We start from the raw sequence: 121,896 nt of genomic DNA, 5'->3' as shown, positions 1-121,896 counted from the left end.
TGAAAGGTGTAAAGTTCTTCCTAGGTCCATTTCATTGTGTATTGGCATTCAATTTGTCAGGTGCCATTTGTTGAAAAGACTACAATATCTCCATATAATTGCCTTAGCACTTTTGTCAAAAATTAGTAGACAATATTTGTTTGGGTCTATTTTGGGGCTTTATTTTGTTCCATTGACATGTGTCCATTCCTCCACCAATACCCATAGTTTCTTGATTAGTGTAGCTTTAGAGAAGAAGTGCATAGCAAAGCTAACATTAATCATGACAAGTCACATTTCTTTTTTTTTTTTTTCAAAGTTAAAAATTCCTTAATTTTTTATTCCTGGTACCACTACCACAATTTACAGGGCAATATACCTGATATAATGAAAAGAAAAAGAAAAAGACAAAGATACAACAGATAAAAGACCTCAGGAATGTACATCTAATTGACACTACATTGCATTAATCAATAGCTGCACTTTTTGCAAACTGTGGCTATGACAGTCCTGAACAAGAAGGGTTTCCTGTTTAAGCTGCGGTAACTTTTCTGATTATGGATCATTGCTCCTTCTGTGGCAGATTTTTACAGTACCTCTAATGCATTTGGGATGACTGTCTCAAAGTCACCTGCAGCTTTCCTGACAACTCCTCGCTCTCTCTCCTGCTAAGAACTGTAGCCCTTTTCTGCTGCTTTTAGAACCTTCTGCTACCATATCCACCACTTCCACCACCAGATCCATAACCACCACCATAGGGGCTGCCCGGGCTTCTTCCACCAAAACTGCCCCCTTTCATGGGTCCATTATTTGATTGCTGTTGTCCACTATAATTTCCAAAATCATTATAGTTCCCACCACCACCATAGTTACCACCGCCAAAATTTCCTCCCTCATTGTAACCATCATATCCTCCACCACCGCCACCATATCCACCACCTTGGTTTCCATATCCTGGTCCGCCACCACCATAGCCCCCTCTACTACTATAACCAGGACCCCCGCCATAGTTGCCACCATCACCAAATCCATTATATCCACCATCACCTCCTCCATAACTACCTCTGCTGCCACCACCTCCACCACCATAACCTCCTCTTCCACCAAAGTTTCCACGATGGCCAAAATTACCTCCACCACCTCCAAAGTTTCCTCTGCGACCCATAAAATTGCCAGATCCACCTCCATGACCTGTCTGTGATCGAGCAGACTGCATCTCTTGTTTAGAAAGGATCTTTTTCACTTCACAATTATGCCCATTAATAGTATGGTATTTCTGAACAATTTTATCAACTGTATCATGACCATCGAAAGTTAAAAAAGCAAATGCTCTCTTTTTTCCACTCTGCCTATCTTCCATAACTTCTATGTTTTCAATCTTGCCATACTTTTCAAAGTAGTCTCTCAAATTATACTCTTCCGTATCTTCTTTAATACCACCAACAAAAATTGTCTTCACTGTTAGATGGGCACCAGGCTTTACAGCATCCTCTCTAGAAACAGCTCTCTTTGGTTCCACTACACACCCATCAACCTTGTGTGGTTGAGCACACATTGCTGCATCCACCTCTTCAATACAAGAGTAAGTCACAAAACCAACGTCCCTGGAACATTTGGTTTGGGGATCTCTCATTACCACACAAACTGTAAGTGTGCCCCATTTCTCAAAATGTTCTCTTAAAACTATCATCTGTAGTTTCAAAGCTCAGACCACCAATAAAGAGTTTTCTCAACTGCTCTGGTTCCTTTGGATCATGGCCCTCCATTTTGAGACCGGACTCGCCTCTTCCAACTCGAGTTCAATATGGGACCGAGAGACAAGTCACATTTCTAGTAATTTCCTTTGATATGATGTAATGAGAATGGGGTTTTACACCTGAGAGCTCATACCTCCAATGCTAATCGTGAGAAAAATATAAGACAAATCCTACTGCATGGACTTTATGCAGAAGACCTAAACAATACTCCTCAGTGGTGTTAAAGTCATCAAAAACAAGAAAAACCTCAGCAACTGTCACACCACAGACCACAGTAAGGACACGTGAATACCAAATGCCATGAAGTATCCTGGATGGGATCTTGAAACAGCCAAGAAAATCCACTGTAAGTGAGGACATTTGAATAAAGCATGGACTTAATAACAACGTATCAATACTGGTTCATTAATGGAGACAAATATAGAGGCTAACGTAAGATGTTAATAATAGGGAAACTGGGTGTGAAGTGCATGGAAACTCTCCATATGAGGTTTGCAATCATTCTGTAAATCTAAAACTGTTTTGAAATCTAAAAGTTTATTTTGAAACGACACTTGGATGTCATTAGAAGTAAGAAGTGCAACCACTCCTTACTCTGTGAGTACTGGCAATCCAGTGGAAAGCATTAAACTTTTATTCTGTGCTTCCTGAGAATTTCAAGATGACACAATAGCTACAGTTGTTGAGGGAGAGTTCTTCCTCACTGAAAAACTGCAGCTGAGGACAGTGAAGGCTGCATTTTAGTAAAAAATCAAGACAAGACAAAACAAAACTCAATATCTGCAATTTACAGTGAGAGATTTGTTGTAGGGTGCTTGAAATGCTTTGGTTCAAGGTCAGTGAGGCATCCTACAAGTGAGGAATGAGGCTGTCATCACCTGAACCCACCTGCCAGTGCCAGTAAGATCATGAGTGAAACAACCAGAAATCATGTGCCTCATGCTAGGATGCAGTAGGAGACGGGGAACCAAGGATGACGTCCTTTTATCAGAATGTCAAACCTAGCGAGACCTGCGTCAAACCTAGATATGAGCCTAAGGCCCGATAATCAGAATCCATGGGAAGGAGCAACATTTAAGTGACACAAAGAGGCAGGAGACAGACAAATGAATAGCATTGAGACATGCTGTAGGTCCACTGATCAGTCTGCTACGAGTCCATACAATGGAAAAGGACGGTGGGATGCAGGAGGGCATTGTGGGCAACAGGTCTGTGAGAGACTAAAAGAGACCCAAAAGTACGAACTAATGCTGAACACCCATAGGCCTTAAGCCCCTCAGAATGTCCTCTCTGAGGTTTGTACTAGTGGAAAGGCATACCTTCATTGAACAAAAGATTTGTCTAAGAATGCCCTTAGTAGCATGCTAGAAACATCTCCCATGTTCATCACCACTAGCATGGGTAAGTACATTGGGGGTCATACAAAGGAATACTATATAGCCCTGAGCATGAAAAAGCTATTGCTACATCCACAACATGTAAGAAGATCACAAACCTAATGTTGAGACAATGTAGCCAATGCTGAGAATATTAGCTTCATAATCCCATTTAGACAGAGATCAAAACAGGGAATACTGCTCTATGGCACGAAAGTCAGGATAGTGGTTACCTTGGGAGATAGGGACTAGCAGGGAAATGGGGGGAAATTCTCATGGCAGATTTTTTTTTCTTTTTTGTGTAGCTGATGGGCTCCCCAAGGATATTCCTGGGTGAAAATTAAAGAAGCTCTACATTAACAACCTGTGCACTCATTAAGCAGAGGGAGAGAGGATTAAGAGACACAAATAAATGCAGTGCACAAACCTAGTGGGTTTGGATCAGAATCTGAAAAGACCCAAGCCTGTAGGCAGTAATGCCAAATGCTGAAAGCCCATAATGTCATCATGTCTGACATCTAATTTGGAAAAGATTATTATCCCTAAGCAGAAAATAGGAAAGGTTAATAAGGAATGCTCATTCAGTGTGCCATAGGATTTCTTAAAGAGCAGTGCCATGTAGGAAATGAATGTGAGATGGTCTTTGAGGATACGCAGGTCCTAAAAGCAAAAAAGCAGCTACATATCGTGATGCAAAACTTCAGCATATAGTTAACGACTGTGAAATTCAGCCAGCTCTTAAGGACTACGTCCATGCAATTGTCCATATCTATACCCATAGTGCCTCTTTTCTTAGATAGCGTTTTCCAGTTTCTTTTTCTTTTCCTGTTTTTGTTTTTTTACTATGTTAAAGTGTCAGCATTATTTATTAACGTATTTATTTTTGAGGGGGAGTCTTGCTCTGTCGCCCAGGCTGGAGTGCAGTGGCATGGTCTTGGGTCACTGCAGCCTCTGAAACCCCGGGTAACAGCAATTCTCCTGCCCCAGCCTCCTGGGTAGCTGGGATTGCAGGTGCATGCCACCACGCCGGGCTAATTTTTGTATTTTTGGTAAAGACAGGGTTTCTCTATGTTGGTCAGGCTGGTCGTGAACTCTTGACCTCACGTGGTCCGCCTGCCTCAGCCTCTGAAAGTGCTGGGATTACAGGCGTGAGCCACTGTGCCCGTCCCTGTCAGCATTATTTTTAACCACTCGCTGTGTTATTCCTTTGTTTGCATAATTTCCAATACTGGAGGCATAAATCATGTGGAGACTTTTAGAGGGTCCTAATTTGTTTTGTAAATTTTTTGTCAAATTTGATTCCACAAGCATACATTATCATATTGTTAACTGTGTTTGCAAGCACTGTGCACATCTGTATAAACGTTGACAGTTGCCCAATAAATGAAGAGACATCTTTTTAAAATCTTCATCTGTGAAAGAAAAAATTCTCATGATCGTGGCTCCTTGGGTGAAGCTTTATGCAGTGGTGATCCGTCAAGGTTTTTGATAGATGTCTTAGGGTGACTTACCTTGTTGGTCACAGTATTTCATATGACTGCAGTAATGAAGCTGGCTGCACGCAATTACTAACCTTAGTAATATTTGTTCATCTATTTCCCTTTTTGACTTATTGGAGTTGGTCCACAGGAGAACATTGGGCCACCCAGTCAGCAGAGAGAGATGGGGAGGAGTCAGGGCAGGTTTGCGGGGGTGCAGGGCCTACCCCTGAACAGGAGTGCAGCCTCTGGAGGGTCGGACCTGCACCTTCCATGTACGAGTGGAAGCTTCTCCATCCTCACTCACTCTGTCCTAAACACCACCTCTCCACCACAGTGCTCATCTGAATTTTAGAAAGGGCGGTGTCCTAATGGGGTTAGAGAGAGGCCAGGTGGGCCACATCCAGTGACGGTTTCTCACTGGTTTTCTTGCAGGCCTCAGCCATGTGGCATGGGGCATCGGGCACTGGGTAACTGTTGATGAGAGCAGCTCTCCCTTGTTCATGGGGGACACAGCTGAGGCCAGGGCGAGGGCAGTGCTCCGTGAAATGGGACTGCTGCTGGTTAGAAGCTGAGCCATTCAGGCACCTTCTCTGTGCCTCAATTCTTCATCTGTAAAATGGGCATATAATTGTTCACATTAAGAGCATTGTTTTGAGTTTACACCTGATGTTACCTGCATGTAAAATGCCTGGCCCAAATGACCTGGTCAATAAGAAGTAGCTTTTGTTACTGTGTGTCTAAGTTGTAACTTCCCCACATATTTCAACATTTCTAAACCTATATATATGTCTTATGATCCACATGCACATTGGGTAATGCATTTATTTGCTGTTTCTCCTGAAAATCTGTCATGAGTAATACACCTCACATCTCAGACCTTTGCAGGCATGGTATACCTCGTTCTAGCCCTGCCTGGGATGACAGCCAGGGCTACTGAACCAGGCCCAGGATCAGTCCGTGGTTCTGTGGGAGTCGGCCCTGGGGGAGTCTTCCAAGACATCCTCGAGGCTCACCCTGCCTGTATCCAACCCCACAACTCGAAGCTCTGCATGGGCGAGTCCTCTGCCTGGACACTGTGGATGCCCCCACTATGCTTGTCCTCAGCCTCCCAGGTGCATGTTTCTAGGAAGGCCTGAAGACACGTTGCAAACTCTTCCTGCCACAGCTTAGACAAGTTACACTCTCCATGGTTATTTGACACACAATCTTGCCCAGACAATCGTTTTCAAGGTTTGAAACAGCTTGCGGTTAGCTATTTAGTAGCTGCAAATCTCTTTTGAACCTATGATCGTTCCAATTTCCTTTTTTATGTTACCTTCCAGAAAGCAGCCAGAAGAGGAATTATGTCCCCAAGACATGATTATATGCTAAACCGTGCCTCAGAACCTGTTGACTGCATAGACACCAAATGCCCAATTGTCTAAGGCTTCCTTTCATCTTCGTTAACCAATGCACCCCACTTTTTCACACACCCAGGCATCTGCCACACCAGTTACCCTTCATGCTGCTTGGTTCAGGGCTTATTGGGTGCCAGGCAGTTGCTGTGCTAAGTGCTCTGTTGGTGTGTGTCATGTTTCTGTGTGCAAGCCTCCCTTGGGTGGGTGGTAGGAAGGAACCTATGTCTGTAATGAGCCAACCTTTGCAGTGGAGGGGTTGAGCTATGACCCCAGTTCCACAGTGAGGAAGTAGAGGACCAGAAGTGGGCCCACAAGGTCAGACCTTCAGATCTGCAACCTGACTCATTTGCAGTGGGCATTCTAATGATCTGTGCAGAGGAGGTTGCCTTTTTAAGCAGAAAAGTGCTGAAGAAAGCACAAACAGCAGGCAAAGAGCAGATTGCTCATTTCCAAGTTACTTTCTAATTAGGGTTAAAGCAGAGAGGACCTCTTGATTATGCTGAGTCATGTTGATTGGCATCTTCCGAAATTTTTTAACTGACCCCTGTGAAAGTTGCTTGATTTCATGACACTTACCATGAGTGTCCCAATTCTGGTTTGTATGGTCTTCCGGGCTTAGGAAGCTAGGCTGACACAATGGCCGCCTAATAATTTTGTTTCACAATCTCCCTTCTTTTGGGTCATGACGAAATCGTCGGGCATGAGTGCTACTCTCAGGCACCATCAGTTTTGGGTTTATGGAGTTCACATGGCATTCATATGTTTACAGTGTCCTTGTTACCATGTGTTTCTTGGAGCTTTCATCATTCCAGCTGGAGAGAGACCATATAGCATTCAGCAGATGGCTGCAGGGAGATCTATAAGCCTTTCTGAGAGGATGCAGTGAACCAGGGAGGCTACTCTTATGAGTGTCAGGAGTATAATACCCAGAGTTTGGAGCATGTCCTTGTAATGGGAACGACAGGGCTAAGGTTGCTGACTGGGAGGTTGAAGTAGAACACCACACTCAACTGACTCAAGCCTGTGGGCAGAGATAAACATTTAGAGGCATCTCTCCCCACTTTTCCCTCAAAATCCTTTTCTTTGAAAGGACCATTCGTACATTTGACTGTGAACCTAAGTGATCCATAACCTATTTCTCCATATTTATGATTCTCTCTCTCTCTCTCTCTCTCTCTCTCTCTCTCTGTCTGATTCTTTGGCTCTTCATTCCTGCCTCATGTGATCAGGGAATAGAGAACTGTCCTCCCAATTCTTTGAACTCTCTCTGCCCAGGATCTGTAAGTAACAAATCTTTGAATGTACTTTGTGTTGTGATGGTGATTTGAATTTTTGCCTTTCATCTGAACATCAAATGGCTAACCAAAGCCAGGCTTTATGTGGGATGCTGGGGGGCGGGGGAAATTTCAAATCCCAAGTGCCAGAATGATGGTCACAGGCAGGCAAAAGCTGGACACAGATCAGACAAGAGCCACAAGCACATCTGCCAGTGTAAACAAGTTTCCCACATGAGGGGGCACCTGATCACTGGTTGGACAACTGGATATTAGGCTGCATGCCAGGCACAAGAATTACCCTGTGAAAGACATGCTGGAACGACCTACCATCAGCTCCCGTCCATTTCTAGTTAGGTCAGCCTTACCAGATACTCTGGTACTAGAAGCTCAGTGAGGCTGGGGGCTCTGAAAACAGCCCCTTAGGCAGGCTTCCCGTGAGCTAAACCAAATGAAATTGAGCAGATCAAAGAATGAGTCAGGTAAGGAATCTACCCATTCTAACCAACCAACCTGTTTGTCTTATTCATCCACATACAACAGAAAGTGTTAGCAGCTGCACAGAGTCCTCCCTGTTGAGCTAGAAGGTTGAAGTTCTATGACCTAGTACCCCACCACAGGCCAAATTGAGGCACGGAGTGGGACCAAGTGGCTCTTGAAGTCTGATTATAAAAGGGATCACTAGCAAACTTCAGACAAGCATTTGCATCAAGGACGTTTCTAGATTGAGCCACTGGGTGGATTAAAGACCGTCTTGGGTCACGTAAAAATATGGGTTTGGCATGGGATATCCAGTGTTCTATGAAGCTATTCATTGCAAAATTCTAACTACTTGTCACCCTGGAACAACACAGGTCTGAACTGCGTGCGTCCACTTAGGCATAGATTTTCTTCTGCCTCTGCTGTCCCTGAGACAGCAAGAACAAGCCCTCCTCTTCCTCCTCCTCAGCCTACTCAATGCGAAGTTGATGAGGATGAAGATTTTTATCATTATCCACTTCTAATTAGTTAACGGTGAATAACATATATTCTCCTCCGTATGATTTTCTTAATAACCCTTTCTTACCTCTAGCTTTCTTTATTGTGCAAATATAGTATATAATACGCTTAAAACACAAAATATGTGTTCATCCATAAGATTTCCAGTCAACAGCAGGCTAATAGTAGTCACCTTTCTGGGGAGTCAAAGTTTAGACACAGATTTCTGACTGCAGTGGGAGTCGGTCCCTGTAGCCCCCACCTTGTTCAAAGGTCAAGCATACAGGTATTATCTTGCCAAGTGAAACAGGTAGGCATTAGCAAGGAAAAATTAGGAAGGATAAGGATGTCATCGTCAAAGGGAGTCTTGCTTCGGTGTCTTCAGAAAAGCTGTCCCCCAGGATGACGTCATCGAGCTCTCATTCTGGCTTGTAGCTTGAGAGTCTCTGGTTATGGCTTCAGGCCTGGTGGTGAACTCTGAGTGGCTGGCGCATCAGGCAGAAGGGTTGTTTCTTGACATTTGTGTGAGATGCCGAGCTCCAGCTTGCAGAGGAACTGAGCAGTTCCTGTTAGTATGAGACTAGGAGCCAGATAACGCAGAAAACTAGAGCAATTTAGAGTGATGTGTGGCCTGCAATTAGACTTGAAAACGACGAGCAGAGCTACAAGCTAATAACAAGTATACCATGTTTTGTTTTTTTTTAATTTTTCCTGAAACTTATATTTCCTCTCTTCCATCATCTCCTTTTCTACCAAAGATAACTAGAATAAGACTATTTTGATAACAAAATAAGTTTAGTCTCATTAAACACAGACTGATTACTTCCATAAGTGCAGCAGGAATTCATTAATCACATAGGCTCTTTTAAAGTTTGCTTTGTTGGAACTTTTAGGAAGGAGTATCAGATGTCAGTTTTCAAAGCCTCTCTATGCTAGGAAGCCAAAACAAGGTAGACATCCGACTTTGTCTGATGCACCTATAGATCTGGGTGAATTTCTCTCTTCTTGGGGTCCCCCAAATATTTTGAGCTTCCTGGGCTTTCCAGGAAGTGACATTTTGTTCTCACTCACTATAAGTCTGGGAACACTTAAAGCCATGCATTCTACAGACGTTCTCAAATATGGTATCTCAGGGACAACCCGGATAGTGTAACTAGTATTCCCAATTGTGTCCTGTTACAAAGAGAGCAGATTGTGACTGAACTTATGCAAAGGATAAGTTCATTAACGGATTTTACGGCAAAATAAAATATTGCCACAAAATCTGGAACACACACAAATTGTCTCTGAGGGGCAGGTTTTTTTTTTAAAAAAACAAACAAACAAACAAACAAAAAAACTTTTTAGAAATGTGTGCTCATGAATTGGCATCCGTGTGGGGGCCTATTTCAGGGGGCCTAATTTTTAAGCACATTTTTGGGATGAACAGCATTGTTCATCTGGAATGTTTCACACGATGGCCATTGTAAGTCTAGATTATCCTTATTAGTATTGCACCTTTTTGAAAGGGTTTGCCGATTCTGCTGCATAATACTTACACATATAGAAAGCAGGTGTAGTCACAAGGTGTACGCAGTTGTCTGGACAGTAAAGATCCCATTTTTATGTTGACTCTTGGGCCTCTCAGAGCTGAGATCCAGGTCGAAGAAGGAAATGCCACGGGATTGGATCCTGGATTGCTTTCCAGTGAGCCTTGCTGCACGGATGCTGTCTTGAGGCTCGCGGTGACATGGTATTAAACTTATTTGTTTCATGACCACCTGATCCTAACACAGACGTCGTATTTTCAGGTGGTGGGTGTTCTAATCGCTCCTAAGTGCCTAAACTGTGCCTACCAGTCAGTCATGGCCATGGCCCTGAGGTTCCCTTGAGTAATGTAGCCAATAAATCTCTCCTAGCTAAGCATACAAGAAAAAGAAACTGGAGAACCCAAACCCCTGCAAATTCCCAAAAGCCAGAATCACACACTGCATGTGATAAACTGCTCCTTCCATCAGTTACCTTTAAAACTGCAGGTCTTGTCAGTGACTTGTCAGGCCCCACAAACCCCCAGAAGGTCATGTTCTCTCTCACAGGACAAATGAATCCTGGAATCAAGAGCCAAAAGTATCACGACTCTCAATGCCAAAATGTGACCCGAGAGGAACTTATGACACCTGAGGCTCTGTGAGGGTGGGAGGGGCCTCAAAAAGGGGTCAGCGGCACCTCTCCTGCATTTTTCAAGGGGTCTCCAGAGTCACCAGCAGTGTCTTTTGGGTCCCCCCAAACCACTGGAAACTGCCAGAAAGATTAATGACAGCAAACACGATTTAAAGATCAAACTGGCTTTTATTTGCGATGCTAGACTTGAGCAACACTACACTCTATAAAATAAAACAAGTGTTGCAATGAACCAAGCAGAGGAGGTTCACTTTGTAGGCAGAACAGTGCTAAAGAAAGCAAAAAAAGAAAGAAAAAAAAAAAAAAAAAAAAAGAAGGAGAAGAAAACAGATTCAGCATCTGGAAATTCCTTTCCAAGATTAGAGCAGAGGGGCCTTCCTTAATAAATACTCTGAATCAGGTTAACCGGAAGATTCAGTTTTTTATTTTTTATTTTTTAAATTAGACCATTGGAAAGTTCAGGACGAATATACGGCACTCAGCACAAGTGACCCCATTTTGGCCAGGTGCGGTCACCTGGGGCTTAGGGCAGGAGGCTAGTCCACAGCAGTGGCCTCCCATGAATGGGGTTTCACACAGGCCCCTGAGTGAATGAGCCTTTCTAAAGGAGGCTGTGCTAGTTGTGCTTAACAGGCAGCTTTCCTCCCTTGCTGGAGACAGGGATAGCTGGCTGCTCGTGACTTCCACTGGTTTTCTTTTCCATGGAATCTTAAAAGCCTTTTGTAGGAAACCTTGACTCTGGGGAACTATAGTGTTAAAATGATTCTCAGTCAATCTACATCTAGTGCTTGCATTTGCTTTCACCCTCTTTCTGTCTAACTCCGCATGTGTGTTTGGGTTATGTTTTTCAAGGACGGGAAACAGAAAGTGTTTCTGAAGGTGAAAATTCTTGCCCCTTGGGATCCCTGGAAAAAGGAAGTCCACATAGAAAAAGAGAGACAGTCTCCAGGTGGAGATACATCTTCTGAGATTTCAGAAACAGTTTTCAGCTTGTGTTCTGTAAATGAACCAAGACGACCTGTGTGTGTAGCCCCTAGGCTGGAGGAGGGCCTTGTTTATCGTTTAGACATGGGATGTTGCTGGCAAAGGGCCTTGCAGCTGCATCTCAGCTGTCGTGCAGCACTGCTGATGTTTCTCTACTGTTTTTCTTCACAAGACTGAGACCTGTTGGCTCAGAAGCCCATCAGCACAGAACTGAAGTTTTCACATATTTGATTGTTTGAAACATGGCACTGCCAAGCAGATTGTTAGGCATGCAGAGCGTTCCTGGCTTCCATATCCTGCTTGTCCTCACCTAACATCTGCTAGTCATAGATAAGATAGAACCTTATGGTGACGAGACTCCCAAGCCACTTTGCCTAGCTGCTGAGCAACATCACCTATACTCGTAAGGTTCTTCCCCAATTCCCATCTGCCCCGTCAGTTCTCCTGCCTTCCTCTCCTTCTGATGGTGACCCCCAGAAACATAGACTCTGGAAAATCTGTCCCCTCCCTGCATTCTCTGTCCAAGCACCACGCAATAAAGCTGCTTGTATGGTATTGCCTCTGGTGGTCCTATCACTTTCCTTGTTCAGCCCCCCGGTCCCATACAGTGTGAAATGAGCTCTTCTGAACTGGGATGTCTGACACTTAAAGGCTGATGACTGTCGGAGCTAAGATGCATGATTTGAGGTGCATGTTTTGACTGTAAGATTGACAAGGCCTAAAGACCATAGGAAAGCATACAAGGCAGGCATCTCTCTGCCTCACTGTTGTCTGGCCTTGCAGCATGCTGGCTGTCCTGCTGCTACAGAACAGCCTCGCTCCCCCACTCACTGTCTTGGAATTGCAAATTCACAAATCTCAATAGGCTGGCCTTGACTCTAAGCTAAAACCCAAAAGTATCCGCTCTGGGCTGTTTCAGACTCACCACAAGCTGTGCCAAGCAGAAAGCAGGCGTAGCTCAAGGCAACAAAGGCATCTTTGACCCTGGGACCCTGGTGGGTTTAAGCACCTGATAGTGGGGCTCGAAACTGTCACCACACAGCTCGGATGCAGCCCTGGACCTTCCATATCTCTTGCAGATACCCATGATGAACGGCTTGTTCTCCGGTGGGGCCAATGGGAGTGAAGCTGCTCACGGGCACTGCATTTCTCTTTTGTTTTGTTGTTGTTGTTGTTGTTGTTGTTGTTGTTGTTTTTAACATTTATTTATTTTACTTTAAGTCCTGGGGTACATGTGCAGATCATGCAGGTTTGTTACATAGGTATACACGTGCCATGGTAGTGGTTTGCTGCATCCATCACCCCGTCATCTACATTAGGTATTTCTCCTAGTGCTATCACTCCCCAATCCCCCCACCCCCTACTATTCCTCCCCTGGCCCCCCACCCCCCCCCAAGCCCTGGCGTGTGATCTTCCCCTCCCTGTGTCCATGTGTTCTCATTGTTCAACACCCACTTATGAGTGAGAACATGCAGTGTTTGGTTTTCTGTTCTTGCGTCAGTTTGCTGAGGATGATGCTTTCCAGATTCATCCACGTCCCTGCAAAGGACGTGAACTCATCCTTTTTCATGGCTGCATAGTGTTCCATGGTGTATATGTACCAGCTTTTCTTTATCCAGCCTATCATTGATGGGCATTTGGGTTGGTTCCAAGTCTTTGCTATTGTGAACAGATGGGCACTGTATTTCTGATGCCGACAGGTTGCACTTCTAACTGGTGAGATGTCTGCCGAAAGCTGCATGTTGTGGGATGGCACCCCACACAGACTGTGATCTCTCCACCCACTCGTGACAGACGAGTCTCAGATCTTCTCTCTAGCATGTCCACTGCCAGTGACTTGTGTCCCAGGACCCACATCAGTTGCAGTTTTTGATAGTGGACAGACAGCCTGACTCTACTTCCTCTTGCTCCACACGCCAGGCAGTGGGATGATCGAATGCAGCTGAGCCCAGGAAGGGATGGATTCTTTTTATGATTGTTGTTGTTCTACACGGTTCACTGCATAAATGAGCAGGATGAAAAGGGGTATGCAAACTCATTTTGGAATCTTTTGGATACACAGGATTTTTTCCTGACTGCTTCCTAAGCATGATGGGTCTTTCTCTTCACACCTTGTTTTATGACAGTGCTTTTCTGTGAAAATGTTTTTTGTCCCTGTGACCTACAGCCCTGCCAGGTGAGAAGACCTGGGTGAGGGTAGGGGATGATTGAAGCAATGTAAAGCTTTTATTGTTGAGTGGGCCATGCTGATTGTGTAAGGATGGAGGAAAAACACAACATCTGGGGAGGTGTGAGGAGGGCATTGTGATCTTGGTGTTGCAGAACTGTTCCTGGAAGCTTTCTCCTCTTGCTAAGGGAAAACTGCCCCATGCTGCTTTTGCAAGCCGCTGCAATTTCTGTGACTCCAAACTGATGGCTGCGTCCACGACAACATCAGACCTCGCTGACTAGGGGACAGAAGGAGAGGCCCCAGCTCCTCCATGTTCCCCACGGAACACCCTCAGATGTCCTCCCTACCAGGCACGGAAAGGCCAAATTGTCTGCATGGGAAACCACAGACTGAACTGGATTCTGTGTCCTGTACTGGATAACCCTGTAGGCTGGCAGGAGGTGCCGGTGAGGCCTTGATTTTCTGTGCTTCCTGTCTCAATTCTGCCATCTTGGGGTGCCCAAATTATGGTACAGACTGTGTTTGCAGGGGGACCACATGTGCCCTTGGGGTTGTAAGTCCCATGTGTGTCCTGCCTATCATGACGCTGCCTCAGCCTTGGATGGCTTTCAGGTCAGCTCCAACTTCCTGTCGAGAGCTGCGCTCTACCTGAATTGATGCTCCAACTGATTGAATTGGCCAAGTGTAAAGAAAAAGTTAATAGTGAAATTTAAGAGGGAAACCATGTGGCTGTCTAAGGTACACCTCTATGAGGAATGGGGTTTGTGTTAACTGGTTCAGTCCAGGATCCCTAACCGCATAAGTGACATCTATATGCAGCTCAGGTTCGCCCTGCTGTGTCAGTTCCTACTGCTAACTTCCTGTACAGACACCTTGTCCAAAAGGGTGCATGGTTCAGAAAAGGAGCATTGGGCAAAGAAGCCAGGAGGTGAAGTAAGGTCAATATGGTGGTGAAATTCCTGTGCTATTTTTCCCTCTTGGATCTCCAAGCGTGGACTCAAAGGCAGCCTAAATTTGAGAATTGCACATGGGGATAGGAAAAGCGTAATGTATGAAGGTCTCTCTTTATGGTCCAGGCCCATAGAGGACATGGGTAATGAGGGAAAAAAATCTTTCAATCCTGCTGGACCTGCCTCCACACCAGCCCCAGTCCTGAATATGTAACCTGTGGTTTCAGCATCAACCACAGCTGGGCAGGCACCTAAGAACCTCAAATAGGTGATTTCTGCTCTCTGACAAGAAATTTCGACCAAAAAGTATGGGGAGAGTTGGGCGAGTAACAAATGAAAAGCACGTGTGCAGCTCACAGCACAGTGGCAGAGGCCAAGAAAAAGACGGAGGCCTACTCATAGGTGTGTAGAACACTTCCTCTCCCCCACACCTTACCACGATGTTAGTAGGCTCCTGTGTAACAGCAGGGGAACAGCGCTGAAACAACTGCACATCTCTAACTTCATTTAAGAAGAGTCTCATGCCAGGCACAATGGCTCCCACCTGTAATCACAGCATTTTCCGTTGACAAGGCGGGAGGGTGACTTGAGGCCAGGGGTTTTAGACCAGCCTAGGCAACATAGAGTGACACCGTGTCTAAAGGAAACAAACAAAATAGAAGAAGAGAAAGTCTCTAGGGAAATCCAAGACAGGAGCGAAGAACAAAACAAGGACACCTGAGTAAAGTTTAACCTCTGACACCTATAGCTGCAGCAAACAGTAAACGCGGTCTACCGCATAGTCAGGTGAAAATAAACTCTCATCTGAAAGGCCCATTCTCCTCCATTCCATTTACCCAGTACGTTACTACGGGCTTCAACCAAAAGTGTTACTAGGCTATACTGAAGGGGAAAAAAAAATCACAGTTTGAGGAGACAGAGTAAGTATCAGGTACAGACTCACGTACGGCAGAGATGTTGGAAATACCAGATTGAGAATTAATACAACTGTGATGAATAGGCTAAGGGCTCTAATGGAAAAAGTGAACAACATGCAAGAACAGGTGGGTAATATAAGCAGGGAGACGGAAACTTTTAAAGAAGAATCACAAGAAAACACTAAAAATCTAAAACACTGTAAACAGGCAATGAAAGGAAACAGACAAATTAGACTTCATGAAAATTAAGAACTTTTATGCATCCAAAAAACACTATGAACAGAGTCAAAATGCAACCCAAGGACTGGGAGAAAATATTTGTAAACCACACATCTGATAAGAGATGTATATCCAGGCCATATAGAGAACCCCTGAAACATGACAAAAACAAACAAAAATTCAAAACTAGGGAAAATATTCGAATAGACATTTCTCCTAGTGACTGGTGGGCGTGAGAAAAGACACTCAGCATCACTAATCATTAGGGAAATACTAATTAAAGGCATAATGAGCCACGTCCTCCCACTCACTAGGATGGCTGCTGTTAGTAAAACAACAATGAACCAGGAAATAGCAAGTTGGCAAGGATGTGGTGTTATTGGAATCTTTGTGTTGGTTGGAATAGAAAATGTTACAAAATTGCTGCGGGTAACAGTTTGTGATTCCTCACAAAATTCAAAACAGAGTTACCATATTACCCAGCAATTCCCCTTCTGAGTATATACTGGAATCATTGAAAGCAGAGTCTCGAAGGGATATTTGCAGACCCACATATTTACAGCAGCAATATTCACGATAGTTAAACTGTGAAAGCAGCCTACGTGTCCCTTGACACAGAATTGGATTAGCAAAACGCAATATAGATACGATGGGAAATTAGTCAGCATTCAAAAGGAAGGAAATTCTGGCATAAGGTACAGTGTGGCTGAACCTGAGGACATTATGCTAAGTGAATAAGTCAGGCGTGGAAAGACAAATGCTGTAGGATACCATTTATGCAAGGTACATAGAGTGGTCCAGTTCATAGAGACGGGAAATAGAAAGCTAGTTACCAGATGAGAGGAGGGAAAATGGGGAGTTATTGTTTAATGGGTATAGTGTTTCATTTTTGTCACAGGAAAAGAGTTCTTCAGATGAGCCACGGTGATGGTTGAATAAGAGTATGAATGTATTTCATGCCCCTGAACTGTGCATTTACCGTGGTTAAGAGGGTTTATGTGATATGTGTTTTATCATGGTAAAAATGTGTTATTAGGAAAAATAAAACAACCCCCACTGTAACAGAAATGAAGAATACCTTTGGCAGGACATGGCTGAGGTAACGAGCAGTGAGCATGAAGAAATGTCGATCGAAAATCCAGAACTGAAATGCAAAGAGAGAAAAGGGGAAGGAAAAAGACAGAACAGAATATTCAAGAAGTGTGAGACAGTTACAAAAGGCATCACTGTGCATAACTGAAATTCCATAATCAAAAGGTGAGAAAGAAACAAAGAAAATATTGGAAGTGGTAATGGCTGAGAATTCCCCCAATTAGTGACAGACATGAAACTGCAAATTCAGGAAGCTCAAAGAACAGGAAACAGGATAAACACTAAAAAGTATATGTCTGTGCATATCATATTCAAATTGCAGAAAATCCACGAGAACAAAAACCTTGAAAGAATCTGGAGGAAAAACAAGTGTGAGAGAAATCCATACTACGTTTTACTGTCTATGCTCTCACCACTTGGCCACCTAGCCAGACCCCTTAAAGGGAAATGCACAGCAATGTGAGGAAACAAAAGCCCTACCTTCTAGCTAGAGGATCAGAGGAAGTCCACAGGGACCCTGTGAGCTTGGGAAAAGCCACTGACAGTAGCAAATGTAAGCAAGAGAACACATTATATTGAGCAGAAATTCCTGGGTTCAACCTAAAGTGCCCATGCAGAAATCTTCATAGTTACCAAGGACTGGAGAACTGAACTGGTAGGGGTAGATCATAATGTTATAATTTTCTCTCCTATCACTGTTTAGCTGCAATCCATAAATTTTGATGTATTGATTTTCCCAGTTAATTCAGTTCTATGGATGTTTTTAATTTCCAACATCTGAATATGCCTGTTTCAAGCACACATGGAAAACTCACCAAGCTAGATTATCTCCTGGGCCATAAAATAAACACTGTTTTTCCTTAAGGCGGAGTCTCGTTCTGTTGCCCAGGCTGGAGTGCTGTGGTGAGATCTCAGCTTACTACAACCTCTGCCTCCCGGGTTCAAGGGGTTCTCCTACCTCAGCCACCCGAGTAACTGGGATTACAGGCGCACACCACCATCCTTGGCTAACTTATTTTTTTTTTTTTTTTTAATTTTAGTAGAGACCGGGTTTCACCATGTTGGTCAGGCTGCTCTGGAACTCCTGACCTCAAGTGCCCTCTCTGCCTTGGCCTCCCAAAGTGCTGGGAATACAGGTGTGAGCCACTGTGCCCTCCCTTTTTTTTCTTTTTGAAACAACAGATTTCTAAAATCCAAATCATCAAGAGTATGTTCTTCGGCCTCTCTGGCCCCATAATAGAGATCGAACAATAACATAAGTGCAATAGGAAATTATCATACCCTGTGGAATTAAATAACACCATCTTCAACAATTCAAGAATCAAAAAGGTAGCCTCAAGGAAATTCATAGAACTGAATTAAATTGGAAAAGCAATATAACACAATTTGTGGGATGCAACTAAAACAGTGTTTAGAGAGAAAATTATAACATTTAGTACTTAGATTAAAGTAAAAGAGAGATCTCACATAAATAATCTGAGCTTCTACCTTAACTAACCAGAAAAGAAGGGAACAAACTAAAGCTAATCCACGTTGAAAAAATTCTCAAAGCTAAAAAATATTTTCAAAAAAATAAAAACGGAAATGTGATGTTTTAAAATATCTGCCATTCAGCTAAAATGTGCCTAGGGGAAGTTTGATGTACTGAGCTGCTTATATTAGAAAGTAATAAAAGACTCAAATATGTATATTCTGATCTTAAATAACTGGAAAAGAAAAAGGAAATTACACCTAAGGTGAGCAGAAGGATGGGGATAATATAGACAAGAGGAGAAAAAATAATGAAATTGAAATTTTGGAAATTTTAGAAAAACAATAAATAATATTGATGGAATCAAATGCTAGATATTTAAGTAGATCAGACAAACTGAAAGCCCCGATGTCAATCTGAGAAATTTAAAACACATGGCTTTGGGCCAGGTGTGGTGGCTCAAGCCTGTAATCCCAGTACTTTGTGAGGCAGAGAGAGGCAGATCAATTGAGGCCAGGAGTTCAAGAGCAGCCTGGCCAAGATGGTGAAACCCTGTCTCTTCTCAAAATACAAAAATCAGCCAGGCATACAGTGCATGCCTGTGATACCAGCTACTCGGGAAGCTGAGGCATGAAAATCGCTCGAGCTTGGGGGGCGGGGACTGCAGTGAGCTGTGAGCTTGCCGCTACTGCACTCCAGCCTGGGCAACAGAGCGAGACTCTGTCCCACGAAACAAAACCAAACCCCAGAAAACATGGTTTTGGAGAAGCAACAGCTTTGAACACAGCTAGAAGTAGAGGAAATTTTACGGAAACTATAAACTGTTATGACAACAACAATGTTCATTTCTCAGAGAAGTTTCTGAGGAGACCAGATTTGCCTTGAAATGCTCAGCGTGTCTACTATGTTACATATCCTGTCAAATGTATTAGCTCAGGGGTTCCCAACACCCCGCCCCCCCCCACCCCCGGGGCCATGGATGGGAACTAGGCTGCACAGCAGGAGGTGAGTGGTTGGGCAAGCAAGTGAAGCTGAACTCCACCTCCCGTCAGATCAGAGGAGACATTAGCTCCTCAGAGGAGCAGGAATCCTATTGTGAACTTCGCCCGTGAGGGATCTAGGTTGCGGGCTCCTTATGAGAATCTAATGCTTGATGATCTGTTACTGTCTCCCACCACCCCGAGATGGGACCATCTGTTTGCAGGAAAACAAGCTCAGGGCTCCCACTGATTCTACATTATGCTGCTAATGTAATAACAATAATAGAAGTAAAGTGCGCAATAAATGTAATGTGCTTGAATCATCTGGAACAATGCCCCCCCTCCACCCCCGCCGTGCTCCTGGAAAAATTGTCTGTCACAAAACTGGTCCCTGGTGCCAAGAAGGATGGGGGCCGCTGTATTAACCCATGTAACTTGAAGAGGATCCTGTAAGGTCAGCAGGGAGAGTTCACCTTCTTCACTCCACAGCATTTTCTGCACTTCCCTTTGCAACACCTTCTATCCTCTCAGGAAGCTGAGGATTTCCTCCTTCCATCTGATGCCGGGGCAGACTTTTACCCATCATCTCTGCTACCCTCCACATGACCGTTCTTACCTGAACACCTGTATAGGTGCCGCTAGTCCGGCTGAAAGCCAGTATGTTCCTCGGGACACATGCCAGACAGGAGGCGGTGGGAGGCTGGTTAATTATTCGTTGGAAACTCCAGCTGGCATGTTCACCACGGAACCATTTTTCATCTCCTGGGAGGAGCCCAGGGTTTGTAAGAATTCAGCTTCGTGAAATGGCTGCTCCTCTTGTACCTCTTTGGAGGGGAATTTCTGAGCACCATCCGTGAGCGTGCTCAGTTCCCAGCTTCAGGTAAGAAACTTAATAAAATACTACTGCAAATATGCAACTGGCTGCAAAAAACACTCTCTCCACCTTCAGAGCTGTAACCCAACCAGGAGATTACAGGCCAAATTGGACTCTTCTCATAGCCCACTGGGAATACACAGAGTAGAAGTCCCCCAGGGAGGGAGGACAAGTGTCTAAAGTCACCATCCAGAATGGCTGTGGCTGTGGGAGTGGACCCAGGGTGAGCCATGCCAGAACCAGGGGACTACTTCAAGGACTAGGGATGTTCCGTGTTGCATGAAGGGCAGCTGGGTCTGCCCAGCTTCCAGGGAAGGCAACAGTGAAGAGCAAGCGGTAGGTCAGGTCTCAGAGTCAGAAGGGAAGAAACATGATAGTGACCGGAGGAAGGGCAGCGTGACACGGGAATGTGCTGGTGCCAGACAGAAATGCTGATTATGTATTTGTCCCTTAGGCCCAAGAAAGAGAAGAAAAAAGATGTGGCTGGGCATTTGTAGGCGCCCCTACAACCTGTTCCATAGTAGGCGCTCAATGGGCAGCACCCAGCAGACAGTTCCCAGGGGACCCGCCACATGCCATCCCCAAATGGTATTTGATGCTCATTGTCACCTTCTTTAGGCCTGCATTTAGTACCTTGGCCTCGGGGTCCTTCTTTCTGTCACTTGAGAGACATGATGCATTGCTGAGAAGAGAGATAAAGTACCAGTGAGGAGGTCAGCCTCAGGCTCAGGGGAGTGGGAACAGCATGGGCTCCAGAGAAATTCAGATCAGGGCTCTAGTTGCAGCTCTGTTCCTTACCAGCCACGCGATGCTGGGAAGTACAGAAGGTCCGTGAGCGTCTGGTTCTTCATCTGTGAAGCAGGTGTGATGAGGCCCTTCCACTAGGACTGCTGGAGTGTGTTCAGTGTATGTGAAACCCCTGGCTCGGGGCCTGGCGTTGAATTAGAAGTTTAAGGAATGGCAGAGGGCTGTTATATCTAATATTGTTTGACCCCAGACCCTAGCACTCTGGGATTTCGTTAATGTTGTTGTTCTCCAAGACTTATCAGAGAATAGACAGCTCCACAGGACATGGGATAATTAGCCCAAACAGGAAGTTTCCTCAATAAAAGTAAGTACTTCCTCTTAGAGAATGTACTTCAAAATTTGGGTGTGCCGGAGTCTTGTGCAGCCGGATGCAGCTCAGAGCTCCTAGAATTTGAATCAAGGATCAACTCCTTGCCTCTCTCCCAGCTGCTTTTTGATCCAAGACACTGTTTTCACTCATTTTTTTAATGCTCAAAATCTGGTCTTTCCTTACAATTGGTCAAATCCCACTTGAGATAACTTGATTAGAATGCCTTTTAAATAGGATCAACTCTGGGTCTCCAAGACAGGCAGAAAACCACCAATGACTTCTGGGCTTCCCTTCCTGGGAGATTCACGCTTATCCCGCAGGAAACCCTTGCAGATGACAGGTACCCATCGCCTAGCCCCTGCACCGTGTTCAGCCGCACCGAGACAAGAGCGCAGGACAATTTCCTTCTATTCCTGCCCCAGGTGGAAGCTCTTCTCTGTTCATCCACCATCCAAAAGAAACTGCTGAGCAGTTCTCCATTCCAGGCCTTTCTCTCTTCTTCTGAGAATCTGGCTCTGGCACCGTCCAGCTTCATTACAGTTAGCTCCCCTAGAAGAAACTGCAGTTTCCCAAAGCCCCAAAGGCCCTGGCTCAGGGCATACACACTCCACTGCTGTGATCTAGAGCCCCAAACCCTCACCCATGTTTTATTTTCCTCTAGTCCTTAGAGGACACCTCACCACCTTGATTTTATGACTGTAGCTCCCAGACTTCACCTCCCTGTGGTGAAGGGGTGGGACTGGCTTACCTTTGCATCTCTACTACTAAGCCAGAATGTTCCGAATAACAGATGCTCAGTGCATGTTTGGAGAAAAAAATGAGCCAGTGAACAGGAAAAATTATTTATTCAGTTTTTTTCTCTTACGTTCTCAAAGAAGCCGAGGGAATCCAGGTGTACATGTGTCTATTTTAATTTTACAGGGGAGGGAAAGAGGTATAAGGCAAGAATTAACTATACTTTCATTTCCTCACTTCTTTATGAGCTCTATTTTGCTGCTAAGTTCAACTTCCTGAAAACAAATTATTAATTCATCTGCTAGTTATCTTGTCCAAATTCACAAAATAACGTGGATTTCCCCATGGGAATCAAAAGCAAGAATCTTACTCCTAAATAACCTGAACAGCAGTATGTGTGACAACTGTCATCCATTAACTTCGATGGCTGAGGTTCATTAAACTGACCATTAAAACAACATTTGAAGAATTCCAAAAGGGAGCAAAGATAAATTTCCAAATCACCCAATAGGCAAGGAACCCAGAGATGGTATACAGTGTGTTCACTTCCACCCACTGCCACTGACAACAGCGACTGCAATCTTCCAACAGAGAGTGAAGAATGGGTCTCATGTCACATGGGGCAGGACAACTGCTGGGTGTGGCCCTGGCCCCACAGACATTGGCCCTGGCTGCGACTGGTGCTCAGACTCCCTCTTGCTCCTCTCCCAAAACCTCTTCATACAGGGATGGGTAGCAGATGGGATCTCTTGCATTGATCATGACCAAATAATCTATGACTTCCTCATAGCTGGTTTCAGCGTAGGCCTTTGAACCCCACAGGAACTCGTAGCGCTCAGGATCACTGCCGGGCACCTGGCGGTACTGCAGATAGTTTTCCTGCACCCAATCTTGGGTGAGCAGCTTCCTGGGCTCCCCATAGAAAGTGTGCTCCATCCCAACATACACCCCCATCGCACTCAATGCTTCCCAGATAACCTCTTCAGGGGCGCAGTTGTCTTTGGCTAAGATCACACCCAGGACAACGATCAGGAGGGCGACCTTGGGCATGCTATGACCATCACCCAGCATGCTATCACATGAGAGGCCAAGAGCAGGGACAAGGATGTAGGAGTGGCTGACGGGGTCCACCTCCTTCACTTCAACCCCAAAGATCAGCTGCATGAACTCGGAGGCTTTGCCGAAGATCACAGGAAAGTAGTGCTCGTAATTCTGGATGACACTCTCCAGCATTTCTGCCTCTGTGACCGGCTCCTTGACTTCATATTTGTGGAGCAGGAGATGAACCAACTCAGCCACCTTAGATTTCACTGCTTCTTGGAATAAGGACTCCAGGTGAGCTAGGTCGACCCAGGTGCTTGGCCCTTCCTCTTGTTGACTGCTGGAGCCCTCATTGAATTGGCTCCAGGGACTCCTCAGGGAGTCTGTGGAGCCTCCCTGAGGACTCTGGGAAGGACTTGATGGCCCAGCAGTGGACACCTCCTCCTCCTCCTTGTCTGTGGGATCCTGTGTACCCACCAGGCCCAGGTCCTCCCGTTGGGCTTCAAGGTCTTCATCAGGCTTGCTGTGCAGACTCTTCTGCTCAAGAGCCATGATGACTCTGGTCAGGGCAGCAGTTGGGACTGTGGGCAGGAGCTGGGCGACTGAGACCCACAGGCCTGGGGAGAGAGGGCGCGTGTGAGAGACTGCAGCTGAGAAGCGAACCTCGGTGGCTCTAACAAATGCTGACTTACAGGTCTTCTTCAGTGCTGCCCTGGGGCTTCTTGGGGCTCCTGTCCTCCTGGTCAGCCTGTCCTCTGGGACCCTGAAGGAGGAAGTGAGAGGGCTACTCAGCGTGCAGCTGGCCTGCAGAGACCAAGGCTCTCTGGGTGACAGTAGGGTGGATGGGGCTGGGCGCTCTGGACTCCCATGTGTGCTGGGGCAGGCGGGGCCCTTGGTGCACATGCGGGGCGAACACTTCACCTTCACTGCCGACACTGCCTGGGCCGCCTCTGCTCTGTGACCTGAGGACACTGCCTCAGACCAAGGCCTGCCTGCTTCCTGGAGCTCCTGGAAGAGGAATCGAGGGGCCCTTAGGCTGCAGACTGCAAGCACAGCCCTGGTCCTTCAGTGCTGCCAAGACGGCGGGCTGGACACTGTGAGTTCTACACACTTTTGGGGTGGATGTTCCCTTGGGTGCTCACTCAGGGCCCTCACATTTCTCCTGGCAGGGACTGGACTTCACTCCTCTACTTGTCTGAGAGTCTCTCAGATCAAGAGCTCATATTCCTGATATGGAACACAAGGACATGCCCTAACCAACATCTGGCCACACCTGCCCAGGGTTTTCCCAGAAGTACAACAAGAGGGGTACAAATTCAATGGGGTCCATGTGTCCTGGGGTGAGGATCCTGCCTGGTCCTCATCTTGATGCCTGCAGGGTCTGGAACCCTCCCTCTGTTGACCTGAGGCCTTCCTCTCCAGGAGACACCTGGAGAGGAAGTGAGGGGAGTCCATCCACCCAGCGGCTTCCCTTGGCTGACACAAGGGGCAGGGCGGGGCTGGATCCTCCGTGGTCGGTAAGCAGGGTCCCCTCAGTCTGCATTTGGACTCCCGGCAGGGCCTGGGACCCTCCCTCTGCTGATGTGACTGCAGCCCCCTCAGACCAGGGCCACTCCTCCCTGACACCAGTGATCCCAGGATGAAGGAGGGACCTCAGCAGTCAGCCCTGCACGGGCCCTCTGGGGTGACAGTAGGGGCAGGGCACTCTCTTGATCTGAGAATTTCTCTGGTCTGGAGGCACCCTCAATCCTCCCTTAGGTTCCTCACTTGGACTGCTGGCCAATCCTGGGACCACTGTGTCTGTCGAACACAGGGGCTCCCTGTTTTGTCCTCTCACCCTCTGAGAACAAGTTCCTCACCTCCCTGAGATTCAGAAACAGAGGTGAGGAGTCCCCCCATTCGTCACACTTGCGTGGGGTGTCCAGGGCTAACCCCACCGGCTCACCCCCTCCTGTGGGTATGAGGTGGGTATTCCAAAGTCCTCCTGTGGGTTAGTCATCTTTACTCCTGCTGGAGCCTGTCCTTCCTCGACCCCCAAACCCTTGAGATGAGCGGACAATCTCCCTTTACACCAACACCTCATCGCCCTGAGGGTTACTCAACTTCCTGCCGGTGGTACAAGTGAGCCTGCCACTTAGCCCCATCCTCAGAGCTAAGAACAGAGGTCACGTAGACTCTGTGGGGCGGCTTCTTTCTGCACTGGGGGTACCTCCATTCCTCATGAAGGGGGCACACCTTGGGTCCTGCTGATCCTGGGAGTCCTCCTTCTGCTGACCAGGTGTGGATCCCTCTGTTTAATCTCTCAGTGCCCCTGGGAGCAAGGTACTCGCCTCCCTGAGACCTCTCACCCCCAACCGCATGAGAGAAATGAGAGCATGCCACATGCCATTCCTGCCTGGGGCCACCTGGGGCTGAGAATAGGCGATGCCAGTGTCTGTGAGGTCCTTTCTGCTTTGGGAGCGTCCAGGTACGTTCTTACCTTCAGTCCTCACCAAACTTCCTCCCTGTCACTCCTGGAAGACCCTGGATTCCACCCTGTGCTGACCAGGTGTGGCTCCCTCTGCAGAGCTGAGGACACCCCTCAGAACAAGGCCCCCACCTCCCTGAGACCTGGGCGTCAGAAATGAGGGGGCACCACATGGTCACTCATGCATGAGATACCCAAGACTGACCAAAGGAGCGGGTTTCAGGGGGCCTCCTCGATCTGGGTGTCCTCTAGATAGTCATCTTTACTTCTGACAGGGTCTGGCCCCTTCCATTTTGCTGAACCAGAGGTGAGTCTTGCAGATCAAGGCCAGCTTCTCCCTGAAACTCTCATTGAGAAAGTGTGGGGTGGGGTGGGGGGGCACTTCCCTTCCTCACAGTCTTGCCTGCGGCCTCCCGAGACTGATGGCAGGGGCAGGTTTCCTAGTTCTGGGATGAGAGGTCTGGTGAATCCTTCCTCACGGCTCTGAGACTCCTCCCTCTGCTCACCTGAGGCCCCACTCCTCATACCACAGCCCTGTCCCCACTGACACTCGACCCCACAAGCCAGAACGCACCACATGTGGCCACCGTGCCCGGGATCGCCCAGGCCAAGATCCCCACGGATCTGGACTCCATGGTCCCTCTGTCCTCCCTCTTCTTCTTTCCCTGGTCTCCTAGAGGGCTGGGCCCCACCGCTCTGTAGACCTGAGTCTCTATCCATCGGATTCCCGAAACTGAATGAGGAGGCGCCTCAGTCTCAGATGGAGGCGGGTGGGCCCACTGTCCTGGGGTGCTGGGTCCCCTCAGGCCTCCCTTGTCTCCCAGCAGGACCTGGGCTCTCCCTCTGTTCTCCCGTGGCCATGCTAACGATACCAAGCCCCTTCCCTCGGTCAGCCCAGGTTGCAGACATCAGGATCTGCTTGCCTTACCGCCCTGCCCGGAACTTCCCAGGGTTGACAGCAAGGGCAGGGCCTCCCTCTACGGGACCTCAGCCCTTCCTCAGAATCCCGACCTTGATGCCTGGCAGAGCCTGGCCCCTGCCCTCTCCCAACCAGCCCTCCTCTGGCCACACCAAGCTCTGACTCCAGAGTCCCCTGGGGCTTAAGCGGCAGGGTGGCAAAGGGTGGCCCAGCCTGAGAAGTCTGCCCCCGGGTGGGCCTGGGCTGGCAGCAGGAGTGGTGCTAGATTATTTGGGTCCCTCTATCTGGGGTGGGGCGTCCCCACTCCTTCCTCGGCGACTCACCTTGCCTCCTCACAGAGCCTGGGCCCGCTTCCCTCTGCCGATCTTAAGCCGCCACTCAGAACCAGGCCCTTGCTACTCTCTGCTCCCCAACGTACAAGCCAGTGGCCTTACATCCGGAAATGGATTCTGCCGTGGGAGACCTGGGGGTGGGATGGAGTTGGGGGTGGAGAGTGGGGGTGAGGATGAGGGTGGGGAAGCTGGGGCTGTAGGTCATGGTGGTGGTGGTCGGGTTAGGGGTGGGGAGGTGCTCCGCCCTCCCTCAGGGTCCTGACTTCATGCCTGGCAGAGCCTGGACCCTGCCCTCTCCTAACCAGCCCTGCCCTGGTCTCACCAAGCGCTCACTCCAGAGTCCCCGGGGGCTTAAGTGCAGGGGTGGTGAGGGTTGGCCCAGCCTGAGGAGTCCGCCCCCACGGGGTGGTCCGGGGCTGGCCGCAGATGCGGTGCTGGATTACTTGGGGTCCTCTATCTGCGGTGCGAGGGTCCTGAGTCCTCCCTCAGCCTCTCACCTTGCCTCCTCACAGAGCCTGGGCGCGCTGCCCTCTGCCGATATCAGCCCTCCCCTCCGAGCGAGGCCCTCACTACTCTCTGACCCCTCCCGTGTGCAAGTCGTTGGCCTTGCATCCAGTCACCTGGGTCTTCCCTCGGGTGACAGCAGGGGCAGAAACAGATTCTGCTGCCGGAGGGTTGGGGGTGGGGTGCGGTGGGGTGGAGAGTGGGGCGGAGGGTTGGGGGTGGGGTGCGGTGGGATGGAGAGTGGGGCTGAGGATGGGGGTGGGGAACCTGGGGCTGTAGGTCACGGGGAGGTGGGTCGGGAGCTCAGCCCTCCCTCAGGGTCCTGACCTTGATACCCGGCAGAGCCTGGGCCCTGCCCTCTCCTAACCAGCTCTGCCCTGGTCACACCAAGTTCTCATTCCACAGTGCCCAGCAGCTTGAGCGGCGGAAGGAGGGGGGCGGCCCAGCCTCACAAGTCGGCCCCGGGTGGTCCAGGGCTGGGAGCAGAGACGGCACTTGGTCCTTTAGGGTCCTCTATCTGGGGTGGGGGCGTCCTCAGACTTCCCTCAGCACCTCACCTGGATTCCTCACAGAGCCTGAGCCCGCTTCCCTCCACCGGTATCAAGCCGCCCCTCAGAAGGAAGCCTCTCCCTTCTCTCAGACCCCGCAGGGCGCACGTCAGTGGCGTCACATCCGGCCTCCAGGTCTGGGGCTTCCCTGGCTTGACAGCAGGGGCTGAACCGCGTTCTGACGAAGTAAGGGTGGGGTTGGGGATGGGGTCCTCAGTCATCCCCAGGGTCCTGACCTTGATGCCTGGCAGAGCCTGGGTCCCCATCCTCTGCCCGTTGGGTCTGCTCCTCTCGGACCGGGTCTCTGCCTCCCAGTCCCCTGAGGTGGCAGTGAGAGGAGGGGTGTGGTCGGGGTGACAACATTGCCAGGGTCTTTCAGGACTGACGGGGGGGCTGAGCTGGATTCTGTGGCCTCTCTATGTGGGGAGTGTGGACCCTCTGTCTCCACCCAGGAGGGTTCTCCTGGCTCCCGGCTCTTTGATGAAATGACGGGTGGGAGATGATCTGTTTACGTCACCTTTGAGCATCTGTCCAACGGCACCCGTTGCAGGGAATGGCTGCCGGTCCAAGGCTAAATGCTCCCTGCGTGGGGAGGGGGGGTGCTGCAGCACCTGTGATTGTAGGACCTCTGGGAGAAGACGCACACCTTCCCATGGGGCTCTTCCGCAGCCAAAGCTAGACTTTGCAAACTTTGTCCTCAAAGACTGATCTTTTTACTGAAGAGGCTGAGCAGCAGCAAGAGATTTGGAGAAGCCAGGTGGTTTGAAGGTCTCTAACATATGGTAGTCCAGTTTAGTGATGTTCATATTTTAATCCTCATTCACATGGTAAGAAATAAATTTTACATTGTATGCGTACATTACATATGGCATATGTACATTTTACGTCTATTTGCCTTTATATGCATACCTGTTTTAGACGTTATATAAATTTATGTTTACATGTATATATGCATATGTACATATCTTTGTATCATATATGTGTGATTATAGGTACCAATATGTATATAGCTTTAGATCCGTACTCGTTTTTATTTGTAGACTTTATTCTATACACATGCACACATATTTTAAATACTATCTATTCATAGTGTGTGGGCTTCACACGTACTTACCATTCTATTCCTAGTTTATTCTTTATATTCCATTAAAATCATATTTTTTTTGGAAGGACAGTCTTCTTCTCCTAGTTTGTTTCAGGTGGTTGTTAGCAGAACTCCGGATCCGTAGTGTCCCAAACGACTCACGTTTCCCGATGTCCTGATATTGCCCCAGGGCTACTGGCACCATATTTTGTGGTGCTGCCCGAGATTGTGCAGTGATGTGGGGTGGAATGTGAAACACTTTATCCTACCCATCCTGTCATCTGCCATCTATGCAGGGTAAAGACACCCTGGACCCAAAACACAAGTACTAGTTCAGCACAGTCTTCAGTCATCCCCAGGACTTTCTCTGTTTCGTTGTTGATACTGCTTTTTGTCTTTTTCCAGGGTTGATTTGGGGAGCAGAGCACAGCAACCTGAGCTTGGCTGTCACTTCGGCAAGAACAGTTAAGGCACTCACTCTGTATTTAATTTAAGTAGCGTTTACATCTCTGCCATATTCTGTTCCCCATCAAGAAATATGGTATACAGATCCATTTACTTGAGATTTTTCCCTGAGTCTATTTCCCTTGAGATATTTCCCTTCGCACAGTCGCTACCATAAAGGTCTTGTTAGGCTCTTCTCATTTACGTTTTGGATTTTAATGCTGTTGTGAATGGTGTCTTTTCTATTTTCAATTTTATGCACTAAGTTGCTTTTGTGTGGCAAGGCTCTGGATTCTGCAGTAATGATCTTCTATATGATGTTTTCTGAAGTCTTTTATTCATTTGAATATTCAATGTGCCTATTCCTTTGAATTTTCTGTGTAGATAATCATATAGGTAACTAATACTATCTATTTCTTTGCAGTCTTCACATCTCATTTTCATTTTGACATCCGCAGTTCTGGCTCTTTTTCATTTTGACATTCACTACAGATGTGCGTGGTAGTGGTGACAGCCTATGTCAATGACTTGTCACTGCCGCGTGAAAGGCAACGCTTCTGACATTTCACATTTATGTATGCTTGCTGCCAATTTTAGGAAATGGAAGTTCCTGTTGATCTTAGTTTGCTAAAAGTTGTTGATTTGTACTCACATAGAATTGCTTTCAGCGCCTTTTCCGTACCCATTGTCATGACCGAATGTTTTTACTAGTCTGTCTTGTATGCAGCGAATTACAACTGAATTTTTTTCTATCATTAAATAGAATTTTTATTCCATGCATACAGGTGGCTTGTTCATTTAATCCACTGTTGTGTTGGATATGTGATTATCTGTTTACGACATTTGCTGCGGTAACACTTGGGTCACAAATTCTTCTCATGAGTGTTAGGGTGTCTTCATCTGTTTTTGAATCCAGGAGAGTGAGCCTGGGAGAATGAGTTGAACAATTGCCCTTTTTTTTTTTTTTGATGCATCGGAAGAGTTGCGCTAAGATGGTGATTCATTTTCCCTCGCCACTTGGCTGAACCAGCCTCCAAAACTTCCTGTCCCGGAACATTTGAGGGAAGATTGAACTTTGAATACACCTTCAGTTTGTGGACGTACCATTGGTTTCATCCATTGACCTCTTCAAGGACATCTTGGTTGGTGATTATGAATAAACTACTATAAACATTTGTGTACACGATTTTCCATGTGGGAGCCAAAGTTTCCAATTCACTTAACTAACACCTAGGAGTACGACTGATGGGTCTAATGGTAAGTCTATGTTTTACTACATAAGAAAGGGCCAAAAGGCCTTCTAGAGTGAATGCAACATGTTTCTTGGCTGCCGGCAATGAATGAGAGTTCCACATCCTCCCCAGAATTTGGTATTTTCAGGTATTTGAATTCTATCCATTGTAATAGGTGGGTAGGGGAATCTTAGTGCTGTTGACATTTGCGTTTTTAGTGAATAATTATGGTGATCATCTTTTCATATGTGTATCTTCATTGGTCAGTGTATGTGTGTTTCTGTGTATCTTCCTTGGTGAATGTCTTCAAATCATTTCCGTTTTTAATTGGATTCTTTATTTTCAAACGGTTGACTGTTAAAAGGTTGGTATTCATTCAGCATATGAGTTCTTTATCAGACATCAGATTACTCATATCTTCTCTCCATCTATATATTTTTATCCCATTATTTTAACAGTATCATTCTTAAGTAAACTTCTAATTTTAGCCTTTTCTTAGTTTACGGAACATTTTAAAGACAGTTAGGAGAGTCTTCCTTTACATCATAACCAATTTCTACTATGATTAACGTCATACGTTGATATGATATATTCCTCACAACTAACAAGCCAATATTCTTCTGCAACATCCTTTGACGATTCCTGGATCCCATCTAGGATAACACGTTATTTTAGTCATCTTGTCTCCTTAGAATCCTCTTGACTTTGAGAATTTCTCAGACTTTTATTGTTGTTGACTGCTTTGACAGTTTTGGGAAGTATTCATGAGGCAATTTGTGGCACTGCCCTCATTTGGGATTTGTCTGTGGTTTTACTCACGTGTAGACTAAGGTAATGGTTTTGGGGCAGGAGACCGGAGAGGTGAATTGCTATTCTCACCACACAATATTCTACCACCATGACTTATCACTGATGATGTTGACTTTGATCACCTGGCTGAGGTAGCGCTTGTCAGGTTGGCCCTCTGTAAGGTGATTACATTCCCTCTTTTCATACTGTACTTTCTGTAAGAAAGTCACCAGGGGTAGCCCATTAGGGAGGAGTGAAGTATGTTCCACCTTCTTGGGAAGGGGTAGTATAGACATGAATGATTTGGGATTCTTCTCTTTGGGAGATTTGTTTATTTTCCCCACTTTATGCATTTACTCACCCATGAATTTATTTCAGATTAACTCATAGTTAGTTATCACATGTTTTGGGCTATAACCCAACACCACTTTATTTTGTTGCTCAAATTGTTCCATCTCTGTCCATTGGGAGCTGCTTCAGTTCGCTCTGGTGTCCCTTTCACATAGGTTCACATTATATATGTTTTTTAGCTCTGCTATGACAAAATGCTGCAGGCTCATATGTATAGTTCCTGTTCCAGTTATAGAAGAATTCACTTTCCATGGCTTTCTACTTCTTTTTATTGGAAAAGTATATTAGAATCCTAGACGTGGGTTCCAGGCATGCTCATCGATCCTGTGGTCTTTTTACATCCAGCTGTCTCAGATGTCAGAGTAAGGAAATGTATATGTGTATATTAACCTATGTGTATATGCATACATATCTGTGTTTATTTGTACAACCATCTTCATGTATATGAAGCTGAACACGAGTTCTCACTGATGTTTCCAACACTACTCTATTACCACAAGGAAGAGTCTCATATTCTTCCTTGGTTTATCCATAAGCATCCACTTCAGCCGTGAGAAAGCTAACTCCCAGCATCCCTCATCAATATAATTAGTAGGTCCATGGGTGTGTGTGTGTGTGTGTGTGTGTGTGTGTGTGTGTGTGTGTGTGTGATGTGTAGAATCGCTAACCACCATCCCTGTGGGAAGCAGCTGTATCACGTAGATGATAGTGCTAAAGCACAGTTTCTTTCGACTTCAGTCTTAGACACCCACTTCCAGCATTACTTAGGACAGCACCACATCCACTGACACTCGTCAATCTTTCATACGTTGGTAACACAGTTCTATTGTTTGTACATATTCTGTATGCCACCTTGGCGTTTCCTGATCTCCTAGTCTTAAAATTTGCATATATTGAAATTCATTCTTTGTGGTTTAAGGCTCCATGCTCTTTGAGAAATGCATAATGTAATTCACCATTTTGACAATATGTAATCCACCACGATGTAACGTAATCCACCGTTATAGCAACCCACAGAATAGTTTCAACAGTCCGATAAATCCCGTCTGCTTATCCAAGTCATTCCTTCTCCCTACCCTGGAACTCTGGCAGCAACAGATATTTCTACTATCTCTGGGGTTTTGCCTTTTCTGGAATGTCAAATAAATTGGATCACCTTTTCAGACTGGCTTTACTTAAGGCAAAGCATTGAATTCACCGATGTTTTTGTGTGGCTTAATGGGTCATTTTTAAATTAACGACTAGTGTTCTGTTGTTTTAAGGCCACAGTTTGTTTATCCATTCACTTACTGAAGAATATCTTGGTTGTTTCCAGTTTTGGGAAATTATGCAATAAGCCGTCATACATATTCATATGCAAGACTTTTGTGTGGACATGTTTTCAGATTAGTTGTATGTATACCTAGGAGTGGCAACACAGTGATCAGCTGTGCAAAAAACAACTGACAACCCATCTTTGAAAGTGGCTGTACCGCTTTACATTCCCAGCAGCAATGAATGAGAGTGCCTGTTGCTCCTCCTTGTCGCCAGCAGTTGTCACTTGGTTAGGTTTTAGACATTCTGCTGCATTTGAATCTCGTCATTTCGTTCACAATGATCCAATGGAGAATAATGTTGACAATCGTATGCTTATTTTTCATCTTTATATGTTTTCTGGTAATACGTCTGTTCAGAGATTTTGCCCATTTATTAATTTAGTTTTCATAAGATTGTTTTCTATTGTTTAGTTTCAAGCATTCTTTGTAGATTTTGGACACAAGTGCTCTATCAGATATATGTTTTGGGACTATTCTGTCAGTCTGTGGCCTCTCTCTTTTTTTTATATAACAGTTTCTTTCACAGAGCATTCGTTCTATTCATTGGTAGGCAGTGTACCTTTTCATTTGTCTTTCACGGTCCATGCTTGTGATGTTGTATCCAAAAACGCATCACCAAAATCAAGGTCATGTGGATATTCCCCCTAAGTTTTCTTTCACACATTTCCTAATTTTGCATTTTAAATTGGAGTCCACTTCTACTTTGAGTCAATTCTTTGAGAAAGCTGTAAGGCCTTTCCTAGTTTCATTTATTTGCATACGGACATGCATTTGTTCAGGTGCCATCTGATGAAAAGACTACCATTTCTCCATAGAATTGCATTTGCACCTTTGTCAAAAATCAGTAGACTACACTTGTGTGGGTCTTTTTCTGGGGTCTATTTTGTTTCATTGATGTGTGTCTATTCATTTACAAATGCTGTGCCTAATTGATTACTGTAGCTATCCAGAGCAAGTACATCAAAGCTAATATCAACCATGAGAAGTCATGTATTTAGTATGTTCCTTTCATGTGATGTAACGAGGATGGCATTTTACCTATGAAATCTTCCTCTGAAAGCTCACATTGCCATTCCGATCATGAGAAAAAGAAAAGACAAGTCCCGGGACATGGGCTTTATGCAAAATAGCTGACGGATACTCTTCAAAATGTTAAGATCATCAAAAATAAGAAAAGTCTCAGGAATTGTCACAACAAAGACAAGACTAAGGAGACATGACTACCAAAGGTAATGAAGTATCCTGGGTGGGATCTTGAAACAGGAAAAGAAAATTCAGTATAACTAAGGACAACTGAAAAAAAGTATGTCCATTAGCTAATAGCATTGCATCAATATTGACTCCTCATTACTGGGGACAAATGTGCAGGGTAATGTAAAATGCTAATAATGAGAAAACTGGGTGTGAAGTGTGTGGAAATTCTCTGTATTACATCTGTACTAATTCTGTAAATCTGAAATTTTTAAAATCTGAAAGGCTTTTCATTTTAAAAAATGACTCTTGGATCCCATTAGAAGTACTAGGGCAAGCGCTCCTTACTCTCAGTACTGGCACTCCAAAGGACAGAATCAAGCTTTTATTCTGCCCTTCCCGTGGGTTTTAAGATAGCACAATAGCAATAGTTGCCCCACCAGTCCGACTTCCCTCCAAGCCTGACTACCTCACAAATCCTACCAGAAGCATGACTGCCCCACAAGTCAGAGTGCCCCCAAATCCCTAGTGGTCCAGAAGCTCGCCTGCCCCACAAGCCCACGTTCTCCACAAGCCAGGCTGCCCTGCAAGCCCATGTGCCGCACCAGCCTGAATGCCCCACCGGCCCTAGTGTTCCACAATCCCAACTGCCCAAAAAGCTCAAGTGCTCCCCAAGCTCGACTACCCCACAAACCCGATTTTCTCACAAGCCCAATTGCCCCAAAAGGCCGAATGCCCCACAATCCCTACTACTTCAGAAGCCTGACTTCCCCACGAGCCCTAGTGCCCCAGACCAGAAGCCCAAATGGCTTAAAAGCCTGAGTGCCCCCAAAGCCTGACTGCCCCACGAACCCAGCAACCCCACAAGCCCCAGTGCCACAGAAGGACAGCGGCCCCCAAATCCCGACTGCCCCCCAAGCCCAAGTGACCAACAAACTCCAGTGCCCCACACGCCTGAGTTCCCCACAATCCTGATGACCCCACAAGCCCTAGTGCTCCAGAAGCCCGAATGCCCCCAAATCCTGACTGTCCCCAAAGCCCGACATCCCCACAAGCCTGTCTATACCTCAAGCCGTAGTGCTCCAGAACCTCAACTTCCCCACAAGCCCCACTGCCCCACAAGCCCGAGTGCCCCACAAGCCCGAGTGCCCCACAAGCCCTAGTCCTCCAGAAGCCCCACTTCCCCACAAGATCTAATGCTCTAGAAGCCAGAGTGCCCCAGAAGCCCAATGCCCTACAAGCACGAGTGCTCCGGAAGCCAGCTTCCCCACTAAGCCCAAGTCCTCCATAGCCCTAATGTCCCACAAGCCTGTAGGCCTCATAAGCCCCACTGCTCCACAAGACCAAGTGCCCCAGAAGACTGACTTCCCCACCAGCTCCAGTGCTCCAGAAACCCCACGTCCCCGCAAGACTGACTGCCCCACAGGTCTCTGACTGCCACCCAAGCGTAAGTGCCCCCCAAGCCCAAGTGCCCCTGAACCCCGACTACCCCAGAAGCCCTCGCGATCCTGAAGCCCAACTGCCCCACACAACTGAGTGTCCCCAAAGCCCGACTGCCCCACAAGCCTGAGTGCCCCACAAACCCAACAAGCCACATCAGCCACCTTCTCACATTTATCCAGAAGTCGGCACTCCTGCTTAGTCTGCTGCCTTTGTCCTCCGGTTAAGTACTTCACCTTCTTGTCACCCTGGTGAGCTGATGCCTCACTTGTGCGCCTTACACTCAGTAAAGCAAGAAGGTGGAGTCTCTAATGTTGAGAAAGGTGGTCGGAATGAGGGTGGGTGTGTGGGGCTTTTAGGTTTGCAAGAGTCAACATGCACATAGTGGACACTGCCTTGAACACTCTGGTTGATCTCTGGGTCAAACTACAGTTAGGAAAAGGAGAGAGTTCCCCCACTGCCCCCAGTGATTTCCTCCCGAGTGTCCTGAAGGGCATGTTTTGTGCAAAATCCATGAGGTTTTCTCATGGGGATTAAAGAACATGTGGCTAGTTCGGTTCCAAGTCCCCGTTTGTTCTGGCTGTTCACCTGGAGAAGGGGAGGTAGGAGGTGGGTCCATGGCTGCCCTGTGCCTGCCCTTAGAGGTTCCTGTGAGGCTAGGAATGTGACTCAGTGTGACTCACCCAGGTTCCAGCTCCACCTGTGAGAGCTCCTCCCTGCAATGGCCGGCCCCCAGCTCCCTTTGCCAAATCCCAGCACCAACACGGAGGACAGAGGTGGCGGAGAAGTTGCGTCCCCGAGAGCAGCTCAGGCCGGGATGGTTCCCGCAGGGAAGGGACTCATGGGTGAGGGCATTTCCAGGGCCCCAGGGGGCACGGCTCGCTGCTCCCGATTCCAGGGCCTGGTCTGTATGGTGGGGTGTCTCACTGGCAGTACGGGACCTTCCTTTCCTCCCAAGCTCAGTTTTGGAGGTTTTCCCGCCGGCTGAATGCTGGGAACCTGGGCCCAGGCTCTGCACCTTGTCCTCATGCCAAAGAACCTGGTTGTATTTTGGGGAATGGGGTGTCTGAAAAAGACTCAGGCTATGAGCCACAACCAGGCCAGCCTGGCAGTTGGCAGATCTTTGATTCCTATCCCCACGACGGTTCACAGCAAGCCCAGCTTTGTTTTCTTCCAAGGAAGGAGAGCTCACTCACTGAAATAGCCAGGAGGGTCAGTCACGACACCACGCCAAGCCAGGTTTGGTCCAAATGCTTGGCACCGCTTTACTGTTAACGGGGTTTTTAAAACTTACCCAGAGAACGGAGAACTTAAAGGAAGAAACTTAGGGTTTAAATACAAGGAATGTAGCCAAGAACAAAGTAACTGCAAGGATTCTTTGCCACCTGCAATTTCACTGCTTGGTGAGAGCTGTTGAGTCTTCCAAACGTTCAGATACTGTCATCAGGTATCCTCAAGAGCCAATTGCCTCTCTGGGGCAAAGTTCCTATGAGTGGCCCTGATTCTATCATCATGATTACCTGAACCGTCAGGTTTACCTTGTTTCGTCATCGTATTTACCTGAACGTCTAGAGTGCTGTTGCTATTTGGGAGGGAAGAGAAGGAATTGTTTTCTCTCAGCCCTGCCTTGGAAATCGAGTCCTCGTGGGAGGCCGGGGAGAAAGGCTGAGAGAGGAAGGATGCAGGTTATGTTCTTGCATGCACAGGCAGGGTCTCTCTCCCATGGATGGCAGTGTTGACCTTTACGGCTGGCCCATTCTTTGCATGGCGGTGGGGGGAGGCGTGTGGGGGTTTGGTCTGGGCATAGTAGCAGGGTTAGCGGCATCCTTGGATTCTTTCTACCTATTTGATGCCAGGAGCACCATCCCTAGTCGTGACAACCAACAACATCTCCAGGCTTTTCTTCTAAAGCAAGTAAGTCGATACCACATTTTGCAAATCTGCATCTCTCTCTATAGATTTACAGGGAAGCCAGGATCGCAGGGGCGTAAGTTTGTAGGAGAGGTTTTTAAGTAGCAGCATCTACTTAAAAATGTGCATGATTCATGTGTATAAAGGAGGCATGTGTATAAAGTCCAAGAAACACATGAGAACACTGTGCTACTTGGAAGCTAAGGAGCTCACAAGTGATGAAATGTGATTCGCACCTGTTTGTAAACGAGCACCCGTTTGTAAACGAGCACCCATTTGTAAGTGAGCAGGCCAAGACAGGGAGAGCCACCTGCGGACCATGCCTGGACTCTGGATTAATCCATTCCCATGTCTGCATTCCCTTATAGCCTCCTCCCACTTCTCGCAGGACTCTGCCACCTACTACTATCCAATTAAAAATCACGGACAGGGATACCTCTGGGTTCTGGCCTGTGGGTGTTGGGGCTCTCTGCACGCCCTGATTTCGGAGATCTTTTGACGTCTGTGCCCAGTTGTGTCTACGGTAAGAACTTGAACCTATTTTCTCTGATCATACAGTCAAAGAGGCTTGTCAGTGACGGCGTGTGTTCTAAGTTCAACACCTCAAGTGATCAGAAAAGGTTGCTTCCTAAGTTAAAACATGATGTATTTTACATTTTGGGCTCCAAAAGAAAGAAAGAGAAGGATGGAAGGGAGGGAGGGAGGAGGGAGGGAAAGAGACAAAGAGAAAGAGAAAGAAGGAAAAGGTGGGGGCGTGGTGGGGATATCAAGGAAGGAAGTAAAAAAACCCACCGGATCCAGTACAGATATAAAAGCCAAACGTAAGTCCTGTCAACGAGACGCTAATGAGCAGCCTCTAAAGTGCAAACCCTTAGGACTCCTTGGTAGTAACTGTCAGCTCCACAACTAACAAGGGCACTGTTTAACCCAGTGACAAAGCCAGACGTGATCTCTTCTCATCTGTAGGTAGGTGAAGGCCCTGTCACATAAAGGCACTGCTACGACAAGGAACGGCCAGCGACACAGTGTCATTTAGTGAACCCTCGGCGGGCAATGCCAGCACCACAATGGCACTCAGCGGGCGGCTCCAGGTAATTTTTAATGAGCGGAGGCAGGGCGTCTGAGGGGCTTCCTAAAACCCAGCACCTGCTGCATATCTCCGGGGCGTTTTCCCAGGAAGGGGTATTACATCGGTCTCTACCATGCAGGCAAAAGATGTCGGAGGGGAGTACTCGACTGCAGAGAAAGAAAAAGGACAGAGACCGTGAAGGCTTTTTTGTGCAGTCAGAAAATTACCCATTTCCTGACACGTTTATTGACCAGCACATGTTCTGCCCAAATGCTCGCCTCTATGTGTGGTGGTCTGCGTCGTCTGGGTACGCCTGGAGCACATGGCTAGCTGGCGTGCACTGTGACATGTGGTGGCAGTCGGGGCAATGGTGGGGCAGAGCTGGGGGATGGGGGAACATGGCCATGAAGGCAGCAGACTGTGCAGCCACAGCAGGCACTAGGGGCAACGGCACCCAGAGACGGCAAAAGGGCGGCATGCCAGGCGCAGGGTGTCTTGTGGTCTCCAAGGCAAGGGTCCCGGGGGGCGCTGGGGGAAGGGCCGCCACAGGCCCGTCGGAATTCACCTGGGTGGGAGATCCGGGGAAACAGAGGAAGGGCAGCGCCGCAGGCCCAGGGTCAGCTGGCACCGGAGCCACGTCACCCCGGCTGCCCTCCGACCACTCGCCGGCTGGCTGGGCCAGCGGAGCGTTGTCACCCGCCACGGCGGGATGGGGTGCCGTCGCAGCAGTTGCTGGTGGAGCAGAGCCACTCCTGATTTGGCTGCTGGGACCGGCCGGGTCCTGGTGCTGTGGTGTGACCTGCTCATCCTCACTCGGAGATGTGTGATCTTGTTGCTCGGTGCCTGCTGGTGCCAGATGGGATTCCGCAGCTCCTGGCTGGCCCTCCTCCCCCTGTCTTGGTGCAGACTTGACGCCCACTCTTCTCTTCATCCTCACGAGGAGGTGAGGGGAGTCTCTTTGAAAGCAGGGATGGCAGTAGAACTGTAACTGCAAGTCAAAGTTTAAATAAAGAAAAGGAAACTGCAAGTCACAAGGATGGACGGCAACCAACAAGCATCTACGGCCCCGTGCAAGAGAACTCTACTGGCCCGGGAGCCCTTCTGGAAAACGTCCCGGTCCCCAAAAGAAGCTGGGGGACTCGTGTTCACGTCGTCAAGGTTTACCAATTTGTGACGGGCATTTCCGTCTTGGAAGAAGCCTCAAAATGACAAATTAGGGTGTCCACGGCCAGCGGAAAGGGTCTTCGAAGTTGCAGACCCGGAGGGAGGATGATTCTGGGCCTCCCGCACGCAATGTCAGCTGGTAACAGAATGCACCCCAGCTGGGCTGGAGTACCCGGACACTGACTCTTCCACACCAGGGGCCCACCTACCAAGGGCAGCAGGAGCCTGTGCACCCTCTGCAACGGGCACCCTTCAGCGCTTCAGCTTGGGCACTTCTCCGGACACCAGCCAGGGGGATAGTGGTACAAATACCAGACTCCCCGCCGCCTGCTCACCTCACAGGGTAAAGTGCTATGGAGTCAGGGGAGTACAGCAACCACCAGATGACACGACTGGCCCCGGGTAGGGGGACATGCAGATACGGCTACTTAGCACCTGTGATATTTTATCCACTCCAGAGGGGCCGGCACCATCCTCAGCCCTCTGCTCACATTCACTCTTGGTTCATGTCACCACCACCCAGCGGGGGACACAGGACCACATTGATGGCCCCACGCACCCCGCTCGAGGTCGCCCACTTCCCAGGAGGCAGTCCTGGGACTTCCACCCACACAGGCCCCAGAGCCCACTGACTCAGCCCCCGCGGAGGCTTGTCGTTCGTTACCTTGTTCAAGATGGAGACTGGCCGCTGTGCGGGGAAAATGTCAGTGAGGGTCCTGAAAGTGCGTTGACGCAGTTTGCGGAAGCCATACAAGTTCAGCTGGCGAAGGAAGCTCCTTAGCGAGTCCGTGGCAAAAACTTTGTCCGGGACGTCCCTTTCGAGAATCTCCTTTTGAAAGAGTTTTTGATTGATCCCTAGACAAGTCCCACCGTCATCCCACCAGATGGAAGAAAACTGATTGCTGTTGACCAGTCTCCACAGTTTCTGCGGAAAGGGGAGGGAGAGGAGATTATCTTCTCCCTGGGGCGAGACGTCACCGCCGGGGCGTGGCCTTCTCAAGGAAGCCTCCTCGGCCAGAGACTGGAAAGCTATTTCTTCCATCAGCATCCTCAAGTCAGGGCTCCCGGGAGACACCGGGTAGTCCCAGGCACTGGAAGGATCTGCTGGGTGATGGCAGATCTCTGAGTCCGATCGGGGAGGAAAAGGCACCCTTTCCGAGCTGTGTCCCTGTCCTCTCGGATTCCTTTCTTCAGAGCGAGCCATACTCAATGAAGGCTTGTTCTCCATCTGGCAAACACGCTAGTGCAGTGTGGCCAGCGGCACCCCTTGGGAGTCAGGCAGCCAGCCCCAGGACATCACAAAGGGGCTCAGACTGCCTGGGGGTGACATCACCACACGCCCAGCAAGTTATCTAATAAAGGGCCAAGGCAGACAAGTAGCTGCCCATCTGCGTGTGCAGATTCTGGTCCTCAAAGTCATCTCAAAGGGAAGGAGGACACCAGCGCACAGGAGTGTCGAGGGGCCCTGCCACACCTTAGGTGCAGACCTGGAGCGGTCCCCTTGTCCTAGAACTCCTGGGGCCAGGGAGAACCACAGCAAAGCCCTGACTCAGGAAGGTCAGAGCTCACCATGTGAGTCATGGGACCACAGACCCCAGCACATGACTGACCCGTTGAAGCACAGAAGCAAGGGTAGGACGGCGCCCTTGGGCCAGGCTGTAGGCACGCCACCCTTTCCACCCTGTCCTAGCCAGAGGCAGCAATGTGCTCCATAAAGGTCCTCCGAACACACCCACGCTGTCGGTCCCCAGGACGCAGATGGCCGATGGCCACTTAGGCAAATGGCTTAGCTGACTGTCCCACCACCCACTGCTGCCGCGCAGTCCGGTGGGCAGTCGGAGGCGGACTTCTTCCTGCTTTTCCTTGGCCTGCACATGTACCCCCACCAAGCAGAGACACCCTTCTACACCCCGGGTCTTTGCAGTCACATCGTGGCAGGGCATGTGGCTGTTGGCCTTCGAGCATGTGTCATTTTCCTTGGCCAGTGTCTCCAGAGAAATGCACACGGGTTTGTGCCCAGCGGTCCACCTCCGCAACAGTGGTTCCTTTGGGATGTGACGCTAGGAGGTCACGGGAGAGGCGTCCGTCCGAAGCAGTGTCTGTGTAACACACTGTCCACACACACAGGGCCACCCCTCTACAGACTCCCTTCACTCGATTGTGGGCACAGAGCTCAGTGATCTTCGAGAGACTGTCACCAACCGGTGATGCCTCCACACTTGAGACATCCTGACCCCAGGGCCCAAGACGCTCTGGCTCAGGGGATGACAGTGAGGGTCCTGCAAGCAGACTGCCGATGCTGGTGTCTTGGCCTGGCCGCTGCCGAGCTGTGTGATTTGAGCATGTCATCACTTAACCTCGCTCAGCCTCCGTTTCCTCCCGGGGATAAGAGTAGTAGCACCTGCTTCCCGGGGCTGTGAGGATCCTGTGGGACGTATAGGAGCTAGCAAGGCACCCGGCAGTCGGGTCATAGCTACTGTTGTCGCTTCAATAGGCATTTTCTTGAATAGCAAGTCCCAAATCTCATGAGCCTAAAACAGAATCCACCTGTGGCCTCTGGCTGCCTACAGGACTGAAAACCCTTCCGGCCACAGCAACGGGTGGATTTCCTTGTCAACTGCTGCAAGTCATGAGCTGAACTCCACTTGAGTTTCAGTTCAGGCAGAAGCCTAGGGTCAGGAATCGCAGGGCCTTTTGTTGCAGCGTGAGCAGTCCTCAGCTGTTGACATGACCGGGCAGCAAACGAGGACCGGGAGCAGTATAAGGACAGTATCTGCTGCAGACTGTCTCTTAGCACCCGAGGAAAACTCCAGAAAGCCTCCTAAGTGGTAACAATTGTGGCACTGCGTAGCCCAGCCAACAGTGGCATCTCCGTGGTGTCCCCTCCATCCTCCCTCCATCCCATATTCCCCTGAGAGCTGCGCACTGAAGAAGGACTCGTTCTAAAGGCTGTGCCCCTGCAGTTGCCAGCCTTGCTCGGCTGCCTGTGCCAGATAGAGATTTGCTTCCTCTGAGACTGGCTGAGAGAACCATCCCAGTTTCCTGGGCCATCCAGCAAATAAGATACAGATCGTGCACGTGTAAAACGAGGAGCCGGTTTATTGGACAGCTTAAGAGAGCAAAAATACTGGCTTTAGCTACATTTTTTACACACTGAGCTGGAAGGTCTAAACCATCCTGTTCCCCCGTACCCCAAAGAGAACAGGCTTGCTGGAGGCCAGTGCCAGGGGCGGAGTTGTGTTCACAGCGGACTTGAATTCAGCCCCATGTAGGCTGATGAGCAGTCGCCTGCACTGAAACGCCACACTCTTCTCCTGGGTGAGAAGATTAATGCTCTTTTTAAACCTCTTCTCAGCGAAGAACCTATTTGTTTTCAGGCAGGAGGACGATAAACTTGCAACCTCTGACGCATGGAGGAACCTGCAGCGCTTGAAGAAACTGCACGCACACGTGAAAGCACCGTGCCTACCACAAAGCCTTCTTCTTGCCGGCAGGAGCGAAGCTTGACACTTCCCCACGCACAGACGTGACCCGCGTGGCCGTTTCTGCCCTCGGCAACATTCTCCGGTGCTCCGGCTTCAAGTCGCGCTTGTTGGGTTTTCGGCTAGCCACTGCTCCGAGAACGTCAGAAGCAGCATGGAGCATCTCCGGCTTGGCGTTGCTGTTCTGGCAGTAGCAGCTACTGCGTACCTGCATGAGTTCCGGGGCAGAAGTGGCAATGTACTGTGGGGGTGTGGCACCCTGCTGGGACGGGACGGGTGTGCCACGGGCATCCACTTTTGCAGCAGAAGGCGTCTGCCTGCAGCACAAGCTTGTAAAAAAAATACTTTGACAGAATATGCTGTACAGAACTAGGGGTTAACACCGCATATCACGATGCTAACATATTTGTATAAATACTCTGCATACAGGCATGGAGTCACTCCCGTAGAAAGCGCTCATCGGTGAGGCTATGAAAAACTGCTGTCAGCATGCCCAAAGAGAAACTACCGTACTTCCACAGTAGGAACAGAAGAAAGGACTGTGCTGTGTCTAAACACGTGGTGCATCAGAGACATGGTTCCAGTTCCTACTGACTACGCCAGCCCCGACCGACCGGGGAGTGCTGAGTGAGCTGTGGGAGGAGATCAGCCCTGTGGAGAAAGGCATTTCTAAACAATGCTTTTCATTGGGATTTCAGCACCGTGTAAACAGACGTTCCTTCTGAGGGCCTGGTGAGCAGCCATTCCCCGGTGGGTGCCACAGGGAAGAGGAGCACCTGGAGCCCCTCCCAGACGGATGGAAATCCCGCGCCTGTTCTCACACTCTTCCCGGCATCCACATCTGCTGGCACACGCCCCGTCACCTGCCACTTCCGCATCCCGTCGTGGTGAGTGGCTGACAGGCGCTGGATGCAAACAAGGCATGAGATGGACGTACCTGGAGACCCGGCTCCAGTTCTGGTTCTGCTTTGCGGGGTGAACGAGGGGGCAGAGGAGGGTGGAGAGAGCACATCTCAGTCCACTTAAGCTCTGTCCCCGGAAGTGGCATCTAATCCGGCATTTCGATATTTAATTTGGGAGGTGGGAGCACGTACTTCCCAGGGCTCTGGGTAATGACCACCCTGGCCTTCTTTCGAAACATGGGAGCGATTTTAGGAGGCTCCGGAACTGGGGTCTCTTCAGTTTCTTCATTATCTTCGTGGTGGAGATCGTACGAAATGTTTCCATATTCTCGTAGAAATGGGAAGATTTCAAGCAGAAACTGACAGAAATCTTTGCGAATACCAAACCACCCTGAAAAATAAGAATGTTTTATTTCACACACTAGGCTCAACTGACCTTCCTGTTAACTTTCTTTTCCATAACAAGAAGTTTCACTCCTACAACGTCGTCACACACTTTATCCAGGCGCCTGAGTCACGAAGCCCGAACAGGGCTTGAGTACTCAAAATGAAGGAGAAGAACAAACCCTAGTGCCGTGGTTCTCTGAGTGGGGCTCCCCAACCAGCAGGGACAGCATCCCTGGGGCCTTGTTAGGGATGCCATTCTCGGGCCTCAGCCCAGACCTCTCTCTGGAAACTGTGAGTCGGGCTAGGGTGGGCTCCAGAGGTCCCCTTTTCCTGACCCTTTTGGGATTCTGCTGGGCACCCAAGTTTGAGAACCACTGCTCCAGTGAGTCTCGAGACACCTGTGGTGCGTAGGCCATGGTGTCTTCCACTAATCTTGTCCACCCAGGAAAAACTCATGGATGACAGTGCCATCCAAGCAAAGGGTTTCCGTCACCCTCTAGAATCCGCCAGGGTGGCAGTCATGCGTGGATCCTGGCCAGGAGGGGGCCCGAACTCATGGAGCCACCTTAAAGCCACTTGCCCAGTCCCACTCTTCCTCTCTGTACACCACTGGAGTGTCAGCTCGGTGCAGGCCCTCCCTACTCCCCGGAGGGCAGAGGCACAAGCAGCAAGCATAGCCTGGGCTGCTGGACTGCAGTGAGGCCCTGCCTCCAACCCCACTGGCTTTTGGAAGGCCGGTGCTCTGGGCTTCCATGCCATGGAGCTCACAGCCTCACCAGGAAGGTACCCTCTGCAGAGATCATTTTGGAAGTGTCTGCCTCAGCAAGCAGGTGGAGGGGAAGAGGGAGCTAGCAAGGCACGAGAGACAAGACTCGGGTGATGGCAGCAAGGACGCTGGGGAGGCAGAGGGGCCAACGCAGAGCTAGGATGAATCCCAGGGTTCGGGTGGGAGATATGGATTTCCCATCAAACCCTCACGGGCCTGGGAAGAATCTATCTTGATCTCTAGTTTGCAGAGGAGGGAATAGGCTCTCTGAGAGGTTGCCTGCCTTGTCTGGTCCTACCTACTGGCAGCGTGCACTGCGAGAAAAGTCCCAGTGCAGGCCAGTAGAACACCATGGTGACGGCATGCCCTGCCCTCGGAAGGTCCCAGAACTTCCTCAGCCCTCGCTTCCCACACAAGCTTCTAAATTGGGACCCTGGGGGACTCATCCCTTCCTAGAGACCGCTATCTCCCACCTACCCGCGGTCCCACCCCAGACACACTCCAAGGACTTTCTGAAGTGCTGAGTACATACAGTGGTTTCCTCCCTTCTGTCCAAATGTGGTTGCCATCAGCGTGATCAATGAGAGCCAAAGGGGGACGAAAATCGGGATGCAGGAGAAGGCGTTGTGGCCATCCAGTTTGTGAACCAGCAGAATCTAAAGAAAGAGACGCAGTCAAGGCCCTGTGGACGCCAGCACCAAGAACAGACAGAGGAGGAAGCCAGACCTCATTAGGCAGCTCCCCTCCCCCAACCCGCCTCGCAGGGCCCCGCCACAGTGAGCTGTCAGAAGAGGGAATGTCAGCACCACAGGAAAAGGCAGAAAACCACCTATCCTTGGGGAATGTTCTAAGTGAGCTTTTATGTCCCTCTTCAGAGCTCAGCAAAAGCGCATCCACTTGAAAAGCTCCCAATACCAGCAGTTGTATGGCAAACTCCTCCCGGTGTTTGTTCTAAGGAGTCAACAGCTCCCATTCTAGAATTCTCCACACGACTCCAATACACAAATCCGACATCCACCTTTCCTTTTCCAAAAGTGGAAACTGGAGCCTTACAGAGGCAGCATGGCTAAAAAGGTGCGCTCTCCCCAAGAGAAAGGAAGGATGTTCTCCTTTCACTAAAGCTCCCTCCCAGAGACGGCCCTGTTCTCTCCCCTCTCCTGGAGTCGGCTCACTGTGACACTGTGAGCTCGAGGGACAGAGGCTGCCTTTCTAGGGGTGCAGGATCCTGTCAGGGGAAGCACGTGCTCCACGGGCCGAAGAGGCTTCCCGCGGAATGCTTACCTCAAACGTAAGAAGAGGCACCACAATGGTCATCCAGCTCAGGGCCATGGTTATGTGTGTCCTGCGCTGCTCGGCAATCACATCCATAGAGCGCAAGAACAAGACGGACCACACGATGTAGTAGAGGACCACCAGGCACAGAAAGGACATGAGAATCCACAGCGGGACACACACAACCTGCGGGGAGGGCGAGAGAAATCGTCTCTTTAGCACATCCGCCCCGGCCTCTGATGGAAGGCATCTTTGGCACCTCTCCAGTTAAGACGGTCCCACCCGCAGGCTGAGTAAGGGCAGTTCCACCTCCCAGGCCTGCTGCCAGGACCGCACGGGACAGAAAAGTTATGGTGTGTGCCTACTGTAGGGCTTGCCGCCACCAGGGGACACAAACGCTCAGTGGTGACATCAGTCCCTCTTCCTTTGAGTGACAGACAGTCCGGCATCTGGCTCCGCAGCCTTTGCTCTTCCAGAGGCTTGCCCTCCCACACTCACTCAGGCTCCCCCAGGCCCTGCTGGCATCACAGCTTCCCAGGGAATGGGACACAGCTGTCACCCTGTGCACACACACAAGATCTCACCCCAACAGACTCTCTTCACCGGCAACCTTCCCACACCCTGCTGGGGGTACTTTGGCAACACAAATGGGAATGGGCTCCCCAGAAAGTGTGGCTGCCTGGGCTCCTAAGGACCCGTACTCTCACCCCTACCAAGTTAGTGAACTTGGCAGGTTGATGCTGGATACGTGATGCTGCCGGGTCCCCGCCTCCACGGCAAGGTCACATTCCGAATATGTTGCTATCGCACCAGGCGGTAGAGCTTGTGTCATCCACACGCAGGCCCAGAAGCTGAGTTCTGGGAGCGTCACTTGGCCAGGCTCCCCTGTGACATGTCTTCGCCCTCCTGTCCGGTCCCCTGGGATGGCACTTCTCCCTCCTCCCTTTTTATTAATTATCTAACATACAGTAGGAAAAGTGACTGTCTTCCTTTGGTGTGGTGATCCCCGAGTCTTCACGCAAGTGTAGATTCGCACAGCCACAGGCAGGACGCAGAAGACGTCTGTCACCCTGTAAAACTCTCTCGGGCTGTCCCTTCGCTGTCACACCATCCCACCCTTAGCCCCGGCAACCACTGATCTGTTCTCCGTCACTGTCCTTTTATCTCTGCTGGAACTTTATGTAGATGGCATCACCAGGCAAGTAGCCCGTTGAGACTGGCTCCCCGCCATCAACCTAATGTCTCTGAGATTCATCCAAATTGTTCCCTGCATCCACAGGTGGACCCTCTCGTTGCTGAGTGGTATTCCACTGTATGCATGCCTACAGTTTGCTTATGCGACCCTCTGCTGAGGGTGGTTTCCAGCCCTTGGCTATCACAAACAAGGCCACTGCAAACACTAGAGTGTGGGTTTCTACCTGGCTGTGCCCTTTCACTTCTCTAGGGTAAATACCTAGGAATGGGGCAGCCGGCTCCCATGGCAAGTGCACTTTTAACGCATCAGAAACTGCCAAACCGTTTTCCACAGTGCCTGTACCGTTCTCCCTTCCCGCCGGTAACGTCGGAGTGTCCCAGTTCCTCTGCATCCTCCCGGGCACGTGGCTTTGTAGGTGCTGTTCAGTTTCACCATTCGGAAGCCATGTGTTTTGGGCTCTCATCCCGGTTGTAGTTTGCCTTCCCCAACCGGTAATGATGTTGCGCATCTTTTCCTGTGTTTTCTCACCATGCACATATCCCCTTTGCAAATTGTCAAGTCTTTTGCCAATTTTTAAATTAGGTGTTTCTTTTTGCATTTTTGAGTTTTTAAGAGTTCTCTGTATGTTCTGGGTGCAAGTCAAAGTTTTGATGTGTGCTTTGCAAATATTTTCTTCCAGTGTGTGGTCTGTCTTCATTTCAGTTTTGAGGAAGTCCAAATTTATGATTTATTTCTCATATGGACCATATTATCAGTGCCATTTCTAAGACTCTTTGCCTAATTGCAAGCCCCAAAGATTCTGTCCTTTTTTTTTTCTAACAGTTTTACATTTTCTTTTAGGTCTAGATTTGAGTTGACATAGGAATTTTACTCCTCCTGACCAGCTTGGAGTTGTTGATTTTAGGCTTTGCTGCAGAGCCTATGCACAGCCTTTCTTTCCCCTTCCCCCTTCTGTGATGAGATTCTCCTTTTTACTGAAGTTCCCTTCATGGGTGAAATGTTAGATCTCAATAGCCTTACTTGTTCTCTCTTGCTCACTATGGGAAACATGTACTCAGACTGCTTCATTCACTGCAACCTACACAGGATTAAGGGTAGAAAAAAAATCTTTCTTCTCATTTGTGGAAAGCATTCAAAATTACCTATCATTTGACATTTTCTTATACTAAAAATTTGGTCTTTTTTGGATATGTTTCCTCCATATAACAACAGAAACAGTTTTGAACCTAATAACATTTTTGATTATGAATGTTTTATCAAAGACTTTGGGCAGAAGAGATTAATCTCATCTTTAAGTATGGAGTGTATTTAGCTTCCCTTCATTTCTTCCCTGCTCCCAATTTTTTACTATACTTTTTACTTTTTAAAGGTAACTATATTTAATACATAAAATATCTTGTATGTAAAAGTATACATCAAACAAAAAAGAAATTAAAATAGAAACAAAAACACTAGCATGACTTCACGTCCCAGTGGCAATGGAACTCTTCTGCCTTTGGTCTCAATCTTTTTTCCATGCGTTTAATAGTGGAAACTATACTGTGTTCTCTAATTTCTACCTTGCTACTTATCTTTCTATCTCTCCATCCATCTACCCATTTATTCATAGTTAATTTCAACCAAATGCCCAGTAACTGAAGTCACAGTTTAGAAATATGACATAGATGCCACCACCAGTAAGATAGTAAATGGGTATGGCGTTTTGTGTTTTGTTTTGCTGCTGTTTCTTTTCTGAGACAGGGTCTCGCTACATTGCACAGGCTGGTCTCAAACTCCTAAGCTCAAGTGATCCGCTCACCTTGGCCTCCCAAAGTATAGCTTTTGGAAAAGCAAGCTGGCACTGCAGTATATGTATATAAGAATCTCAAACAGTTCCCAACCTCTAGCCCAGTAACACTATTTCTGGACTATTTCCTAAGAAAACAACCAAAAAAAAAAAAAAAAAAAAAAAGGCAAAGATTTTAATGCATAAACATGTACACTGCAGCATGATTTAAAATCATTCAACACTGGCAACAATGGAAATATGGTATTTTAGAAATAAGAGGATGGTTTGATACATGCACCTGAAGAATATTTTGCATCAATTAAACTTTAGAAGTTATGTTTATAAAGAACTTTTATTAACATTAAATGTTTATGATACAACATTAAAACAAAAAAAGTCAGGATACAAAATGATACACATAGTTATATTCCAACTGTTTGTATAAAACATGGACATAAAAAACACTAATCATGTTATCTCCAGATGGTGGGATTATGGGTGATTATTAAGCTATTACTCCTGCTTGTCTGTCTTTTCCAAGCTTTCTAAAGTGAGTATGAATTACTCTTATAAAGAAAAAGAAGTTTAAGGATTTTAAAAGTTACATACAAGCCAGGGCCAGTGGATGATCTTGTCCAGTCTTAAGGCAATGAATATAAACTGGAGAATGTTGACAGAACACAGGATTTCTAACTAAAAATGAAGAGAAGAATCAGTTAAACAAAATATAATTTGCATTTAATACTGCAATAATTTGGTTAACACACTAAAAGACAATACACATTATAATACAGTGTAACTTGTATAATATGATGTTGCACTGGAAACTCCTAATTTTTGGTACCAGATGGGCACAGCAATACTAAGGCAAGGGGAACTATGGCTCGGCCTGCTGCCTTGTCCCTCTGCTGTCTTGCCTTTTCTGGCCCGAGGCCTAAGCACAGACGAGAACCTTGTTTCCAGGTTCACTGGAAACACAGGCTAAGTGCAGTAGACCACTAAGCTTCCTTCATGCCCCTTTCAACAATATTGTCTACTCAAAACCATCTTGTATGTCCTTCTTCTCATACCTCAGATTTGCCCTTGAATTGCACCTCTTCCTTTCTGGCTCCTTGAGGACCCTGTCACATCCAGCCATCAATTATAGATTCTTTACTGTATGTTTAACCCCACCCATTCCATTGATCCCTTTTAGCAGCATAGAAACAAGTTAACTCCTTCTCATTAAAAACAAAAACCCCCAAACCAAATAAACCCACCCCTTCCTTTGATCCAAGACCTTTCTTAGCCTCAGGTTTCTTTATGTGAGACAGTAATGAATATATAAGCCCCTACTATCTCATCTACCATTCCCAGCTTCCTCCATTGTGATCTGCCCTCCACCCCCATGACCACCAGAAAACAGCTCTCATCAAAGTCACCAATAACCTGGAGGCAGCAAAAACACTTCAACCGGCATCCTACTGATATTGTGGATGACTCTTTCATGTTCGCTCCCCTCCTCCTGGCCTTCTAGAATCCCACCATGCAGTCTTAGAGCCCTCTGGAGTGCTCTGGTAATTCCTTCTGTCTCCTTTTCCCCCTCTTTAAATGGTGATGTTCCCCAGAGCCACGAACTCAGTCTTCTCTCCCCCCTCAGGGAGACAGACACACAAAGACACATACTTTCACTCACCCATTGTACCCTGGACTGAGGGAGAAGAAATTTCAACCAGACCGTTGGCTTGTATTACTTCCTTAGTGGTTAGTTCTCACATCTGTCTCCAATTTAGCCTTCCCGCTGTGTAGCAGACACAGCTGTATATAGGCCACTTGGCTCTCCTAGAGGCACCTCAAATGAAGCCAGTCCCAAATAGAGATCATTATCCCCTGCACCTTAGAACCTTGTCTCTCCTCTTTCTGTAGCCTCCCACGTCATTTTGAGGCCCAACAGTGGTCTCATTTCTCAAGCCATGGGCCTGGGAATCACTCTCTATTCTTTTTCCCATGCTCTCGAGTTCTGTCACCACACCCTGTCCACTGTACCATCCAGACTCTCTTGAATCCCGTGCCCACTTTCTATCTGATGACTGCCAAGTGAGGTGTTCTTCCTCATCATCCCCCTATCACTTTGGCAACTCCCTTATTAACCTCTCACCTCCAGCCCAAATGCTCTGCAGGCTGCTCCTCACTCTGGTAAAACACATTCTGTCCACAGAATCAAAATCTAAGACTGGGCCCAGAGCTTCCCAAAAGTTTTCAGTACACAGGTACATAGGGAACTTCATAATTCCTCCGTAAACCTGTAGGCCAAAAGAAATCCCTAATATGGCTGGAAATGTCAACAGTTGCACTGATTTAAGTAATTACGTCTAACTTAGTAAGTATTTCTGTCCTAAGTAGCCATTTGAAAAAATAATTCATGTAAAACTAAAGAAAAATGTTTATTTTAAATAACCAAAACTAATTCCCAGTTGGATGCGTGTGCCTGTCAGGTGGCTCACCATTTCCCACACCTTAGAATCAGACAAGGCACTCCCACTCTTGTTGCCTGTTTTTCACCTGAATTTTCACACAGCACTGGCCTTTTTCTTTTTCACAACAACTGCCAAAAACCCAGCTTCTTAAAGATATGATGTCACTGAAAGGAATGTAATGTGGCCTAAAAATAAACCTGTAAACCATTTCAAGCTAGTAGTTTGTATGATGTCTCAACAAATGTCAGGTATTAACTGTTTTCCTCAAAATATCCACTATCCCTTGGTGCCCTGTGAGTGCAGTGGGGTGCCTGGGGCACTTCAGCGCAGGCTCTGTGGGCTGAGGATGTGGCCCCTATTCGACCCAATCCCTCTGTAGAGGCGCCCTTTCTTCTCAACTCCCACAGTTCCTTCCTTTCCACCTTATGCTCCTGTCATATCTGAACTGCTACAGTCCACTCAGCTGATGGAGTGTCTCCGGCCTCTAGGCTTCCACATGTCCTCAAAATGCCATCCCTTCCCTCCCAACACAGGGCTCCTTGGAAGATCACCTTCCCATCTCTGTATGAGCCTACTCCCAACCACCCCCTCACCAACATAGGTACTTGTTCTTGTGTTAACAGGGAGAGAGAGCTCACTTCTGGTATGTGGTTTCTTCCAAGGGTAGGAATGCCAAGTGTGAATATGTGAAAGACTTACTTTCTATAATTCAGGCCCAATGCAGTCCTAGCCCTTGTATAGTTTTCCCTCAGTATCTGTGGGGGACTGGTTCCAGGACTCCCCATAGATACCAAAATCCACAGATACTCAAGTCCCTGATATAAAATGGGAATTGCAGGGAAGGTGAAAGTGGACCATCAGACACTCTCCCTCCATAGCCCACTCCTACCTACCAGTCACACCCATGCTGTCGCCTTTCCACCAGCATGAGAATCAGGGAATAGCTCCCTCTGTTCAAGGCCAAACCCTTCCTGGTGCTCTGGGTCCCATTGTCCCTCTGAGTCCCACGGGGCCTTGTTCCATCATTGTCCCTCTGTCTAGATACCTTTCCCCCATGCCCAGACCTGGGGTCCGAGTTTGTATGCCTGACCCATAGCTGCTATGTTTACTTCCTAAGCCAACTGCAGTCTTCTTCCTTCACTCTTTGTCCATAGTTCTCCCCTCCACGCATCAGGAGTCAGCTTTGGGTCCTCAGCTTTTGTGCAGTTATGTAGTTATGTGCCTGGGCTTTAGAGTTGGGCTGACTGAAATGAAATCCTCATCCTGCCCCTTCCCATGCAGCCATGAACAAATGACTTACCTTCTCTGTATTACCTCACGGGTTGTGAATATTGCATGTGAGGTGCCTCACCCAATGCCTGGCACACAGTAAGTGCTCAATAAACGTTATCTGCAATTATTTTCATTACTAGTATTACTAGTCTTGGTATTTTATTCATCTGCATATCCCCTATGATTAGGGGAAAAGGGCTTGGCATATAGTAAATACTTGATAAATGTTTATTGAATAAATAAACAAACATCAGGATATAACCAGAGAGCAGGGGAGGTGCCAAATCATGGGGTCTGGGGTTGGAAGATGGTCAGTTTTGAGTGTCAAATGGCTGGGCTATAGTACCCAGTTATTTAATCAAACACTAAGTTTGGTGTTGCAGTGAAGTTACTGACTTTGAATAAAGAAGACTACCCTCCATAGCATGGGGGGAGGGCTCATGAAATCAGGTGATGGCCTTAAAAGCAAAAACTGTGGTTTCCTGGAGACGAAGAAATTCTGTGCCAGGATTGCAGCATCAACTCCTCCTGGGTCTCCGGCCTGTCCACCTGCCCGGCAGATTTCAGACTTGTCAGCCCCACAATAATGTGAGCCAGTTCCTTAACTCTCTTTATTTGTATATCTGTAACTAACCTATTAGTTCTGTTTCTGTCTGATTGATACAGGATGTGAAGCTGGGAGAAGGCTGATGTCTTGGGTGAAAAGCCAATGTTCTAAGTGAAGAAAGAAAAATGATTATTTCCATTGTCTTTTGTTGGCTTACTGTCTCATGATTTAGAGCTGTTAATGTTCAAGCTCTTCCTAACAAAGAGTAAGAAATTAACATCCGAATAACTGAGCAAAAGATTTTACTTTTGAAAACATTCTCTTTTTTTTTTTGGAGACAGTTTTGCTCTGTCACCCAGGCTGGAGTACAATGGTACAATCTAGGTTCACTGCAACCTCCACCTCCTGCGTTCAAGTGATTCTCCCACCTTAGCCTCCTGAGAAGCTGGGATTATAGGCATATGGCACCACGCCCAGCTAATTTTTGCATTATTAGCAGAGATGGGGTTTCGCCATGTTGGCCAGGCTGGTCTTGAACTCCTGACCTCAAGTGATCCACCCACCTTGGACTCCCAAAATGGAAAACATTCTTAAATATATGAAATCTCACCTCTAGTGACCTGTCATGTCGAAAGCCCCAAACACAAGCTGCAACAGACACCGGGGAAACGAAGAACAGTGGCATGAAGACCAGGAGCCAGAAATGGCTTCCCCTCTCGATTCTGTCACAGACCAGAACTTCAAACATCAACAAGAGCAAGTGGATGCCTACTGCAATCAACATGGCTTTAAACTCCACACATGTTTCTCCTTCTGCTCTAAAAAGGGAGAGAAGAAAACACCCTCAGTTCAGAACCTCCATTATAAGCAAGCAGTTCAGGGCAAATACCAACTTATGTTGATACTTTGAATTTTGCTTGTAAATTCGACAAAAGCAAAGGGAAATCAGGTAGAAGGCTAACTTAAATGTAAGCTTTGATAGGCAATCTCTGAAACACTGAAGAACTACTACAGAGGTCAGGGAAGGATAACATGGGGAGAAATGCCAGATGTAGGTGATGGGGGGATGGAGGCAGCAAACCACATTGCCGTATGTGTACCTATGCAACAATCCTGCCTGATCTGCACATGTACCCCAAAACCTAAAGTACAATTAAAAAAAAATCCTACACAATAAAATATGAATAACTTAAAGAAAAGAAATGAACATTACAACAAAACCAGACGTTAATGTTTTAACTGTACAAGGATATTCTCAAAAGAAATAACCAGTTATTATTTCCCTGACAATGTACATAAAAACTTCTATTCACATCTTTAAATTCAACAAGAGTTACTTCCAAGATTATTCAAGCTGATTGCTTCTACTGCTAAAACCAGACAAATACCCCTTAAGTCTCATGATCTTTATTTTTCAATGAATTAAAAACCACATAAACTACACTTCACACAATATTATAAAAATAACTAGTTCTATGAACAAGTGTCAGTTATATTTCAACAAGATATAGTAACTATTGTTAGGTGCTATTCTTAAATGTAAATAAAAAGTATAAATGATTTTTATTTTTCTTTCTATTCCATTAAGATAAATTAATACCTGCAGATCGAAGAGAAAGAAAAAGAAGAGTTAAAACTGTTCTCAAACAAAATCAGTTTAATTAGCTAATATCATGTGTAATAACCTAAATGGATCTATAATTGAGCAATGGTAAGCCCACCAATCAGGAAAAGGCTCTATAATGCATTTGAAAGGCCTACAATGTTTATTCTAAATATAGAGAAACATTTATGATATACATGTCTTGAGGGTGATAAATACACCAGAGGTTAGATCATAGAGATAATGCTATCAAAGATTATTCCTGTAGGACTCAAGCGTGTTCCACGGGTTAATGTTAACATGAGAATGACCACGCCCATACATTCCTCACATTCAACACCAAATAAATAATTCTTTCCTTGCTCAAAACATCTTAAATAAAATCAACAAAGAGAAGTTTGAGTATATTCTGAATATCAATTAGTAGAACCTAAATGTTTAACTTTTCATTCTTTGAGAAGCAAACATTAGATATCTGAAAATATCTCATAAAAAAGAAAGCATATACAGCCACACAGGTCATCAATCTTTCAAAAAAAAAAAAAAATCTAAGAACTTTGAAACAGCTATACATGAATGTCTCCCACCTGCCAAAGCTCTCTGTGTAACTGTTTTACAGCTCTTAGATATGTATGTGATATGTAACTTACACAATCTGAATCTTAGAGTTAGTAAACAAGAATTTAAAGAGTTGAGGTAGTGGCGGGGCATGGTGGCTTATGCCTATAATCCCAGCACTTTGGGAGGCCAAGGCAGGTGGATCACCTGAGGTTAGGAGTTTGAAACCAGCCTGGCATGGTGAAACCCTATCTCTACTAAAAATACAAAAAATTAGCCAGGAGTTGTGGCAGGTGCCTGTAATCCCAGCTACTCAGGAGGCTGAGGCAGGAGAATCACTTGAACCCAGGACGTGGAGGTTGCAGTGAGCCAAGATCATGCCGTTGCACTCCAGCCTGGGCAACAAGATCAAAACTCCATCTCAAAAAAAAAAAAAAAAAAAAAAAAGTTGAGGTAGTTTCAACTTCACACTTTTCCCACATGAGCAGCTGCCTACTGGGAATTCCTTTACTCCTCATCTTCCTAGTGAAGGTTCATAATAGCCTCTCACTCTTAAATCCCCCTTTTTTCCTTTATGTAGTGACAGTCTCTGTGGCAGAGAAGGGAAAGCCTCTCACAGGTCCCAGAAACACCAGGCTGCATGCTGGAGTGAGCCAACTCCCAGGAATTTGGGTCAGCTGAGGCATCCAAGAGCAGGGAGAGCAAAAGTTGGAAATGGTAAAGGGTACCCCTCTCCACTGCCCCCAAAGGCTCTGCTTTCCTTCTTAGCATCCAGCCCTCAACTTTCCTCATTCCCCAGCTGCTGTTTCAGGGACTCATGGTCTCCTGGCTAAGACACCTCCCCACACTGATAATAGTCCTCAAGCTCTGGGGCTAGGAGGGTGGCACAGGGGAGTCCCAGTTCCAAAATTTGAGCTGGAGAAAGATCTTTCATGAGCAAACATAATATGAGTGTCTTCTCCTAAAAACGGTGGTTTCATGCTACTTAGTCTAGTATGGCATACCAGTTCCGTATTTGGGGTGCATTTTGGATTATACAGGTATTTGTAAGCTGGCTGGCAACTTAATTACCCCCAAATGGTACTGCTTTTGTAAGAAAATACATACCCAACACCAAAATTTCAAAAACACAGAAGAGATTTGTTAGCTTAAACTATAGTTCTAACACCCCAGATAGGTAGAAAATAAAATGGTCCTTACTTCATCAAAAGTGAGAAAAGTCAAGATATTGCTCCCTCATGATAGTGACCAATGGGTTTTATAAAGCAGTATTACCGATATTGAGGATTTCGTGCCCAGACTCCAGTTCCAACTGAGGCTCCAACAATGACCATTAACTTCCACAGCCATATTGGAGCAAAGACAGCCCAGTAACTCCACTGTATGATGCCATCCAAACGAAGGGCCAGCAGCACAGAGAACAGCAGCAGACAGGCATAGATGAGGAATTTACTAGGAGAAAAGGAGAGTCAGAGGATTCACTTTTACAAACATGTGATACTGAAATGGGGAGTAATAAGAGCAACATCTGTCAGCATGTAAAAGGAGTCACTAACTCAACAACCATGTATTGAAAAGGTCTATGGGGCAGACATAATGTGTTAGGAATAAAAGAAACATAAAGAAGACTAAAATAAGTCTCCTGCTTTCCAAGGCTTCCTCATAAAAGGAAGTCCACACAGAAACATATAATACAGCATGATGTTTGTGATAAGAGCTTGGAAGAGGAAATACAGATTGTGTCTGAGGCACTCAGAAACAGAGAGGTGATGACCCTGGAGCTGGTTCCAGAGGGCAAGTAGAAAGCTGCCAGTGGGAAAGGAAGTAAGATGAGGAAGTATTTCAGGCAGAAGGAACTAGCTATACCAAGACACAGAGACTGGAAAAGGCTGACATGCTCAGAATATGGTCAAGTTCTGTCACTGGCTGATTATATTTCTAAAAAGGGAGCCATCTGTCATATTCATATGGCATGAACATTTTAGTATATGTATTATATTTTCCATAACTGAATAAGTTACACATACACACATGCTCATCCCATATAAAAGGGAATTGCTACAGAGGATGTCCTTGAAATATTAACTGGAAATTACACTCTTGAGGACTTCTATTTCCAGCCTTGATATAATAATAGGAATATAATTTACCTTCCCACCTAAATAAGAAACTTGGATACAGTCTACAAAAGAACAGTTTTCATACACTGACAACAGGCAGTGGAGAACAGGTGAGAGGGAGGAAACAAAGGAAGTAAAACCTACTATTGCCCCAGTTTGTGGATTAGAGGCAGTTTCCAGGCTGAAGCAAGACAGTAGTTAAAACTCACCCCTATCAATAACTATATTAAATATAATGGCCTAAATACCAATTGAAAGACAAAGATGATCAGATTGGATAAATAAGCAAGACAACTATATGCCATCTATAAGAATCCCACTTTATCTATCTATAAAGTCACAGACAGATTAAAATCAAAAAGAAAGAAAAAGTTAGACCAAATAAACACTAACCAAAAGAAAGATGAAATGACTATATTAACATTTGTTTAGTCTTCCATTGCTGCTGTAACAAATTACCACAAGCTTAGCAGCTTAAAACAATGTAAATTTATTATCTCACAGTTCTATATAACAGAAGGCCAGATGGGTTTGGTTGGTTTCTCTATTTGGAATCTCACAAGGCTGAAATCAAGGTGTCTGTTGGTAGAATGCTTATCAGGGGACTCTGGCAAAATCCACTTCTAAGTTCATTCATGTTGTTGGCAGGATCCAGTTTCTTGTGGTTGTAGGACTAGAGTACCTATTTCTTTGCTTGCTGTCATCTGGCAGCTGACCTTAGATACTAGGGGCCTCTATTGGGCTCTTGCAAATAGGCCCCTCCAGGTGGGCCCAGTATAATCACATGAGCCCTTAAAATAAGAAAACAAAAGAGTTAAGTTGGAGAAATGTGGTGGAAGAGATGAAGCAGAAGTCAGAGAGATTCCAGACTTGAGAATGATTCAGTCTGTCACTTCTGGCTTTGAACATGGAGGTAAGGAACCATGAGCCAAGGAATGCAGGCAAGCTTTAGAATGAGAGAATAACTCACAGCTGACAACCAGCAAGGAAAAGGGGACCTCAGCCCTACAACCCCAAGGAACTAAATTTTGACACGAGCCCAAATGAGCTTGAAAGCAGATTAATCCCTGTAGCCTCCAGAAAGCAATACAACAGTCCTAACACTTTGATTTTGATCTTGTGAAATTAGGCAAAACACCCATTTGAGTCATGCTGTACCTGGACCTAAAGAACTAAGAGACAATAAGCTTGAGTAGTTTTAATAATTTGTCATGGTAACAACAGAAACTCATGCTAATAAATACATCTTCAAAGTCCCCTTTGCCATGTAAAATAAGATATTCACAGGTTTCAGGGCTTAGGGCCTGGATATCTGTGGGAGTGGGGCATTCTGCCTACCATACCGTAAGACACAGTATGTTTTTGAACAAGGACTATTTCCAGGGACAAACAGAATTAGTTCATAATGATAAAGGGGTCAATTTGTCAAGAAGATCTAACACTCATAAATGTTTATATGCCTAATAACAAAGTTTCACAATATATGTAGAAAATACTGATCAATCTAAAAGGAGAAATAAAAAAATCGAACTGTTATAAATGGAAATTAACATTCCTTTCTCAGTAACAGAACATACACAGAAAATTACTAAGGATATATATGATTGTAGCAACACTATCAACCAACTTGACCTAATTAATATTAATGAGTTTCTCCCAACACAAGCAAAATACAGATTCCTTTCAAACACACGTGGAACATTTACCAGGACAGATTGAATTCTGGGCCATAAAACAAGGCTTAACAAATTTAAAAGGACTGAAATCATACAAAGTAAATAAGCACAATGGAGTCAAACTAGAAATCAACAATAGAAAAATATCTAGAAAATTCTCAAAATATTTGAAAATTAAATGCCATACTGCTAAATAATCCATAGGTCAAAGACCACGAAGAAAATTAAAAAAATATTTTGAATTAATCAAAAGCAAAAACACAATATGCCAAAATTTGTGAGATACACTAAACCAGTACTTAAGGGAAATTATAGCATCAAATGCTTATATTAGGAAAGATCTCAAGTTTCTAAGATTCTATCTTATGAAACTAGAAAGGGAAGAAAAATTTTAAAAAGCAAACAGAAGGAAGAAAATGATAAATATAAGCATATAAATCAATAAAATGTAGTAAAAAGGCATTAGAGAAAAAAAATCATACAACTAAAAGCAATTTCTTTGAGAAAATAAGAAAATTGGTAAATCTAGAGCCAGAGTAATCAGTAAAAAAAGTAGGCTCAAATTACTAATATCAAGAATGACAGCATGGATATCACTACAAATTCTAAAAATACTAAAGGGATAAGTAGGGGATATTATAAACAACTTTATGCCAGTAAATTTCTTGAAACAAAGACAAGGAAACTGCAATTCTAGTTAAAACCCTTTTCACAAAGAAAATGTTAGGCCCTGGCAAAATCTACCAAACATTTAAGGACGAAATAGCACCAATTCTTCACAAACTCTTGCAAAAAAGATGAGGCGGGAACATTTCCCAATTTATTTTAGGAAGCCAGCATTACCCTGATACCAGAACCTGACCAAGAAAGAAAACTACAGACCAATATCTCTCATGAACAGAGATGTAAAAATCCTCAAAAGACTTTAGCCAATTGAATTCAGCAATATATAAGGATACTATATTAAGACTAAATGTGGTTTAGCTAGGATTCCAAGATCATAATCTTGGATTAAGATCTGAAAATCAGTTAATATCCTTCGTGGTATTAGTAGGCTGAAAAAGAAAAATCACATGATCATCTCAATAGCTGTGTAAAAAGCATTTGACATAATTTGCTACCTATTCAAGATAAAAGCTCTAAAGAAATTAGGAATAGAGAAGCATCTATGAAAAACCTATAGTTAAAATGCTTAATGGTGAGAGAAGCAATACTTTCCCCTTAAGACAGGAAACACAGCAAGTATGTCCACTTCAACTTATCTATTCAACATTGTACTAAAGGTCCTAGCCACAACAATAACATAATAAAAAGAAATCAAAAGAATACAGTTTTGAAAGAAAGAAGTAAACCTGCCATTATCTACAAACAACATGATTTTCTGTGTAGGGAATCCTAAGGAATTTACAAAAGAACTAGTAGATCTAATACGTGAATTTAATAAAATTGAAGTATACAAGATAAAAGTACAAAAATTAATGTATTTCTTCTATATATTAGGTATGACAAACTGAAAACAGAAATTTAAAAATATATATCATTTACTGCAACTTTCCTATAAATTTAAAACTATTCAAAAATTAAAAGTTTATGAAAAATCCACCACTTATAAATAACATCACAAATATAAAACATTTAGGGATAAATCTAACAACATACATGCAAAACCTATATACTGAAACCTACCAAACACTGGTAGGACTGTGGGGAAGTTATAAACAACAGAAATTTATTCCTCACAGTTCCAGAGGCTGGAAGTTGGAGATCAGGATGCCAGCATGGCTGGGTTCTGGGAAGGGTTATCTTCTGGGTGGCAGAAGGCAGACTTCTCATACCCTTCACATGGTGAAAAGAGAGTGAGCTAGCTCTCTGTTCTCTTCTTATAAAGGCACTAGTTTCAATCATGAGGGCTCCACCCTCACAACCTAATCACCTCCCAATGCCCCACCTCCAAATACCATCATATTGGGGATTATAATCAATTTGTGATTTTTGAGGGGAGGCATTCAGTTCACAACTACCAAGAAAAATTAAAAATCTAAATAAATGGAGAAATATACTGTGTTTATAGATTAGAACACTCAATACTGTTAAGATTTACATCCTCCATGTATTAGTTTCCTATGGGTGCTGTAACAAGCTACCCCAAAATTGGTGACTTAAAATAGCACACATTTATTATCCTGAGGCCAGAGGTCCAAAAAGGGTTTCACTGGACTAAAATCAAGATATCAGCAGTACTTACTCCTTCTGGAGATTTTAAGGGAGAGTCTATTACTTCTTTTGTCCAGTTTCTAGAGCTGTATTCCCCTGGCTCATGGCCCCTTCCTCTATCATCAAAATCAGCAGCATAAAATCTTCCAATCTCTCTCTGCTTCCATCACACTGCCTTCTCCTCTTAATATTATCTCCCTCTTATAAGACCTGTGATTGACTGCATTTATTGCCCACTTTGATAACCCCATCATCTCAAGATCTTTAACAGGTTCCATGGAAGTGCATATCTTTGTGGGCCATGATTTAGCCTATCACACTTGCCAAATTAACCAAATTATTTTAAAGACTCAATCCAATCCCAATGAAAATTGGGAGCCAGCAGGTTCTTCTGTAAAACAGATCCATGCTTATAGAGTCAGTTAATTTTCCACAAAGGTGCCAAGGCAATTCAATGGGGAAAAAATGTTTCAATAAATGGTAGAACAACTGGATAAATGAGGAAAGTAAACCTTGACTCTTAACCTCACAACATATACAAAAATTTATGTGAAATGGATCATAGACCTAAATGTCATAAACAAAACTATAAAATGTCCAAAACACATAGGAAAAAAAATAACTTGCAACCTAGGGTTAGGCAAACATTTCTTAGATGGGATATGAAATTGGACTTTACCAAAATGAAAAACTCTTACTCTTTAAAAGATACATATCATTAAGAAAATGACAGCCAAACCACAAACTGGGAGACCATACTCTGAAACCTTGTTTCTGACAAAGTACCTGTATCCAGTATATAAAAACGACTTTTGCAGCTAAAAAAATAAGTGAATAACATGATTAAAAATGGCCAAAAAATTCAGAGACATCGCATCAAGGAAGGTATACAAAAAGCAAATAAGCACACAAAAAATACTATTTTCAGGTGTTAGGACAATGAAAATTAAAACCACAATGAGATAAGATTACACACACACTAGATCTCTTATATATGCTGCTGGGAATGTGAAATAGAACAGCCACTTTAGAAAATAGCACACATTTTTCAGAAGTTTCTTATACAGTTAAGTGTATACTTACTCTATGGCCCAGCAATCCCACATCTAAGTGTTTTACTCAAGAAAAAGAAAAATATATGCCCACACAAAGACTTGTATTCAATATTCAAAGAAGCTCTATTCATAATTGCCATTGGTGACAACCCAGATATCCATAAACTGTTGAATGGTTAACCCAATTTTGGTATGTCCATTCAATGGAATACTAATCAACAGTAAAAAGGAACAAACTATGGATGAAAACAACAACACTGATAAATCTAAAATGCACTATAAGTCAAATAATTCAGATTGAAAACCCAAGATACTGTACAATGCTACTTATTTGATATTCTGGAAAGGGCAAAATTCTAGACACAGGAAACAGATCAGTGCAGTTACAGATAAGGAATAAAAGCTTAGATGTTAAGTAATTTGTCTAAGAGCTCAGAGTTGGGAGTCAAACCATTTGACTCCAAAATCCTTTTAATTGAGTGTTATACTATACTGACTTTACACTGATAATTGAACGTATTTAGAAAAGCATCTGAATAAATATCCGCTGAGCAGCTAACAGGTCTCCAATGGGGAAGATTAAGGATAGTCTTTTTACTCTTTTGCTTATGATATCTGAGTTTTCTGTAAGGTACATGTACTGTTTTTGTACTATGAAAAATAACTTAAGAAACTTCAATTGGAAAAAAGGGAGGAGGGTACTAAGAAAATGGGACCTACAGAATTAAACTCAGAAGCAAGCCCCCAAGATAGAAAACTACACTGGGAAGACCATGAGATTCAGAGGGGTTGCTAACAAAAATACATATAGCATCTTTGTGTCATAGTATTCTTACCCGTAAAGTTAGGGAAATAATATGTACCTCATAAGGTGGCAGTGAATATAAGGTAATGAGTATGATAAGTGCTTTGTATAAAGCACTTAATCAGCGGCTCTCAAAGTTTTTAGTATAAAAAATTTTGACACTTCTTTAGCTCTTAAAAACGAATCATTTTCAGTCTTAAAAATTACTGAGGATCCCAATGAGCTCTTGTTGATATGGGTTATCCCTACTGATATTTAATATTTCGGATACAGTGGTTATTTTTAAAAATCTACTCTTTAAAGGTAACAATAAACACATTAAGTACAAACATAAATAACATTATTTTTAAAAATTCCAAAACCAATACAAATTTAGTGAGTGGCAGCACTGTTTCTCTAGTTTTGCAAAATTTTAAATGTATGATTTCATAGAAGACACCTAGATTCTAATATCTACATTTACATTCATTCTGTTGCAATATATTGTTTTCGTTCAAGTATACAAAGAAAATCTGGTCTCAGAGATATGTTAGAAAAGAACTATTAGTTAGAAAAGAACTATTTTAATAGCTCTTTCAGATAATGGTAGATATTCTGCAACAGGACACCAAAACTCAACAAGTGGTAGTTTCTGAAAGGTTAACTGTGATGTGGAATCTGAAATCCTGTCAATGAACTTTTTGTACTCTGCTACACTGAAATCCACTGGTCTCTCTTAAATTTTTAATGACTCTTTTATCCCCACATGATTGTATAATACAATGTAGGTCAACTGGAAAATATTGGTTCACTGAGTTATAAAGACCTTTCAAATGTTGACACATTTCATATACAATAGCAAAAAAAAAAAAAAAAAAAATCACTCTATTTACTTACTATCTCCACCCACTTCATCAGAAATATTTTAAGTACTGGGAGGTTGTCAAGCTCATGGTGGTAGATACAACTTTTCAAAAATTCTTATTTTCCCATGAAAGATCAAATTTTACCATTTACAAAAAATACCATGAGTTGTTTTCCTTGAAGGTTGCTTCTTGCATTTTCAAGAAAATGTCTGTCAAATACCATAACACAAATAACCACAGTCTTGACTGTCAGTTGTCTTTCCAAATAAAAATGATGTCCCATGAAAACAGCAGCTTGTAACTCAGGCACACATGTTTTTCCTTGAGTCAACTGTTGCACTTTAGCATACGGCAGATCTTTATGCACTCTTCACATTTCATCACATGGAATATTAAACTAGATGAGCATGCAGGGGTCAAGATTAAATGACATTAATATTTTTCTGGTTTATCAAGACATTCATAAGTGAAGCTGGCATTCTTTTTTAACTGCAAGTCCAGCATGTGGTGAAGAATCCAACAACAAAATACTAGTGCAGTTGGTGCCACTGTCCTAATTTGTGCTCAGGCACCTGCTGTTTGACCCATCACTTTAGCTCCACGAATGCCAATGTCAACCAAGGCAAAGAATGTCTTAGTACTATAATTTTGACTTTGCAGATACCTGGAAAGGGTCTTAAGGAACTCCAAGGTCTGTGGAAAACAGTTTGATAACCAGCATACTCAATACACATTAGTTAATATTATTAATACTCAAAAACAAAAACAGGCTTTTACAAGTTGCTACAAAGAAAGAGAGAATTAACATTTAAAGAAGCCAAGATAAAAATGACTTCATCCATGACTTAGACTTTGGACAAGAAAAGGGCCTGTGTCCAGGTGGGGTGGAGCAGGATTCACAAGTTAATAGAAATGGAGTTATAATCACAAACACAGTACATAATTAGTAGAGGCAGAATTTTTCTCTCTAAAAGCAGAGGGGAATATTCCAAAATCTAAAAAAATTAGAACCAATTTGTCAACTACAGCCTGTGGCTACAAATATAATTACCAGAAACAATGGCCTTGAAAACAGAATATTTAAAAGAAATTAGTTGATTAGAACATTAACAAATGCTGAGATAATGATAGACACAGGATTCATATGTAAATTAGATAATATGGACAGGTAATTTTTATCCTAAAGGATTTTCAGACTACAATTAAAAAGTAGATTGAGGGGAGGGTAAATGCTATAAGCTAACTTCATTATCTTCTGTAAAACAGTTTCCTTATTTAATTAAAAAAACAAAGAGAGAAAGAGTAGTGGAACTAAAGAAAAGAGAAGTACCAAAATGTTTTAAATGTTGGAAAAGTGATTGTTTTATGTGGTTTTTGACATAATTTAAAGGAAACTTAAAATTTTATGTCTATGACATGAAAAATAGAAAACAAGATAAACTTACAAAAGGTCAAATAATAGCACAAAAATGTAATTCATGATCCAAATTCTAGGGTTAGAAAAATACACATGGACTGAATGTTCTTTTATTAATTTCCTATTGCTGCCATTCAAAACTGCCACAAACCTAGTGGTTTAAAAAGCACAAACTTATTACCTTACAGTTCTGGAGGTCAGAGTCCAACATGAGTCTCACTGGGCTAAAGTCAAGGTGTCAGCAGGACTATGCTTCCGAATGCTCTGGGAGAGAATGTTTCTTTGCGTTTTCTAGCTCTAGAGGCTGCCACATTCCTTAGCTCATGGCCCCTTCCTCCATCTTCAAAGTCAACAATGGAGAATGCAGTCCTCCTCATACTCAATCACTCTGACCTCCTTTTCTGTCTTCTTCTTCTATTATTTAAGGACCCTATAATTACATTGGGCCCAGCCAGAGAATCCACAATAATCTCTCTATTTTAAGGTCAGCTGATTAGCAAACTTAATTCCATCTGCTACCTTAATTCCACTTTGCCATGCTACAGAACATATTCCCTGGTTCCATAGATTAGGATGTGGACATACTTGGGGGGTCATTATTCTGCCTACCACAGCTCTGTAAAAAGAAAGGTTACTTCCTAGATTAAAAAAGTAAATCTGTTACATTCAAGAGTCACACTGGGAACCAATGTTAAAAGCTGAACCAACTATAAGAAATCAGAGGACAGAGGTTTATCACGCCTAGATGAAGACAAGAGAAACAATTTACTATCTTTAAAATTAGATAAATTAGATTTTAAAACAAAAAGTATTAAGAGCTAAAAGGACTAATAAGGAAAACCTAAATAACAAAAATCTAACATGACCAGGGAATATGGAAATAATTTTACAATTTTTATTTTTTAAGAATACACAGAAATATTTTCATTGTGGGCTTCCTCATGCTACTATTAAATCATGACAGATAAAACAGACAAAGTTCCCAGGGAAAATATGGAAATGAACACAAGAGTAGATTTAAAAAACAGCAAGGTTATATCAAGAGAATTAAGTAGCAGAACAAGAAAACACACTTTCTTTACATATATATAGCTTTTCCAGGGAGAAAAAAAGGAACCTTGGGGCAGCAATACACAATAAACACATATCTAATTTACAATTTTTAAAAATATCTGAGTGGCTGAAATGTGTGAGATATATAAAAAGGAGAAACAATTTCTTCCCTCAAGATGCTCAGGCTAATAGGAATAGAGGGAGATGATGTGTCAACAAGTAACTACATATGGTAAACTAGGGGACTTGTAAGATTAATTTCTCTGGGAGAGCTGGGAAGAGAGGTGGAGTCTGGGCAACGAGTTGGGAACAAGGAATTCCAGACAAAGGGAATAAGATGTTTTCCAATCTTTTAAAAAATTTTTATTTTTATTTATTATGGATACAAAACAGTTGTATATATTTATGGGATACATGTGATATTTTGATGCAAGCATACAATGTGTAATGATCAAATCAGAGTAACTGGAATATCCATCACCTCAAGCACTGATCACATATTTGTGTTGGGCACATTTCAATTCCATTCATTTAGTTATTTGCAAATATACATTATTAACTATATTTGCCTCTTGAGCTATCAAACACTAGATTTATTCTATCTAACTGTATTATTGTATTCATTACCCGTCACTTCTTTATCCTCCCCTCTCCAATTACAGCAGACTGGAACACACAGAATACTTTCTATAAATCTTGGTGGGTAGGATGCTGGAAAGACAGGAGAAAGGGCATTGTAGGGAATAAGCCAGAAGTTGGCTGGGGTAAGATGGTAGGGGAATTTGAATATCAAGGTAAAGTCCTTGAAATTTATTAACAGGTAATATGGGGCCACTGCAGATTTTCTCAACAAAAGAGTGACAGAAGATACACATGAGTGTGTAAGGTGGACTGTAATCAGTAGAGACCAGAGGCAGAAATTCTATACAATTTATAAGAGACTGACAAAAAATGGATCATTTTCAATACTGATTTGTTAAACAGTTTAGTTGAGTTGATGAGATTTTTTGCATGCACTTAATTTAAGCCTCATGTGCCTCAGGAGCAAAATGCAGATACGTCTATTAGATAGTGCTAGGGATTTAATAACCTATCAGAAAACATTCATTGCAGGACTTGGCACCAAACAGTTAACTAGATCAATGTTAATTTCCTTCCTTAAATAATGATTAAGTCAAGGATAAAAGAGAACACTATTACAGAATATTTAATATATACTAAAATATAACTGAAACACAAAAACACCTAGGCAGCTGCCAAGCAAAACTCAGAGAAAATGTGTTCACTTCAAAAGTTTAAACGAAAGTAGAAAACAAGGAAAAAAAAAAAAAGAGGCAAAAGAAAACTAGTAAACTGAGTTTCTAAGAAATTTGGGGAAAAAAGCCAAAATACAGAAATAATAAAACTAAAAGTAGAAATATAGATTTTAAAAAATGAAACTTATCAGTAATCCTAACAGCTGGCTTTTTCATAAAAAATTAAACTACAAAGTTGATCAAATAAAACAAATTAATATAATCAGAAAGTTCAAAAGAAGTAATTCATACACACTCCTAGTTGGGGAAAGGAAGAATAGTATCTTAACTATATAAATATATTTGGAAGCAAAGTCTAAAAGGTGACTGCATATCCAAAAGAAAATATCAAGCCTGATTTGCAAGAGAATATACAATATTAGGCAAATAATACAGTGATAAGAAAATGTACTTAAAAAATAAGTCACAGTTGTAGCCTGAACTACTTTGAGTTACTTTTCAAGAAACATTCAGACCAGAGTCCAAGTATAAAAACAGACTGCTTATCCACAAACCTGGGAGAATTGGGAGGTTCCAGTTTAACATTAATCACTACTTAAAATTCACTTTTCCAGTTACACCTTTAGAATGGATTTATGCCACTCTCATTTGAATCTGTAGTGTTAGTATATGATGAATCAGTAAGTAGTGTTATCTGAGCCAAAGCTAGTGTCCTCTCTGAATTATATGGAGCTTTCTGCTCAGGCTCAAATTCCCTCTCTCCCCACTTTGCAGGGTTAGGAGAACAGGTAAGGAGAAAAGGAAGAAGGGAGGAAGAGAGACAATATACATAGCAAAGGGATAATGACTCTGAGTGTAAACGTTCTAGTATCTGTTTTCTGCATCTCATAAGAATGCAGCTGGACTCTTTTTAGACCTATCAGTTTCTTTCCATTGGAAGCGGCTGGCTTCACTGGAGCATGCACACACACACGTGCACCCACACACAAACTCTGGATGGCACATCCCAGTCTATAGCTTAAGAGAATGGCTCCAAATGACAACCTGACACACTCACAAACTATCAAGGGAACTGCCCCTCTTACACTCAGCAGAACCTTATTAACCAAATTTAAAGTCTTTTAGTGGAGATTTTAACTGGTTTTATTAGAGGAAAAATGTTTAAGAGCATCTAACCAGTAGATATAAAAAAGCACAAAAGCCAAATAAAAGCAGAGCCCAGGCCAGTAGGAAGATCTACATTTAAGTTCCTCAACTGCCATTCGTCCGCGGTGTGGTTTTCCCCTAAGTCTGTTTCCTCATCTGATTCCTCATATATTCATTCATTAAGACAAGGGTATGTGAAAGCACTGTGTAAACAATACATTTTACCCATTCTAGCTTTAGCAGTATTATGAAAGACAAAAGTTCTGCCAATTGTAGGTAACGATCTCATTTAGCAATCATTTTTGTCACTATTAAGTCAGAGCTGACAAAGTATGAGTCTCCAGTTATAAAAGAACCTACCTCTGGAGTTGGGAGGCTTTTGTCTTAAATTCCAGTCACCCTGTACAAGTATGACATATCATGCAAAGTAATTAGAAACCCCAAGCTCTATATTTTTTTAAAAAAAGCTTATCTTCTGGAGTCCTAGGAAACTATCTAAAACTCCTTCAATCCACTGTCTCTCTTGTGCAACAAGGACTACCCAGTGGTACATGTCTATTTGTACTCAACATCCACTCATTCAGCACCTAATTCAGCATCTCCGAATCCTAGCCCTCAGAGAACACAGCTAAGAACAATGTGTGTGTAAATATCAAGTCATAGGAATGATATTTTTTAAACTGGAAATTACACATTCAAATGAGATTTCTCTCCTTTAACCAGTCCCCTTGGGAGGCAATGCACTAATTCCAATGGTACTTCATTATTCAAACCATCTTTGAAGCTTTCTTCTTGGAAGCACCTTGAGAACCTGCAGTCTGATCTTTTCACTATCCCAAATGGTGCTAAATTTTCATTGAGGGTGGATTCGAATTTTGGAAATGGTGAATAGTCACTCAGAGCCAAGCTTAGTGAATAAGATGTGTGATCAAAGTAGATGGAACTATTTTGGTTGAAAATGTTAAATGATCATAAAGCAATGAGATGTATCCTCTTATGTGATATGTAAATTGACTTTAAAGGGAATTCCAGATGAGTAACAAGGAGTATGAACAATGGAATAGGTTTATACATTCCTTTCCCCCAATTAATTTCTTTGAATGACAACATTCATTTGGATATATAAGCTCCAGTAAGAGGTTTGTTTTGTTTAATCACCTACAATTTGTAAATAGAAGGGTCCTTAGTATACTGGATCTAAAATGTCATGGGGGAAAGGGATTGTCACTTAACTAGAAATATGGCATGGCACGCAGGAAAGAGTACAGGCTTCATGGGACTGACCTGGATTAGAATCTTGGGATTCTTCCTGCTTGTGCGACTTCAGGGAAGTCACAAGCTGTCAAGACTTTAAAATAAGGCTGATATCTAATTTTGCAGGGTTGTTGTAAAGATTATGGATAATGGGTGCAAAGTCCCTATATTGGGCCTGGCATGTGGTAGGTTACTCAAGAAGTCACAGCTATTAACATCAGTAAAATCAAGACCATTTCCTGACTGTAGGTGGCTTGAGAGTACAGAACAACAGATAAACAGTCACTTGAGTGGTGAGTAGTTCACTGACAGTACTGACAGTACACTTATGGATTGGATACTGCTTTCTTAAAAACAATAATCTGTAAAGAATATTTGTAGTAACTAACATTACATATTTAATTCACATGACACATGTCATCTGCAGTGTTCCCACCACATGGACCTCTTCACTACTTGAACATACCAGGTACTATCATGACCCCATGCCTTTGCATACTTTGTCCCTTCTGAGATACCCTTCCTGCTCTCTGGTCTGGTAACAACCCTACAATTCTAGCTCAAAGTCTGGCTCAAAAGACTAGCTCAATTCAAAATCTAGCTCAAGAAATTCCATTTGACACAGCAATTCCATTACTGAGTATATATCCAAAGGATTATAAATCATTCTATTATAAGGACATATGCACACGAATGTTCATTGTAGCACTGTTCACAAAAGCAAAGACTTGGAACCAACCCAAATGCCCATCGATGAAGACTGGACAGGGAAAATGTGGCATATATACACCACGGAATACTATGCAGCCATAAAAAACGATGAGTTCGTGTCCTTTGTCAGGACATGGATAAACCTGGAAACCATCATTCTCAGCAAACTGACACAAGAAAAGAAAAACACCACATGTTCTCACTCATAGGTGGGTGTTGAACAATGAGAACACATGGACACAGGGAGGGGAGCATCACACACTGGGGTCTGTGGGGAGGGGGGGACTAGGTGAGGGACAGCAGGGGGTGGGGAGTTGGGGAGGGATAACATGGGAGAAATGCCAGATACAGGGGATGGGGAGAAAGGCAGCAAACCACACTGCCATGTATGTACCTATGCAACAATCTTGCATGTTCTTCACATGTACCCCAAAACCTAAAACACAATAAAATATATATATATTAAAAAAAGTCATTTCCACTACAGTCTCTTCCCTGCATGCTCCAGACAGAATTAGTGGCCCCGCCAACTGTACTTCCAAGACATTTGGTTCCTGTCTCTGTAATGCCTCATACTCTATTGAATTCTTATTTCCCTTTCATTTCTGCTTCTTCCACTAGGCTTACACATTGAGAAGAGGACTATATTCCATTGATTTGTGTACTTAGAGCACCTAGTACCTCACTTGGCATGAGGTAGGAACCTAGGAGATGTCTGATGAATCAATGTTCTAAATATACTTTGTAAATAACTGCTGGAAGACAGGTAACTGCCTTTTGTGAACTATATTACCAGCAATCACATTCCTTTTTTCCTGACTTCAAACAAGAGACAAGATAACTTACATAGACTCCAGAATGTCTTCTGAATATGGAGCATACAGAAGTTTCCAAACATTACTGATCTCATCAGTACCCCGTGGCCACATGATGGAACACCCAGAACAACATTTCTCAGCCTTTGTTCCAGTCTAGCACACCTGAGGGATATACCATACTCCCATCAGGAGCTCACCACAGATGACTAAGAAGGCCCAGCAGAGTTTTCTCACAGCCTTCCAGTGCTACACGGCTGCCAGAGTGGAAGGGCCTTCTCTGAACCAGCAACTCCATCAAAGTAGCAGAAAATTTCAAGGCTCCATGGTGTGTGCAGGGAGCCCACCTAATGCTGCCTACTCCCAGATCCCTACTACCCAGAATGCCTCGGAATCGGTTTGCCTATTCTAAGAATAGGACTCTTTCACTGTTAGGAAGCCTTAGGCATTCAAGGAAGGACTTCTTTGTGGGTCCAGTACATCTGTTTCAGCTTGTCTTAACCTGCATAATTAAAAAGCAATTATGAAAAGAAGTTCATGATCAACCAGTCCTGTGCCAGATGGAAATAGGCAGAGGGTCATCTAGCAGCCCGGCACATCTGACTGTTGACACTTGTGAATCATTCTCTGTCACTGCAGTTTCCAGAGCCTTGTCAATGCAGCAGTGGGTTCAGATTTACCAAGATCCAAAAGGCTGGAAAGGGGATCTGGAGCCATGGCCCACGCTTTGGGATCCACCAAACCATAAGAGTGACTATTTCTGTGACAAAGACATAATCTGCAAAGTAAAGACAGCCATATTCTACCTTAGTGCCATATTCTTTCTCATCTCTCCAATGGAATGGCTGCACTCTGAAGGTGGGAAGAGGGCAAGAAGAAAGAGAATGAGACCACAGACTACCAGGAAAGCAGTGATTGAAAGCAGCAGCTCTAGATTTCTTTTATAGGATCTGGAGAGTTATTCACTTATTCATCCCACAAATATTTATTGAGCCAGGTACTAATCCAGGTATGCAGGCTATGATACTGACACAGTCACGGCCTTGACACCATGGAGCTTTAAGTTTAGTAGGGGAGGTGGGTATTAATCAAATAAGCACACAAATACAAGGGTACAAATATGCACTATGATGGAGGAGTAGTGCCTACTACAGGAATTGCAGAAACAGGGAGCAGTAGATCTGTGAGGGAAGTCAGGAGAGCTTCCCTTAGCAAGTACCAAGTGAGGATAAACAGGAGTTCACTAGGTCTGGAGGAGAGGAAAAGAGAAGGAAATATTCCTGGCAAAGAGAACAGTGTGTGACAACCTCCTGGGGTAGGAAGGAGATGTTGAATTTGTTTAAAATTAGAGGCGGGGGCAAAGCAGTGGCATCAAGTTTTAAATCCCCACATAAGGTATCTTCCTGTGTACACCCCTCAGTTTTCTTTCTAGTTGTAGGGAAGGCCTTCCTCAGCATGGAAGGGGACTAAAGCACAATGTCAAAAACTAGGAGTGCTCAGGAGACATGAAACACTACCAGCTAAAAAACCAAATCTGATTTACCAACAATACCTGGCCAATGTCTTCTTGAAATATCTAAGATTAAGGAACCCACTACCTCTGACAACACAGAATCAGGAAAATGGCACAGTATAAAAGACCTTTAAATTTTTCAGGTAGAAATACATTTTAATCCAGGTAGAATTAAAATATTGATAAATATGTTGATAATTACTACAAATCTGTTTAGATACCAGGTATTTCATTGTAATTTCATATATTAATTTTTTGGAGGAAAAGGCTAAAGGAAAAAATGGTTAAACATAGCATCAGTGCAGCACTATTTTGCTTTGGCAACTCTGTTAGCCTGTTTCATCACTTGAGGCAGTTTCTTATGGCTTCTGAATTATATGTCACATTGCAAACAAGTTAGGTTGCTTTCTGTTTGTAAACCAGTTTGTAATCAATTATGAATTGGCCTCCCTACCCTTCTGAGATTATACTCATTCTACAGATAAAACAATAGATAAGCGAGTTTCCCAAGGGCACAAAACAATTCAGCTTTTAGTTATCTTTCTTATCACCATCTCCAAACAGAAGACACACATGGCTTGTCTAGCTACAGCAACAACCCTACTGCCCTGCAGACCAATCCTAACCCCCTGGCGCAGCAGAGGAAGGTACTGCAGTTAGTTCTGTTAGGGCCAACAGTGATAATGTCTGTACTGTGTTTGGGACACTGGCACTCCAGACCAGAACATGAACTCAAAGTGGAATAAAAGCACCTAGAAAGTCACAATGACTCACAAGTTAAAATGTCACCTTCCCTAGGGAGACTGCATACTTAACATACAAACATTCCCCTAAGACTTCCTTTCATCCTCAACAAGCAGCCAAGACAGTCGGCCCCCATAGTACAGCACAGCACAGTACCGTAAGACATCTTAAGTGTACAGGTCCTTCTTCACCCCTTGGCTGAGACCGCCAGCATCTAAAGCACCTAGCATAGGTTACAGTATACAAATGTTTACTGAGCACATGTCTTTCCAACTAGCAAAGAACGGAAACTTAAGAGATCAGTTAGGCCAACTTCTTATTTTACAGAAAGGCCAAAGAAGGGCAGAGAATCATCAAGTTACATATAGCCTGGTCTCCAATCCAAGTCTTTGGGCTCAGTGTAGTTCCACAGACATTTTATTTGTGCCTACTATTTGCCAGATACGGTGGGTGGGAGGCGCTGGGGACACTAAGACATGCAGGAGATGGTCTCAGCTTCAGGGAGCTCACAGCCTGGGGAAAGAGAACAGTTACAGAACAGTCGAGCAGGACAGGCGCTTGAGTCCTTTGCCAGTGCTTTCTCCATACTGTGCACTGGGTGTTCCCCATCTGGAAAAGGACAGCAATATCTACTTCCTGCAAATAAACTTGTAGTGAAGACTGATGAGAAAATGCGTATGGAAAATGATCAGGCTCACCCTGAAATGCATTATATAAGGTACTGCCATACCCTGACACTGACTCCAGGGATTCAACAATGTTTCAGGTATCCGTTCAACAAAGAAGCCAACAAGCAAAGGACGGGCATAAATCCAAGGAAAACCCCAAGGGCTGCGAGGAACTGGAGGAAACAGCTGGGGTGGGGGTAGGGGTGTTGGGTCAAGTGAGACGGCCAGACGCGGAGAATGGAGGACACGCAGCGGGACAGAAGAGGATGGAACCGAGAATAAGAAGTTGGGACAGCAATGAGGGAGAGCAAGCGGAGAGAAACGGGGTTGCCTTGGGGCACGACGAGTCTCCCGGCGGGGCCCTTCCGGCTGTGGCCGGGCAGGGGCTGAAGGCACCTGGCACTGGAGGAGGAAGAGGGCGGGCGCCGAGGCCGACTGTTTTGCCTGGGAGTCGCTTGCACTCGCAGGGAAGCTCAGGCAGGCGCCCGGGTCTTCGGGCTGCAGCATCTCGCCCGCCGTGCCTCCCTGGAGCCGAACACCAGCCCGCGCCTGAGCCCGTAGCGCGGACTCCTGGGGTCGCCAACGCCGCCGCCTCACCTCGGGTTGAAGTCCTGGAAAAGGCCCCTCAGGTTCATGGCGGAGAACTTCACCGCGGCGTCCTTCTCCCCCGCAACCCGTGCTGCACAGCTTGCGCCTTACAGCGGGTTCATGGCGCCAGTGCCAGCCGCGTCCCCACTGCCGCTCCCGCTACTGTTGCCGCCGTCGCCGCCGCCGCCGCCCCAAGAAATCTGAACCACCGCTCCCCGCCCCTCCTTCCGGGCTTCCGTACGGAGGCCGCGCATGCGCTCGGAGCCCCGCCCAGAGCTACCCGGGCGGAGAGGCCACTGGCCCTGTGTCAGCACCCGGCTGGCGGAGGAGACCCCAAAGGGTATGGAGGCTGGGATTGAGCAGGGACCCGAGGAAGATGATGCTGACGGGTTGAAGGCCTGCAGGGTGGGAGTGCGCCGCCCAGGAGTCTGGCGGGCATGACTTGGCAGACACCTGTCACCTTGGCCCGCGCTGCCTTCTGGAGCTTTTCCCTGGTGATGACTGAGCCCTGGGAGTAGTGACGAGTGAGATGTTACACTTTGGCAATGTTATCCCAGGCTTCACCTGTCAGATCTGTCAGCGACTCCAAAGTTTGGGTCCCAACTTCCCTTCCAATTCCCAAGGCATCATGTCCAGAGATGCCGGCTATTCCAAACTCAAGTTACCTAGCACCAAAATCACTTACTCCCGACTGCCTTCCCCTCCTGGGTTCCCTTTTTCCCTTAGCAGCAGGCCTATTCGTAAGTGATATTCAAGCTGAAGACATGGAAATCATCGTGACGTTCTTAACCCAGTTCAGAGCCTCCTTGGATCCTGTCTAAACTTTGTGGTCACTTCACACCTGGCCTCTGCCTCCACTCCAGGCTGCCCTACTGCCAAGTTCATCTTCCTTGGGCAAGTCAACATCTTTGAGTCTCAGTTTTCTCTGCAGAATGGAAATGATAAAAACCTATTTTCTAAGCATGTTAGGAAGATTAAGTGAGACAGAGTGCATAACACACTGCCTGGTACGTGCTAGGTGTTCAAAGAATGCTGTTGCTGCCTGGTACTCTTTCAGGTGCCTACCTCCTCAAGGATTTTGTTTGCTTTTGGAATCCAAGAGCAGGACAAGCTCACAGCAGATGACCTAGTTTACCATCTTCACTCAGGACAGATTTAAGTTTTCATGAGCACAGCAATGCCTTAAACATTAGTCTAGTATCATTATGAATAATAGTCATCCTTTGTTGCAATAGCAGTTTCACAAATGACAATTTTATACTGTTTAGCCCCAAGGGCAGCTTGAGAGGATCACAATTACGATAGTCATACTTAGCCTTGATGTATCACCTTTCTTAGAATGTGAAAACATTTCATAAGTGATAATTAAGCTTCCCAACACCCACTGGGGAATGGATATTATTATACAAGCCGATTTTAAGGATGAGTATTCCAATCAACTTTTCATCTGCTGAAGCACCAGGACCTTGTCCCAGACTTTTTGGCCCAGCTTCCTTTCCCATCCTTTGGGTAAAGTCCAATGTGTAGTTCAGAGGAGGTTTTCCATGAGCACTCAAATACAGATGAGGAACTAAGGCACAGAGAAGCTTGTGTAATAAGCCCTGAGCCACCCAACAAGTAAGGGTGGAAGAGTACAGATGCAACACAGCGTCTAGCTGAACCTGCATCCCACACAATTAGAAAGAGGTGCTTGCCAGTAGTCATGTTGAACAGCACCATCTTCATTACCAGTGACTGTGCCCCAAGCAGGCATGAGGAGATGGCCTGTCAGTTCAGACACTTAAATAACAGGCACTATTGGCCTTTCAAGAGCTTCATAGTTAGAGGCCAGGCAGGCTCCTCAGAGTCCAGGGCCTTGAGGGAAGATGCTACTTTAGTGAGATTCCCAGGGAGTACTGGAGCTGAACCACTGCTCTGCAGGCCCACAAGTTCAATTTTAGCAGTTCTCCCAGAGTTGGCCAGGCCTTGGGAGCCATCTAGCAAAGGCAACAGGGCACTGACACACAAATTACTTGTCAGTGTATTCTTTTGTTCTGACAAGGTAAATTGCCAACAGGAGCATATGAAACTGTCTTTGAGGAAAAACAGGAAGAACTGGACTATCCCAAGGCCTCACATCCCCAGTCTCCAAGAGGTGGATTACCTGGACTGCCTCAACTACACTGGAAGCCCAGCCCTGTACACTACTGGTGCTTTCATGGAAGAAAAAGAAAACAACCAGAAACCAGATGTCCACCTGGTCCTCTCTTCAGCAAGTGCAAAAGACCCTACTGACAACCTGCTGCTCACCTCAGAGACCTCACTCAGTGTCTCACCCTACATGGAGGTCCAAAGCCTCAATTACCTGGGTAGACAGACCCACGAGTAATCCTGACATTAAAGAAAGACCCTGGGCCATATGCAGGCATCAGGAGTGTTGGGAAGCTTAATTTCCACTTATGAAATGTTTTTACATTCTCAGAAGAAAGGCGATAGATACATCAAGGCTAAATATGACTAGTGGAGAAGATAACACCCCCATCTTCTCCACTAGCAGAGTCTGACTTTATCTTTTCCTTGACTTGCTACAAAATTCCAGGGCTATCTTACTAGGGGCTCCAAGCGTTCTTCACTCAAAGGCCAGAAATGGCTCTGGATTGTAAAAGCATGATCCCCAAATAAGCCAGAAAACATATTCTTGTGACTTTGGGGTGGGCTTAGGTTACAATATTCCAGAAGCATCAGTTTATATCTGACCATGGTTTTAAAGGCTAACTTGTATTTTTACCACCCTTCTGATAAGTTGGTGGCTTGTCCAATTCAATATTCACATTGGCTCCAATGTGATGGTGTACAGGGTAGGCCTCTGAAGAGCAAGGCCCTGGTGAAGAGAATCATGGTGCATTTAGACACTTGGATTGGGGAGACCTGGCATAGGGGAAGGAAGTGGCTGTGGACCAGCTCTCCACACAACCAAGGCTCCTTCCCTGGCTGCAGCAGTGAAATGGAGAGTGTGTGGAATTAGTAGATTTGATCTCAACACCAACTTCACCCTTGCTCCAGTGGAGGGAGGGCCAGCCGGGATCCAGTCCTGGACAAGGCCTATGGGACTATAAAGAGCTTCTGAGAAATCATATTGACACTTTCTTTAGCCAGGAAACATGGAGGCGCCAGCCTGCAAGGCTTTCTCAGCCTGAAATTTTCCACCTTAAGTTACCTAAAGTCCACACTTTGAATGCCACCAATTAGAGAATTGCTGAAAATGCTGGGAATTACTCCACTTGCAGAATGGAATCTCCTCCTTCCTGAGAGAACCCTTTGTTTCTGGCAACTTTAGCTTGACTTGAATACACATCTGAGATCTCCCTGTGAGGTGGGTGGGTCTGGAGTCTAGGCAGTGGTTTGGTTAAATGCAGAGCTAGATTTAGGGGCTTGGAGAACTGGAGGAGGAGATTGGGGGAGGCGACCAAAGGGACCACAGAGGCAGTAACTATAGTTCTGCTTGCACTTGCAGCGACCCCATGGCCTTCCAGAGCCCCGAAGGAGCCACTTCCTCAGGGAGGCTTCCCTCAGGTAGGCAACTACAGTTACTGAGAGAGAAGAGGCAGGGAGGACAGTCCCAAGGCCCCAGTGGACCTCCTGTTACCCAGGGAAGCCCTGGAAGTAGGTGGTTTACCATCCCTCATGGAGCAAGCTTCCTACTAAGGGAAGCAGGGGCCATTTCCTGTTGGAAGGCAGAATGGGGAGCCTGTGCCTGGGCCTGCAAACCACCATGGTATCCCTGTGCTTCTCCTCTGGACCTCTCCTGATGCCAGGGTTTCCAGGAAGCCTTCCCAGCTGTGACACTGTCCTCCAGTGTGCTGTGTATGCAAAGCCCAGGTCAAGTGCATGTAGCCAAGCACAGGGGACAGACAAAAAGGCCCATGCTTGCCAAAGGTCACCAATCAGCTGCCCACATGATTCATTTTCCGCCCTGTTCCCAACCTGCTCTCCTTCCTGAGTCTCCACTCACTGCTGGTCTTTTTCCATTTGTGTTTTCACATTGGATTTCCGACACATTCCCCTGGGCCCTCTGCCCTAACTAATCAGATACCCTCTTCCTCACCTTGCCTTCCCCTAATGGATCCTTTCAGCGTGGGTAGCCTGTAACCTTTACTCCTTCAGTCGCATTCATCTGACATATGTTTTCCAGAGTGTCTGCTTTGTGCTGGGCACTGTGGAAGGCACTGGGAACACACATATATGAATAATGAAAACACAGCATAGTGCACAATAAGCATAGGGGATGTGGGAATGGCTGAGCTGAATCTGAAAGGAAAAATAACATTTCAGGCTAGGAAGAGAGGAAATGCGGTTCCAGGCAGAGTAAACAGTTGTGAAAGCACAGAAGTCAGTGAGTAGAGGCAGCAGCAGCTTTTGGAGAACAATGTTGCCTGCAACCACCTCACCACCCCACTCTGCCTACAGGCAGCTGTGCATGTGCTTTCTCAGCTCTCTGTACTTGGACGACTCATGCTTCCCACTACGTCCCTGCATCCTTGGATCCTGGTATGCAGTAGGTGCTCAGGCAAAGATGATGAAATGAATGCTGATGCTGGACAGTCACAGGGTACTAACAAACAAGCAGTTCTTCTTCTTCCCTTGCCTCAAAGCAGGCAACTCATGTCTGCAGGAACCATGATCCTTTCTTTCCAAGTTTCTAATAGCTGCCAGCATTTTCTGTGGGTACACATACTCCCATTTTCCTACCAATCATTGACATATTGAGGTTTTTTTGTGTCTTATTATAAAACAACTTATACCATGCTTGCACAGTTCTAGGATGTGAGATGAACCATCTATTTAATAACATGTTTTCAAGGGAAAAACCCTGCATGAATCAATGTACTTACGCATCTTAAGATCTATACTCTTTCATAAATATTACCATGTACAGGAGAAGGTGCATCTTAGATATTCAGCAGTAATTTCTCCTTCTTATTGATCATAAGAAGGCCTACTTTGGGCCATCTTATAATCATTGTTATGGGTTGAATTGTACCATCTAAAATATACCCTTCAGTATGCTGAAGTCCTAATCCCCAATACCTGTGAAGGTGACCTCACTGGTAATAGGGACTTTGCAGGTGTAATAAAGTTAAAATGAGGTCATTGTAGTGGGCCCTTAATCCAATATGACTGATGTCCTTGTAGGAAAGGGGAAAATGAAACACAGACACAAACAGAAGACAGCCGTGTGAAACTGAAGGCAGAGACTGGAGTGATGTTGCCACAGCCAAGGAACACCTGGGGCTACCAGAAGCTGGAATAGGCAAAGAAAGATCTTCCCCTAGAGCCTTCAGAGAAAGCACAACCCTGCCAACACCTTGATATTGGACACCGAACCTCCAGAACTGTGAGAGAATAAATTGGTGTTGTTTTATACCACACACTTTGCGGCACAATACTTTGTTATGGCAGTCCCAGGAAACTAGTGCAATCTTATTACACCAGTGCTCTGAAGTTGTGCTATGGTTTGGTTTGGCCGTGTCCCCACCCAAATTTCATCTTGAGTTGTAGTTCCCACAATCCCCATGTGTCATGGGAGGGACCCAGTGAGAGTTAGTTGAATCATGGGGGCAGTTACCCTCATGCTGTTCTTGTGGTATTGAGTCAGTTCTCCCAAGATCTGATGGTTTTATCTGGGGCTTTTTCCCCTTTTGCTCAGCTTTTCTTCTTGCTGCCATCATGTGAAGAAGGATGTGTTTGCTTCCCCTTCAGCCACGATTGTAAGTTTCCTGAGGCCTCCTCAGCCCTGCAGAACTGTGAGTCAATTAAAACTCTTTTCTTTATAAATTACCCAGTCTTGGGTATTTCTTCATCTCAGTATGAGAATGGACTAATACACCCCATTTTTCAGATGGGGAAAGAGGCAGATCACTAGGGGTCAAGCACAGAAAAGGTGCACCCAGAAGAACTAATCTTTTATAGTCTGTATTTGTCAGAGTTCTCTAGAGGGACAGAACTAATAGGATGCGCACGTGTGTGTGTATAAAGTGAGTTCGTTAAGTATTAACTCACACAATCACAGGGTCACACAATAGGCTCTCCACAAGCTGAGGAGCAAGGAGACCCAGTCCGAGTCCCAGAATTGAAGAACTTGGAGACCAATGTTCAAGGGCAGGAAGCATCTAGCATGGGAGAAAGATGTAGGCTGGGAGGCTAGGCCAGTCTAGTCTTTTCATGTTTTTCTGCCTGCTTTATATTCTAGCCATGCTGGTAGCTGATTAGATGGTACCCACCCAGATTAAGGGTGGGTCTGCCTTCCCCAGCCCACTGACTCAAATGTTAATCTCCTTGGCAACATCCTCACAGACATACTCAGGATCGATACTTTGTATCCTTCAATCCAATCAAGTTGACACTCAGCATTAACCATCACATATTCTTACCCAAACCACTCAGTTTATTATGCGTGCATAATTGTGTCCTCAGAGACATAATTCCTCTTCTGGCTGCTTTCCGGGATGAAATGCAGAAAAGGAAATTGGAAATATTATTGGCACAAGAGAAGTTTGCAGTTGACAAGTAGGTAACCCTAGGCTGATTTAAACCTTGAAAATGATTGTTTGAGCAGCAACTTTTAAAAAAAATTTCAATAGTTTTGGGGGTATAGTTGGTTTTTGGTTACATGGATAAATTCTTTAGTGGTGATTTCTGAGATTTTGGTGGACCCGTCACCTGAGTAGGGTATGCTGTACCCAATGTGTAGTCTTTTATCCCTCACCCCTGCCCACCCTTCCCCGAGTCCCCAAAGTCCATTATATCATTCTTATGACTTTGCTTCCTCTTAGCTTAGCTCTCACTTATAAGCGGGAACATACGATGTTTGGTTTTCTGTTCCTATGTTACTTCATTTAGAAAATGGCCTTGAGGTCCATCCAAGTTGCTGCAAAGGCCATTATTTCATTCTGTTTTATGGCTGAGTAGTATTTCATGGTGTATGTATACCATATTTTCCTTGATGATTAGATGGTGATTACATTTAGGTTGATGTCCGTTTAGGTTGGATCCATATTTTTTTTTGCAATTGTGAATTGTACTGTTATAAACATATGTGTGCATGTGTCTTTTTCATATAATGACTTTGTTTTTTCTGGGTAGATACCCAGTAGTGGGGTTTCTGGATCAAATGGCAGTTCTACTTTTAGTTCTTTAAGTAATCTCCATACTGTTTTCTGTAGTTCTACAAGTTTACATTCCCACCAGCAGTGTAAAAGTGTTCCCTTTTCACCGCATTCATGCCAACATCTGTCTTTTTTATTTTTAAATGTATGACCATTCTTGCAGGAGTAAGGTGGTATCTCATTGTGGTTTTAATTTGCATTTCCTTGACAATTAGTAGGAATGGTTTTTAAATAACTATGTGGAGAGCCAACCTGTAAATCCAAGCTGTAACAGAGAATTTGGAATGTGGCTCCAGCATTCCTCAAAACGATGAACTTGGGAGGCCAGGAGAAGGCACAGTGAGGGACCTTTTTTTGGCATTCAGGGTGTCCAGCCAGAGGACTCTCCCTCACAAAGCTTCGGGCTGTTGGGTTGGATGCAGAAAGGGTGGACTTGGAGGGTGTCTTGGAAGCCTCTGCCAGGGTCAACACCCACAGATCCATGTATAGATCCTGGCCCCAGTTCAGTGGCCCGGACTTTTGCCCCAGACAGGGCTAGAACAAGTTATATCATATCTGCACAGTTCCGAGATGTGAGATGAACTACCCATGATAACAAATTTTCAGGAGAAGAAGAAAACTGTACCAATCAATGCACATGTAGATTGTAAGACAGATATTGGTTCAGAAACATTAAAAACAATAAATGGAAGCATTTAAAACAAATATACATGGATAGGAAGATTCAGTATTGTCAAGATGTCAGTTCTTCCTAACTTGATCTATATATTTAACAAAATCCCAATTAAAATCCAGCAATTTATTGTGTTGATATCAACAAAGGGAATGGCTGACAATAGCCAGGCAGGAGGTCAGCCCCTTGCCAAGGAGGCTGGAGTTCAGAGCAGGGGTTTAGCCATGGCTGGTGGAACAGGGAGGTTTCTAAGGGAAGTGGGACCATGTCTGAGAGGCCTTCCACTAGCCCCTCAGGAGGCAGGCTCAGGGCATCTGGAAACCCTCAAGACCTTCCCACAGATGGGAACAGGGAGGCTCCCATCTGCTCTCCCCTGCCATGGTCAAGATTGGCTCTGTCCTGTGTGATGTGTGCACACATCGGGGGCTGCTGTAGAGGATGCTGGACCCTGGAAATGCCTCCAGGAGAGACTGTGGGGGTATGTGGATCATCCTAGCTGTTGTAGCCCTGAAGTTCTTAGGAAACACAGGGTGAGCACTCTCCACACACATTGGCTGTCTCCAAGAAGGGACATTTGGTGTCTCTGTTTCCAGCAGTGTCTTGCTTCTTTTCTGGAGTGCCACACAGGGTATGCCCCTGGCCATTCCTGGGAGCACCTGGCTCATGACATGGTCTAGCCTCGTTCTGCTCCCATGTCCCTCTCCCCATAGCTGGCCCAGGGCAGTAGAGCTGGATCTGGCAGGTGCTCCTCCTCACGCCTCTCCTGGGGTGTCTGATCCTCAGCACAGCCTAATCCCTCAGAGCCCCAAAGCCCTCTCCCAACCAGCTCCTTTCCAAATCCTAATGTGGATCTGGGGGTTCTCTGGGGATTGCAGAGTGTCTTGATGCTCACTGTCCCTACCATCTGCTACACTCTTTAGTCTTTTTTAACTGCCTGTCTGGGGATACCACAGCCCTAGCTGCCTCTGCTAGGACACCCCAGCTCCACGTCTCTGTATCAAACTCAGAAAGCAAAAACTCATAGTCACCCAGTTAAGGCAATCAGTTAATCAAAAGTCAGGCATTACATGGGGGATTATTTGAATAATACCTCCTAATCATAGTGATTTGTCACTTATCACATCGAAATAATTATTATTTACCAACCACTAGGAGACTCACCAAAAGTTTCATCATCTCCTGTCAGTTCTACCACTATGTATCTTGGAAGGGGATTTCTTACTGGGGAATTTCAAATGATGATATTTGTGTGTTAACATAATCATCAGATCCTATCTTGGGCTGAATGGTTGTTAGTAGAGACAGGAATGGTAAAGCTGTAAACTGGGCCAACTGAGGTCAGGTATTGGGGAGTATGCACAAGTTTGGGTACAGCAGCAGGAGGAGGAAACTCCTGGTCTCAACAGAGATTTTGGCTGTTTTGGCCACTGCCTTTCGCCCATACTGGCCCATACTGAGGAGGACAACACAACTTTCGGAAGCCTGAAGGTTGTAGGTAGCATGAAAATAATTCCTGAAGTCAGCATCCTGTGGGATGATTCCTACCCAGGGCCTTAAATGCACAGAATCTGGTTTCTCACATCTAAGGGAGAAAATGTGTATTACAGCTCCTAGGTGTAGAGTGATCTGTGTTCTGTGTTGTTACAGCTTGAGAATTAATTTATGGCTTCTGCCACACCTTCAATAGAAATGACTCTGACAAAATAAAGTCTTCTCATATGACCCCTCCTAACTTCAAAAGGACTGTGGTGTTCCCCTGTGTTCCAGAAGGAAAGGAAGACAAGATGTAGATGAGCACTTGTAGTCTCTCCCATAAAGTGTTTTGCAGATGTCCAACAAAAAGCAACTGCAATTAATCCTTGAACAATGTGGGAGTTAGGGGCACTTATCCTCCATGCAGTCAAAATCCACGTATAACTTTTGCCTCCCCCAAAAATTAACTAATAGGCTATTGTTGACTGGAAGCCTTATTGATGATGTAAACAGTTGATTAACACATATTTTTGTGTGTTATGTGTATTATATACTGTATTCTAACAGTAAAGCAAACTAGAAAAAAGAAAATGTTAAGAAAATCATAAGGAGGAAAAATACTTATTTACTATTCATTAAGTGGAAGTAGATCGTCATGAAGATCTACATCATTATTATCTTCACATTGAGTAGACTGAGGAGAAGGAAGAGGAGGGGTTGGTCTTGCTGTCTCAGGGCTTGCAGAGGAGGAAGAGGTAGGAGGGGAAGCAGGAGAGGCAGGCACACTCAATGTAATTGAATGAAAATACAACATAATTTTATTTTTCTATTCTCTAAAAATGTTTATATGTGGTACCAATCCTTCTTCCACTGTTTGTTTTAGTTTCAGTGCCCACATCGTAGAAGAGTCCATGTTGTAAAAGGAGTCAAAAGCAGTCTTAAATAATTGGAACCCTTCTGCCAAATTGTCTAGTGCTAAATTTTTTACTGGTACTGTTTCTTATACATCTTCTTCCTCATCATCTGCCACTGATTTGGAAACACTCATCTCTATCAAGTCACCTTCTGTTATTTCCTCTAGCATGGTATCTATTAGCTCTTGAATTTTTCCAAGATTCATATCTTGAAATCTTTTTTACACTCCATCTTTTGGACCATATCTACAATCTCTTTCATTATTTCCTTATTTGTCTCTGTCATGAATCCTGAAAGTCATGCACAACATCTGGACACAGTTTTCTCCAGCAGAAATTTATTGTTTAAAGTTTGACAGCTTTCACAGGCTTTTCTATAACAATAATGGCATCTTCAATGGTACAATCCTTAGAGACTTTCATAATTTTCTCTCTATGGGGTTTCTCTTGTATAGCATTGATAAACCTTTCCATAGAGTACCGTGTGTAGTGAGCCTTAAAGGTCCTTACCACCCCCTGATTTAGAGGCTGTATTAGAGACCTTGTGTTTGGGGATAACTTTGATCATTTCAGCACCTTCAGTGTTGAACTTGTTGGGTTCTGGGTGGCCAGGGACATTGTCTAATATCAAAAGAACTTTAAAAAGCAGTCACTTACTGCCAAGGTACTTTCTGTGTCCAGGGAAAAATCATCAATAGAACTAATCCATCAAAAGCATTCTCATTGTCCAGGCTTTCTTGTTGTACAACCAAAAGACTAGAAGGTGGTGTTTTATCTTTTCCTTTCAAGGTTCAGTGGTTAGCAGCTTTGTAGATAAGGACAGTCCTGATTAGAAACTTGACTGCATTTGCACAAAACAATAGAGTTAGCCTATTGCTTTGTGCCTTAAATCCGGGTGCTTGCTTCTCTTCTTCATTAATTAATGTGCTTTGTGGCATTTTTTTCTCCAGAGTAGGGTACTTTCATCTGCATTAAAAACCTATATGGGTAGATATCTTTTCCCCTCAATGATTTTTTTTAATGATGTCCGGGAACTCATCTGCTGGCTCTTGGTTGGTAGAAGCTGCTTTTCATGTTATCTTGACATTTTTTAAGCCAAACTTCTTTCTAAGATTATCAAACCATTGTCACTAACCCAGTGGGTATATATATGTACACCTGTGCTGTGTGCTGTACCCAAACTTGCCCATATTTCCCAATAGCAAGCCTCAGTTGGCCCAGTTTACATATAATATACATATATTTCATTTTATTATGTATATATTTAAATATATATGTATATGCATAATAAAATTATCAAACCATCTTTTGCTGGCATTACATTCTTCAGCTTTATATTATTCACCTTCCTTTTGCTTTAACTTATCATATAATGACTTGGCTTTTTCTGGATTCATATTATAATCTATAGGTATGCCTTTCTTATGGCAATTCTGCACCACATACAGGCTGCATTTTCTAAATGAGACAAAAAGGTATTTCACGAAATGTGAAAGGTTTTCACACCCGCTGGTGTCTTTACAGAAACAGCTTCACAAATTTCTTTTTCTTTTTTCTTTTGTTTTTACAATGGTTCTTATGCTGATTTCATTAATCTTGAAATGGCAGGCAACTATAGCTGCAAACCCAATCTACTGTACATGTTAAGCAATTCAACTTTTCTTGTAATGTTATTTCTTTTCTCTGCTTCTTGGCAGGACTTCTAGCATCACTAGTGGCACATTGTATAGATCCAATGATGTTATTCAAGTTTTAAAGCATTGCACTAAACATGATGAAAAATATGTGAAAACCATGAGACATCACTTTTTACTGCAATACGCAATTTACTGGAGAGACAAACTGCTCACATGGAGATATTTAGCATCCCATGGCTTTTCAAGCAGATACAAGAACACTTGAGCTCACTGCAATAGCAACAGGAGGTGGCTATGAAATTATTACAGTAGTACAGCATGTGCTACAGTTAATTTTATGCAGTTATGATTTAATACTGCATCTCAATGTTTGCTTACATTTATCTGGATCATGAATAATATGTACGGTCTGTAACTTTTTGTGTGCATAAACTTTGATAAATTCTAACCTTGTATAATAGACTTCATATATTTTATGGTACTAAATAGTAAAATAGACTAGTATCCACATCTATTTTATTCGTTCATGACATAACTAACATTTTCTTATATACATATATACATATATATATACATATATACATATATATATATACATATATACATATACATATGTCTAGGCTATGCGGTTTGTCTGTGAGTTTTTTCAAATTGTTGCAAACTCCAAAAATTTTTTCAATGTATTTATTTAAAAAAATCTGTTTATATGTGAACCCACACAGTTCAAAACCCATGTCGTTCAAGGGTCAACTATATTATAATTTGTTATTACAACAATCTTCTTCATTTCTGGGAGGAATTTCTGAAAAGGTCAGATTTGCTTCAAAATTGCCCAGCTTTTTCAAGTACCTACCTATTATGTGACAGATGCTCCAAATACATGATCATATCTAATTTTCAAATAATTCTAGAAATCTCATCAGGGAAGGTTCACCTTCTTCACTCAGTGGCACATTACCACAATTCCCTTTACATTAACCTCTAATCTTAGTAGGTTGAGATTTTTCCCCTTTTTGATTCATGGTCAAAATTTTAACTTGTGAGTCTTTGTTACTGTCCACATAACTGAACTTGCCTGAAGTCTGTGCAAATGCCATTAGGCACATTGCAAACAAGGATTTTCCTGTGGAGAGGTACACAGACAAGAGATAGTAGAAATACAGTCATCTTTTTCTTTTTAAATCAGAGCTAGCATGTCCAAATAGGAAGCATTTTTACCTCCTTGGAAGCCTTCAGGGTTTTTAGAAATTCTGCTTCAGTATATGCTTTTTTTCCTACAGTGGTTTACATGTTCTTTCTGCATCTACAAGCTTTGATGTTTGACCACCTAGGTAAGCTTATTAATCTGTGTGTATTCAGTGGAAAGTCTAATAAGACATTTTATTAAAATCCTACTGCAATATCATAGATGCTTTCAAAAACCCTTTCTCTAGCTTTACATCACAATAACAAGAAGGAATACATTATGTGCCAAATCAGACCTTACACCCATTTGGAAAAGTTTCAGAGTATATTTTGACTCTCAGGCATATAACCAGGCATCTGAACATCACTGTCCAAGTGAACTTTTATGTCAAAGAGGCTGTTGCCTTTAGAGGAGTTCCAGGGTGAGCAATGTGACAGCCGAAGGACTTTTTCAGGAAGTAAGCATGCTCTATGTCAGGGGAAGGCAGGTGATTCTGGACTGTTCCACCGGGAGTAAGGCACAGCTTTCAGATGATGAGTTTTACATTCTTACTTTAGGTCAGTTTTTAGTGCCTTAGCCTCAGCATTCTTCTTTTTGTCACCTTAGAGACATTCTGCAATACTTACTGTAAAAATGAATTACAAGTCAGAAGATAGACTTCAAGCTGGGAAGAATAGTGTGGTCTCTAGATGAATCAGACCAGGGATCTGGTGCCAGTCTGTCAGTTACTAGCTATGTGATCCAGAGAAATTGCTAAGCACAGTGAGCCTCAGGTTTTTTTTTTTTTAATCTGTAACATGGGTTTGATACTTTTTATAATAGACTATTAGAGTATAAGAAATGTATTAAAATACTTGGCACAGTGCCTGACATACACTGCTTTAATAACTATCATTTATTTCTAATATTACTTTGACCCCAGATTTTGGAAAATATTTTTGTTTTCCAGGACATCTCAGAGAATTTTCAGTTGAATGGGAAACAGAATTAACAGTCAAAAATGCTGCTTAGTAAATGTCCCTCGAAGAGGATTCATTATTTGATTAGGTGTTGGGGAGTCTCCCATAGCTGAGTGCAACTCACTAGCTTTAAGATCCTAAAATTTGAGTCACAAACAAACTCCTTTCTTCCCTCCCATCTTCTCTTCCAGCCAAACCACTATTTTTCACTCAAGTCATTCATATCATCCCCACCAAAAGTATAGCCATTTTAGTGGAATCAACTGTACACCAAGCCAGGCAGAAGAGTACCTGGCCAGTGACTTCTGGGCCTCCCTTAGTGGGAGATTCATGCTTATCTCTTAGGAAATTCTTGCAGAAAACAGATGTTGGGTATCAATCAGCTACCTCTTACACTGTGTTCAACCACACTGGGACAAAAGTGTAGGACACCTTCCATTCCTGCCCCTGGTGGAGACTCCTCTCTGCTACATCCACCACCCAAAAGGAACTTCTCAGAGCAGTTTTCCATTCCAGGCTTTTCTCTCACCCTCTGAGACTCATGGTCTGAAGCTTCATTATAATCAACTCCCCAAGAAGGAACTGCAGTTTCCCAAAGGTCAAAAGGCCCCAGCTCAGGGCATTTAGCTTCACCACTCTCACCTGCAGCCCCACACTCTCACCCCTCTCTTACTTTTCCTCTGAATCTTAGAGGACATCTCACCACCTTAATTACATGACTGCAGCCCCTAGACTCTACTAACCTATGGGTAGGGGTTTCTCTGGCTTATTCTAGTAACTCCACTACTAACCCAGAGCCTTCTAAAGAACAGATGCTCATAAAATTTGTGGAAAGAAAAGAGCCAGTGAGCAGGTCTTTTTTTTTAAGATGTAATTTTTCCTATAACATTTAAAAAGCAAAGCAAATCCAGGTATATGTATATGTTTCAGTTTTATAGAATAGCAGTTGAAAATGGATAAAAAGGCTAGAATTAGCAGACTTTTCCTTTTATTTCTCTATTTTATGACCCCATCAATATTATTGATAAGTTATTACATTTGCCAAGAAAATATCTACTCCAATACCATGGTATATTGTTATAAATCACAAAACAATATGGAAGGTTTCCCAATATGTCTCACTATGGCAGAAACAGCCAGTCTGGAGCAGATGCTACCATCACATGAGCTGCAACAGGGAGGTGCAGCCAGGGCTGCACACTCCTTGGAACCAGTGTGAGGCAGAGACAAGTGGGAACGCCACCCTTTCTGAGTTGGTGGGATGGGAGCTCCCTGAGTGCAGCCACAGACACCCAAGTCACGGCTTTGGATACAGGCCTCCTGCTTCATGGAGCATGCAGGAGCCTCACTCTCCTGGGAGCAGCTGCAGCCACACAAAAACCATGGCTGCAGACCTGGACATCCTGCTCCATGGACCAGGCAGGAGCCCGTCCCTCCACCCCTGGGCACAGCTGCAACTGCCCAAACCATGGATGCAGATTCTGTCATCACTACACTCTTGGAGGCTCAAGAAGACCCTCACTACTCTGGCAGGCTCAGAAATGCCTGCTCCCATTCCTGTCTTCTCCCTGCTGTCAGCAACCAATCCAGAATTGGAGCAAAGTTAGGCCAAGCCCGGGTGCTGTCACACCCTGGGTGGGTGTGCACATACTCAGGGAAGTGTTGACATGTCAGCCCCCTGCTGCCTTGGACCCCTGCAGACTTTGGGTGCCAATGAGCATACTAGGGAAGCTGATGGTGGGTGAGGACAGCTTATCACTGGCCTGTAGGCATCCCTTGGTACTAACGGCCTAGGCTCTATGAATGACAGCAGGAGGCAGACAGGTTCCTGGGTGGAAGAGGGCAGCTCCCTGGTGAGGCCCCACCTTCAGGCCAGGGAGGGCCTGAAGTCTGGGGGCATGGCTGCCAGTCCTGTGGACCAGAGTGGGAACTTGTGGTGCCTTTTCTGGGCCCACCCATGGCCACCCATGGACCAATTGCCATGTACTTCCTCCCCTCTGAGGCCCATAAAAGCCCCAGGCTGAACGAGAGCTGAGCAGATGTCAGGACAACCAGCTGCAGAGAGGAGCTGTCCACTCTAGGGCCTCCTCTCTGCTGGGAGCTGCAGATGTCAGGATGACCAGCTGCAGAGAGTAGCTACACACTGCAGGGCCTCCTCTCTGCTGAGAGCTGCAGAGACAACAGGAGGACCTGCCTGCAGAGAGACGCTTCCCACTCCAGGGTCTCCTCTCTGCTAGGAACTGAACACTTGTCAGGACACCTGCTTGCAGGAAGGAGCTGCCCCCCTGTGGGAGACTAAGTTGTTGTATTGCTCGATAAATCTCCTCTTTGTCTTGCTCACCCACCATTTGTTTGTATACCTCATTCTTCCTGATGGCAGGACAAGGACTTGAGACCCATCAAATAGCAGGGCTAAAAGAGCTATAACACAAACAGGCTGAAACATGCCCCTTACCCGCCATGTTGTGAGCAAAGAGAAGGAGATAAGAGCTGTGGCCCATCAAGGAGCCCAGACCTGGGAGCTCCCTGAGCCAGGGTCATGACTCCCTCTTTGGGGCCTTGCAGTTCTTGGTATCTCCAAGCTTCCAGGTGCCACCATGTTCTGCAGTGCCAGCTGTAGAAGCTGCTTGTGGTGTGCCTGGTCCAGCTACAGTCTTGCGGAGAGCCAACACCTATGCCAGTGCCTGGAGCTGCCTTCCCCACTGAAGCAGCTGGCATGTTGAACTGTGTGCAGTGGCTGGACCCCACACTCACCCACACAACTCTTGTCATTCCATGCCTGTCTCACCCTTGGCGGGACCCAGACTGGTAATGTGAGCTGAGTGCAGCCTGCCAGGTTGAGTGGTCAAAACAAGCTCAGCAGGCCCAAGCAAAACTGAGGCAAAGGTGCCACTGGCCACAGAGGTTTCTGGCCAGAAAAATGACACCCAAAGGTCCCATAACATTACAAAATAGCAAACTCTTACACATGAAATGGATTAGTAAAAATACATGTGTGATTAATATTATTCATATACTCAGATGTTCAAACTAATTAAATCTTCTGTTAAAAGCAACAAATTTGAAAATTACTAAAAGGCATTAGTACTCCAAAGGTCCCATAATATTACAAAGTAATAAACTCTTATACATAAAATGGATTAGAAAAATACATGTGTGATTAATACCATTCATACACTTAGATGTTGAAACTAATTAAATCTTCCATTAAAGGCAACAAATTTGAAAATTACTAAAAGGAAACAAGGATAAATCACCAATCACCCAATAGAACAGGAAGCCAAAGATGGTATGCAATGTGTTCCCTTCCACTCATCAGGACACCCTTTGCCAAGAACTCTGAGTGCTCTTTTCAAATACAGAGTGAAGAAAGGGCCTGATTTCACATGGGGCAGGTTGTGGCCCTGGAATGTGCACTGGCCTTGTCCCTATACCCCCTGCCTACTGGCCCTGGCTGCAACTTGTGCTCACATTCCCTCTTCCCTGTCTCACAAAACCTCTTCATACAGAGATGGGTAGGAGGTGGTATCTGTCTCATGGACCTTGGCAACTTATGCCAGGACTTTCATCTTGTTGGTTTTAGCATGGAATCTTGGACCCCACAGGAACTCGTAGTGCTCAGGATCACTGCTGGGCACCTGGTGGTACTCCAGGTAGTTTTTCTGTACCCAGTCTTGTGTGAGCAGCTTCCTGGGCTTCCCATAGACATTGTGCTCCCTCCCAGCATATAGCTCCATTACACTCAGGGCTTGCCATATGACCTCTTCAGGGGTGCAGTTGCCCTCCATTATAATCATGCAGAGGACTATTATATGGAGGCCTGTCTTGGGCTTGCTCTGATCATCACCCAGCAGACCATCATAGGAGAAGCCCAAGGAGGTGACAAGGACATAGGAGTGGCCAGTGGTGTCCACTTCCTTCATGTCAACACCAAAGACCAGCTGCATGCACTTGAAGATCCCAGGAAAGTAGTCCTTATAATTTTTGATGACACTCTCTAGTGTTTCTGCCTTTGTGATTGTCTCCTTGACTCAATACTTGTGAAGCAGGAAATGAACCAACTCAGCCACCTTCCCATCAAGTGCTTCTCTGAACAAGGCCTTCAGGTCTGTTGGGTCTAGTGAGGTGCTTGGAGCCTCCTCTTCTTGGCTGCTGGAGCCCTCATTGGATTGGCTGCATAGAGTGTTGTCAATGGTAGTGGAGGAGATGGAGGTTCCCTGAGGACTCTGGGGAGAACCAAGTGACCCAGCAGTAGGCAGCCCCTCCAGAGTGCCCATTGTCAGAGGAGAGGAGAAGGAGGAAGCTTCCTGCTCCTCAGCTAAGGGAGCCTGCATACCCACAAAGCCCAAAACCTCATCTCCTTGGGCCTCAAGGCCTTCTTCAGGCTTGCGGTGCTGATTCCTTTGCTCAGGAGACATGATGACTCCGGTCAGAACAGGAGGTGGGAGTGTGGGCAGGAACTGGGTGATGGAGACCTACAGACCTGGGGAGAGAGGGAGCCAGTAAGGGACCTCAGCTGAGTACCAAACCTTAGAGGCTCTAACAAAGGCTGACTTAATGGATCTTTTCATTGGTGCTCCCCTGGAGCCTCCTGGGGCACCTGTCCTCCTAGCTGGTCTGTTCACCAAGAATTGGAGGAAGTGAAAATGTTACAGTGGGTAGTTAGGTATGAGCAGGCAAGGAGAGGGCTCTCCCCGCCCCTCTACGTGTGCACACATGCACACACACACATACACACACATTATGAGTGTTGGGTGACCATCAGGTGATGGTCAAGAGGTTAACTATTTCTGTAAAGTAATAGTTGTTCACAGCTGGTGCCAGGGAAAGGCAGTCTCCTAATAGAAAACACCTGAAATGGATCAGCAGCTTCCTAATAAGATCTCAGGACTGGGGAAAAAGTAACAAAAGATCTCTGAAGTAGTCTGATATGGTTTGGCTGTGTCCCCACTTGAATTTCCATGTGTTGTGGAAGGGACCCAGTGGGAAGTAATTGAATCATGGGGCAGGTCTTTCTCATGCTGTTCTGGTTTTCTCAAGTTGCCCACTTGGCTCTCTTCTAAGCTATACTTTTCTTATTTCCTTTTCTTCCTTTCCTTACTGTTCTAAAGCTTTTTAGTAAACTTTCACTCCTGCTCTGAAATTTGCCTCGGTCTCTCCTTCTGCCTTATGCCCCTCAGTCAAATTCTTGCTTCTGAGGCAAGAACTGAAGTTGCTACAGACCCTTATGGATACACCACCGGTAACTCAAGGTAACTCGAGTACCTGCCACTGCTAACAAGAGGGCTCCTCAGGGTGTAGCTTGTCGGCAGAGATCGAGGCTCCAGCACTAACGGTAGGGCAGGTGGGGTTAGCACATTGGAGTCCTCTCTGTTCTGGGGCCAGTGGAGCCCTTTGTATACATTCAAAGTAAACGCCTCACTTTGACTGCTGGCAATACCTGGGCCTCCTCTGCTCTATGACCTCAGGACACTGCCTCAGACCAAGGTTCCAAACTCTCTGAGACCTGGGAAGCAGAAGTGAGGGGCACCACACAGAGAATTCTGCATGGGATTCCCAAAGTTGACAGAAGGAGCAGGTTTCAGGGGTGCCTTCGCTGAGTGTCCTCCTGGCATTCAGATTTATTCCCGACAGGGCCCAGCCCTTTCCTTCCTGCTCGATTGTGAATGAGTCTTATACACCAAGGCCACTATCTTCCTGGGACCCCCAAGGAGAAAGTGGGGAACACGTCCCTTCCCCACAGGCCTGCCTGGGGCCTCGCAGGACTGATAGCAGGGGCAGATTTTTTAGGTCAGGGATAACAGGTCTATTGAGTCCTCTCTCAGGGCTCTGGGCCTGCTCTCTTTGCTGGCCTGAGGCTCCACTCCTCAGATTATAGCCCTCTCATCACTGACACCCCAAAGACACAGCAAAGATGTGCCACACACAGCCGCCACTCTCAGGACCTCCCAGGGTTGAAGTCCTGTGAGTCCTCTTCTTCTTCCCCTTGATCCTGTTAGGGCTGGGCCTCATCCCTCTGTGGACCTCAATCTATATCCCTCAAATTCCCAAGGCCAATTGAGGAGGTGCCTCAGTCTCAGACAGAAGCGTGGTAGGCCTCCTGTCCTAGAGTGCAGGATCCCCTCAGGCCTGCCTTGTCTCCCAGCAGGGCCTGGACCCTCCCTCTGCTCCCCTGAGGCCATGCTCATGATACCAAGCCCCTTCCCTACATCAGCCCCGGATGTGAACATCAGGATCCATGTGCCTGGCCACTATGCCTGGAACTTTCCAGAGCTGAGAGCAGAGATGGAGTCTTGCTCTGAGGGATCTCAGCCCTCCCTCAGGGTCCGTACCTTGATGCCTGGTCTTGCATGGGCCCTGCCCTCTCCTAACCAGCTCTTCCCTGGTCACACCAAGCTCTGTCTCCAGAGTCTCCTGTGGCTTAAGTGCCATTGGAGCTGGGAGCGGTGCAGTCTGAGAAGTCCACCCCTGGGAGGTCCAGGGCTGGCAGCAGGGGTGGCACTGGGTTATTTTGGGTCCTCTATCTGGGGTGGGGTCCTCCTTAGTCCTCCCTCAGCATCTCATCTTGCCTCCTCACAGAGCCAGGGCCCATTTCACTACACCAATCTCAAGCTGCCACTCAAAGTGAGGCCCTCACTAGTCTCTGACCCCCGAGGTCAGTGGCGTGACATTTGGCCCCCAAGCCCAGGGCTTCCCTGGGTTGACGGCAGTGGGAGGACTGGATTCTGCCAAGTGCGGGAGTAGGAATGTGTTTGCGGCCCTCAAGCTTTCCTTAGGGTCCTGACATTGATTCCTTGCAGACCCTGGACCCCCATCCACTGCCGATTGTGTCTGCTCCCTTCACACCAAGTCTCTGACTCCCAGTCCCCTGAGGTGGCAGTTGGGGGAGGTGTGTGGTCGGGGCAACCACCTGCCAGGATCTTCCAGGGCTGACAGAAGGGGCTGAGCTGGATCCTCTGGCTCCTCTATGCAGGGAGAATGGACCCTCAGTCCTCACTCAAGAGGATCCTCCTCCTGGCTCTTCACTCTTTGATGAGGCCATGGGCGGGAGACACTCTGTTTCTGCCACTTCTGAGCAAAGGGGCAGAGAATGGCTGCGGGTCTCAGGCTAGATGTAGTGATTGTAGTGACCTCTGGGAGAAGACGCACACATTCCCAGGGAAGCTCATCCCCAGCCGGAGGTTGAATTGCAAACCTTTTGTCCTAAAATATTTATTTTTACGTTGAATAGGCTGAGCAGCAGCTGGAAATCTAGGGAGTTCTGCCATTGGAGTTACCTAACATTTTTATCAACATCAGTGCAGTGATTTTGATTTTTAAATTTTCATTCAGCATCAGAAATCATACTTAACCTCATTATGCTCATTTCATTCTAATGCTCAAACTCTATTTTAAATCAATTCTTTATGTTCAATTAAAGTGAATGTTTTTAAAAAGCCAATCTTCACCTATTAATGTGGTTTTAAGTGGTTATTAGCACACACTGGGGTTATTACTGCTTAAATCAAACCAGGCTACTGGCTCCTGTGGTCTCAGGTGTGACCTGACATTTTCGCAGTGGAATAGGGGCGAATGTTTAAACCTTTCCTCCTACACATCCTGTCATCTTCCTTCTATGCCAGCTGTGGACCTTCCCTAACTTTCCTGCCACTCTGGCCACTTTGATTAAAGGTACCAGTGAAACCTAGTCTTCATTCTCCCGCAGGGCTTTCTCATGTTTTCCTGTTTAGGTTTGTTGTTTATACTGTTTTTTTGTTATTTTATTCTTCCTTCTACAGTTTTCCAGGGTTCATTTTGAGAGTGGAGAGCAGAAGTCCAAGCCTGACATTCATCTTGGCAGCTAAATTTAAAGCATTATATTTGTAAATATTAAATAAAGGAGAATTGACATCTTTCATTAGTTTGTTCCCTGTTAAGGGACATGGAATACTGCTCTGTTTATCTGGGAACTTTTTGACCTGAATCTATGAATACTTGCATAGTTGTTTCCATAAAGATCTTCTGTGGTTTGTCTGCCTTATTTGATAATTTCTGGATTTTGTTGCCATTGTAAATGGGGTATTTCTATTACTTGTTCTGAATAGTTATTTCTTTGGGTTGCAAGGATTTTGATTTTACTGTAGTAACCTTCAGTATACTATTTTTCTGAAGTCTGTTATTTGACTATTTCATGTGAACATTCTTTGAATTTTCTAAATAATCATATTGTCATACCAAATATTAATTCTTTCTGTTCAACATTCATACTTATTTCTTCTGATATCCATATCTCTTACCTTATGTTACAGTGTAATTTCCAAAGATAGAGGTTATAGCATATGTCCGTGACAAGAATTCTACCATTTCATATTTAAGTATGTTGTCCATTTATCTCAGGAAAAGAAAATTCCTTGCTAACCTTATTTTGCTAAAAGTTTTGACCATTAACTTGTGTAGAATTTCCTCCAGAAGCTTTTCTGTGCCTGCTAAAGTGATCAATTTTTTCATCTTAATTCGATAATGTAAGAAATTACAACTGAAAATCGTTTTATATTAAATCATATGTTTGTTAATTCACTTCTATGTTGAATATACTACTAATTTAATTAATATATTTGCATCTTATGAGTGAGCATGGCTCGAGTGTTTTCATGGTGCTGTCCTCCTCTGGTATTTGAATGAAGAATGGTTAGCCTGGGAAAATGATTTGAATAATTGCTCAACTTTTTGTATGCTTTGGAAGAGTTTACTTAAGGTAGCTTTGAGTTATTCCTGATAATAATGTAGAATTGGCCACCTAAGCTGCCTTGTCTACGCCTGAGGATGGCTTGAGCTTAGACTAGTTTCACTTTTTATTGTTTGATTAAAGATTTGAATTTCTTTTTGTATCAATTTGTTCATGTACTTATTTTCCTAAAATATTATCTATTTCACTTAGGATTTCAAATTAAATGCCATATTTATTTCAAAAATCTTTTCATTACAAAAATTTTCAAACACACCTAACAGTAAATATTATAATTAATCTAATATGCCAAACATTCAGTATCAATAATCTTCAATTCATGGTCAATCTGGTTCTAACTATACCCCAACCTACTGTGCCTAGCAGAAACTGAAATAATGTGGAGCAAATCCAAGACACCATGTGATTTCATCTCCAAATAAGTCAGAGTGCATTTCTAAACATAAGTCCTCTCTTATAAAACATAAAGCCAACATTATTTTCTTTCCTAAACATGTTTTTTTAATTATAAGGTTTTTTTTTTAATTGTACTTTAGGTTCTGGGGTACATGTGCAGATCATGTAGGATTGTTGCATAGGTACACACATGGCAATGTGGTTTGCTGCCTCCATCCCCCTGTCACCTACATCTGGCATTTCTCCCTATGTTATCCCTCCCTGACCTCCCAGCCCCCGCCATCCCTCCCTTGACACCCCCAACAGACCCCAGTATGTGATGCTCCCCTCCCCGTGTCCATGTGTTCTCATTGTTCAACACCTGCCTATGAGTGAGAACATGCGGTGTTTGATTTTCTGTTCTTGTGTCAGCTTGCTGAGAATGATGGTTTCCAGATTCATCCGTGTTCCTACAAAGGACACAAACTCATCATTTCTTATGGCTGCATAGTATTCCATGGTGTATATGTGCCACATTTTCCTTGTCCAGTCTAGCGTCAATGGGCACTTGGGTTGATTCCAGGTCTTTGCTATTGTAAACAGTGCCGCTATGAACATACGTGTGCATGTGTCCTTATGATAGAACGATTTATAATCCTTTGGGTATATACCCAGTAATGGGATTGCTGGGTCAAATGAAATTTCTATTTCTAGGTCCTTGAGGAAGCGACACACTGTTTTTCACAATGGTTGAACTAGTTTACACTCCCACCAACAGTGTAAAAGTGTTCCTATTTCTCCACATATTCTCCAGCATCTGTTGTCTCCAGATTTTTTAATGATTGCCATTCTAACTGGCATGAGGTGTTATCTCAATGTGGTTTTGATTTGCATTTCTCTAATAATCAGTGATAATGAGCATTTTTTCATATGTTTGTTGACCTCATATATGTCTTCCTTTGAAAAGTGTGTTCATAGCCTTCACCCACTTTTGGATGGGTTTGTTTTTTTTTTCTTGTAAATCTGTTTTAGTTCTTTGCAGATTCTGGATATTAACCCTTTGTCAGATGGGTAGATTGCAAAAGTTTTTTCTCATTCTGTTGGTTGCCGGTTCACTCTAATGATTGTTTCTTTTGCTGTACAGAAGCTCTGGAGGTTAATTAGGTCCCATTTGTCTATTTTGGCTTTTGTTGTCAATGCTTTTGGTGTTTTAGTCATGAAGTCTTTGCCTATGCCTATGTCCTGAATGGTTTTGCCTAGGTTTTCTTCTAAGTTTTTATGGTGTTATAAATCTTTAATCCATCTGGAGTTAACTTTAGTGTAAGGTGTCAGGAATGGGTCCAGTTTCTGCTTTCTGCACGCTGCTAGCCAGTTTTCCAAACACCATTTATTAAACAGGGAATCCTTTCCCCATTGCTTGTTTTTGTCAGGTTTGACAAAGATCAGATGATTGTAGATGTGTGGTGTTGCCTCCAGGGCCTCTGTTCTGTTCCACTGGTCTATATCTCTGTTTTGGTACCAGTACCATGCTGTTTTGATTACTGTAACCTTGTAGAATAGTTTGAAATCAGGTAGCGTGATGCCTCTGGCTTTGTTCTTTTTGCTTAGGATTGTCTTGGCTATGTGGGCTCTCTTTTGGTTCCATATGAAGTTCCTAAACATTTAAGCAAGTCATTAGTATAATTAAATAGTCACTTGTTTGTCACATGTATCTGGTGGCCATATACTCCTGTTAAAATGCAGTTTCTTTGAATCAGTTTGCAAATATGATCTATATATTGTGTTTATGTTCTTAATAGCTACCATAAGTAATTTATAGATTCCCCCACCTTATCTTTTTTTGAAACTCACTTGTTGAAAATAAAGACCTGCCTTTTGTTCTGTCCAGTTTCCCATACACTGGATTTTGCTGAGTACAATGGTTCTCTTTCTGAATTACCTATCTGGTTTTCCATGTTGCCTACTTTTTCCATTAAAGCCTCTTAACATTTTAAAAATAGTTATTTTAAGTTATCTGCCTCATAATCCCAATATCTGAGTCATATTAGAGTCCAATCTGTTGATTGCCTTGTCTCTTCTGACCATGTATTTTCTTACTCTTTTGTGCGTGTCCCTTGCAATCCTTTTGTTGAGAGTCGACATGTTGTGTGAGGTCATAGGAACAGAGGCAATTAGGTCTCTACTGTGAGGATTAGTTCGTTTGGCTAGGAGTTAGGCTTTATTTCTTATAGCTATAGATTCTATAGGCTTCAGACTCTTCTAGAGTCCTTGTTTTTGTCTTCCTTTTTGTAAATTGTGGCAAATGTATAATGCTAATATAAGAGGATGGTAATAGGGAAAACTTAGTGTCAGGTATGTGAGAATTCTCTGTACTATCTCTGCAATAATTCTGTAAACCTAAACACTTTCTAAAATAAAAGCAATTATTAATAAAGAGTGACTCATTGGACCCCATGGGAAGGAACAAGAATAACCAGTCCTCGCTTTGAGAATTGGCTCTGCAAGGGAGAAAATAAAACATTTATCCTGCTTTTCCTATAACAATTTTATTTCAGGGTGACACAATAACTGTGGTTGATGAGGAAAAGTACTTCCTTACTGGAGAATTCCAGCTGAGAAAAATGCAAAGTATGATAGAGAAAAGAAAACAAGCATTTGCAATCCTTAGCAATGCAACTGATGTAATCCGTGCTAATCAATGGATGAAACTTTGGTGAAAGGTTGATGAGGCACTCTACAATGCAGGAACAAGGCTATCACCACCTAAGCCCACTGATCAGAGCCAATAAGATCAAGGGTTGAAAAGTCAGAAGTTGTATGCCTCCTGCTGGAGTACAGTAGGAAGCACAAAGAGGCTCCTATGTGTACCTTTTCTCCCCAACAACAACAACAACAACAACAACAAAAGTCGAACCTGCTTCTGGCCTCCCACTGAGGTGAACTTTGAATGATAGGCAATCCAGTCCTGGATTATGATGTTTAGTCCCACATTGAAGACACTGGGTCTACTCTGGAATGAGCACTAGGTGTCACCAGAGAGCCTTCTGCTTTGTTCTGCACTCTGTCTTTACACAAGCACCATTGTCCTGCACACTGCAGCAGTGTCACGGCCAGCAGCCTTGCCCATTCCATGCCAATGGTGCCTTCCATACCCTTTATCCCAAGAGAAAGGTTTCTGGACACCTAGACCTGCATTCTGTACCCAATCCCCAGGTGTATTAGTCAACTTTCACGCTGCTCATAAAGACATACCGGAACCTGGGCAATTTACAAAAGAAAGAGGTTTAATTGGACATACAGTTCCAGGTGGCTGGGGTAGCCTCACAGTCATGGTGGAAGGCAAGGAGGAACAAATCACGTCTTACATGGATGACAGCAGGCAAAGAGAGAATCAGGAAGACACAAAAGTGGAAACCATCAGATCTCATGAGACTTATTCACTACCGTAAGAACAGTATGGAAAAAACTGCTCCCATGATTCAATTATCTCCCACCAGTCCCTCCCATAAAACCTGGGCATTATGGGAGTACAATTCAAGATGAGATTTGGATGGAGACACAGAGCCAAATCATATCACCAGGTCAAGTCAGTAACCTGGAATGGAAACCTGGGTCCAATAAGCCAGTTCATGGTACAGTGCAGCTGACCTGCCTCTGAAGCAGCTCGTGGCTCAGAGGATCAGGTAATACCCTTTACCTGGCTTACCAGACCAGTCTCTCTAGACCCTGCATTCTACTCTCTGTTCCAAAGCCCTGGGCTACTGCATGTCTTTGTTCTGTTCTAGACACTTGCTCTTACGATACTGTTAGCACTCCTTCCCACACATTCCCGGTTCTCTCTCCAAAATCTTTTCTGTGAGGCCTTCTATGAATACCCCTGTAAAAACTGCAATCCCCCCTTCCACCTCATTGCCAACACTCCTTATTTTGCTCTCTAGATTCAATTTGTTTCTATAGTGCTTGTTTCCATAAAATATACTTCACCTTTAACTTTGTTCCACAGTTCATCGTGCGCCCGCCCCTCCCCTCCCACTAGAATATGAGCTCCATAGAAGCAGGGAATTTATTCAGTGCTGTATCCTCAGAGCTTAGATCAGTGCCTGGCAAACAGTATATTCTCAGTACTCCATTGTGGGATGAGTGAAGAACTATACCTCCATGGTCCTGGTATTCTCAGCCTCTCTGTATTGAAGCCTCCTGGCGTTTTCAATGCTCCCAATCACCCAACAATCAAAGTTTAAATGCATCACAACATCCTCTTATTGTTGAGTCATGGAACTGACTTCTAGGGACTCCAGAGACCTGCTGTTCCAGTGCTTGGTCTATGCTTCTGGCATCCTGGGGAAGTCAGCATGGCAGGACTACAAACACCAGTGGCTATCTGAACACTCTTTCTTGCCAGTGGGCAGCTGTGCCCCTTGTCCCAATTCCCTGCTCCTCTTTCTGGTCATTTGGGTCTGCAAGCAGCCAATGTCAGGTCTCACCTGTCCCCGGGTTTCAGCTGGGCCTTAAAGGGATTTATGTAACATCCAGTTCAAGTAGCGCATTCCCATTGATTCCTGGAGAAGCTCTAGAGAGAAGTCCCCTATTCACCAATGACTTTGGCGATACTTTCCTGGAGAAAGTAGGAAGGGTGACCAACACGGTTTGCAAGGTTGCATTCATCTGGAAAATGCTCCATAATTATTTCTCCCCAATGCCAGAAGACAGGTGCCATCCCTGCCTTTGTACACACTGTTACTTGCTGCTCGAAGTTATCTGAAGAATCATTACCCATTTTCCAAGATGCAACCTAACGTTATTTCATTTACTCACTCATTCAATATTTATCCAGCCCCTCATAGGCTCCAGGCACTGACCTAAGTGCTGGAGATACTGTATTTACTAGAAAAAGGGCTTTCTACTTCCGTGGTGTTCTTCCTAATAACACATAATCATGCATCCCCTTCTAATCATGAGAAGACATTAGACCCACTCAAACTGAGGGACGTTCTACAAAAATCATACTGGTATTCCTAGAGTCCTCCAAGATAGATTTTATGCCAAGTGGGGGAAGAAGGAATAGCATGTTGGGGCCCTGGGCCCTTGCAGACACGTTCTGGAGGTGCACACTGGGGTTTGGGAGCACAGCAGGTGGGACTATGGAGCGTGCAAGATCCCTCCAGGGAGAGGTTAGGGGGGCAGTGCAGGAGTTTGGGGGTGTGCAAGAATGACATGACCCACATGGGAAGAGCACACTACTCACCCTCCGTCTGAGATCAAGCAGTCTCTTCCCCTTCCTTTAGCCATGTGGCAGGGACTGGTCAGGTGAGGAGAGGAGTGACAGAGATGGGGAACTGGCGCCAGATCCTCAGGGGGTGCCAGGCAAGAAGCTGGGGCCGAGGAAGCTATGTGAGGCAGATTCCACAGAAGGAGACTCGAGAGCTTTGGGTTCCAGTCTCAGATTCTGAGAACACACCCAGAGACTTAAGGAACACACATTTGCTCCCCTCTATGTGAGACGCCAGATTCTGTACCTTGCAGGCCCTGGGCAGGGGTGGAGGCCTTCAAAAGAAGAAACACCCCACAGAAAGCTGACTCCAGAAATTCCTGGGTTTCCGTTGCACCCTTTGGGGCCGCTGATGATCAGGGCCAATACCCCTGCAAGCATGGCAACTCCTTTTTATGCTTGCTGGTCCTATAGCATGAGAAGCTTAAAGTGCCCAGATGGGAGCCATAGCTTAAAGTTTAATGGAAAGAGTCTCACTAAATGGTTTTTTCCTGGTGGAAGTAATCTTACTTTGGGAACCAATATATCTAGCCAGCACTGTCCAATATGGTAACCAGTAGCCACCTGTGACCATCGAGTATACAAATTTGATTAGTGTGACTGAGGATCTGAACTTTAAATTTAATTTTAGATAACTTAAACTTATGTGCAAATAGCTAAATATGGCTAGCGACACCTTATTGGAAAGCAGAGGTCTAGAACTACAGAACCTAAACTATGTGGCAGAAAGCACAGATTCCCATATAGGTCACTGGGAGTGACAGTAAGTGAGGTCACTCCACATTTTGGTATCTCAATCATGTATTCTACCTATTGGTGGAAGAGAATGATAATAGATTTAGAGTGTATATAGGACAGAAGAGAATAACACCCCATCCTCATAGGCTGTCATCTCCAAATTCGCACCTTATCTGCACTGTGAAGAGGCCATTCCATTGTTCCAGAAGACCAGTGGCTTTTGGGTGGTGCAGGATGAGATAATAACTTTAGATCCCATGGTCATGTGCCCACTGAGCACCTCCATTGCTATCTGTGGTCCCTTGGTCCCAGCTGATCATATGAAATATCCTGGCTCGGTGTATCCAACATTCTTTAAGACCTCTGTTAGTGGTGCCAGACAAGGAAATGTGAGCAGGCTGTGTTCAAATTCCAGTAAAGATGAATCTCTGTTCCTCCCAGAATGGAAGTTGCTGGATGCAATCAACAAGCCGCAAGTGGCTGATAAGTCTCCTTAAGGAATGGTATCATACTGGGAATTCAGCACTGACCCCTGTTGCTGGCAGTTTAAACATTTGGCAAAAATAGCTGGATATGGCTGGGTGGATGGGGACCCATGCTGTTGAACACACACATAGCATCCACTTCTTCCACCATGGCTGTTCCACACATAAGGCCCTTGTGTAGCATTAATGTGGCCAGGGACTGAGGCTGGCTAACATCAACTTGTTAGGTCATTTTGTCTTGATTAGGCCTTTAGTGTCTCTTTCATGGTGCATGCTGACTTGAGCCTTAAGAGGTGATACAAATATCTTCACATATAGTGTTCCTTCTCACAGGTCCGTCAGTAAACCTCTTCCCCAATCCTGCTTATTGCAATCTGTCACTATTTCTCATTCTAAGTCCCTGAGCAGCTGTCCAATACCTTTTTCACTGTCTATAAGTCTATTCTTAGTTTTGGGTCACTTCTTTTTTTGGATATGAAGTGGATCATTAGATGCACGATTCGAAGCTCTGCCAACTGGGGATTTCTGCTAATCATTGTATATCTTGACCACACTTGACTGAGATAGTATTACTACGGAAGTTCATTATCAGTTTGCACTCTAAATCCAGCCAAACCATCTGCTATGTAAGCTCAGCATTTCTACTCCTCCAGCAGCTGGTCATAAGAGAATTTCCTGGTCCATTAATCTGTAGAAATAGATGATGAGCCGAAGGAGAGACACAGACACAACATTGGCAGATGGCACTGGGGTTTAGGTCACTTATTTGTAAAGTATGGCCATGCTGGTATCTGACCCCAGTGATACTACTTCTATCTTATCACGGATTACTTTTGGAATCATCTGACTTTGTGGGCCTGACTGAACCTAGCTCGTGATGATCAACGGCTACATGCCATGTGCCTGAGGTTGTAGCGATCTGGTCTAGTGAAGACAACAAATATCTTCAGGCTCTTGCCATTGAGCTTGCGGCAGTCCAAAGTTGCAGTAGTCTCAATGACCTATCAGGTTTTTGTAGGAGCCAGACTGCCATCTTAAATTAAGGTATGATGGGGATCACCCCCCCTGCATTATTTAGGTATTAAGGATGTCATTAATATTTTCCATCCCTCGAGATGCAATATTGTTTTTTACTTACTATCACGGCCAAGGTGCAGGAAGTGCACTTGGCCTTCTCTACTCTGCTAGCTCTTCTATTAACAGCCACGGACCCAATCAGAGTTTGTGCCCATTATCAAGTAAGTCTGCTTCAATCTTACCTTTGGAAACTGGAGAAATGGGCACTCTGGGTCAGACCCAGGCAAGAATTCCATTTATTCCTGGCCCACATTTGCTTCCACACTAACAGAGGGCAATGATGAAGCTTCAGGTCTTAGGTGTCAGTGTCCGTGCAGATTCTGTGTCCAGCAGTCCTTGAAATGTTTGAGTGTTTTCCAACTTTCCCATATTCAGTTACTAAGGTGAATAGACATAGGTTCCTTTGGGAACTGGGTTTGGAAAACCATTATTGTATCAACTTGCAATAGTATTGTAGGGGGTTTCCTCACTAGGACTCTACCATTATAGTATCTTCAGTTAATAAATTCTGTGTCTGAGAATTGGCTCAGGTCTGGAAATTGGGGAATGGATTGAGATTTTACTGGAGCAGTTTACCCCAGCCTCCTGCTCATTCAGCCTTGATTTCCTGTGCCTATTTAAGTTAAGCAACATGCTTGTTGTCTGTTCATCTGTCTTGGCCCTAAAAGCACTGTGTTCTGTTAACAGAGTCTACTCCTCTCGGCAGATCAGATTCCGTGGCTGCCACTCAACTTTCCTGCTTATTACAATCATTGTTGACCGTCTTGCTTTTGAATTTAAGTGCCACTTCCAGAGTCAAAGGGGCAGGTGGCCCAAAGCTTCCAGTCTGGGGTGGGATTGTGAGAAACAGAGACCCTGTAGACAGCATCTGCATATCACCAATTACAGAATTCACTGATGACAGGTGATGTTGTGGGCCCTGACCTCCCACGGCTTCCCAGGAGGTCTGGGCTAGGTGAGAAAGTGTAAATTTTACCACAGCACAATTCATGAACACACATGCGGCAGCTCCAGAAAAAAAACAAAACAAAACAAAACAAAACAAAACAAAACAAAAACAAACCCACCACCCCCACCACCAACAACAACACGTAATTGAATCATGTGAACAAAAGGAGAGAGACCCCATGTCATGCAGGAGTGAGTACAGTCAGTGAAGTCTGAATTGCTAATGCTAACACAACTTAGAAGGAAAAGGTGCAATTGATTTTAAAATTGTGCGTAGACATGATCCTGTATGTAGAAAATTCTAACAAACCCACCAAAAAGCATTAGAACTATTAAATGAGTTTAGCAAGTTCACAGGACACAAGATTAATATAAAATATAACATATATATGTATATATACTAACAATGAATAATCTCAAAGTAAAATTAAGAAAATAATTGCATTAGGAATAAAATACTTAGGAAGAAACCTAACAAAATTAGTGCACAGCCTATACCCTGGAAGCTAAACAACATTCCTGAGAAGAGTATAAGGAAATCTAAATGAGAGAGGTGCACTGTGTTCATGAGTCAGGAGAGACAATATTGTTACGACGTCAGTCCTTTCCAAATTGGTCTGTGGATTCTACACAATACCTACAAAAATTCCAGCAGATGTTTTGTCAAACTTGAAAAGCTAGTTCTAAAATGTATATTAAAATGCAAAAAAAAACAATGCAAATAAATAAATAAATAAATAAAATAAAATGCAAAGATCCAGAATAGCCTCAAGCATTTTGGAAAAATGTTGAAAAACATTTACTTGCTGATTCAAGATATAGTAATCATGACTGTATGGTTTTGGTGTAAGAGTAGACAGACATACATATCAATGTAACAGAATTAATAGTCCATAAATAAGCCCACATCTCTTTGTGATCAATTGACTTTTAACAAAGGTGCTAACACATTAATTCCATGCAGAAAGGATAGTCTTTTCAACAAATAGTACTGGAAAAATTGAATATCCACCTGCAAAAATATGAATTTGCACCTCAGACCTTATAAAAATTAACTTATAGGAGAAAATCTTCATTACCTTAACTTAGGAAAAGTTTTCTTAACAAAACCAGAGCTCAGTTTTTGAAATAAATAAATAAATTTTACTTCATCAAAATTTAAAACTTTTTTTACTCGAAAAGTCACGACTAAGAAAATGGGCCAGGTTTGGTGGCTCACGTCTATAATCCCAGCAGTTGAGAGGCTAATCTGCCTCACATCACTTGAGCCCAGGCATTTGAGACCAACCTGAGCAACACGGTGCAACCTCCTTTGTACTAAAAATAGAAAGATTAACCTAGCCTTGTGACACGCCTGTGGTCCCAGCTCCCTGTGGGGCAGAGGTGGGAGGACCAATTGAGCCTGGGAGGTTGAGGCTGCAGTGAACCGTGTCTGCACCACTGCACTGCAGCCTGAGCATGAGAGTAAGACTCTATCTGAAAAAGAAAGAAAGAAAAAATAAAAACGAGAAGCCACAGGCTGTCAAGAATATTTGAAAATCATGTTTCTGGTAACTTGTTCCCAGAATGTACAAAACTCAAAAGAAAGAAAGAAAGAAAGAAAGAAAGAAAGAAAAAAAAAAAAAAAAAAACCGAGAAGCCACAGACTGTGTGAGTAATATTTGAAAATCATGTTTCTGGTAACTTGTTCCCAGAATGTACAACAAAACTCTTAAAATTCAATAGTAAAAGCAACCAAATATCTTTAAAATTTACACATAAAACTACCACATAACAAGCAATTGCACTATCTAAGTTGTCCACACTGAGCCTCCAACAGTTCATCAATTACAATTCAAGTTTTCTACCCCATTACTGGCTCCAAAGGTGGTTTCTGTTTCTGGGTTTCTGCTCCAGTTAGCTGTGGTTCTCTGTATCCGCCTGTCTGTCTCTCCAATTTTGGGGAGCAGTGGTTTGCCCGGTGACCTTAGTTCTCTGATGAATCTGAGAAGGGTTATTGATTTCTAGTTTGCTCAGTTTATTTTCTTGTTGTGAGGATGATGGTGATGACTTCTAAGCTCCTTATATGCCAGACCAGAAACCAGGAATCTCCAATAAAAGATTTTTTTTGGTTTACTTTTGAAAGGTTATATTAAGCCTCTGCCTGGTATAGACTCCCTGGTCCTCCACAAGCTCAGGCCAACTCAGGACCCCAGTGTAGCCAGCCTTGGAGGGCCTCCCCACCCAGAAGCATGAGGTACGTGCCTGGAGCCAGCAGCTTTACAAAAGAGCTCTGAGCAGCAGGTGGGTGGGGGTATATAAACTGTGGCTCAGCATCTACAGCTGGAAGCTAACAAATTGATTCATTCATCTGAGCTGTTATCACAGAATGGACTTGTGTACCTTGCAGCTGCCATCAAAAACCATCATCCTTCCAACAGTAACTTGTCCACAAACCACATTTCCTTTTTGCCTCTGAAGCTGCATGAACTAGTAGACTAGATTTTTGTCTGGATTCTGTCTCTACTTGTGAGCAAGCCTTTTCCTTTAGTTGAAATTTCTTTATTCATAATTGCCAAAAACTGGAAGCAACCAAGAGGTCCTCAATAGGTGAACGAATTAACGAACAGTGGTACTTCGAGACAATGAAATGTTATCAATAAAAATAAATGAGGTCAGGTACGATGAGTCACACCTGGAATCCCAGCACTTTGGGATACAGAGTTGGAAGGATCATTTGTGGCCAGGATTTCAAGACCAGCCTGAGCAATGTACTGAGACCCTGTCTGTACAAAAAATTAAGAAAATAGCTGAGTGTAGTGTTGCATGCCTGTAGTCACAGCTACTCAGGAAGCTGAGGCAAGAGGATTTTGTGAGCCCAGGAGTTCAAGGTTACTGTGAGCTATGATGGTACCACTGCACTCCAACCTGGGTGACAGAGCAAGACACTGTCTGTAAATAACAACAATAAAACAAACAACAACAAAAAACCATGGATGAACCTAGTGAGAAGCTAGTCTGAAAGGGCTAAATACTGTGTGATGCCAACTGCATGACATTCTGGAAAAGGCAAACTGGAGAGACAATGGCAAAGATCAGTGATTACCAGAGTTTTGGAGGCAACAAGGGAGGGATAAATACGTGAAGCACAACTATTCATTGGGTGGTCAAACTGTAATGGTGGATACACAATATTATGCATTTGTCAAAACCTAAAGAACCTTGCAACACAAAGAGTGAACTTTCATGTAAACTATGGACTTTAGTTAAAAACAATGTATCAATACTGATATTAGCTCATTAATTGTGACAAATATAGCACACTAGCAGAGGATAATAATAGAGAAAACTTTGTACAGGGGACAAAGAGAGTATATGGGAACCCTACTATCTGCTCAATTTTCTGCCAATCCAAAATTTTTCTAATAATAAAGTCTAGGGAAATAGGGGAGGGACGGTAGGGGGTGGGGAGTTGGGGAGAGATAGCAAGGGGAGAGATGCCAGATGTAGGCGATGAGGAAGAAGGTAGCAAATCACACTGCCACGTGTGTACCTAAGCAACAATCTTGCATGTTCTTCACATGTACCCCCAAACCTAAAATGCAATAAAATAAATAAATGGGGGGGGGAAAAACTAGAACTAAATATACAACTACCATACAACCCAGCAATCACACTTCTGGGTATTTATTTCAGAGAACTAACAACTTATAGTCACACAAAATCCTGTACAAGGCTGTTCACTACAGATTTATTAACAAGCAAACACTGGAAACAGCCCAGATGTCCCTCAATAGACTAATGGTTTAAAAGACAACTGCTGGCCGAGCATGATTGCTCACACATGTAATCCTAGCACTTTGGGAGGCCGAGGCAGGTGGATGACCTGAGGTCAGGAGTTCGAGAACAGTCTGGTCAATATGACAAAACCCCATCTCTACTAAAATACAAAAATTAGCCAGGTGTGGTGGCAGGTATGCCTCCAATCCCAGCTACTTTGGAGGCTGAGGCAGGAGAATCGGTTGAACCTGGGGGGAGGTGGAGGTTTCAGTGAGCCGAGATCAAGCCACTTCACTCCAGCCTGGGTGAAAGAGCAAAACCCCATCTCAAAAAGAAACAAAATCAAACAAAACAAAACAGCAAAACAAAACTGTGGTTCATCCACATCCCTTGGAACACTACTCAGCAATGAGAAGAAATAGACTTTTCTTATACACAATAAGCTGGATGAATCGCCAGATAATTATGCCAAATTTTTAAAAAGCCAATACCAAAAGCTGACATAATATAGCATTCTTGAAATGATAAAATTATAAAAATAGAGAACATATGAGTGGTGTTTCTAGGGGATGAGGAGGAGGTGGTGTAGGAGGAAAGTGGTTGTGGCTATAAAAGGGCAACACGAGGGAGCCTTGTGGTGACTGTTCTGTGTCTTGACTGTATCATGTTAACATCCTAGTCGTGATACTGTAGTATAGTTTTGCAAGATGTTATCATTAGAGGAAGGTAACTAACGGGTACACATGATCTATCTGTATTATTTCTTACACCTGCATGTGGGTCTACAATTATCTAAAAATAAAAATTGAATTTAAATCATATTATGCAATTGGTTTTGGGGAAGTGGATGAAGGAGGGGTAGGAACAGGGTCTTTATGAGGAGGGGTACAGGCTGGGGTGGGGGCTTGTGTCAGACCAGGATACAGCAGGAGTCTTGACAGGGAGAAGTCAAGGGGAAGATGAGGAGGCGCTTGGGTGGGTCACTCGCCTTGATAGGGCTTTCAGACTTCGGTTGAGAGGGGCCTTCCTCTTCCTTGCCTCTTTGGTGTTGGCAGATGGTCGTCCCACAACTGGCCTGGAGGCTCAGGGTTTCCTGGGCATCTTCACCTTGTCCTTGTCTCTCAATGGTCTACTCCAGGCCACTTGGCCTCCAAATATATACCCTTCCCAGGACAATGACAAACCACATCTCTGAGCTTTGATTGGTCAGAAAGCCACTACCCAGCCAATGTTGGCTCTGGAAGCCTTAGATGTACAAAACACCAACCTGACACCTCTGTGGAGATGGTGGGGGAGGCGTTGCAGTGAGGAGGCCAAGATGCTCTGGTTGGAGAAAGGTAGCATTTCATTAGCAACACTATAGAGCCATCCAAACTAACGTGCCACCCTCTTCATCTCCCCACATTAAATTCTGCTGGGTCACATAGCAGTGAGAGGATGTCCCATCCAAGCCTGCCACCATGGCCACCTCATTCAGTGGCTTACTCCATTCTCTCCTACTCTTCACAATTATCTAATTTTTGTACATCTTTCCAAAAATCCCTCTGAGGTAATATGGCCACATTTAGGTGTATGCAGAGATGTGAGTCATCCCACTTCCCTCCTAAAAATTTATCCTATGTAACTTGAAGACCACTCACTTCTTGGTTACTATCAGGGAAAATTTCCATCCCAGCTTCTTTTCCTAGTGTCCACAGAGGCCCCTTCAGTTTTTTTGTTTTCCAATCTGAAATCACTGCCTTTAGGCTGTCAGATTTTCACGCTGTTAATAGCCTTGTTCTACTGAGTCTCTTATTAGTCTTGTTTCAACTGTGGGCATTGTGTTCATCTCAGTCTGTGTAGTACCAGACTTGGGTTTTAACAGGAGAGATGAGGGAGATATTCATTTGCCAGGAGTTGTGCTGGTGTTTGCATGCAGGAAACTACAACCTAAGACGTTTGAGTTCATAGAGGTGGGGTGGTTGTTCAACATTATACTTGTTGCTCAGTGCAACAGACAAAGAAAAACATGCACAGGTATGTTCATTACGGCACTGTTTACTATAGCAAAGACTGGCAATCAAGTCAAATGCCCATCAATGATAGACTCGATAAAGAAAATATGGCACATATACACCTTGGAATACTGTGCAGCCATAAAAAATGAGTTCATGTCTTTTACAGGGACATGGAAGCAGCTGAAAACCATCATTCTCAGCAAACTGACACAAGAACAGAAAACCAAACACCACATGTTCTCACTCATAAGTGGATGCTGAACAATGAGAACACATGGACACAGGGAGGGGAACACCACACACCAGGGCCTGTTGGGGGCTGGGGGAGCTAGGGGAGGGAAAGCAGGGGTGGAGAATTGGGGAGGGATAATATTGGGAGAAATACCTAATGTAGATGATTGGGGGATTGATGCAGCACCCCACCATGGCATGGGTATACCTATGTAACCGTCCTGCACTATCTGCAGATGTACTCCAGAACTTAAAGTCTAATGATAAAAAAGAAAAAAAAGAAAAGAAAAAGACCTCCAGATTGGAAAGGGAAAAGTAAAGCAGTCTTAATGCAGAAACTTATACAAATCTAAAACAAAAATGCTTCTAGAACTAATAATTTTATATAGCATGGTCACAAGATAAAATATCAATACACAAAAATTAATTCTATTTTATATACTGGCAATGAAAAAATGGAAATTGACATCAAAACAGTATTATTTAAAAGTAGCACTAGGCCAGGTGTGAAGGCTCACACCTACAACCCCAGCACGTTGGGACCCCAAGGCAGGTGGATCACTTGAAGTCAGAAGTTCGAGACCAGCCTGGGAAACATGGTGAAGCCCCATCTCTATGAAAAATATAAAAATTAGCAGTGTGTGGTGGTAGGCCAGTATAATCCCAGCTACATGGGAGGCTGAGACAGGAGGATCACTTGAACCCAGGAGACAGAGGTTGCAGTGGGCCAAGACCACACCATTGCTTTCCAGCCTGGGCAATAAGAGCGAAACTCCATAAAATAAAATAAAAGTATCACTAGAAAACATAAAAAGATAACTATGACAAAATATGTAGAAGATCTGTACACCAAAAATTATGAAATATTGCAGTGATAAATTAATGAAGGATAAATGCCAAAATAAAGTTTATTTAGGTATTTATCTCCTAAATAGAGATAGGTACCTTACTCATGAGTTGGAAGATTTAATATTGTTAAGATGTACATTCTTTGCATATTCATATACAGATTAAATAAAATCCATATCAAAAACCAGGAAGACTATTTTAAAAATAGAAATTAATAGACTGATGTTCACATTCATATGTAAGTACAAAGAACATAGAGTAGACAAACTAACTTTTTTTTCCCATTTATTTATTTTATTGCATTTTAGGTTTTGGGGTACATGTGAAGAACATGCAAGATTGTTGCATAGGTACACACGTGGCAGTGTGATTTGCTGCCTTCCTCCCCATCACCTACATCTGGCATCTCTCCCCTTGCTATCTCTCCCCTACTCCCCACCCCCCACCATCCCTCCCCTATTTCCCCCCAACTGACCCCAGTGCATAGTGCTCCCCTCCCTGTGTCCATGTGTTCTCATTGTTCAACATCCGCCTATGAGTGAGAACATGCGGTGTTTGATCTTCTGCTCTTCTGTCAGTTTGCTGAGAATGATGGTTTCCAGGTTCATCCATGTCCCTACAAAGGACACAAACTTATCCTTTTTGATGGCTGCATAATATTCCATGGTGTATATGTGCCACATTTTCCCTATCCAGCCTATGATCGATGGGCATTTGGGTTGGTTCCAGGTCTTTGCTATTGTAAACAGTGCTGCAATGAACATTCGTGTGCACGTGTCCTTATAGTAGAACGATTTGTAATCCTTTGGATATATACCCAGTAATGGGATTGCTGGGTCAAATGGAATTTCTATTTCTAGGTCCTTGAGGAATCGCCACACTATCTTTCATAATGGTTGAACTAATTTACACTCCCACCAACAGTGCAAAAGTGTTCCTATTTCTCCACATCCTCTCCAGCATCTGTTGTCTCCAGATTTTTTAATGATCCCCATTCTAACTGGCGTGAGATGGTATCTCAATGTAGTTTTGATTTGCATTTCTCTGATGACCAGTGATGATGAGCATTTTTTCATATGTTTGTTGGCCTCATGTATGTCTTCTTTTGTAAAGTGTCTGTTCATATCCTTTGCCCACTTTTGAATGGGCTTGTTAGTTTTTTTCTTGTAAATCTGTTTTAGTTCTTTGTAAATTCTGGATATCAGCCCTTTGTCAGATGGGTAAACTGCAAAAATATTTTCCCATTCTATTGGTTGCTGATTTGCTCTAATGACTGTCTCTTTTGCTGTGCAGAAGCTGTGGAGTTTGATTAGGTCCCATTTGTCTATTTTGGCTTTTGTTGTCTATGCTTTTGGTGTTTTGGTCATGAAGTCCTTGCCTACGCCTATGTCCTGAATGGTTTTGCCTAGATTTTCTTCTAGGGTTTTTATGGTGTTAGGTCTTATGTTTAAGTCTTTAATCCATCTGGAGTTAATTTTGGTGTAAGGTGTCAGGAAGGGGTCCAGTTTCTGCTTTCTGCACATGACTAGCCAGCTTTCCCAACACCATTTATTGAACAGGGAATCCTTTCCCCATTGCTTGCTTTTGTCTGGTTTGTCAAAGATCAGATGGTTGTAGATATGTTGTGTTGCCTCCGAGGCCTCTGTTCTGTTCCATTGGTCTATATCTCTGTTTTGGTAGCAGTACCATGCTATTTTGATTACTGTAGCCTTGTAGTATAGTTTGAAGTCCGGTAGTGTGATGCCTCCCGCTTTGTTCTTTTTGCTTAGAATTGACTTGGCTATGCGGGCTCTCTTTTGGTTCCATATGAAGTTTATGGTGATTTTTTTCCAGTTCTGTGAAGAAGGTCATTGGTAGCTTGATGGGGATAGCATTGAATCTGTAAATTACTTTGGGCAGTATTGCCATTTTCATGATATTGATTCTTCCTAACCATGAACATGGAATGTTTCTCCATCTGTTTGTGTCCTCTCTTATTTCGTTGAGCAGTGGCTTGTAGTTCTCCTTGAAGAGGTCCTTTACGTTCCTTGTTAGTTGTATTCCTAGGTATTTTATTCTCTTTGTGGCAATTGTGAATGGCAGTTCGTTCTTGATTTGGCTCTCTTTAAGTCTGTTATTGGTGTATAGGAATGCGTGTGATTTTTGCACATTGATTTTGTATCCTGAGACTTTGCTGAAGTTGCTTATCAGTTTCAGGAGATTTGGGGCTGAGACGATGGGGTCTTCTAGATATACAATCATGTCGTCTGCAAATAGAGACAATTTGACTTCCTCCTTTCCTATTTGAATGCCCTTTATTTCTTTTTCTTGCCTGATTGCTCTGGCTAGAACTTCTAGTACTATATTGAATAGGAGTGGTGAGAGAGGGCATCCTTGTCTGGTGCCACATTTCAAGGGGAATGCTTCTAGTTTTTGCCCATTCAGTACGATATTGGCTGTTGGTTTGTCATAAATAGCTTTTATTGTTTTGAGATACGTTCTGTCAATACCTAGCTGATTGAGGGTTTTTAGTATAAAGGGCTACTGAATTTTGTCAAAGGCCTTCTCTGCATCAGTTGAGATAATCGTGTGGTTTTTGTCTTTGGTTCTGTTTATGTGGTGAATTACATTTATAGACTTATGTATGTTGAACCAGCCTTGCATCCCTGGGATGAAGCCTACTTGATCATGGTGGATAAGCTTTTTGATGTGCTGTTGCAATCGGCTTCTCAGTATTTTATTGAAGATTTTTGCATCTATGTTCATCATGGATATTGGCCTGAAGTTTTCTTTTCTTGTTGAGTCTCTGCCGGGTTTTGGAATCAGGATGATGTTGGTCTCATAAAATGATTTGGGAAGAATTCCCTCTTTTTGTATTGTTTGTAATAGTTTCAGGAGGAATGGCACCAGCTCCTCTTTGTATGTCTGGTAGAATTTGGCTGTGAACCCATCTGGACCTGGGCTTTTTTTGGGTGGTAAGCTCTTAATTGCTGCCTCAACTTCAGACCTTGTTATGGGTCTGTTCAGGGTTTCGGCTTCTTCCTGGTGTAGGCTTGGGAGGAGGCAAGTGAATTTATCCAGGAATTTATCCATTTCTTCCAGGTTTACTAGTTTATGTGCATAGAGCTGTTTGTAATAATCTCTGATGATGGTTTGAATTTCTGTGGAATCTGTGGTGATATCCCCTTTATCGTTTTTATTGCATCAATTTGGTTATTCTCTCTTTTCTTTTTTATTAATCTGACTAGTGGTCTATTTTGTTGATCTTTTCAAAAAACCAGCTCCTGGATTTATTGACTTTTTGAAGGGTTTTTTGTGTCTCTATCTCCTTCAGTTCTACTCTGATCTTAGCTATTTCTTATCTTCTGCAAGACTTCGAGTTTTTTTGATCTTGCTCCTCTAGCCCTTTCAATTTTGACGATAGGGTGTCAGTTTTTGATCTCTCCTTGCTTCTCGTGTGGGCACTCATTGCTATATATTTTCCTCTAGAGACTGCTTTAAATGTGTCCCAGAGATTCTGGTATGTGGTGTCTTCATTCTCGTTGGTTTTGAAGAACATCTTTATTTCTGTCTTCATTTCATTGTTTATCCAGTCAACATTCAAGAGCAAGTTGTTCAGCTTCCATGAAGCTGTGTGGTTCTGGGTTAGTTTTTGAATTCTGAGTTCTAACTTGATTGCACTGTGGTCTGAGAGGCTGTTTGTTACGATTTCTGTTCTTTTGCATTTGCTGAGGAGTGATTTACTCCCAATTACGTGGTCAATTTTAGAGTAGGTGTGATGTGGTGCTGAGAAGAATGTATATTCTGTGGATTTGGGGTGGAGAGTTTTGTAAATGTCTATTAGGTTTGCTTGGTCTTGGTCTGAGTTCAAGTCCTGTATATCCTTTTTCATTTTCTGTCTGGTTAATCTGTCTAATATTGACAATGGGGTGTTAAAATCTCCCACTATTATTGTGTGGGAGTCTAAGTCTCTTTGTAAGTTATTAAGAACTTGCCTTATGTATCTGGGTGCTCCTTTATTGGGTGCGTATATATTTAGGATCGTTAGCTCTTCTTGTTGCATTGATCCGTTTACCATTATGTGATGTCCTTCTTTGTCTCTTTTGATCTTCGTTGCTTTAAAGTCTAATTTATCAGAGATGAGAATTGCAACTCCTGCTTTTTTTTGCTCTCCATTTGCTTGGTAAATCTTCCTCCATCCCTTTATTTTGAGCCTTTGTGTATCCTTGCATGTGAGATGGGTTTCCTGGATACAGCACACTGATGGGTTTTGTCTTTTTTATCCAATTTGCCAGTCTGTGTCTTTTGATTGGGGCATTTAGTCCATTTACATTTAGGGTTAATATTGTTATGTGTGAATTTGATACTGCCATTTTGGTGCTAGCTGGCTGTTTTGCCCATTAGTTGATGCAGATTCTTCATTGTGTTGATTCTCTTTACCATTTGGCATGTGTTTGGAGTGGCTGGTAATGTTTGTCCCTTTATATGTGTAGAGCCTTTCAGGAGCACTTGTAAAGCAGGCCTCGTGGTGATGAAATCTCTGAGTACTTGCATGTTCACAGAGGGTTTTATTTTTCCTTCACTTATGAAGCTTAGTTTGGCTGGATAGGAGATTCTGGGTTGAAGGTTCTTTTCTTTAAGGATGTTGAATATTGGCCCCCACTCTCTTCTGGCTTGTAGGGTTTCTGCTGAGAGATCTGCTGTGAGACTGATGGGCTTTCCTTTGTGGGTAACCCGACCTTTCTCTCTGGCTGCCCTTAGTATTTTCTCCTTCATTTCAACCCTGGTGAATCTGACGATTATGTGACTAGGGGTTGCTCTTCTTGACGAATATCTTTGTGGTGTTCCCTGTATTTCCTGGACTTGAATGTTTGCCTGCCTTGCTTGGTTGGGGAAGTTTTCCTGGATAATATCCTGAAGAGTATTTTCCAGCTTGGATTCATTCTCTTCGTCGCATTCAGGTACACCTATCAAACGTCGATTAGGTCTTTTCACATAGTCCCACATTTCTTGGAGACTTTGTTCATTCCTTTTTACCCTTTTTTCTCTATTCTTGCCTTCCCGTTTTATGTCATTGAGTTGATCTTCGACCTCTGATATCCTTTCTTCTGCTTGGTCAATTCGGCTGTTGATACTTCTGCATGCTTCGCGAAGTTCTCGTGTTTCAAGGTTCTTAGTTTCTTTGCATTTGGTCAGAACATGTTCTTTAAGTTCACAGAAGTTTCTTACTACCCACCTTCTGAAGTCTGATTCTGTCATTTCATCACACTCGTTCTCCCTCCAACCTTGTTCCCTTGCTGGTGAGGAGTTGTGATCCCTTGTAGGAGAGGTGTTCTGGTTTCGGGTGTTTTCATCCTTTTTGCACTGGTTTCTTCCCATCTTTATGGATTTATCCACCTGTTGACTTTGTAGTTGCTGGCTTTCAGATTGGGTCTCTCAGTGGACGTTCTGTTTGGTGATGATGAGGTTATTTCTGTTTCTTGCTTTTCCTTCTAACAGTCTGGCCCCTCTGCTGTAGGTCTGCTGAGATCCACTCCAGGCCCTGCTTGCCTGAGGTTCACCTGCAGCAGCTGCTGAACAGTAAGGGTTGTTACCAGTTTTCTTCTTCTGCTATCTTTGTCCCAGAAGGATACCCGCCAAGTGTCAATCTGGTCTCTCCTATATGAGGTGGCTCTTTGGATATATAGGGGTCAGGGAGATGCTTGAGGAGACAGTCTCTTCTTTATAGGATCTCAAATGCTGAGCTGTGAGCTCCGTTGTTCATTCAGAGCTGCTGGGCAGGTATGTTTAAGTCTGCTGCAGCAGAACTCATAAACTGCTTTTTGTTCCCAGGTGCTCTGTCCCAGGGAGTTAGGGCTTTATGAGTTTCGGTTATGCTGCTGCCTTCTCTTTTTCTTTTTTCCTTCAGAGGTGCCCTGCCCAGCAAGGAGGCAGCCTAGTCACTGTCTGCCTGTAGAGGCTTTGCTGAGCTGCTGTGGGCTCTGCCCAGCTGCTGAGTGAACTTCCCTGCAGTCCTGTTTATATAGGTGTAGTTAGAACTGCCTCAGCAATGGTGGCCCCCCTCTGTTAAGGCAGAGTCTCTCTGCAGTGGCAGGTTGCCTTGGCAATGGCGGACTGCCTCAGCATTGGCTGACTACCTCCATAGTGGTGGGTTGCCTTAGTAATGGCGGACACCCCTCCCCCACAGAGCTGGACCATCTTGTGTTCAGCTGCGCTTGCTGTGAAACTCTCAATCCAGAGAGTTTCTGGTTGCTGTTCTTTTGTGGGGGTGGGACCAGCCGAGTCTGATTGCCTGGCTCAGAGCCTTTTTTTTTTTTTAAGTTGGTGTTCCAGTCGCCTGTTGAAGAGTCACTGCGGTGTGTGTTTTTTCCCATGCGACAACTCACTGTGCTGGCTTAAACAGCAGCACTGAGATTCCTGGCCCTTTTTTTTGCCCTGGAATCTACTGTCCTGGCTCCCTGCTCAGTCCCCTTTTTAAACAGACGAATGGGCGACTCCCCGTGGTTCCAGTTGCCAGCCAAAAGGGGCACCCAGACCAGTGTATTTTGTATGGAGAACCGCTGCTCTGGGGCGCCAACAAAGCAGCCGCGCGGGGCAAAGCAGTGGCACTGGCAGGCACAGCCCCGCTGGCTGAAACAGCCGTGCTGGTGACCCCTGGAGCTCCTCCGCCTGGGAATTTCCTAGTCTGTGGGCAATAAAAATGCGGTGTCCACTCACCCTCTGCACTTTCACTGGGAGCTGCAATCCTGAGCTGTTCCTAAACGGCCATCTTGGATCGATCCCACCAAACTAACTTTTTAAAAGACAACAACACATGTATACCCATGTAACAAACCTGCATGTTCTGCACATGTATCCCATACCTTAAAATATAATAATAGAAAAGGACAATAAATGTTGAAGGGGTTACATTACTTAATTTCAAGGCTTATTATGAAGTCCCAATAATCAATCAGAAGAGTATAATATTGTCATAACAATAGAAATGCGTCACTGGAACTACAGAGAGTCTAGAAATATACTCACACATATATGTATTTATAGAGAATTCATTATTAATTTGAATAGACAGTTCTCAAAGGAAGAAGCAAACAAGCATGTAACTGGTGCTCAGCTTGTTTGATCATCACAGAAATGCAAATCAAAGCTACAGTGAGATATCATCTCACCCCAGTTACAATGGCTTATATCTGAAAGACGGCAACAACAAATGCTTGCAAAGATGTAGAGAAAAGAAAACTCCCCGTACACTGTTAGTGTGAATGTAAATTAGTTTAAACACTGTGAAGAACAGTTTAAATGTTCCTCCAAAAACTAAAAAACTAGGTACCATGTGATCCAGGAATCCCACTTCTGAATATATACCCAAAAGAAAGGAAATCAGTATATCGAAGATAAATCTGTATTCCTGTGTTTGTTGTAGCACTATTCAAAAAAAGCCAAGATTCGGAAGCACCCTAAGTGCCTGTCAACAGATGAATGGTTAAAGAAAATGTGGTATATATACACAATGGAGTGCTACTCAGCCATCAAAAAGAATGAGATCCTATTGTTTGCAGCAACATGGATGGAACTAGAGATCATTTTGTTAAGTGAAATAAGCCAGACACAGAAAGGCAAACATTGCAAGTTCTCACTTATATGTGGGATCTAAAAATAAAAAGAATTGAACTAGT

The 121,896-nt window shown here is 44.4% G+C and overlaps 3 protein-coding genes and 1 pseudogene across 6 annotated transcripts; all 4 read right to left on the bottom strand.

Annotated features, from left to right (window-relative positions):
- Positions 1 to 294: 294 nt before the first annotated feature.
- Positions 295 to 1,782, bottom strand: LOC116540593 (annotated as a pseudogene). The gene has a single exon (XR_004264512.1). The product of XR_004264512.1 is annotated as a heterogeneous nuclear ribonucleoprotein A3 pseudogene (transcript).
- A 20,222-nt stretch (positions 1,783 to 22,004) lies between these two features.
- MAGEA9 (MAGE family member A9) lies at positions 22,005 to 30,370 on the bottom strand. Its single transcript, XM_032264147.1, has 3 exons — positions 27,732 to 30,370; positions 23,645 to 23,715; positions 22,005 to 23,569 (listed from the first exon to the last, which is right to left on the bottom strand). The coding sequence occupies exons 1-3, from the start codon at positions 27,986 to 27,988 to the stop codon at positions 22,596 to 22,598; spliced, it is 1,302 nt and encodes a 433-aa protein (XP_032120038.1). The 5' UTR covers positions 27,989 to 30,370; the 3' UTR covers positions 22,005 to 22,595.
- Positions 30,371 to 38,752: 8,382 nt separating this feature from the next.
- On the bottom strand, positions 38,753 to 42,404 carry LOC116540591 (heat shock transcription factor, X-linked-like). The gene is made up of 2 exons (XM_032264148.1): positions 40,378 to 42,404; positions 38,753 to 39,537 (listed from the first exon to the last, which is right to left on the bottom strand). Exons 1-2 carry the CDS (start codon positions 40,939 to 40,941, stop codon positions 38,830 to 38,832), a joined length of 1,272 nt encoding a protein of 423 aa, XP_032120039.1. The 5' UTR covers positions 40,942 to 42,404; the 3' UTR covers positions 38,753 to 38,829.
- A 390-nt stretch (positions 42,405 to 42,794) lies between these two features.
- On the bottom strand, positions 42,795 to 76,037 carry TMEM185A (transmembrane protein 185A). Of its 3 annotated transcripts, none has more exons than XM_032264149.1 (7): positions 75,811 to 76,037; positions 57,197 to 57,373; positions 54,371 to 54,578; positions 50,095 to 50,178; positions 46,532 to 46,708; positions 45,783 to 45,906; positions 42,795 to 44,488 (listed from the first exon to the last, which is right to left on the bottom strand). In XM_032264149.1, the coding sequence occupies exons 1-7, from the start codon at positions 75,846 to 75,848 to the stop codon at positions 44,244 to 44,246; spliced, it is 1,053 nt and encodes a 350-aa protein (XP_032120040.1). In that variant the 5' UTR covers positions 75,849 to 76,037; the 3' UTR covers positions 42,795 to 44,243. The 3 variants fall into 3 exon arrangements, with proteins under 3 accessions (XP_032120040.1, XP_032120041.1, XP_032120042.1); XM_032264150.1 differs by lacking the exon at positions 75,811 to 76,037 and adding an exon at positions 75,244 to 75,730; XM_032264151.1 differs by lacking the exon at positions 57,197 to 57,373.
- Between the last annotated feature and the right edge of the window lie 45,859 nt (positions 76,038 to 121,896).

The sequence above is a fragment of the Sapajus apella genome, unplaced genomic scaffold (assembly GCF_009761245.1).
Source record: "Sapajus apella isolate SASKATOON/1434 unplaced genomic scaffold, GSC_monkey_1.0 scaffold142, whole genome shotgun sequence".
NCBI lineage: Eukaryota > Metazoa > Chordata > Mammalia > Primates > Cebidae > Sapajus > Sapajus apella.
This window is presented reverse-complemented; position numbering and strand designations above follow the sequence as displayed.

Coding starts and splice junctions, on each gene's coding strand:
- MAGEA9 (XM_032264147.1), bottom strand. CDS start 27,988: ATGGGGACCCAGGCTCTGCCAGGCATCAAGGTCAGGACCCTGGGGATG. Junction 23,716..27,731: donor AGGCTCTGTGAGGAATCCAG/GTGAGGTGCTGA, acceptor TTCCTCCTTCAG/GGTCCCAGAGGACAGGCTGA. Junction 23,570..23,644: donor GGCAGCACTGAAGAAGACCT/GTAAGTCAGCAT, acceptor CTCTCTCCCCAG/GCCTGTGGGTCTCAGTCGCC.
- LOC116540591 (XM_032264148.1), bottom strand. CDS start 40,941: ATGGAGAACAAGCCTTCATTGAGTATGGCTCGCTCTGAAGAAAGGAAT. Junction 39,538..40,377: donor CAGTCTCCATCTTGAACAAG/GTAACGAACGAC, acceptor TTTGACTTGCAG/TTACAGTTCTACTGCCATCC.
- TMEM185A (XM_032264149.1), bottom strand. CDS start 75,848: ATGAACCTGAGGGGCCTTTTCCAGGACTTCAACCCGAG. Junction 46,709..50,094: donor TCATCCACTGGCCCTGGCTT/GTATGTAACTTT, acceptor CCCTCCCCGCAG/GTTGTGTGTGTCCCGCTGTG. Junction 44,489..45,782: donor ACAGAAGGGAGGAAACCACT/GTATGTACTCAG, acceptor CTTATTTTTCAG/GGTGGTTTGGTATTCGCAAA.